The sequence below is a fragment of the Vidua chalybeata genome, chromosome 27 (assembly GCF_026979565.1).
Source record: "Vidua chalybeata isolate OUT-0048 chromosome 27, bVidCha1 merged haplotype, whole genome shotgun sequence".
Taxonomy (NCBI): Eukaryota; Metazoa; Chordata; class Aves; order Passeriformes; family Viduidae; genus Vidua; species Vidua chalybeata.
In genome coordinates this window covers 5387167-5496054 of record NC_071556.1, presented here as the reverse complement: position 1 = coordinate 5496054, position 108888 = coordinate 5387167, and the positions used below count along the sequence as shown (strand labels likewise).

Sequence of the window (108888 nt, the reverse complement as noted above, 5' to 3'; positions counted from 1 at the left end):
CCCCGTGTCCCCTCTGTCACCTGGGCCAGCGGCTGACGGCGGGGGGGGGTCGCGGGGGTCCCTTTGTGCCACCTCATGGGACAGCGAGGGGGGGTGGGGACACCCCAATGTCCCCTCTGCCACCCCCCCCCCACTCCGGGCTGTGCATAACGGGGTGGGGGGGGGTTGGGGACACCCCCAGACCCCTGGGTGTCCCCCCACCCTGTGAAGGCAGTTTTGGGGTCGGGGGTCCCCATCCATCCCCCCGCTCCCCCCGCGGTTTTGGGGTGCGGGGGGGGGGTCCCCATCCATCCCCCCGCTCCCCCCGCGGTTTTGGGGTGTGTGGGGGGGGTCCCCATCCATCCCCCCGCTCCCCCCGCGGTTTCGGGGTGCGGGGGGGCCCCGTGTTTATCTCTGGCCATCGTGTGGCCGTGCCCGTAGCTTTGTTCTGGAAAGCTCCGTATAAACCTCCTGCGTTCACTGTGCTGGACCCCCCCAAAACCCCCCCCGGGACCCCCAAAACCCCCCCCGGGACCCCCCAAACGGTGGGAGCCGAGCTGAGCCTTTTTTTTGGGGGGGGGTCCGGGGGGGGCTGGGAGAGGGGAGGGGACAAGGGACAGAGGGGACAAACCGGGAGCCCTGAGCGGTTTGGGGGGGGGCTAAAATTTGGGGACAGGGTGGGGGGTTGGGGGGGGGGAGACCCCTGTGGTGACCCCCAAAATGGGGGGGGGTTGTATTTGGGGGGGGGGGGGTGTCTTCATTCCTGGCTCCGCCCCCAAAGTGACCTTGGCGACGTCACCGTCAGCTCTGTGTGCCTCAGTTTCCCCCAGCTGGAAAATGGGGGGGGGGGGGGGTTGGGGGGGGCACCCCTGGATGCAATACTGAGCCCATCCCCCACCCCCGGGGGGGCCAGGACCCCTCCCCACGGCCCTGGACCCCCCCCCCCCGGGTCCGGTTCTGCTCCCCCCGCGGTGTGGGGGGGTCTTGGGGGGGTTTTGGGGGAATTTGGGGTTTTTTTGGGGGGGGATTTTGGGGGGGGCTGAGGCGCAAATTAAAGGAGCCTGAACTGGACGTGTCGCTCTCTGCTCGGCCGGGGGGGTCTGGGGGATTTTTGGGGTTTGGGGGGGATTTGGGGGGTTTTAGGGCGCTTTGGGGGCACTTTTGGGGCAGTTTTGGGGGATTTGGGGGGATTTTTGGGGGGATTTTGGGGAATTTTTGGGGGTTCCCCCCGCCGCGGGGACTTTGTGGGGGTGACAAAACCCCGCGTGGGTTTTGGGGCGGATTTTGGGGGACCCCGGACGCTTTTTGGGGCCCCGCGGGCTCAGGAGGGTTGGGGACACTCCGGCGGGGGGGGGGGGGGGTGGTGGCCCCGTGGTGGCCCCGTGCGACAATCGGGGGAAACTGAGGCTGTCAATGATTAACGCGCGGTGCCTGGCGGCGGTGGCACTGCTGGTGGCTCTGGTGGCACCGCTGGTGGCTCTGGTGGCACCGCTGGTGGCTCTGGTGGCACTGCTGGTGGCTCTGGTGGCACCGCCGGTGGCACTGGTGGCACTGGGCAGCAGCCAGGGGACATCGCGCCGAGCCCGGGGGTCGCGCGTGTCCCCTCCCCGTGCGACGGGCAGGTAACGGCGGTGGCGGGGACGGGACAGCGGCCATTGTCCCCAAGGGCTGGCGGGGGGACAGGAGGGGACGCGGGGTCCCTGAGCGTCACCCGTGGGTGTTCCCCAGCCCAAACTGGGGGGGACTGGGACGCGGTGGCGGCGCTGGAGGTGACACCCCGAGGGACACGGTGGCCTCGCGGCGCCACCGAGGAGGGATGGCCGCAGGCGGCGCGTGGGGGAAACTGAGGCACGGTGACACCGGGGCTTCTGTGTCCCCTCCAGGGGTGGCCTCGAAGCGCCAGGAGCCCCCCGGGGGTCCCGCGGGGGCCAGGAGCGGTGACATCCCCCTGGCGTGTCCCCCGGCACGGCGACAACGCCACCTCGGCGCTGCCCCTCGCGTGGCGACGTCGCCGCCAGCGCGTGCCAGGCGTGTCACCTTCGAGGACGAGCTGGTGACAGCGCGGGGGACGCGCGGTCCTGCCGGGGACAGCGCCAGGACCCCGAAAGGGTCCCCAAAGGTGTCCCCAAAGGTGTCCCCAAAAGTGTCATCGCGGCCGGAGGCTGTGTCCCCAAAGGTGTCCCCAAAAGTGTCCCCAAAGGTGTCCCCAAAAGTGTCACCGCGGCCAGAGGCTGTGTCCCCAAAGGTGTCCCCAAAAGTGTCGCCGTGGCCAGAGGCTGTGTCCCCAAAGGTGTCCCCAAAGGTGTCCCCAAAGGTGTCCCCAAAAGTGTCCTCAAAAGGGTCCCCAAAGGTGTCCCCAAAAGTGTCACCGCGGCCGGAGGCTGTGTCCCCAAAGGTGTCCCCAAAGGTGTCCCCAAAGGTGTCCCCAAAAGGGTCCCCAAAGGTGTCACCGTGGCCAGAGGTTGTGTCCCCAAAGGTGTCCCCAAAGGTGTCCCCAAAGGTGTCCCCAAAAGTGTCACCGCGGCCAGAGGCTGTGTCCCCAAAGGTGTCCCCAAAGGTGTCCCCAAAAGTGTCACCGCGGCCAGAGGCTGTGTCCCCAAAGGTGTCCCCAGAGGTGTCCCCAGAGGTGTCCCCAGAGGTGTCCCCAGAGGTGTCCCCAGAGGTGTCCCCAAAGGTGTCCCCAAAGGTGTCGCCGCGGCCGGACGACCCACCCCGATCCCGGCGGGACCCATCCCGATCCCGGTGCCACCGGAGCCGCGACAATCGGGGACAGCCGGGGACAATCGGGGACACCGCCGCCGCCCCGAGCCAGCCCGGGGTCCCCACCCCTCATTTTGGGGTTTTTGGGGAGGCCCCGCCCCCTTTGTGCCCCCCTGGACGTGCCCCCCCGGGGAACTGGGCTAATTAAGCATCCATTCATTCATTAATTACGTTTGGTAATTAATACAAAAAGGTCTCCACGTTGGTTTATTTTTGGGGGGGGGGGGTCGGTCCGACCCGGGGCTGCCCCCCCGCCCTTTGGGGACGCTCCTGTCCCCAATTTCCCCTTTTGTCCCCCCCAGTTCCACCCTCCCCCCCCCAGACCGCCCCCGGGGGCTCCTCCCGGTGCTGCCCCTCCCCGTTTTTAACCCCTCCGTGCCCGGTGCTGCCCCCCCCGCCCTCCCCGGGGGCGGGACCCGGGGCCGGTCCCGCAGCGCCGCCGCCGCCGCCGCCTCCGCCGCTCCCGGCTGCCATTTTAAGGTGAACAAAGCGGCGGAGGCGGCGGCAGGTGAGCGGCTCCGCGGTACCGGGAACCCCCGGCACCGGCACCGGCACCGGCACCGGCACCGGCACCGGCAGCGCGGGGAGAGGGCGGTACCGGAACGGGAGGGAGCGCCGGGGGTCTCCGCTCCCCGCTGCGCACGGGGGGGGGTTCGTCCTTCGCCGAGGCACCGGGGGCCCCGCCGGGCTTCTCCCCGGTACCGCGGGCCGCACCGGGACCGGCCACGGGGTTCCAGAGCGGTACCGGGTCCTCGCCGGCACCCAGGTCCCCGCCGGTACCGGATTCCCGGGCGGTACCGGCTCCGCAGCGGTACCGGCCACGGGGTTCCAGAGCGGTACCGGGGTCCGCACCGGCTCCGCACCGGTACCGGGCTCCCCGACACCGCCGAAATCCCCTCCGTGCTTCCCCCGGTACCGCTCCCGGTACCGGAGCCGCCCCCGGCCCCGCGGCTCCTCCCGTGTCCCCACAGGGGCCAGGGACCCCCGAGCCCCCGGCCCCGTCCCCGCCGCCACCGGCGCCCTCGCGCTCCGGTCGCCGCTGCGGGTCCCGGTGGCGTCCCGGGGGTCCCCGGTGGGGTCAGACCGCGGGATCCGACCGGGACCGGGGCACCGGGGACCGACGGGATGGGGAACCGGGACCCTTGGGCACCCCCAAAGCGCCCCCCGCCCCTCGCGGGGGTCCCACCGAGCCCCGGTGCCGCCGGGCCGGGTTTGGGTTTGGGTTTCCCGCAGGGATTTGGGGTTTTTGGGGTCTCTGCATGGCCCGGGGGGGTCCCCACGTTAATTCTGCTGATTTTAAGACCCCCACCCCAAATTTTCCAGCCGCTCTCCTCGCGGCTCTGCCTCACGTGGCCTCCGGAATTATCGTTATTTGTAACGATTTTGATTTTTATTGCGATTATTTCGATTTTTAATCCGGCCGGAGCAGCTTAGGGCCGGCGCGGGGCCCCCGCTTCCCATTCGGGAATTCCAACAATCCCGATTAATTCCCTGCCGCCTGCGGGGCGTTGGGAAGGGACAGGGAGGTGACACCGAGAGCCCGGCGTGGCTGGGGTGGCACCGGCCGGTGAGTCACCGTGCCTCAGTTTCCCCACGTAAACCCGCGGCGACTCCGTGCCTCAGTTTCTCCACGAAACTTCTCTGGCGTCTCCAAGGTTTCTGTGGGGTCTCCAAGGTTTTTTTGTGGGGGCTTCTCCAGGTTGTTTTTTTTTTTTTGGGGGGGAGGGGTCCTCCGAATTTGTTTCTGGGGTCTCCGAAGTTTTTTTGGGGCGTTCTCCAAGGCTTTTTTGGGGGGGTGTCCGAGACATTTTTGGGGCGGGTTTTCCCGGTGTTTTTTGTGGGATCTCCAAGGGTTTTTTTTGGGGGAGGTTTCCAAGGTTTTTTTTGTGGGGTCTCCGAGGTTTTTTTGTAGGGTCTCCGAGGTTTTTTTGTGGGGGTCTCTCCAGGTTTTTTTGTGGGGTCTCCGAGGTTTTTTTTGTGGGGTTCTCTCCAGGTTCTTTTGGGGGAGGTTTCCTAGGAAATTTTTTTTTTTTTTTTTTTTTTTTTTTTTTGGGGGGGTGGGATCTCCAAGCTTTTTTGGAGACTCCAACTCTGGGTGGCCGCTCCGTGCCTCAGTTTCCCCGCACAAACCGCGGCGACTCCGACTCCCCCTCCGGCTGGGTGGCGACGGTGACAAAGGGACCAAAGTCCTTCCCGTGCCGCCGCCGCCGGTGACAGAACCCGCCGCGAGTGGCTTTGTCGCCGTCCCCTGCAGGGATGTTCGCCAAGAAACCCTACGACAGCCCCGCCAGCGGCTACGGGCCGCCCCCCGCCGCCTCCTACGGGCCACCCGCGGGCGACTACGGCTACGATTTCGGGGCCCGCTCGCCGCCGCCGGGCTCCTACTACGTCGAGGACGCCCCTCAGCATTTCTACCGGTGGTGGTCGCCGCCGGGGCTGGTGCGGCTGCTGGCGGCCACCGTGCTGCTGCTCTGCGTGGCCGTGTTCGCCTGCGTGGCCTCCACGCTGGCCTGGGACTACGGCTACGGCTACGGCTACGGCGGCGTGCTGGGCAGTGGCCCCGGCGGCTTCTACGGCTCGGGCTACTACGGCAGCGGGGTCAACTACGGCTACGGCTACGGTGGCTACGGTGGCTACTACGGCGGCGTCGCCAACCCGCGGGCGGCCAACGGCTTCATGATCGCCATGGCCGTGCTCTGCTTCCTGGCCCAGCTGGGGCTGCTGGTGGCCAGCCTGAGCAAGTCCAGCGGATCGCGGTCGCGCCGCTTCTACCTGGTGGTCATCGTGGTGTGCGCCGTGCTGGCCCTGGTCATGCTGGTGGCCAGCATCGTCTACGTGGTGGGGGTCAACCCGCAGGCGCAGATGAGCGGGGGCTACTACTACAGCCCGCTGCTAGCCATGTGCAGCCAGGTGTACGCCGGGGGCGCCGTGCTCAACCAGTACCTGTACCACTACTGCACCGTGGACCCGCAGGAGGTGAGCGGGGCCACCGGGAGGGGACCGGGACCACCGGGAGGGGACGGGGGCCACCGGGAGGGGACCACCGGGAGGGGACCGGGACCACCGGGAGGGGACGGGGACCACCGGGAGGGGACTGGGACCACCGGGAGGGGACTGGGACCACCGGGAAGGGACCGGGACCACCGGGAGGGGACGGGGACCACCGGGAGGGGACTGGGACCACCGGGAGGGGACGGGGGCCACCGGGAGGGGACGGGGGCCACCGGAAGGGGACTGGGACCACCGGGAGGGGATGGGGACCATCGGGAGGGGACGGGGGCCACCGGGAGAGGACTGGGACCACCGGGAGGGGACGGGGGCCACCGGGAGGGGACGGGGACCACTGGGAGGGGACCGGGACCACCAGGGACCGGGACCACCGGGGACCGGGACCACCGGGAAGGCACTGGGACCAACACGAGGGGATGGGGACCACCGGGAGGGGACATGGGACCACCAGGGGATGGAGACTACTGTGGGGGGATCGGGGCCACCAGGAGGGGACGGGGACCACCGGGAGGGGACATGGGACCACCGGGAGGGGACCAGGACCACCAGGAGGGGACTGGGACCACTGGGAGGGGAGTGGGACCACCGGGAGGGGACATGGGACCACCAGGGGATGGAGGCTGTTGTGGGGGGACAGGGACCACCGAGAGACGGGAGACCACTGGAGGACGGGGACTACTGGGAGGGGATGGGGGCCACCAAGGCGGGGACAGAGACCACTGGGAGGGGACGGGGAGCAGCGGGAGGGGAGGGGAGGACCCCCAAAAGATGAGGGAAGGACCACCAGGAAATGAGGGATGGACCGAGGGAGGGACCCCCAGGGGGTGAGGGAAGGACCCCCACAGAAAGGTTTGGGATTTGGGGCAGGTTTGGGATTTGGGTAGGACAGAAAAAAATCTGGGAGTCGGGAATCAGCCCCGCCCCCTCGCTCACCTGCCCCCCACCCCCGCTCTTCCCCGCGCCAGCCCCAAACTGCAGCGATCCCAAATCATTCCCGGGATCCCGATCCTGATCTCGGTCCCGGTCCCGGTCCCGGTCCCAATCCCGGTCCCGGTCCCAATCCCAATCCCGGTCCCAATCCCGGTCCCAATCCCAATCCCGGTCCCAATCCCAATCCCGGTCCCAATCCTGGTCCCGGTCCCAATCCCGGTCCCGGTCCCAATCCCAATCCCGGTCCCGGTCCCGGTGCCGGTCCCGTCCCTGGCCAGGCCGGGCCCGCCGGGGCCGCTCCCCCCGCCGGGGCTGGGACTGGAATGCGGCGCTTCCAGCCCGGCCGGTGGGACCGGGAGCGCCCGGGGCCGCCCGGGCCTGGCACGGGATGGGGCCGGCACGGGATGGGGGCCCGGGGCTGGCACCGGGAGCCCCCAAACCCTGCCCGTCCTTCCCAAACCCCAGAACTTTCCGTGGCCTTCCCAAATCCCAAATCTTCCCGAATTCCAAATCTTCCTTGTCCTTCTAAAATCCCCGTCCTTCCCAAGTCCCAAACCTTCCCGAATCCCAAACATTTCCCGTCCTTTCTGAATCCCAAAACTTCCCAAATCCCAGATTCGAGATTTGGGAAGGAGAGGAAAGGTTTGGGGTTTGGGAAGGACAAGGAAAGGTTTGGGGTTTGGGAAGGTTTGGGGTTTGGGAAGGACAAGGAAAGGTTTGGGGTTTGGGAAGGTTTGGGATTCGGGAAGCACAGAGAGAATCTTTGGGATCGGGCTCATCCCACACGTGGGGGATTCCCGGGATGAGCCGGAATTCCCGGAATTCCCGAATCCCCGCAGGCCGTGGCCATCGCCTGCGGGTTCCTGATCGTGCTCCTGCTGTGCCTCATCTGCCTCTTCGCGCACAAAACCCGCAGCAAGATCTGGAAGTACGGAAAACACAACATTTACTGGGATCGCGTCCCCGCCGGCCCCGAGGGGCCCGACGTGGAGGAGTGGGTGAGCGCCGGGAGCCTGGGGATTGCGGGGATTTTCGGGATTTCGGGGATTTTTGGGAGTGTTGGGAATGTTGGGAATGGGATCCGGGGGATCCTTCCCGGCTCTTTCCCAGTGGGGTTGAAAATTCCCAGACTTGGGATGGGTGCAAGGGGAGGGGTTTGGGGGATTTAGGGGATTTGGGGACACCGGGAGGGGATTTAGGGGAATCTGGGGACTTTGGGGGGGGGGGGGTTGGGGACTTCAGGGAGGATGTGGGGACACCAGGAGGGGACTTCAGGGGAATTTGGGGATTTTAGGGGCCATTTTGGGGACTTCGGGGGGGGGGTTTGGGGACACCAGGACTGTGTCGAGACCCCACGAGGGTTTGGGGACACCGGGAGGGGTTTGGGGACTCCGTGTGGGGACTTTGGGGACTCCAAGAGGGCTTGGGGACACTGCCAGGTGACACTGCCGGGTGACACCGCGGGGCCACCGCGCGCGGTTTCGGTCTGGCCAATGATTAACCGGGAGGTGGCACCGGGAAAACCCGGAGTGGTGGCACCTGGATGGGCACCTTGGGGACATCCCGGTGTCGCCAGCGTGGCCCGGGATGTGTCACCTGCGGGGCTGGACCGGCACGAGCTGGGGGCGGGGTGGGAATGTCACAGCGTTCCCGCGGGAAGGGTGGGGACAGTGGCTTTGGGGACACTCCTGTCCCTGTCCCCTGTGTCCCCATTCCTCTCCCTGTCCCTGTGCCCTGTGTCCCCATTCCCTTTTCCTGTTCCCTGTGTCCCCTTCCCTGTCCCCATCCCTGTCCCCATCCCTGTCCCCTGTGTCCCCATCCCTGTCCTGTCCCTGTCCCGTGTCCCCATCCCTGTCCTGTCTCTGTCCTGTCCCTGTCCTGTCCCTGTCCCCATCCCTGTCCCTGTGTCCCCATCCCTGTCCTGTCCTGTCCCCGTGCCACCACTCCCGGTCCCGTTTCCCTGGGGCCGCGCTCCCTGGGTCGGTTTTTATTTGATTTCATTGTGATTCGATTTTATTTATTTTATTTCTTTGTTGTGGTTTCGCTTCATTTGTTCTGATCCCTTTGGGGTTTATTTGCTCAAAGCCCCTCCCTGGCCGAGCATTTCCTGTCCCTTTGGGGACACGGTGCCACCCCCGCGTGCCACCCCCGCGCGCCACCTCCCCCCCGCTTTCGGGGTGTCACCCCCTTTGGGCACATCTGTGTGCCCGAATGCCACCGCGGCTTGGGGACACACCTGGCGGCCCCCGCGAGGGGACAGGCGAGGAAGTGGCGTGTCCGGCCGGATGTCCCCAAGGCCACCGAGCCGGCGGGGACCGGCGTCCGGCACAAACAACCCACAAAGGGCCGGAAGGAAGGGGACAGGGGACAGCCGGACGTCCCTTGTCCCTCTGTGGGGCCACCCCAAACCTCTGGGGGCGTCACCCTGCGGGGGTCACCAACCCCGGGCTCGGTCCCTTTGTCCCTTTGTCCCTTTGTCGCTGTCTCTCCACGGGGATTTGGGGGTTTTGGGGTTTCTGTGTTTGGGGTTTAGGGGTTTTGGGTTTTTTTTTTTTTTTTTTTTTTTGGTTTTGGGGTTTTTGGGTTTTTGGTTTTGGGGGTTTTGGAGTTTTTTGGCTTTGGGGGTTTTGGGGTTTCTGGGTTTTGGGCTTTTTGGGGATGTCCCTGGAGGATTTGGGGGGCTCCGGGTGGGACGACAACTCCTGGTTTCCGTGGATTTTCTGCGGGATTTCTCAGGGAATTTTCGGGGGTTTGTTGCGGGATTCTCGGGGATTTATCGGGCAACTTTCAGGGAATTCTCGGGGATTTCTTGGTGGATTTTCAGGGAATTTTCTGGGATTTCTTGGTGGATTTTCAGGGAATTCTCAGGGATTTCTCCGGGAATTTCGGGGCGATTCTCAGGGAATTTTCTCGGGGCATTTCTCCTTTATCCCAGCTGAGTTTCCCCCCCGAAATCCCAAATCCCAACTCCAGGTGAAGAACGTGTCGGGCGGGACGAGCGTTCCGGACGAGGCCGCCACGGTCGCGTACTCGGAGAAGGGCGGGACCCCCGGGCCGGCGCCGCCCTACAGCCCCCCCTCGTACAGCGACCCCCCCCAGAAGGGCTGGAAAAGGTGGGGAGGGGGCGGCAGCGGGAGGGGAAGGGGGGAAAGGGGTGGGGAATATGGGGAGGGGGCGGGAAAAGGGCTGGGGAAGGGAAGGAAAAGGAGGAAAGGGGTGGAATATTTGGGGAGGGGTCGGAAAAGATTGGAGGGGTGGGAAATTTGGGGAGGGGTCGGGAGAAGGGTGGAAAAAGTGGGGAAGGGGCAGAAGAGGGAGGGAAATGTGGGGAGGGGTCGGGAAGGGAAGGAAAAGGAGGGAAGGGGTGGGGAATTTGGGGAGGGGTCGCAAAAGGGGTGGGGAAGGGGGAGAAAAGGGAGGAAAAGGGTGGGAAATTTGGGGAAGGGGTGGAAGAGAGGAAAATGTGAGGAGGGGTCGGGAAAAGGATGGGGGGGGTCGGAAAATATGGGGAGGGGCCGGGAGAGGGGTGGAAAAAGTGGGGAAGGGGCGGGAACGGGGTGGGGAATGTGGGGAGGGGTCGGGAAAGGGCAGGAAAGTTCGGGAAATGTGGGAGGGGTCGGGAAATAAGGGGAGGGGTCGGGAGAGGGTGGGGAAGGGTTTGAGGGGCCGGGAAAGGGGAGACCCCCCCGTGTCCCCGTGTGCGATGTCCCCGTGTCCCCCCAGTGACCCCCCCGAGGACCCCCCCTCGGGCCCGGAGGAGCAGGACGCCGCCCCTGCCCCCCACAAGCCCCCCGCCCGCCGCGGGCGCCGCCGGGGCCGGCGCCAGCCCGAGCGCGAGGGCTCCCAGTGCTCCCAGTGCTCCCAGTACGACACCGAGCCCACCACGGCCGCCGAGTCGGGCGACGAGCGCGACCGCGAGCAGTGGCACAGGTGACACTCGGGGACAGCGGGGCTCGCGGTGTGCCCCCAGTGTCCCCAGTGTCCCCAGTGTCCCCATGTCCCATATTCAATGTCCCCAATGTCCCCAATGTCCCCAATGTCCCCAATGTCCCATATCCCATACCCAGTGTCCCCAGTGCCCCCAGTGTCCCCAGTGTCCCCAGTGCCCCCAGTGCCCCCATGTCCCATATTCAATGTCCCCAGTGCCCCCAGTGTCCCCAGTGTCCCCAGTGCCCCCAGTGTCCCCAGTGTCCCCAGTGTCCCCAGTGCCCCCATTGTCCCCATGTCCCATATTCAATGTCCCCAGTGCCCCCAGTGCCCCCAGTGCCCCCATGTCCCATATTCAATGTCCCCAGTGCCCCCAGTGCCCCCATGTCCCATATTCAATGTCCCCAGTGCCCCCAGTGTCCCCAGTGTCCCCAGTGTCCCCAGTGCCCCCATTGTCCCCATGTCCCATATTCAATGTCCCCAGTGCCCCCATGTCCCATATTCAATGTCCCCAGTGTCCCCAGTGCCCCCAGTGCCCCCAGTGCCCCCAGTGCCCCCATGTCCCATATTCAATGTCCCCAGTGCCCCCAGTGCCCCCAGTGCCCCCAGTGTCCCCAGTGCCCCCATGTCCCATATTCAATGTCCCCAGTGTCCCATATTCAATGTCCCCAGTGCCCCCAGTGCCCCCAGTGTCCCCAGTGCCCCCATGTCCCATATTCAATGTCCCCAGTGCCCCCAGTGCCCCCAGTGTCCCCAGTGCCCCCATGTCCCATATTCAATGTCCCCAGTGCCCCCAGTGCCCCCAGTGCCCCCATGTCCCATATTCAATGTCCCCAGTGTCCCAAATATCCTTGATGTCCCCAATGATGTTCCCAGTGTCCCCAATGTCCCCAGTGATGTCCCAATGTCCCCAATGTCCCTGATGTCCCCAGTGTCCCCATATCCCATACACAGTGTCCCCAGTGTCCCCAATGTCCCCAATGTCCCATATCCCATACCCAGTGTCCCCAATGTCCCCAGTGTCCCATATCCCATACCCAGTGTCCCCAATGTCCCCAGTGTCCCATATCCCATACCCAGTGTCCCCAATGTCCCCAGTGTCCCCAATGTCCCCAGTGTCCCATATCCCATACCCAGTGTCCCCGATGTCCCCGATGTCCCCAATGTCCCCGATGTCCCCAATGTCCCCAATGTCCCCGATGTCCCCAATGTCCCCAATGTCCCCGTGTCCCCAATGTCCCCGATGTCCCCATGTCCCCAATGTCCCCAATGTCCCCATGTCCCCAATGTCCCCAATGTCCCCGATGTCCCCAATGTCCCCAATGTCCCCGTGTCCCCAATGTCCCCGATGTCCCCATGTCCCCAATGTCCCCAATGTCCCCATGTCCCCAATGTCCCCAATGTCCCCATGTCCCCAATGTCCCCAATGTCCCCGATGTCCCCAATGTCCCCAATGTCCCCGATGTCCCCAATGTCCCCAATGTCCCCGATGTCCCCAATGTCCCCAATGTCCCCGATGTCCCCAATGTCCCCAATGTCCCCGTGTCCCCCCCCAGGCTGTACCCCCCGATCAGCTCCCCGGGTGCCCGCCAGCGCTACAAGGATCCCCTGTACCCAATGTCCCAAATGGCCCTGATGTCCCAATGTCCCCATGTCCCCAATGTCCCCAATGTCCCCGTGTCCCCAATGTCCCCGATGTCCCCAATGTCCCCGATGTCCCCAATGTCCCCGTGTCCCCCCCCCCAGGCTGTACCCCCCGATCAGCTCCCCGGGCGCCCGCCAGCGCTACAAGGCCGATTTCGGGGCGGAGCTGCGGCGCTACAAGGAGCTCTGTGCCCACATGGACGGGGTCAACGAGCGGCTGGCACAGCTGGCAGCACAGCTGGACCAGGTGCCCGAGGACAGCGCCCAGTACCAGGTGCGGCCCCCCCGCTGCCCCCGCCCGCCCCTTTCGCCCCTTTTCACCCTTTTTCACCTTTTTCATCCTTTTCACCCCTTTTTTGCCCCTTTTTCCTTCTTTTTGACCCCTTTTCCACCCCCTTATTTCTCCCCCCACTCCCCCCCATTGTCCCCTCCCTGTCCCCTCCCTGTCCCTTCCTTCCCCTGCCATTTTTCCCCTATTTCCCCACCATTCCCCCCCATTGTCCCCTCTCTGTTCCCCCGCGCCTTCCATGTCCCTGTCCCCTGGCACCTCTGTCCCCTGTCCCCTGTCCCCATCCCTGTCCCTGTCCCTGTCCCCATCCCTGACCCCTCTGTCCCTGTCCCCTGTCCCTGTCCCCATCCCTGTCCCTGTCCCTGTCCCCATCCCTGACCCCTCTGTCCCTGTCCCCTGTCCCTGTCCCTGTCCCTGTCCCTGTCCCTGTCCCCATCCCTGACCCCTCTGTCCCTGTCCCTGTCCCTCTGTCCCTTGTCCCTGTCCCTCTGTCCCCTGTCCCCATCCCCATCCCTGTCCCTGTCCCCATCCCTGACCCCTCTGTCCCTGTCCCCTGTCCCTGTCCCTGTCCCTGTCCCCTGTCCCCTGTCCCCATCCCTGTCCCTGTCCCTGTCCCCATCCCTGTCCCCTCTGTCCCTGTCCCCTCTGTCCCTGTCCCCTCTGTCCCTGACCCCGCTGTCCCCATCCTGACCCCGCTGTCCCCATCCCTGTCCCCATCCCTGTCCCTGTCCCCATCCCTGTCCCTGACCTCACTGTCCCTGTCCCCTCTGTCCCCATCCCTGTCCCCTCTGTCCCTGTCCCTGTCCCCTCTGTCCCCTCTGTCCCCGCTGTCCCCGTCCTGACCCCGCTGTCCCCGCAGGCCCTGGCCGAGGAGTACAACCACCTCAAGGACCTGAAGCGGGTGAGTTTTCGGGGCTGCCCTTTCGGGGTCTCGCCCCTCTCCGGGGACATCCCCGGTGTCCCCAGACGTCCCCTGAGCGTCCCCAAATGCCTTCCCAGAGCCCCGAGTACCAGGACAAGAAGCGGGAATCCAAAACGCTGCGGAACAAACTCTTCCACATCAAACGGATGGTGAGCGACTACGACAAACTCCGGGGCTGACCCCGCAGCCAGCGCCCCAAAAAAGGGACATTTTTAGGGGGGACACCCCAAAAAACCCCCCCGACCCCCTCCAAAGACTTTTGTGCCTTTTTTTTTGTGTTAAAAAACCCCAAAATTCCTCTTTCTGAGCCCTCCCCGGTGCCAAGGGTGGGGGGGGGGCTGGTGGCAGCTGTTGGTGTGACCCCCCCACACCCCAAAATGTCCCCAAATGTCCCCAAATGTCCCCCACACGCTTTGGGACCCCCCCAGTGCCTCCCCCTGGTTGTAAATAGGGTTTTTTTTTTAATGGGGTTTGCACTCCCCTGGCTGCCTTAAAGGGGTTTTGGGGGTCCCAAACTGGGGTTTGGGGGACAAATAAAAACCCTTTTGGGGTTTTATTTTTGGGGGGGGAACCCAAATCCCAAAATATTTCATAGGGAATTGGTGGGAACTGTGGGAATTGTGTAATATTGTAATTGTTTTGTAATAAATGAAGTGTAATTGTTGATTTTCATTTGGGGTCGGGGTGAAATGGGAAGGCCGAAATTCCCCTAAATTTGGGAGGGGAAATCCCAAAAACCCTCCCAGTTTTTGGAGGGGAAATCCCAAATCCCTCCCAGCTTGGGAAAAGAAATCCCAAATCCCCTCAATCCTTGGGAAGAGAAAACCAAACCCCCCCAAATCCCAAATCCCCCCATCCCGCTGCTCCAGCTCTTCCCAGTGGGATTTATTCCCCCAAAAAAACCCAAACTGAAGCAGAACCCCTGAAATCCCCAATTCCCCCAAAAAAAATCCCAATTTCAGGACTTTTATGGAACATTCCTTATTTTTGGGGTGGGTTTGATCTCCCCAGTTCCAGTTTTTCTGCTGGATCCCAAATCCAGACCCCTGGGATTGTAGGAAATGTCTTTAATTGGCGTTAATTAACGGGTTTATATGGCGCAGCGAGGATTCCATCAGCGGGGAGTCGTCCCGGAATCCCAAATCCTGAAATCCCAAATCCCGAAATCCTGAAATCCTGAATCCTGAAATCCCGAATCCTGGCTCATTCCAGACCTCCGGGGTTGTAGGAAACGTCTTTAATTGGCATTAATTAATGAGTTTATATGGCAGAGCGAGGATTCCATCGGCCGGGAATGGTCCCGGAACCCCAAAATCCCAAATCCTGAAGTCCCAAATCCTGAAGTCTGGCTCATCCTGGTGCCAGCCGGGCGGGGACAGTCTGGGGGGGGGGGCTGTGTCCCCTGTGTGTCACGTCCACCTTTGGGGACACCCTGGGGACAACGCCAGGACCCCAAAACTTCTGGGGACAACCTCAGGACCCCAAAATTTTGGGGACAATGCTGGAACCCCACAAATTTTGGTGACAATGCCAAGACCCCAAAGCTTTTTTGGGCAACACCAGGACCCAAAACCTTTGGGGACAACGTCAGGACCCCAAAACTTTTGGGGGACAATCTGGGGACAACCTTGGGACCTTTTCTGGGGACAACGCCAGGACCCCAAAACCTTTTGGGACAAAACTGGGACCTCTTTTGGGGACAACCTCAAGACTCCCAAACTTCTGGGGACAATGCTGGGACTCCACAAATTCCGGTGACAACGCCAGGACCTCAAAACCTTTTGGGACAACGCCAGGACCCCAAAACTTTGGCGCCAACCCCACAACTCTGCAGGCACAACCCACGAGGGCGCGGCCCCGTTCGGGCGGGACCGGGAGCTGCCGGCGTTGAGGAGAATCCCAAATCCCAAATCCCAGTCCCGTTCCTGGGGAGCGTCTGGCTCGTTGTCTGGCCCGTCCCGTTCTCTGGCCCATCCCGTTCTCCGGCCTGTCCCATTGTCCAGCCTGTCCCGCTGTCCGTGCGGCCCATCCCGTTGTCCAGCCCATCCCGTTCTTTGGCCTGTCCTGCTGTCCGGCCTGTCCCGTTGTCCGGTCCATCCCATTGTCCCGTCCATCCCATTGTCCAGCCCATCCCATTGTCCAGCCTGTCCCATTGTCCAGCCTGTCCCATTGTCCAGCCTGTCCCGCTGTCCAGTCCATCCCATTGTCCGGCCTGTCCCGTTGTCCAGCCCGTTCCATTTTCTGGCCCATCCCATTGTCCAGCCTGTCCTGCTGTCCAGCCCATCCCATTGTCCAGCCTGTCCCGTTGTCCAGCCCGTCCCATTGTCCAGCCCGTCCCATTGTCCAGCCTGTCCCATTGTCCAGCCCGTCCCATTGTCCAGCCCGTCCCATTGTCCAGCCTGTCCCGTTGTCCAGCCCGTCCCATTGTCCAGCCCGTCCCATTGTCCGGCCTGTCCCGTTGTCCGGCCCGTTCCATTTTCTGGCCCATCCCATTGTCCAGCCTGTCCCGCTGTCCAGCCCATCCCATTGTCCGGCCTGTCCCATTGTCTGGCCTGTCCCGTTGTCCGGCCTGTCCCGTTGTCCAGCCCGTCCCATTGTCCAGCCCATCCCATTGTCCGGCCTGTCCCATTGTCTGGCCTGTCCCGTTGTCCAGCCCGTCCCATTGTCCAGCCTGTCCCATTGTCCAGCCTGTCCCGTTGTCCAGCCCGTTCCATTTTCTGGCCCATCCCATTGTCCAGCCTGTCCCATTGTCCAGCCCGTCCCATTGTCCAGCCCGTCCCATTGTCCAGCCTGTCCCGTTGTCCAGCCCGTCCCATTGTCCAGCCCGTCCCATTGTCCAGCCTGTCCCATTGTCCAGCCTGTCCCGTTGTCCGGCCTGTCCCATTGTCCGGCCTGTCCCGTTGTCCGGCCCGTTCCATTTTCTGGCCCATCCCATTGTCCGGCCTGTCCCGCTGTCCAGCCTGTCCCGCTGTCCCTGCAGCCAATCCCGCTGTCCGTCCGGCCCGTTCCATTCTCTGGCCCGTCCCGCTGTCCGGCCAATCCCGCTCTCCGGCCCGTCCGTCCGTCCGTCCGTCCCTACTGGCCGGCGCCGTAGGGCCAGTTGAAGGTGCTGCCGGACAGCAGCATGTCGCGGATCAGGGTCTCGATGGGGGTCTTGCCCACCAGGCGCATGAAGAAGAGCTGCGAGATGAGGGCGGCGGGCACGGCGCGCAGCGCGGGCAGGCGCAGCAGGAGCCGCCCGAAGCGCTGCGGCTGCGCCGGGAACTGCGCGCGCTCGTACTCGGTCAGCGCCACCTGCGCCTTCTCCTGCAGCGCCTCCACGTGCGCCGGGTCCGACAGCCCGCAGGCGTCTGCAAGGCAACGGGGCCGCTCGGAGCGGGGTCTGGGGGGTCTGGGGGGATGGACGGTGTGGGGTCTGTGGGGATGGATGGGGTCTGGGGGGTCTGGGGGGATGGATGGGGTCTGTGGGGATGGACGGTGTGGGGTTTGCGCCGGGTCCGACAGCCCGCAGGCGTCTGCAAGGCAACGGGGCCGCTCGGAGCGGGGTCTGGGGGGGATGGATGGGGTCTGGGGGGATGGATGGGGTCTGTGGGGTCTGGGGGGATGGACGGTGTGGGGTCTGTGGGGGATGGATGGGGTCTGGGGGGTCTGTGGGGATGTGTGGGGTCTGTGGGGATGGATGGTGTGGGGTTTATAGGGGATGGATGGATGGGGTTTGGGGGGGATGGATGGTGTGGGGTCTGTGGGGGATGCATGGGGTTTGTAGGGGATGGATGGTGTGGGGTCTGTGGGGGATGGATGTCATGGGGTTTGTAGGGGATGTTACGGGGTTTGTAGGGATGTGATGGGATTTGTAAGGGATGGATGGTGCAGGGTTTGTAGGGGATGTCACGGGATCCACTGGGAATATCCCCAAGGGAGTATCCCAAAACCCAATGCCCCCAAATCCATTGGGAGTTTCTCAAAATCCATTGGGAATGTCCCGAAATTTATAGGGAATATTCCCCAAATCCATTGGGAATTTCTCAAAATCCCGAAATCCCAAGTCCCCAAACCCTCAGAAAAAAAAACCCAAAAACCTTTTCCTACTCATTCCCAGCTCCAGGTGGACCCAACCCCCAACCCTTGGGAAAACCCCTCTGTACCCATCCCCAACCCCAAAAACCCTTGGGAAAACCTCTTTGTATCCATCCCCAACCTCAAAAACCCTTGGGAAAACCTCTCTGTACCCATCCCCAACCCCAAAAACCCTCGGAAAAACCCATAAAACCCCCTGTGTACTCATCCCCAACCCCAAAACCCTTGGGAAAACCTCTCCATACCCAACCCCAACCCCAAAAACCCTTGGAAAAACCCATAAAACCCCCTGTGTACCCATCCCCAACCCCAAAACCCCTTGGAAAAACCCATAAACCCCCCTGTGTACCCAAGCCCAAAACCCCTGTGGGAAAATCCCCTCGCCGCCCCTCCGGCCCCGCACCGGGCGTGAAGAGCGCGATGGCCTTGAGGCAGCTGTACTCGGCCGAGTCCACCTGCAGCCGGTTGAGCTTCTCCACCTGCTCCTGGAAGACGCGGATCTGGTCCATGAAGGCCACCACCCTCTCGGCCGACATGGGCGAGGCGTGGAAGCCGGCGGCCGCCAGCAGCGGCGCCATGTGCAGCGGCAGCGCCGACTGCGCCGCGTTGAGCACGAAGAGCTCGCTCCAGCTCAGGCGCAGCAGGGCCACCTGGTCGGCCACGGGCAGCTCGGGGAAGAAGGGGATGTTGCGCGCCCACTCCACGGTGCTGAAGAGCAGGCGGGCGGCCAGCTCGCAGATGTTGTCGATGCCCATGACGCTGCCCGGCTGCTGCGCGTACTGCGCGCCGTAGCGCGCCGCCGGGTAGGGCTCGGCGCGCAGCAGCTGCGAGATCAGCTCCGACACCGGCTGCCCGTTGAAGAAGTCGCCGGCCCCCGGCAGCGGGTTGGGGCTGCTGCCCGAGTGGCTCGGGGGGATTCGGCCCCGCTGCACGGCTGGGGGGGGGATGAAGGGCAGGGTGGTCAATGCCGTCCCAAAAAAATCCCACCGGGTCCTTGTCCCTATCCCAAAAAATCTCATCAGGTCTTCACCGTGATCCCAAAAAATCCCATTGGGTCCTTGTCCCTATCCCAAAAAATCCCACCAGGTAAAAAATCCCACCGGGCCTTCATCGTGATCCCAAAAAATCCCACTGGGTCCTTGTCCCTATCCCAAAAAATCCCACTGGGTCTTCATCGTAATCCCAAAAAATCCCATTGGGTCTTCACTGTGATCCCAAAAAATCCCACTGGGTCTTTGTCCCTATCCCAGAAAATCCCACAGGGTCCTTGTCCCCAGCCCAAAAAATCCCACTGGGTCTTTGTCCCTATCCCAAAAAATCTCATCAGGTCTTCATCGTAATCCCAAAAAATCCCACTGGGTCCTTGTCCCTATCCCAGAAAATCCCACTGGGTCCTTGTCCCCAGCCCAAAAAATCCCATTGGGTCTTCATCGTAATCCCAAAAAATCCCACCGGGTCCTTGTCCCTATCCCAGAAAATCCCACCGGGTCTTCATTGTGATCCCAAAAAATCCCACTGGGTCTTTATCTCCATCCCAAAAAATCCCACTGGGTCTTCATCTCCATCCCAAAAAATCCCACTGGGTCCTTGTCCCCATCCCAAAAAATCCCACTGGGTCCTTGTCCCCATCCCAAAAAATCCCACCGGGTCTTCATCATCATCCCAAAAAATCCCATCGGGTCTTTATCATGATCCCAAAAAAATCCCACCAGATACTCATCCCAATCCCACAGAATCCCACTGGATTTCCATTCCCACCCCGCACGGATCCCGGTGTTCCCTGCAGGGCTCTCCAAGGAGAAAAGGGGATTTGGGACAGCAGGAAAACCTCCCAAAACCATCCCGGATTTTTCCCATTGCTGAACCCACCTGGATGATCCCAATCGTGGCCCTGGAGCACCGGGAAAAGATCCCAAAAATCATCCCGGATTTTTGAGATACGCCCGGGATTTTTAGGGATAAACCTGGGATTTTTAGGGATAAACCTGGGATTTTTAGGGATAAACCCAGGATTTTTGGGATAAACCCAGGATTTTTGGGATAAACGCCTCCTCCTGGATGCCACATCCCGGGAAGCATTTGGGATTTGCATCCCGGGGGTGGAACAGGGAGCAGAATTTGGGATTTCCACGGATCCAGGAATCCACCCCATCCCGCAGCCCCAAGTGGGCTCAGAAAACGAGGGAAAATCCCAAAAAATGCCCCCAAAAAAGGGGGAAAACGGGGTTTTTCCCCCCAAAACCTGGCGCTCCCGGGATTCCTGGGGGTTCTTTGGGAATTTTTTCCCTACCTTCCTTCCTCATCCCCACCCGGAAGCACTTCTTGAGGCGGCAGTACTGGCACTGGTTCCGGTGGTGCTGGTCGATCTGGCAGTCCCGGTTGGATCTGCGGGAATCGTCGGGATCAGCCGGAATTCCCGGGAATTTCAGCCCCCCCCCTCCCCGCCCCGCATCCATCCCGGGAATCCCGGAGCCAATTCCCAGCTTTATGGGATTTTCTGGGAATGGTCCTTGCTGACGGCTTCTTTGCTGGAAAGCTTTCGGGATTTCGTTCTTGGTGATCCCGTGGAAGCGGCTCCCGGAATTCCAAGGAATTCCAAGGAATTCGTGCGGGGCTGGGCCTGAAATCCCTCAGGCAGCGCTGACCCCAAATCCCGCGGGATTCTGGGATAAAGGGAGAGAATTCCCAAAATTCCTCAGAGCTTGTAAAAAGGGTCCTGGGCCATGGATTCATCCCAGAATTCCCAAAATCCCTGTAAAAGGGGTCGTGACTCATGAATTCATCCCAAAATTCCCCAAAATCCCAAAATCCCTGCAAAAGGGGTCCTGGGCCACGGATTCATCCCAAAATCCCCAAAATTCCCAAAATCCCTGCAGAAGGGGTCCTGGCCCATGGATTCATCCCAAAATCCCCCAAATTCCCCAAAATCCCTGCAGAAGGGGTCCTGAGCCATGGATGCATCCCAGAATTCCCAAAATCCCTGCAGAAGGGGTCCTGGCCCATGGATTCATCCCAAAATCCCCCAAATTCCCAACATCCCTGCAGAAGGGGTCCTGGCTCCCATTCCCACACGGAATGTCCCCTCCAGCCCCCCCGATCCCATTCCCAGGCCGATCCCGCAGCGGGGAATCCCTTCCCGGCGGGGCCGGGGAATTTGGGATGAGCCGCGGCCGCCGCCGCCATCCCGACACGGATCTTTCCGGAATCCCAACACGGCTCCGCCGGGGCTCCCACGGAATTAATTCATCCCGAACAGCCCCGGCGCGGCCGGGAACGTGATCCCGATGAAAAGCAGGGATCGGGAGCGGCGCTGACGTCTTCATCCAGCCCCGCACTCCCGGAAAACGGAGCACCGGGAAGAGACCGGGAATTATCCCGGATTCTTTTTTTATTCCCAGTGGATGAAAAAACCCTGGGGGAGCCCCCAAGGTCTGGGAGCGTCGGGAAAAGATCCCAAAATTATCCCAGATTTTTTTCCCAGTGACTAAAATCACCCAGATGATTCCTTGGAATTTTAGGGAAAGATCCCAAAATTATCCCAGATTTTTTTTCCCAGTGACTAAAACCACCCGGATAATTCCTTGGAATTTTGGGGAAAGATCCCAAAATTATCCCAGATTTTTTTTCCCAGTGACTAAAACCACCCGGATGATTCCTTGGAATTTTGGGAAAAGATCCCAAAATTATCCTAGATTTTTTTTCCCAGTGATTAAAACCATGCAGATAATTCCTTGGAATTTTGGGAAAAGATCCCCAGAAATTATCCTGGATTTTTTTCCCCAGTGGATAAAACCGCCTGGATAATTCCCACCGTGCCTTTGGAATTTTGGGAAAAGCTCCCAGAAATATCCCGGATTTTTCCCGATGGGCAAAATCACCTGGGTGATCCCACCACAGCCTTGGAATTTCGGGAAAAGCTCCCCAGAAATCATCCCAGGTTTCTCCCAATCCCAACAGGAATTCCCCCGGTCCCTCCCCAGCTCCAGGGGCGGCACAGGCCGGAATTCCCAGCTGGAAAAACTTCCCAAGAAAATCATCCCGGATTTTTCCCAGTGGATAAAATCACCGGGATAATTCCCACCGTGGGTTTGGAATTTCGGGAAAAGCTCCCAAAATTCCTGCCGGGTTTTTCCCAAGGGCCGTGGGGGAAACCTTTCCCAAAAATCCCCTCCGGAGTTTTCCAGTGGGAAAGGCGGCAGCGAGCTGGGAAATTTGGGAAGCTCCGAAAGGCCCGGGCTGTGCTAATGACTTAATTAGGGCAGGTAATTAGCGGGAGTGACAATTAAAGGCACTTTGAATATGCAAATGAGCTCGGGGCCGCTTTGGATTCCCGGAACAAAAGCGGGATCCTGGAGCTTTGTTCCTCTGGAAAAGCCAAAAATTCCCAAGTCACTTCCTGGCTTTTGAAATTAAAAAAAAAAAGGGAAAAACCCTCTGGAATATCCCCAAATTCCGGCGGTTCCCAAATCACTTCCAGGCTTTTGAAATTTAAAAAATAAAAGGGGGAAAAAACTTCAGGAACATCCCAAATCCCGGTGCTGCCAGCCCTTCCCTATCCCAGGGATTTTGCTCTGTTTTTTCCGGGAATTTGGAATTCCCCAAATCCCATCTTTATCCCCCAAGGATCCAGAGGGGAAACTGAGGCAGGGCCTGGAGCTGCATCCACAGGGAGGTGATTTGGGATTTGGGAATACGGGGAAGGGTGATCCCAAAAAGATTCCCAAATTTCCCAGCTCGCTGCCGCCTTTCCCACTGGAAAACTCCGGAGGGGATTTTTGGGAAAGTTTTTCCCCATGGTGGGGGAGGGTTCGGCCCTTGGGAAAAACCCGGCAGGAATTTTGGGAGCTTTCCCCGAAATTCCAAACCCACGGTGGGAATTATCCCGGTGATTTTATCCACTGGGAAAAATCCGGGATGATTTTCTTGGGAAAGTTTTTCCAGCTGGGAATTCCGGCCTGTGCCGCCCCTGGAGCTGGGGAGGGACCGGGGGAATTCCTGTTGGGATTGGGAGAAACCTGGGATGATTTCTGGGGAGCTTTTCCCGAAATTCCAAACCCACGGTGGGATCATCCAGGTGATTTTGCCCATCGGGAAAAATCCGGGATAATTTCAGGATCGGGAGCCGATTCCAGCCGGGATTGGATCCAGCGGCTCCCGGATGATTCCTGATCCTTTTTCCTTCTCCGAAGATTCCAGAGCCTTCCCTGAGCCGGGATGAGGGAATGGCGACCTTCAGAAATTTGGGAATTCCGCCCTCCGGGAGCAGCCTGGCACTGGGGACTCCCTCGTTCCAAACTCTGGGAATTCTGGAGGTTCCAGCAGCTCCGAACTTCCTGAGGATCCCATCCCGGATTCCTCAGGGATCCCAGATCCCAGTGTTCCAGAGGATCCCTGCTCCTGGTACCCCGGAATTCCAGGGGATCCCTGCCCCCATTATCCCGGAATTCCAGGGGATCCCTGCTCCTGGTACCCCAAAATTCCAGGGGATCCCTGCTCCCAGTATCCCGGAATTCCAGGGGATCCCTGCCCCCATTATCCCGGAATTCCAGGGGATCCCTGCTCCTGGTACCCCAAAATTCCAGGGGATCCCTGCTCCCATTATCCCGGAATTCCAGGGGATCCCTGCTCCCGGTACCCCAAAATTCCAGGGGATCCCTGCTCCCAGTATCCCGGAATTCCAGGGGATCCCTGCCCCCATTATCCCGGAATTCCAGGGGATCCCTGCTCCCGGTACCCCAAAATTCCAGGGGATCCCTGCTCCCAGTATCCCGGAATTCCAGCGGATCCCTGCTCCCCGTATCCTAGCGGCTCCCAGCTCCCGATATCCCGGTGTTCCCCTGGATCCCAGAATTCCAGAGGATCCCTGATCCCGACATCCCGGTGGATCCCCTATCCCGGTGTTCCAGCGGATCCCCGCTCCCGGTGTCCCCCCGCTCCCGCTGCATCCCGGCGCTCCCGGCATTCCCGCGGCTCCCGCTGGATCCCGGCCGTGCCCGGGGTGAGTCACGGCACCGCGGGAATGCCGGGAGCGCCGGGAACACCGGGATGGACCGAGATGGACGGGGGTGGACCGGGAACGGACCGGGAAGGACCGGGAATGGAGCGGGAACGGACCGGGAATGGACCGGGATGGATCCCTGGGGAAGGACCGGGAATGAACGCGCGAACATCGGGAATGGACCGGGAATGAGGCCGGGGGATGGACCTGGAATACCGGGAATGGGGGCGGCTGGGGGGCGGAAACAGAGCTGGACTGGGGGAAACTGGGATGGACTGGGGGGAAACCTCGGCTGAACTGGGAGCACTGGGCTGAACTGGGAGCACTGGGATGGACTGGGAGCCGCTGGGCTGAACTGGGAGCCACTGGGCTGAACTGGGAGCACCGGGCTGAACTGGGAGCACTGGGCTGAACTGGGAGCACTGGGATGAACTGGGAGCACTGGGATGAACTGGGAGCCGCTGGGCTGAACTGGGAGCACCGGGCTGAACTGGGAGCACTGGGCTGAACTGGGAGCACCGGGCTGAACTGGGAGCCGCTGGGCTGAACTGGGAGCACCGGGCTGAACTGGGAGCACTGGGCTGAACTGGGAGCACGGTTCGAGCCGCACTGGCCACCCTTGGTCTGCACTGGGAGCCACTTGTCCCTCCCGGGTGACCCCGGTGCCGCACTGGTTCGTACTGGGAGAGCCCCAGTTTGCACTGGGGGGGGCCTCGTGCTGTACTGGGAGCCACTGGTTTGTACTGGGACACCGCCAGCACCACCACACCGAGACCCCAACTCACCCCCAAGCGGGATCCCCCCGGCTGCGACCCCGCGCCCCTCCCGGTGTCCCCCCGCCGTGTCCCCGCTGTCCCCCCCGCGCCCCTCCCGCTGTCCCCCCGCCGTGTCCCCGGTGTCCCCCCGCCGTGTCCCCGCTGTCCCCGCGGTGTGGCCGCTGTCACCTGCAGGTGTAGCTGAGGTTCCTGCGGATGCTGCGCTTGAAGAAGCTCTTGCAGCCCTCGCAGGTGAACACGCCGTAGTGCTTCCCGCTGGATTTGTCCCCGCACACCACGCAGTCCGCGCCGGCCCCGGGCCGCTCCTCCTCGCCGTGCTCCGCGTCGCTGCCGCCGCCGCCGGGGGACGCCGCCTCCTCCGCTCCGCCGCCGCCGCCGCCTCCGGTGCCACCGGCTCCGCCACCGTTCGGTTCGCCCCAAGCGCCGGCCACCATGGCCATGGCTCCGCGGGGCCGCGGGGGCTCAGCGCCGCATCGAGCGGAGCCTGCCGGTGCTGCTGCTCCTCCCGGGGCTTCTCCCGGTGCTGCTCCTGCTCCCGGTTCTTCTCCGCCCGATGCTGCTTTTGCTCCCGGTTCTTCTGCTCCCGGTGCTGGTTCTGATCCCGGTTCTCCTCCCGGTTCTTCTCCTCCTCCCGGTTCTCCTCCCGGTTCTCTTCCCGGTTCTTCTCCTCCCGGTTCTTCCCCTCCCGCCGTTTCCCCGCGCCGAGTTCGGTAAGTTTTACCGAGGAACCGCTGGCTGGAAAAAGCTCCGCTTTTTGGGGTAGTTTTTCTTTTTCAGGCTTTTTTTTTGGGGTCGCCCCCTCAGGGATTTGTCGCTCTCCTCCTCCTCCTCCTCCTGCCGGTTCACGGCCCCGCGGAAAGTTTGCGGCGGCGGCGGCGGCGGGGCCGGGGCGCGGCGCATCCCCCCGCGGGCACCGGCCGCATGCGGGGCCGCTCCCGCCCCCGGTGGCTCCTGCGCTCCGCGGCACCGGCTGGAAGGAGGAGGAGGAGAGGAGGAGGAGGAGGAGGAGGAGGAAGGAGGCGGCGCTGCCCCGGTTCGCCCCCGCCGCTCTCCGGGCCCCGCCGCCGCTCGCAGCCCGGTGCCGGTGCGGCTGCGGGTGCGGCGGGACCGGCTCCGCCGAGCCCCGGGGCTCTCCCCGCCTCCCGTGAAAGAGCAAAGTTCAGCCGCTGCCGCGGTGGCCGCCCTGGATGCTCCTCCCCGGCCTCCTCCCCTTCCGCTCCCGGGTCCTGCCCCGGTCCCGGCCCCGCCGCCGCCGCCGCCGCCGCCGCCGCACCGGGGCCGCCCCCCGCGCCCCGCGGGTCGGGAACGGCCACCGGGGCCAGCGGGGCCAGCGGGGCCAGCGGGGCCGGGGGGAGCGGGGATGGAGAGCGCGGCTCGGGCACCGGGGGCGGCGGCCGGGGCCCCTCCCGGGCCCCCGCGGCGGTTCGGGCACCCCCGGGGCTCGGCGGGCACCGGGAGCTGCGGGGACAGCGGGAGGCTGGCACCGGGAGCGCTGGGAAACCGGGATGGGGCTGGGAAACCGGGATCAAACTGGGAAACCGGGATGGGGCTGGGAAACCGGGATGGGGCTGGGAAACTGGGGTTAAACTGGGAAACCGGGATCAAACTGGGAAACTGGGATGGAGCTGGAAAACTGGGGTTAAACTGGGAAACCGGGATGGAGCTGGGAAACTGGGGTTAAACTGGGAAACCGGGATGGAGCTGGGAAACTGGGATCAAACTGAGAAACCGGGGTCAAACTGGGAAATCGGGATCAGACTGGGAAACTGGGATGAGACCAGGAAACCGGGATCAAACTGGGATGCCAAGATCAAACTGGGATCTCCGGATCCAAGCGAGGGCCTGGCACGGCTCCGGGATTCCAGGATCAAACTGGGAGCCCCACACTGTACCAGGAACCTGGCACTGGGACAGGAGCCCCACGTGGCACCGGGATCCCAGCACGGAACTGGGAATCCGGGATCAAACTGGGATCACTGGGATTCTGGGATCACCCCCGGATCGCTGGGATTCTGGGTCAAACTGGGAGCCTGGCACTGGCACTGGGATTCCGGGATCTACCCGGGATCCCAGCATCAGAATGGGAGCCCCACATTGTACCAGGAGAAAATCCTGTGGCCCCACAAAATCCTGTAGGCCCATAAACCCCCATGGCCCCGTAATGTCCCACGACCCCAAAAAATCCTGTGGCCCCATAAAGCCTCACAGCCCCAAAAAGTCCCCGTGACCCCAAAAAGTCCTGCAGGCCCATAAAGTCCTGAGACCCCAAAAAGTCCTGAGATCCCATAAAATCCTGAGCCCCAAAAAGTCCCTGTGACCCCAAAAAGCCCTGCAGGCCCATAAAGTCTTGAGACCCCAAAAAGTCCTGAGACCCCAAAAAGGCTCATGGCCCCAAAACGTCCTGTGACCCCAAAAAGTCCCCGTGACCCCAAAAAGTCCTGCAGGCCCATAAAGTCCTGAGACCCCAAAAAGTCTCATGACCCCATAAAGTCCTGAGACCCCAAAACGTCCTGAGACCCCATAAGGTACTAAGACCCCAAAAAATCCTCGTGACCCCAAAAAGTCCTGAGACCCCATAAAGTACTAAAACCCCATAAAATCCTGAGACCCCCAAAAAGTCCCCGTGACCCCAAAACGTCCTGAGACCCCAAAAAGGCCCATGGCCCCAAAACGTCCTGAGACCCCAAAAAGTCCTGCAGGCCCATAAAGTCCTGAGACCCCAAAAAGTCCCCATGACCCCAGAAAGTCCCGCGGCCCCATGAAGTCCCTGCAGCCCCAAAAGGTGCCTGCGGCCCCATAACGGGCGGCTGCAATGCGGTCGATCCAGTCGGACCCGTCGGGGCCAGGGGCGGGCTCGGGGGGTGCTGGCATTCCTGGGAATCATTAACCACGGGATCACCGGGACAATCCCAGCGGGAAAAGGTGCCTGACCCCCGGCACCCGCCCTGCCCCGGGGCCGCGGGCAAAGTCCCCGGCGTGACCCCAAACACCCCGCGGTGTCCCCAAGGTGCCAGGCTGGGATTGGCCTTGGAATTCCTGATCCGTGTTCTGGGCCGGGGTGAAGGGAAAAGCCAAGCTGAGCCCGGAATTAGGGGGCAGCAGAGGTGGCCATAAATGAAATGAAAACCCCAAATTCCCTGGATTTAGGGATCTGATCCTAAACCCCCCCCCCCGCCCAAACCATGGGATAACCCCTGGAGAATCCAGCTGGGAACGGGGCTGGGTTTTGGGGGATCCCAATCCACAGAGTCCCCACAGTGTCCCCAAGGGTGAGGGTGCCCCAATTCCCTGGATTTAGGGTGCTCTGCTCACTGCAAGGGACCGACCCCAATTCCCCAGATCGTGGGATAACCCCTGGAGAATCCAGCTGGGAACGGGGCCGGATTTGGGGGATCCCAACCCGGGCCCAGCGGGGTCACCCCCACCCTTCCCCCATGCCAGGCTGTGATTTACGGCCTCGGGGAAAAAAAAAAAAAAAACCAACCCAAACCCCAGGAAAACCCCAAAATAACAATCCAGGAACAAAGCGGGAAATCGGATCCGGGTTTGTTTCTGGGGCCGGCGTTTGATCCCCAGAGGAATTCCAGTTCCCGAATTCCCAAATTCCCGAATTCCTGAATTCCCATTCCCGCTCCTCCTCCTCGTGCCGCTCCGCTGCTCCCGCCCCACAAAAGGCCCCGGGAAGGCTCCGAGGCTTTTCCGGGCTCCTTTTCGGGGTCGGACGCGGCTTTTGGAGGCTTTGGGGTGGTTTGGGGGTTCTGGGGACGGGGACGGGGCCGGGGATGTGCTGGAGGTGGTGGAAAAGCGGGAAAAGGTCCCAAAAATTATCCCGGATCCTTCCTAATGGACAAACCTGGCCTTGGGGGGCCAGGAAAAGATCTCAAAAACCATCCCGGATTTTTTTTCAGTGGGTGAAATCACCTGGGTGATCACCACCATGGATTTGGGATTGGACTGGGATTGGATCGGGATTGGACTGGGATTGGACTGGGATTGGACTGGGATTGGATTGGGATTGGGTTGGGATTGGACTGGGATTGGACTGGGATCAAATCGGGATTGGATCGGGATTGGACTGGGATTGGACTGGGATTGGATCGGGATTGGACTGGGATTGGGCTGGGATCAAATCGGGATTGGATCGGGATTGGACTGGGATTGGACTGGGATTGGATCGGGATTGGACTGGGACCACCCCGTCCCTCTGTCCGTCCATCCCCCCTGATGCCCTATGGGTTAAATTTGGGGATTTTGGGGTCAAATCCCTGATTTTCAGCCACTCTGGGGGTTCAAGCCTCGGTGTCACCACGTTGTCCCCTGCCACGTTCCCCGTGTCACCCCAGGGAGAGGTGACAATTCCCGGGGCTGACCTGACCCCTCTGCCTTTCCAGCGGGGAAACTGAGGCACAAACGGGCTCAGCGGGACGTGGCGGGGGGAGGCTCCAGCGCCAGGTGCCACCTGCCCTGTCCCTGCTGTCCCTCTGTCCCCCCTGTCCCCTCTGTCCCCTCCTGTCCCCTCTGTCCCCCCTGTCCCCCCTGTCCCCTCCTGTCCCCCCTGTCCCCTCTGTCCCCCCTGTCCCCTCTGTCCCCTCTGTCCCCTCCTGTCCCCTCTGTCCCCTCTGTCCCCCCTGTCCCCCCTGTCCCCCCTGTCCCCCCTGTCCCCTCCTGTCCCCCCTGTCCCCCCTGTCCCCTCTGTCCCCTCTGTCCCCCCTGTCCCCCCTGTCCCCTCTGTCCCCTCTGTCCCCCCTGTCCCCTCTGTCCCCCCTGTCCCCCCTGTCCCCCCTGTCCCCCCTGTCCCCCCTGTCCCCTCCTGTCCCCCCTGTCCCCCCTGTCCCCCCTGTCCCCTCCTGTCCCCCCTGTCCCCCCCTGTCCCCCCCTGTCCCCCCTGTCCCCCCTGTCCCCTCTGTCCCCTCTGTCCCCCCTGTCCCCCCTGTCCCCCCTGTCCCCCCTGTCCCCTCTGTCCCCTCTGTCCCCCCTGTCCCCCCTGTCCCCCGGGCCCGGGCGGCCCCGGCTGCCCCCGCCTTTCACGCGGGGCCTGACCCCGCACGGAGCGGATTTGAATCTCAAAAGGGCCCCGGGGCCAGCCCTGACCTCTGACCCCGGGGGCAGCCCGGAGCCCCGGACACGGACACGGACACCGGACACGGACAGCGGACATGGACACGGACACCGGACATGGACACGGACACCGGACACGGACAGCGGGCACGGACACGGACACCGGACACAGACACGGACACCGGACACCGGACACGGACAGCGGGCATGGACACGGACACCGGACACGGACATGGACAGCAGGCACGGACACGGACACGGACACCGGACACGGACAGCGGGCATGGACACGGACACCGGACACGGACATGGACAGCAGGCACGGACACGGACAGCAGGCACAGACAGCGGGCACGGGCACGGACATGGACACGGACACGGACACGGACACGGACACCGGACACGGACACGGACAGCGAGCACGGACACGGACACGGACACTCGACACGGACACGGACAGCGAGCACGGACACGGACACCGGACACGGACACGGACACGGACACGAACACGGACACGGACACCGGACACGGACACGGACACGGACACGGACACGGACACGGACACAGACACGGACAGTGGGCACAGACATGGACAGCGGGCACGGACACGGACACGGACACGGACACGGACACCGGACACGGACACGGACAGCGAGCACGGACACGGACACCGGACACGGACACGGACACGGACACCGGACACGGACACGGACACAGACACGGACAGTGGGCACAGACATGGACAGCGGGCACGGACACGGACACCGGACACGGACACGGACACGGACAGCGGGCATGGACACGGACACGAACACGGACACGGACAGTGGGCACAGACATGGACAGCGGGCACAGACACGGACACAGACACCGGACACCGGGCACAGACACCGGGCAGCAGGGGACGGGCCCAGCGGCACCGGTGGCCCCGGTGGCACCGCCCCGGTGGCGCTCGGTGGCCCGGGAGGGCTCCGGGGTGACCCCGATTCGGAGTGCGTGGGGTGGAGGGGGCTCCTGAATTTCCCCTGAATTTTCCCTGCATCCCTGAAGTGTCCCCATATCCCGTGTCCTGCGTTATCCCCACACCCCTGAATCCCTGCAACCCCAAATCCCTGAATCCCGAATTATGCCCCCATCCCAAATCCCCCACATCCCAAATCCTCCATCCCAAATCCCCCATCCCAAATTCCCCATCCCAAATCCCCCCATGCCAAATCCTCCATCCCAAATCCCCCATCCCAAATTCCCCATCCCAAATCCCCCATCCCAAATCCATCCATCCCAAATCCCCCATCCCAAATTCCCCATCCAAATCCCCCCCATCCCAAATCCCCCATCCCAAATCCTCCATCCCAAATTCCCCCATCCCCAAATCCCTCTCCCAGCCCTCTCCACCACCCCAACTCCAGATGTTGATCCCTGGATCCTAAAACTCTGCTGTGGGATCCCTGCAGGGAAAATCCAGCCCCCGTCCAATAAATCCCATCCCACGGATCCTATCCCACCCCATAAATCCCATCCCATAAATCCTATCCCATCCCATAAATCCCATCCCATTCCACCCCATGGATCCCACCCCATGGATCCCACCCCATAAATCCCATCCCACGGATCCCATCCCACCCCATAAATCCCACCCCATAAATCCCATCCCATCCCATAAATCCCATCCCATTCCACCCCATGGATCCCACCCCATAAATCCCATCCCACCCCATAAATCCCATCCCTTTCCACCCCATGGATCCCACCCCATAAATCCCATCCCATCCCATAAATCCCATCCCATTCCACCCCATGGATCCCACCCCATGGATCCCACCCCATAAATCCCACCCCATAAATCCCATCCCTTTCCACCCCATGGATCCCACCCCATAAATCCCATCCCATCCCATAAATCCCATGCCATTCCACCCCATGGATCCCACCCCATAAATCCCATCCCACCCCATAAATCCCATCCCTTTCCACCCCATGGATCCCACCCCATAAATCCCATCCCATTCCACACCCGTGCCTCAGTTTCCCCCGGGCCCTTGCCCCGTTAGCCCAGATCCGTCATTCCCGCCTGGCTGAGCCCATCCCGATCCCGCAGGCGCGGGGTCCCGGCTCCCGTCCCCTCCTGAATATGGATGTGCCACCGCTGTGCCACCGCTGTGCCACCGCTGTGCCACCGCTGTCACCTTTGGCCGGGGCCACCGCGGGGGTCCCGCCCTTTGTCCCCAAGCGCCGGGGACAAACCGGCCCGGGGCTCTTTGTGGGGCTCTCCGGGAGTTTTGGGGTCCCCAGGGTTTTCGGGGGGCTGCTCAGGGATTTCTGGGGTTCTCCAGAGATTTTTGGGGCTGTCCAGGGATTTTTGGGGGTTCTCCATGGGATTTTTGGGGTTCTCCAGGGATTTTTGGGGGTTCTCCAGGGATTTCTGGGGGTTCTCCGGGGTTTTTTGGGGCTGTCCAAGGGTTTTTGGGGGTTCTCCAGGGGGGTTTGGGGCTGTCCAGGGATTTTTGGGGGTTCTCCATGGGATTTTTGGGGGTTCTCCAGGGATTTCTGGGGGTTCTCCGGGGGTTTTTGGGGCTGTCCAGGGATTTTTGGGGTTCTCCAGGGATTTCTGGGGTTCTCCAGGGATTTCTAGGGGTTCTCCAGGGGTTTTTGGGGGCTGTCCAGGGATTTTTGGGGGTTCTCCACGGTTTTTTTGAGGTGTCCAAGTTTTTTTTGGGGTTCTCCAGGGATTTCTGGGGTTCTCCAGGGATTTCTGGGGTTCTCCATGGGGTTTTGGGGCTGTCCAGGGGGTTTTTGGGGGTTCTCCAGGGGGTTTTGGGGGCTGTCCAGGGATTTCTGGGGGTTCTCCAGGGATTTTTGGGGGTTCTCCATGGGATTTTTGGGGTTCTCCAGGGATTTCTGGGGGTTCTCCAGGGATTTCTGGGGGTTCTCCAGGGTTTTTGGGATTTCTCCTGGGACAAACCGAGCCGCCCCCCCACCCAAAACCCCAAAGGCAGCGGGGCTGAGCCACGAGTTTATTATCGGGGGGTCCAGCAGGAACCCCCCCGGTTTTGGGGGTTTTGAGAGGTGTCCAGGGGTTTTTTGGAGTTCTCCAGGGATTTTTGGGGGTTCTCCAGGGATTTGTGGTTTCCCCATGGATTTTCAGATTTCTCCATAGATCTTTGGGGTCTCCATAAATTTCCGGGTTTCCCCACGGATTTTTGGGTTTCCCCGTGGATTTCCATATTTCCCCATAGATTTCCGGATTTTCCCGTGGATTTCCATATTTCCCCATAGATTTCCGGATTTTCCCATGGCTTTCCGCCTTTCCCCGTGGATTTTCGGGTTTCCCCGTGGATTTCCGCGTTTCCCCGTGGATTTCTGTGGTTTCCCCGTGGATTTCTGTGGTTTCCCCGTGGCTTTCCGCCTTTCCCCGTGGATTTCCGCGTTTCCCGTGGATTTCTGTGGTTTTCCCGTGGATTTCTCTGGTTTCCCCGTGGATTTCCTCTGGTTTCCCCGTGGATTTTCGGGTTTCCCCGTGCCTTTCCGTGTTTCCCCGTGGATTTCCGCGTTTCCCCGTGGATTTCTCTGGTTTCCCCGTGGATTTCTCTGGTTTCCCCGTGGATTCCTCTGGTTTCCCCGTGGCTTTCCGCGTTTCCCCGTGGATTTCCGCCTTTCCCCGTGGATTTTCGGGTTTCCCCGTGGATTTCCGCGTTTCCCCGTGGATTTCCGCGTTTCCCCGTGGATTCCTCTGGTTTCCCCGTGGATTTTCGGGTTTCCCCGTGCCTTTTCGCGTTTCCCCGTGGATTCCTCTGGTTTCCCCGTGGATTTCTGTGGTTTCCCCGTGGATTTCTGTGGTTTCCCCGTGCCTTTCCCCGTGGATTTTCGGGTTTCCCCGTGGATTTCCGCCTTTCCCCGTGGATTTCTGTGGTTTTCCCGTGGATTTCTGTGGTTTCCCCGTGGCTTTCCGCCTTTCCCCGTGGATTTCTGTGGTTTCCCCGTGGATTTCTGTGGTTTTCCCGTGGATTTCCGCCTTTCCCCGTGGCTTTCCGCGTTTCCCCGTGGATTTCTGTTGTTTCCCCGTGGCTTTCCGCGTTTCCCCGTGGATTTCTGTTGTTTCCCCGTGGCTTTCCGCGTTTCCCCGTGGATTCCTCTGGTTTCCCCGTGCCTTTCCGCCTTTCCCCGTGCCTTTCCGCGGTACTCCCTAGATGCAGGTCTCGCCGCCGCGCTCGCGGTCCCGCAGTGTCCGGGCCAGGGCTCGCTCCCTGCGGCCGTGCTGGCCCCGCAGCGCCGCCGCCCGCGCCCGCAGCCGCCGCAGCTGCTCCGCCTGCCCGCGCCGCGCCCCGCGGTACGCCAGGGCCAGCGAGCTGCGGGCAGCGCCAGCCCCGGGCCACCGGGCGCTCAGGGGGTGTGCGGGATCCGGGGGGGTCGGGGATTTGGGGAGTCAGGGGGCTGGGGGATCTAGAGGAGCTGGAGATTTTGGGGGTTTGGGGATTTAAGGAGTCAGGGGAGCCGAGGGATCCAGGGGAGCCGGGGATTTTGGGATTTAGGGAGTCAGGGAGTTGGGGGATCCAGGGGAGCCGGGGATTTTGGGATTTAGGGAGTCAGAGGAGTTGGGGGAGCCGGGGATTTGGGGATTTAAGGATTTAGGGAGTCAGGGAGTTGGGGGATCCAGGGGAGCCGGGATTTTGGGATTTAGGGAGTCAGGGGGGTCGGGGGAGCCAGGGGATTCAGGGGAGCCGGAGATTTTGGGATTTAGGGAGTCAAAGGAGTTGGGGGAGCCGGGGATTTGGGGATTTAAGGATTTAGGGAGTCAGGGAGTTGGGGGAGCCGGGGGAATGAGGGGAACCAAAGGGAATCAGGGGACTGAGGGAACTGAGAGGCCCCCGGACACCCGGGACACCCAGGACACCCAGGGGACTCAGGACACCCAGAACACCCGGGGGACCCAGGACACCCGGGACACCCAGGACACCAGGGACACCCAGGACACCCAGGACACCCGGGGGACTCAGGACACCCAGGGGACCCGGGACACCCAGGGGACTCAGGACACCCAGGACACCCAGAACACCCGGGGGACCCGGGGGCCACCGCCCCGAGGCCCCGCGCCCACCTGTGCTCCTGGAGGAGCTCCGCGGTGGCGGCGGCGCTGAGCGCCTGCTGGGCACGGCTGGCAGCGCTGCCCTGCTCCAGCGCCAGCGCCAGCTCCTGGGCACGGCCGCGCAGCCGCTCCGTCCTGGGGACACGCGTGTCACCAGCGCCACCCCCGAGCCCGCCCCAGCACCATGCCCGGCCCCACAGAATTCCTAATCCCACAGAATTCCCGATCCCACACAATTCCCAATCCCACAGAATTCCCGGTCCCACACAGTTCCCAATCCCACAGAATTCCCAATCCCACAGAATTCCCGGTCCCACACAATTCCCAATCCCACAGAATTCCCAATCCCACACAATTCCCGGCCCCACACAGTTCCCAATCCCACAGAATTCCCAATCCCACACAATTCCCGGCCCCACACAATTCCCGGTCCCACACAATTCCCAGCCCCACACAATTCCCGATCCCACACAGTTCCCAATCCCACAGAATTCCCAGTCCCACACAATTCCCGGCCCCACACAATTCCCAGCCCCACACGGTTCCCATCCCTCACCTGGCCCGGATCCGGAGCAGCTCCTCCCTGCTTCTCTCGGGGTCCGGGGGGTTCCGCGGAGCCATCGCCGCCCCCCGGCCCCTCCGCGCGTCCTGCAGAGATTCCCGGCGTGTCTCCCGTCCCTCGGGACCCCCCAAACCCCGGGACCGGCCCCATGGCATCCATCCCTACCTCCTCGGAGCTGCCGGAGCTGCTGCCGGAGCTGCCGGAGGGTCCGTCCCGCCCGTCCCGCTCCCGTTCCCGCTCCCGGTGCTGCAGCAGGAGGCGCAGCGCGGCCTCGCGGGGCCCGTGCGCGGCCAGGAGCAGCTCCAGGGCCCGCTTCTCCTTCTGGGCCAGCTGCAGCCGCGTCCGCAGCTCCGCCAGCGCCTCCTGGGCACCGCGGGGGAAACTGAGGCACGGGCAGGGACCGGGGAGGGACCCAGGGAAGGGTCAAGGGAGGGACCCAGGAAAGGATTCAGGGAGGGATCCATGGAGGGATCCAGGGAAAGATCCATGGAGGGACCCAGGGAGGGATCCATGGAAGGATTCAGGGAAGGATCGATGGAGAAATCCATGAAGAAATCCAGAAAAGGTCCCAGGGAAGGATCCGGGGAGGGATCCATGGAGAAATCCATTAAGAAATCATGGGAGGGATCCACGGGGGGGTCCGGGGAGGGATCCGGGGAGGGATCCATGGAGGGATCCATGGAGGGATCCAGGGAAGGATCCCAAGCCCACCTTGAGCACGGCCAGCTCCTGCAGCAGCTCCTCCTTCTCCGGCCGCCTCCAGCCGGGCAGCAGCGCCCGCGCGTCCCGCAGCGCCCGCTCCGCCCGGCCTCGGGGGTCCCGCTCCCGGGGGGGCTCCGAGGGCTCGGGGGCGTCCAGCAGGGACCCCTCCACCGCCGCCTGCTCGGCGCGGAGCCGGCGGATGAGTTCCCGCAGCGCTCCCTCCTCCATGCCCCGGGAGCTGCGGGGCGGGCACGGCGGCGGTGGGCACGGGGGACCCGGGGAGGGGCTCAGCGCCGGGACCCCCGCGCCCCCCGGTACCTGTGAGCCCCGGGGCTGTCCGCGGGGTCCTCACGGCTGCACGGTTCCGCTGGCCCCGCGGGCTCCGGTGTGGCGGGGCCGGCTCCCGGTTCCGGTGTGGCGGGGCCGGCTCCCGGTTCGTGGCCCGGGCTCGGTTCCGCCGCGGTTCCTGGGCACGGTGCGGGCAGTGCCGCTACCCAGGGCCGCCCGCAAGGGGTGTGGGGGGGCCTTGGGGTGCCCCACAAACTCCCTGCATCCCCCCGAAGTCCTCCCAGTACCTCCCAGTATCCCTCGTGCACTCCCCAGTAGCCCCACGCGTGCCTCACGCTTCCCTCCAGCATCCTCCCTGCTTGCTCCTCGGTATCCCCCCAGTATCCTCCCCATCACCCCAGTATCCCCCCAGTATCCCCCCTCATGACCCCCCAGTTTCCCCCAGCCCCCCGTGCCCCCCGCTGTCACTCACCCCCACGGGTGCCACCCTCCGGTGCCACCTTTGCCCGCACCAGGTCCAGGAGGGCGGCGTAGGCGCCCCCGCAGCGCTCGCTGGGGGACGAGGGGCTCAGGGGGACTGTCCCCATCCCTGTCCCCATCCCTGTCCCCATCCCTGTCCCCATCCCTGTCCCCATCCCTGTCCCCAGCCCTGTTCCCATCCCTGTTCCCATCCCTGTCCCCATCCCTGTCCCCATCCCTGTTCCCATCCCTGTCCCCAGCCCTGTTCCCATCCCTGTCCCCATCCCTGTCCCCATCCCTGTTCCCATCCCTGTCCCCAGCCCTGTTCCCATCCCTGTGCCCATTCCTGTCCCCATTCCTGTCCCCAGCCCGGTTCCCAGCCCTGTGCCCATCCGAGTCCTCATCCTGATCCTGATCCCAATCCCGATCCCTGTCCCCATCCCATCCCATCAATCCCATCCCATCCCATCCCATCCCATCCCATCCCATCCCATCCCATCCCATCCCATCCCATCCCATCCCATCCCATCCCATCCCATCCCTGTCCCCATTCAGGTCCTGATTCCTGTTCTGATCTTGAGGGGTTCAGCAAGACTGTCCCCATCCCTGTCCCCATCCCTGTCCCCATCCCGAAGGTGTCAGGGGACTGTCCCCATCCCATCCTATCCCATCCCTGTCCCCATCCCTGTCCCTATCCCCATCCCTGTCTCTGTCCCCATCCCATCCCTGTCCCCATCCCTGTCCCCATCCCTGTCCCCATCCCGAAGGTGTCAGGGGACTGTCCCCATCCCATCCCATCCCATCCCATCCCATCCCATCCCATCCCATCCCATCCCATCCCTGTCCCCGTCCCTGTCCCCATCCCGAGGGTCTCAGGGGACTGTCCCCATTCCACCCCCGTCCCCGTCCCGGTCCCGTCCCGTTCCCGTCCCCGTGCACCTGCAGCGCAGCGCCAGCCGCAGCCCGCTGCAGCGGGACTCTCTCCGCCCCAGCTCCATGCTCAGCCGCTCCGCCTCGCCCTTGCACTCGCCCAGCGCCGCCGCCAGCTCCCGGTTCGCCTCCTGCAGCCGCGCCAGCACCCTGCGGGCCCGCGGTCACCGGAGCCGTGCCTCAGTGTCCCCGGGGGGTTTGGGGGGACTCGGGGGTTTTGGGGGGACTCACCCCTGCAGCTGCTGCAGCCGCTCCTCCTGCTCCCGGCCGGGGCCCGCCGAGGGCTGGGGGGACAGCGGGGCGCGGGGCTGGACCGGGAGGGTGCGACATGGAGGGGAGCGGCCCGGGGGGTGATCCCGGGGGGCGGCACCTCGTGGGGCCGAGCGCCGTCACCGCCCCGGGTGACATCCTGCGGACGGGACCCCAGAGCCCCGTGCCGGGGCAGGACCCACCCGTGCCCCGGCCCCGCACTCACCCGGTGCCCCGGGGGGCTGCTGGGCCCGGGGGTGTCGCCGGTCCCGGGGGTGTCACCGGTCCCGGGGGTGTCGCCGGTTCCGGGGGTGTCACCGGTCCCGGGGGTGTCGCCGGTCCCGGGGGTGTCACTGCCAGACCCCCCCGGCTCCTCCAGCCTGGCCAGAGCCTCCCGCAGGTCCCGCACCTGAACCGGACACGGGGCTCAGCACCGGGGCCGCTCTGGTGACGCCCCGACGGTGGCAGCCGGTGACGCCCCGACGGTGGCAGCCGCCGTCCCGCCCCGCACGCACCTTGCCCTGCAGGCGCTCCCGCTCGCCCCGCAGCGCCCGCAGCGCGGCCGTGGCCTGGCCCAGCTCCTCGTCGCGTTGGCCCAGGGTTGCCCGCAGGCTCGCGTTCCTCGCCGCCGCCGCCGCCACCTCCGCCGGGAGCCCCGGCCCCGCCGCCCCCTCCGGGCACCAGCGGCGCGCCCAGCCCGGTGTCCGGCTCAGCTCCTGCAGGCTCTGGCCGTGCCGGGCCGGTCAGTCCGTGCCCGCCGCGCCGGCCCCCGGGGGCACCGCGGGCGTGGCGGGGCTCACCTGGACCGCTCGGTGCCACGCCGGGGCGGGCGGTGGCCACGCCGGCGGCTGCCGGTGGCGGGAGAACACGGCGCGCTCCAGGGAGCTCACGGCGTGCTGCAGGCGCTCGAAGAGGTCCGGGCTGCGCGCTGGGGACAGCGACAGCGACAGCGACACGGCCGCGGTCAGGGCGGGGGCGGTGCCCGGTGGCACTCGCCGTGGCACGGGGCGCGGCGCTCACCGGCCGGGCCGCTGCCGCCGCCGCGGAGCGGCGCTGGGCTGCCAGCGGCGACGGTGGGGACGGTGGCGGTGGCCCCCCAGCCATCCTCATCCTCGCTGCGGGGCGATGAAGGGCACCGTGAGGTCCCGGTGTCCCCGCGCTCCCGGTGTCCCCTCGGTCCCCGTGTCCCTTCGCTCCCGGTGTCCCCGCTGTCCCGGTGTCCCCTCGGTCCCGGTGTCCCCTCAGTGCCGGTGTCCCCGCTGTCCCGGTGTCCTCTCGCTCCCGGTGTCCTCTCGCTCCCGGTGTCCCTTTGCTCCCGGTGTCCCCTCGCTCCCGGTGTCCCTTCGCTCCCGGTGTCCCCGCTGTCCCGGTGTCCCCGCGGGTGGCGCGGGGGCGGTGCCGGTACCTGGCGGGGCGCTGCTGTCGCGGGGTCGCCCCTGCCAGCAGCGGGATGTCCTCGGTGTCGCCGGCCACCTCCTCCTCCTCCTCCTCCTCCTCCTCCTCCTCCTCCTCCTCCTCCTCCTCCTCCTCCTCCTCCTCCTCCTCCTCCTCGCGCGGGGGCCGGGCCGGGGTGGCCGCGTCCCGTTCAGCACCGGGGGCAGAGCGGGTGGCACCTACCGGGCTTTCCTGGCACAGGGATGAGCTGTGGCCACCAGCCCCGCCCGCTGGGCCACCAGCCCCGGCCCGCTGTCCGGAGCGGCAATTCCACCGCGGAGCGCGGCTCGAGGAGCCCCGGGCCCGGGCGGGGTCAGCCCCGGTGGGGTCAGCCCCGGCGGGGTCAGCCCCGGGCGGTGCCCGCTCACCTCCTCCATGCCGGGATCGTCCTGCCCGTGGCTCCCGGGGCTCCCAGCACGTCCCGGTTCCAAACCGGGGCTCCCAGCACGTCCCGGTTCCGCTCTGAGGCTCCCAGCACGTCCCGGTTCCAAACCGGGGCTCCCAGCACGTCCCGGTTCCGCTCTGAGGGTCCCAGCACGTCCCGGTTCCACGCTGGGGCTCCGGGTTCCCTCCGTTCTCTCCCGGTTCCCCCCAGTTCCCCTCATTCTGTCCCGGTTCTCCCCGTTCTCTCCCGGTTCTCCCCGTTCTCTCCCCGTTCTCTCCCGGTTCTCCCCGTTCTCTCCCGGTTCTCTCCCGGTTCTCTTCGGTTCCCGTTCTCTCCCGGTTCTCCCCGTTCTCTCCCCGTTCTCTCCCGGTTCCCGTTCTCTCCCGGTTCCCGTTCTCTCCCGGTTCTCCCCGTTCTCTCCCGGTTCTCTCCCGGTTCCCGTTCTCTCCCGGTTCCCGTTCTCTCCCGGTTCTCCCCGTTCTCTCCCTGTTCTCTCCCGGTTCTCCCGGTTCTCTCCCGGTTCTCCCCGTTCTCTCCCTGTTCTCTCCCGGTTCTCCCGGTTCTCTCCCGGTTCTCTCCCGGTTCTCCCCGTTCTCTCCGGTTCCCCCGCCTGTCCCGGCACCTCCCGTTGCTCCGGCTGCGCCTCCGGCCTCCCGGCCCTGTCCCTGTTCCTGCCGGGATTTCCTCTTCCTTTAACTGCTCAGCTGCCCCGCCTGGGGGGCACCGAGGGGCCCTTTCGGGGTGCTCTGCCCCCCCCAAACCCCCCCAAACACCCCAAAACTCCCCCCGAGCCCCCCAGGCCCCCCAAGCCCCCGCCCTCCCCGGTGCCGGGCGCTCCCACCTGCACCCCACAGAGCATCCCCGCCGTGGCACGGGGACCCCCGAACGCCTTTGGGGCGTCCCGGGGAATCTGGGGGGGCTGGGAGGGCTCCGGGGTGCTGGGAGAAGTGGGGGGGGGCGCCGGTTTTTGGGGTGCTGAGGGGGTATTTGGGGTGCGGGTCTTGGGGTTGGAGCAGGGGGATTTGGGGTGTGGGAGGCGGTTCTGGGGTGGGGGGCGCACGGGGATTTGGGGCGCACGTGGATGTTTGGGGTGCAGGTGGATATTTTGGGGGGCGCACGTGGACATTTGGGGTGCGGGAGGCAGTTCTGGGGGGGGGGGGAGCACGTGGATATTTGGGGCAGAACAAAAACGAGTGTTTGGGGCGCAGAGGGAGGCGCACATGGATCTTTGGGGTGCAGGAAGCAGTTCCGGGGGGGCTCAAACCGCAGCGCGGTTTTGGGGGGCATTTGTGGGGCGGGGGGCGGTGTCCGGATGGACTACAACTCCCAGCAGCCACCGCGCGGCGCCACTTCCGGCAGGAAGGGGCGGGCCCAGATTGGCGGCGAGCGGGGGGCTCGGGGGGTTCAGGGGGGTCCTGGGGGGGCTGAGGGGGCGAACACGAACGGGAGGGGATGTGGGGAAGGGGGCGCGTGAGGGGGCGGGGGCGCGGGGAGGCGTTCGAGGCTCGGGGGTCCCCCCCGTGGTGACGGCGGGGCACCCGAGGGACTACAGGTCCCAGCAGCCTCCGCGCGGCGCCACTTCCGGCGGGGCCAGAGCGGCGGCGAGCGGTGAGCGCGGGGGGCTCGGGGGGATTTTGGGGGTTCGGGGGCGTTTTTGGGGGGGCTCAGGGGGCGAACAGGAGCGGGGGAGAGGTAGGGAAGCGAGGGCGGGAAGAGATGGGGGCGTGGGGAGGGGGAAATGGGGCGGGGGAGGGGCGTGGGACGGGGGGGGGGCGTGGGAAAGGGGGCCCGAGAAATTGGGGTGCGTGGGGAGGGGTACAAGCAGTGGGGGACCCCCAGAGCCCGCGGAGCCCCCCCCTGCCCCTCGTGCCGCCCGTCGGCGGAGCCCCTCCCCCGGCAGCGGGGTCCCCCCTGAGCCCCCCGGGTTTGGGGTCCCAGCCCCGCAGCACCCCCCAGTTTTGGGGTCCCAGGCAGAGAGAACCCCCGAACCCGCTGATTTGGGGTCCCAGGCACAGGGAACCCCCCAATTTTTGGGGTCCCAGGCATACAGGACCCCCTGACCCGCTGATTTTGGGGGTCCCAGCCCCAGAGCATGCCCCGGTTTGGGGGTCCCAGGTACAGAGAATCCCCCGGTTTTGGGGTCCCAGGCACACGAGCACCCCCGAACCCGCTGGTTTTGGGGTCCCAGGTAGACAGGACCCCCTGACCCGCTGGTTTTGGGGTCCCAGCCCCCAGAGCACTCCCCGGTTTGGGGGTCCCAGGTACAGAGAATCCCCCGGTTTTGGGGTCCCAGGCATACAGGACCCCCTGACCCGCTGATTTGGGGTCCCAGCCCCAGAGCATGCCCCGGTTTTGGGGTCCCAGGCACAGGGAACCACCCCAGTTTTGGGGTCCCAGGTAGACAGGACCCCCTGACCCGCTGGTTTTGGGGTCCCAGCCCCAGAGCACTCCCCGGTTTTGGGGTCCCAGCCCCAGAGCACGCCCCGGTTTTGGGGTCGCAGCCCCCCCGCGGCCCCGTTCCGGGATGGACACGCCGGAGCCGGGCAGCGCGGCCGAGGATGAGGAGGAGAAGGTTCCAGAAGTTCGGCCTCGCACCCGCTCTAACCCCGAGGGCGCCGAGGACCGAGCCCCGAGCGGCCCGGGCGGCGCGGCCGTGGGCAACCGCGGCGAGGCTGTGGGCAACCGCGGCGAGGCCGTGGGCAACCGTGGCGAGGCCGTGGGCAACCGCAGCGAGGGCGAGGGCGAGGCGGCGAGCGCCGGGCACAGCCCGCAGGGCGGCCCCGGGCAGCCTGGCACGGCCTGGCACGGCCCGGGCGGTGCCCAGCACGGAGAGGTGACCGTGAGAACCCCCCGGGTGAACTGCCCCGAGAAGGTGGTGAGAGACTGGGGGGGCTGGGGGGGGATTTGGGGGACTGGGAATGGACTGGAAGGGGACTGGGAGGGGATTGGAGGGGCTGGGGGGGATTGGGAGGGACTGGAGGGGAATTTGGGGGACTGGGAGGGACTTGGGGGGACTGGGAGGGGAATTTGGGGGATTGGGAGGGACTGGGAATGGACTGGAAGGGGACTGGGAGGGGATTTGGGGGGGAATGGGAATGGACTGGAAGGGGACTGGGAAGGGATTGGGGGGACTGGGAGGGACTGGGAGGGGATGGGAGGGCATTGGGGGGGGATTGCGGGGAATTTGGGGGACTGGGAGGGACTGGGAATGGACTGGAAGGGGACTGGGAGGGGATTGGGGGGGCTGGGGGGGATTGGGAGGGACTGGAGGGGAATTTGGGGGACTGGGAGGGACTTGGGGGGACTGGGAGGGGATTTGGGGGGGATTTGGGGGGCTGGGAGAGGATTGCGGGGAGTGGGGAGATTGGGAGGGACTGGGGGGGATGGGAGGGGAATTTGGGGGACTGGGGAGGGACTGGGAGGGGATTGGGGGGACTGGGGGGGATTGGGGGGAATTTGGGGGATTGAGCGGGGATTGGGGGGGACTGGGAGGGACTGGGGGGAACTGGGGGGGGAATTTGGGGGATTGGGGAGACTGGAGGGGAATTTGGGGGACTGGGAGGGGAATTTGGGGAGATACTGGAGAGGGGGAAAGGGAGATGCTGGGGGATACTGGGGGATTCTCCGGGGGGTGCAAGAGGGACCCTGGGGACACTCGGGGGTCTCTGGGGACACTCGGGGGTCTCTGGGGACACTTTGGGGTCTCTGGGGACACTCGGGGGTCTCTGGGGACACTCGGGGGGGTCTCTGGGGACACTTTGGGGTCTCTGGGGACACTCGGGGGTCTCAGCTGTGCCCCCCCAGATCATCTGCCTGGACCTGGCCGAGGAGATGGCAGTGCCCAAACTGGAGTCCTTCAACGGGTCAGAGACGGGACAGGGACAGGGATGGGGATGGGGACAGGGACAGGGATGGGGACAGGGACGGGGACAGGGATGGGGACAGGGATGGGGACAAGGGGGGGCTTTGGGGCCCCGAGCCCCAGCGCTGCTCTGTGCCCGTCCCTGCCCGTCTGTTTTTGGGGTCCCTGACCCGGTGCCCCTTGGTGCCAGGTGGGGATTTTGGGGTTTGTGGGGTGCCAGGTGTGTTTTGTGGGGTGCAGTTTCTGGGGTGCAGTTTCTGGGGTGTGTCTTTCGGGCGCGGTTTTTGGGGCATGGTTTTTGGGTTGCATTTTTGGGGTGCGATTTTTGGGTTGCAGTTGTTGGGGTGCGATTTTTGGGGCGCGGTTTTTGGGGTGCATTTTTGGGATGCGGTTTTTGGGGTGCAGTTTTTGGGGCGCGGTTTTTGGGGCGTGGTTTTTGGGGTGCATTTTTCGTGTGCATTTTTGGGGTGCCCCTGGCCCGCAGGAGCCGCAGCAATGCCCTGACCGTGGCACAGAAGATGATCGAGATGTTCGTCAGGACCAAACACAAAATCGACAAAAGCCACGAGTTCGCCCTGGTGGTGGTGAACAACGACGTCACCTGGGTGGGGACAGGGACGGGGACAGGGACGGGGATGGGGACAGGGACAGGGATGGGGATGGGGAGAGGGGACAGGGACAGGGATGGGGATGGGGAGAGGGATGGGGATGGAGACAGGGATGGGGATGGGGATGGGGAGAGGGGAGAGGGGAGAGGGGACAGGGATGGGGATGGGGATGGGGATGGGGATGGGGATGGGGAGAGGGGACAGGGACAGGGATGGGGACGGGGATGGGGATGGGGATGGGGATGGGGACAGGGGATGGGGACAGGGGATGGGGATGGGGATGGGGATGGGGAGAGGGGACAGGGATGGGGATGGGGATGGGGATGGGGATGGGGATGGGGACAGGGGATGGGGATGGGGATGGGGACAGGGATGGGGACAGGGACGGGGATGGGGATGGGGATGGGGATGGGGATGGGGATGGGGATGGGGACAGGGGATGGGGGAGAGGGGACAGGGACTGGGACAGGAGGGGATGGGGACAGGGATGGGGACAGGGAACTTGCAGAGGGGACAGGGACAAGGATGGGGACAGGGGTGGGGACAAGGAGGGACACGGGGATGGGCACAGGGGTGGGGACAAGGGACAGGGAGGGCACAGGGACAGGATGGGCACAGGGACAGGGACAGGGTGGGCACAGGGACAGGGAGGGCACAGGGACAGGGACAGGGTGGGCACAGGGACAGGGAGGGCACAGGGACAGGGACAGGGAGGGCACAGGGACAGGGAGGGCACAGGGACAGGGACAGGGTGGGCACAGGGACAGGGAGGGCACAGGGACAGGGACAGGGTGGGCACAGGGACAGGGAGGGCACAGGGACAGGGACAGGGTGGGCACAGGGACAGGGAGGGCACAGGGACAGGGACAGGGTGGGCACAGGGACAGGATGGGCACAGGGACAGGGACAGGGTGGGCACAGGGACAGGGAGGGCACAGGGACAGGGAGGGCACAGGGACAGGGACAGGGTGGGCACAGGGACAGGGTGGGCACAGGGACAGGGAGGGCACAGGGCCGGTGCCAGCCCGGTGCCCTCGCAGCTCTCGGGGTTCACGTCGGACCCACGCGAGGTTTGCAGCTGCCTCTACGACCTGGACACCGTCGTGTGCCAGTCCTTCAGTATCCTGCCGTGCCACCAGGGTGCCCTGGGTGCCACCGGGGTGCCCTGGGGTGGCATCGGGGTGTCCTGGGTGCCACCGGGTGTCCTGGGCGCCATTGGGGTGCCCTGGGTCCCTTGGGTGGCATCGGGGTGTTCTGGGTGCCAAGGTGGCCCTGGGGGTGGCCCTGGGGGTGGCACAGGGCTGGCATGGGGGTGGCACAGGTGCCAGGGTGGCCCTGGGGGTGGCACAGGGGTGGCACAGGTGCCAGGACCAGCCTTGACCCCGAGTTCAGATCTGGACGGGCTCTTCAACCTCATGTGAGCACCGGGGGGTTCCGGAACGTTCCGGGGGGTGGCTGGAGGGGTTGGAGGGTGCCAGGAGAGGGTGGCACCTGAGCCCTGTCCCCTGTCCCTGTGGGTGCCACTCTGACCCTGTGGTGCCACCCTGTCCCCGTCCCCATGGGTGCCACCCTGACCCCATCCCTGCCCTGTCCCTGTCTCCGTGGGTGCCACCCCATCCTTGTCCCTGTCCCCATGGGTGCCTCCCTGTCCATGTGGGTGCCACCCTGACCCCGTGGGTGCCACCTGTCCCTGTCCCCGTGCCCGTGGGTGCCACCTGTCCTTGTCCCCATGGGTGCCACCTGTCCCTGTGCCCGTGGGTGCCACCTGTCCCTGTGCCCATGGGTGCCACCTGTCCTTGTCCCCGTGGGTGCCACCTGTCCCTGTGCCCGTGGGTGCCACCTGTCCTTGTGCCCATGGGTGCCACCTGTCCCTGTCCCTGTGCCCGTGGGTGCCACCGGTGCCCGTGCCCGTGCCCATGGGTGCCACCTGTCCCTGTCCCTGTCCCCGTGCCCGTGGGTGCCACCCGTGCCCGTGCCCATTCCCATGGGTGCCACCGGTGCCCGTGCCCGTGCCCATGGGTGCCACCTGTCCCTGTCCCTGTCCCCGTGCCCATGGGTGCCACCCGTGCCCGTGCCCGTGCCAGCCAGCAGAAGATCGAGCTGCCGGTGACCGACAACGTCCAGACCATCCCCCCGCCCTTCGTGGTCAGAACCATCCTGGTGTTCGGGCGCCCGCGCTGCCAGCCCCACTTCTGTGGGGGCGAGCCCGTCAAGGTCCGGCCCCGCTCCCCTGTGCCAGCCCAGATCCCCCTGTGCCACCCTGACATCCCCCTGTGCCACCCCAAAACCTCCCTGTGCCACCCTGACATCCCCTGTGCCACCCTGACATCCCCCTGTGCCAGCCAAAACCCCCCTGTGCCACCCAAAATCCCCCTGTGCCACCCTGACATCCCCCTGTGCCACCCTGACATCCCCCTGTGCCACCCTGACATCCCCCTGTGCCACCCCAAAACCCCCCTGTGCCAGCCAAAATCCCCTGTGCCACCCCAAAACCCCCCTGTGCCACCCTGACATCCCCTGTGCCACCCTGACATCCCCTTTTCCCGCCCAAAATCCCTCATTTCCACCCCAAAATCCCCCATTTCCACCCCAATTCTCCTCCTTTTCTCCCCATTTCTCCCCATTCTCCCTTTTTCCCCCCAAATCCCCTTTTCCTGCCCCATTTCCCCCTCAATCCCCACAAACCACCCAAACCCCACCCCAAACCCCCCAAATCCCCCCCAGACCCCCCGAACCTCACCCTAAATCCCCCCAAACCCCGAGTTCAAACCCCCCCAAATCCCCCCCAAATCCCCCCAAACCCCCCAAACCTCACCCCAAACCCCCCAAACCTCACCCCAAACCCCCCAAACCCCCCAAACCTCACCCCAAACCCCCCAAATCTCACCCCAAACCCCCAAACCGCACCCCAAACCCCCCACACCTCACCCCAAACCCCCCACACCTCACCCCAAACCCCCCAAACCCCCCAAATCTCACCCCAAAAGCTTCAAATCTCACCCCAAACCCCCCAAACCCCCCAAATCTCACCCCAAAAGCCCCAAATCTCACTTCAAAAGCCCCAAATCTCACCCCAAACCCCCCAAACCTCACCCCAAACCCCCCACACCTCACCCCAAACCCCCCAAACCCCTTTTTTCCCCCAGAAGTTGCTGCAGTGCCCCTATTTCTTCTTCGACGTCGTTTACATCCACAACGGGCTGGACGAGAAGGAGGACGAGAGCAGCTGGAAGGTAAAAGGGACAAATCCCCCAAATCCCCCCAAATCCCCCCAAATCCTCTCTTTCCCCCCCAAATCCCCCCTTTTCCCCCCATTCCCCCCCCCAAATTTCCCCATTTTCCCCTCATTTCTCCCCCTTTTTCCTTTTTTTATTTTTTTTCCCCAAATCCCCCCTTTTTTGGGAATGGGGGGGGGGTTTGGGGGGAAATGGGAGGAAATTGGGGGAAAAAAGGGGGGTTTGGGGGAGGAAATGGGGCGGGTTGGGGTAAAAAAAGGGGGATTTGGGGTGGAAAATGCTGGGAAAAGGGGGAAATGGGAAGTGAGGGGGGAAAAGGGAGGATTTGGGGGGGGAATGGGAAATGGGGAGGGAACGGGGGGGGGCTTTGGGGGGAAATGGGGTGGGAATGGGGGGGTTTGGGGGGAAATGGGGGGATTTAGGGGAAAACGGGGTGGGAATGGGGAGATTTAGGGAAAATGGGGGGATTTAGGTGGAAATGGGGGATTTAGGTGGAAATGGGGAGATTTAGGTAGAAATGAGGGGGATTTAGGGGGAAATGGGGTGGGAATGGGGGGGTTTGGAGGGAAAATGGGGGGATTTAGGGGAAAATGGGGGGGATTTAGGGGGGGGGATTTAGGGAAAAATGGGGGGGATTTAGGTGGAAAGGAGGGATTTAGGGGGAAATGGGGGGGATTTAGGGGGAAATGGGGGGGAAATGGGGGATTTGGGGGGAAATGGGGGGGATTTAGGGGGAAATGGGGGGGAAATGGGATTTAGGTAGAAACGGGGGGGAGTTTGGGGGGAAATGGGGGGATTTAGGTGGAAAGGGGGGATTTAGTGGAAACAGGGTGGGATTGGGGATGGATCCAGGAGGCCACAGCAGCGTGGGGGCTCTGCAGCCACACGCGCACCAGGACGGGATTTTGGGGGGCACCTTTTGGGCGACAGGCTGGCACAGAAGGAGGGCGTTCCTCCGCACGGCGGGGAGGGGGGGCCGGGCCTGACCCCGCTGTGTCCCCTCGTGTGTCCCCCCCGGGCAGGACATGTTCGGGTTTTTCGGCAGCCTGGACACCAAAGGCACCAACTACAAGTACGAGGTGGCGCTGGCGGGGCCGGCGCTGGAGCTGCACAACTGCATGGCCAAGCTGCTGGCGCATCCCCTGCAGCGGCCCTGCCAGAGCCACGCGCACTACGGGCTGCTGGACGGCGGCGACAGCCCCGACAGCGAGGCCACCGTGTGAGGGGACGGCCCCGACAGCGAGGCCACCGTGTGAGGGGACAGCCCCGACACCGCGGCCACCGTGTGAGGGGACAGCCCCGACACCGCGGCCACCGTGTGAGGGGACAGCCCCGACACTGCGGCCACCGTGTGAGGGGACAGCCCAGCCCGCCGGGGCCGCGGCACGGGGAGCGCAAAGAGAATTTTCCGGATCCGCGGCGTCCCGGTGGTTTCTTGTGGGGTCGGTGATGGGGTTGGGGTCGTCTCTGCTGGCGCTGTGTCCCCTCCCGGCCATGGGGATCGAGGTGCATTGATGGCGCTGGTGGCACCGGGCGGTGCCAGTTTGGGGACACTGGGTGGCACCGGGCGGTGCCGGTTTGGGGACACTGGGTGGCACTGGTGGCACTGGGCAGTGCCAGTTTGGGGACAATGGGTGGCACCGGGCGGTGCCGGTTTGGGGACATTGGTGGCACTGGTGGCACTGGGCAGTGCCGGTTTGGGGACACTGGTGGCACTGGTGGCACTGGGCAGTGCCAGTTTGGGGACACTGGTGGCACTGGGCAGTGCCGGTTTGGGGACACTGGTGGCACTGGTGGCACAGGTGGCGCTGGTGGCACCGGGCGGTGCCGGTTGTGGCCACAGGGGGGCGCTGAGTGTGTTGGCTCTGCGTGTGACGTCATCCGCACTGATGGGCGTCACCCCAACCCGTCCCCAATCCCAAACCCCCAATCCCAAATCTTCCATCCCCATTCCCAATCCCAAATCCCTCATTCCCATTCCCCATTCCCAGTCCCACAGCGCCCAACCCTCCCAGCGCAGTCAGGGGGTCCCGGGGCTGACCCCAATCCCCGTGGGTGCTGACCCCCGTCCCGCTGGGTGCCACCCTTGTCCCCGTGTCCCCCCCAGCCTGTGGCCGCTGCCCGGGGCCGAGTGGCACCGGGGTGTCCCCGTCCTGCACCGCGCCACGAGCGGCCTGGGGACACCCCCGGGCCACCCTCAGCACCCCGGGGTGACACCGGGCACCTCAAGGTGACACCGGGCACCCCAAGGTCACACTGAGTGCCCCAAGGTGACAAAGGGCACCCCAGGGTGACACCGGGCACCCCAAGGTCACACTGAGTGCCCCAAGGTGACAAAGGGCACCCCAGGGTGACACCAAGCACCCCGGGGTGACACCGAGCACCCCAAGGTGACACCGGGCACCCCAAGATAACACCGGGCACCCCAAGGTGACACCGGGCACCCCAGGGTGACACCGAGCACCCCAAGGTGACACTGAGTGCCCCAAGGTGACACCGGGCACCCCAAGGTGACACCGAGCACCCCAAGATAACACCGAGCACCCCGGGGTGACACCGGGCACCCCAAGGTCACACTGAGCACCCCAAGGTGACACCGAGCACCCCAAGGTGACACCGGGCACCCCAAGGTGACAGCGGGCACCCCAGGGTGTGGCACTTTTTGGGGATACTCCGACTTTCCCCAGTAAATTCTCCACCTTCCCCGGGAGTGCCGGGACCCCGTCCCTGCCCCGGCGCGCTCCCGGTACGGACCGGACAGGGCTGGGATCCAGCACGGCTTTACTGGTGCCACGGCACGGACACAGCGCTGGCAGCGGTGGTGGCAGCGGTGGTGGCAGCGGTGGTGGCAGCGGTGACAGGGGTGACGCTCCCGGAGGGGACAGATGTGGCGTTTCTGGGGGCGCTGGCGGCGGTTTTGGGGTGCCAGGGAGGGGTAAAATTCTCATTATGAGACAGCAGCGGGCGGGGCTGGCACAGGGGACACCCCGGGGACATCAGTGGGGACATTTCGGGGTCCCCTGAGCCCCTCGGTGCGGTGCCAGCCCCGTGTGGGGCAGGGGACAGGGTGGGGACAGGGACAGGGGCGAGGTGTCCATGGGGTCGGCGCCTTCTTTGGTTTAAATATCGGGAATTTTGGGGAGGGGGAGAAAAAGCGAGGGGAGGGAGGGGGGGGGGGTGACAGGTGGCACCTCCTGGCACCGCGGGTGGCACCGGGGACACCCTCGGGTGGCTCCTGCAGTCGTGCCCGGCTCCCGGGAATGGTGGCATTTGTACGCGAGGGGTGGGATCGGCTGGGATCGGCCGGTCCGGGATCCCGCGGATCGGGCGGGAATTACCGGGAACGCCGGGAATCATCACCGGGAACGCCGGGAATCAACACCGGGAACGCCGGGAATCAACACCGGGAATCATCACCGGGAACCCCGGGAATCAACACCGGGAACGCCGGGAATCATCACCGGGAATCAACACCGGGAACGCCGGGAATCATCACCGGGAATCATCACCGGGAACGCCGGGAATCAACACCGGGAATCAACACCGGGAATCATCACCGGGAATCATCGCCGGGAATCATCACCGGGAATCAACACCGGGAATCACCTCGGGAACCCCGGGAATCGGGGTCCTGCCGTCCCCCGCTGCTCCAGGGCTGCATCCCGGCGGGACGGAGCCGCGGGAAAGGCCCGGGGGCGGCCCCGAGGGGCTCTGCCCTAAAAGCGATGGTGGCGACCCTAAAAGCGATGGTGGCAGCGGGGACACGCGGGATGGCGCTGTGCCATCATCCCGGGAATCCTCATCCTCCTCATCCTCCTCCTCATCCCAGCAGGAGCTGCCGAACCCCACAAGGATCCCCCAAAATCCAAGTTCCAACGCGGAGGAGCCTCTGGATTCTCCTGAAAACCGCCCCAAAAATCCCCGCGGGGACCCTCGGGGTCCTCCCGGTGTCGCCGCCTCCTCTCGGTGTCCCCGGAGCTGTCGCTGCGTGCGGGAATGGCAACGACGGCGACAAAAAGTCCGGGATGGAGCCGCTGCAGCGCCGGGGGTGGCGACCGGGGGTGGCCGCGGACCGGCTGAGCCGTGTCCCCGCTGTCCCCCGGGCTTGGGGACCAACTGTGACATGTCCGGGGTTGGGGACCGGCTGTGACATGTCCCCGGTGTCCCCCGGGCTTGGGGACAGGCTGTGACATGTCCGGGACTGGGGACAAACTGTGACATGTCCAGAGTTCGGGACTGGCCGTGCCATGTCCCCGCTGTCCCCCGGGGTTGGGGACAGGCCGAGCCGTGTCCCCGCTGTCCCCCCGGCTTGGGGACAGGCTGTGACATGTCCAGAGTTCGGGACTGGCCGTGCCATGTCCCCGCTGTCCCTGGAGGTTGGGGACAGGCCGAGCCGTGTCCCCGCTGTCCCCCGGGGTTGGGGACAGGCTGTGACATGTCCGGGGTTGGGGACAGGCCGAGCCGTGTCCCCGCTGTCCCCCGGGGTTGGGGACAGGCTGTGACATGTCCGGGGCTCGGGGACCGGCCGAGCCGTGTCCCCGCTGTCCCTGGAGGTTGGGGACCGGCCGAGCCGTGTCCCCGCTGTCCCCGGCCCTGGGGACTCGCCGCGCTCCGTCTCCCGGCGCTGCCGTCCCAGCCTGGGGGAGCCTCCTCGCTCGGCCCAGGGACACAAAGCGGGCCCGCGGCCGCGGCCGAGCCCGCTCCGCGCTGCGCGGCTCCCGCGGGAGCTGCCGCTGTCGCCGCTGGGCCCTCATTTGGTGTCGCCGTCGCCGTCGGCCGCGGGCGTGTCGGGCTCCCAGAGCACGAACTCGTGCAGCAGCGTGTTCACCGTGTCCGGGCACTCCAGCATCACCATGTGGCTGCCCTCGTCGATCACCTTCAGGAAGGCGATCAGCAGGATCTGCGGGTGGCCGGCGACACGGTGAGACCCCCACCGCGGAGGTGGCACGAGCCCCCCAAAAGCCACGCTGTCCCCTCCCCGGCGAGTGGCAGCGCCAGGACGAGCCCCGGCCCCCCCCCCCCCCCCCACCCCTCCAAAGCCACTCTGTCCCCTCCCAGGAAATGTCCCGGGCCCATGCCAAGGTGACAATGTCCCTGCCCATGTCGCTGTCCCTGTGCCATCCCTGGAACTGGAACTGTCCCTTGGGGCACCCTGGGGCAGTGGAGGGTGTCCCTGTCCCATGTCCCTGTCCCATGTCCCTGTCCCGTGTCCCTGTCCCATGTCCCTGTCCCGTGTCCCTGTGCCACCCCAGCAGTGTCCCTTGGGGCACCCTGGGACAGTCAAGGGTGTCCCTGTCCCATGTCCCTGTCCCATGTCCCTGTCCCGTGTCCCTGTCCCGTGTCCCTGTCCCATGTCCCTGTCCCGTGTCCCTGTCCCGTGTCCCTGTCCCGTGTCCCTGTGCCACCCCAGCCGTGTCCCTTGGGGCACCCTGGCACAGTCAAGGGTGTCCTTGTCCCATGTCCCTGTCCCATGTCCCTGTCCCATGTCCCTGTCCCATGTCCCTGTCCCATGTCCCTGTGCCACCCCAGCAGTGTCCCTTGGGGCACCCTGGCACAGTGGAAATTGTCCCATTTCCATGCCAAAGTGTCCCATTCCCACGTCCCTGCCCATGCCAAGGTGTCCCTGCCCCCCTGTGCCACCCCTGGCAGCGTCCCTCGGGTCACGAGGACATTTCCCTGCTCCCCTCCCACCCCAAGGATCCATGACCACCCCAAACTTTGGGGGGGCCGAGTCCCCAGACCCCCCTCCAGGGCAGGGTTTGGTGGCACCCCCGTACCTCTGCCATCCTCTGGTCCTCCTCGATGGGCACGAACTTGTCGTGCATGCCGTGCACCAGCAGCACGGGCACGGCCAGCTCGGCGTGGTACAGCTCGTCGCCCTCGGGCCAGTACTGGCCGCTCATGGTGGCCCGCAGCACGAAGGACGAGACGTTGAAGGCGTTGCCCTCCTTCAGCAGCTGCTTCTCTTTGGCACCTTGGCGGGCAAAGCCGGCCCTGGCACGGGGGGAGCGGGGTCAGCCCCGAATTCGGGGGGCGAGCCCCGCAGAGGTCACGCTTTGTCCCCTCCCTCGGGGTGGCAGTGCCAGGGTGAGCCCCTGGCCGGTGGTGGGACACTGCGGCCCCCCAAGGCCACCCCTGTCCCCTCCCTCGGGGTGGCAGTGCCAGGGTGAGTCCCCAAGAGGTGACAGGAGATGCCAGCTCCTCAAAAGCAACGCTGTGTCCCCTCCCTCAGCAGTGGCAGTGCCAGGCTGACCCCTGGGTGGCACAGGAACCCCGTGAGTGACACAGGAACCCTCCTGGGTGGCACAGGACACCCCTGGGTGGCACAGGAACCCCGTGGGTGGCACAGGAAGCCCCCAGTCTCCAAAAAGCCACACTGTGTCTCTCCCTTGGCAATGGCAGTGCCAGGCTGACCCCTGGGTGGCACAGGAACCCCGTGGGTGGCACAGGAACCCCATGGGTGGCACAGAACCCTCCTGGGTGGCACAGGAAACCCCTGGGTGACACAGAACCCTCCTGGGTGGCACAGGAACCCCATGAGTGGCACAGGACAGCCCTGGGTGGCACAGGAAGACGTCAGTCCCCAAAAAGCCACACTGTGTCTCTCCCTTGGCAATGGCAGTGCCAGGCTGACCCCTGGGTGGCACAGGACACCCCTGGGTGGGACAGAAACCCCTCGGGTGGCACAGGACCCTCCTGGGTGGCACAGGAACCCCATGGGTGGCACAGGACAGCCCTGGGTGACACAGAACCCTCCTGGGTGGCACAGGAACCCCTCGGGTGGCACAGGGACCCCGTGGGTGGCACAGGACACTCACTTGAGGAAGCTCCAGGCCAGGCAGGGGGACAGGCAGTGCAGCACGCACGGGGGCACAGGAAGCCCCCAGCCCCCTGGCAGTGCCAGGCTGACCCCGTGGGTGGCACAGGGACCCCGTGGGTGGCACAGGGACACCCCTGGGTGGCACAGGACACTCACTTGAGGAAGCTCCAGGCCAGGCAGGGGGACAGGCAGTGCAGCACGCACGGGGGCAGGTTGAAGATGGAGCACAGGCTGGGCTCCAGCGCCGTGGGGCCGCCCCCGTTGATCATGATCACCTTGTGCACCAGCTCCGGGTACTCGTGCGCCAGGAAGGTGCAGAAGGACACCCTGAAAGGGTTAAAAATGACCGTGGGGTTGTTATTTTAATTATTAATTATATTAATTATATTGATCATGATCACCTTGTGCACCAGCTCCGGGTACTCGTGCGCCAGGAAGGTGCAGAAGGACACCCTGAAAGGGTTAAAAATGGCCGTGGGGTTGTTATTTTAATTATTAATTATACTAATTATATTAATTATATTGATCATGATCGCCTTGTGCACCAGCTCCGGGTACTCGTGCGCCAGGAAGGTGCAGAAGGACACCCTGAAAGGGTTAAAAATGACCGTGGGGTTGTTATTTTAATTATTAATTATATTAATTATATTGATCATGATCACCTTGTGCACCAGCTCCGGGTACTCGTGCGCCAGGAAGGTGCAGAAGGACACCCTGAAAGGGTTAAAAATGGCCGTGGGGTTGTTATTTTAATTATTAATTATACTAATTATATTAATTATATTGATCATGATCGCCTTGTGCACCAGCTCCGGGTACTCGTGCGCCAGGAAGGTGCAGAAGGACACCCTGAAAGGGTTAAAAATGACCGTGGGGTTGTTATTTTAATTATTAATTATATTAATTATATTGATCATGATCACCTTGTGCACCAGCTCCGGGTACTCGTGCGCCAGGAAGGTGCAGAAGGACACCCTGAAAGGGTTAAAAATGGCCGTGGGGTTGTTATTTTAATTATTAATTATACGAATTCGTTATTTTAATTATTAATTATAGTAATTATATTGATTATGATCGCCTTGTGCACCAGCTCTGTGCGCCAGGAAGGTGCAGAAGGACACCCTGAAAGGGTTAAAAATAACTGTGTCGTTGTTGGCTGTCATTATTTTAATTATAGAATTATTAATTACATTGGTTATGTTGATCATATTGATTATAGCAATTATATTGGTTCTATTAATTATATTAATTAGATTAAGTATGGAAGGATATTGATTATATTTGCTATATTGGTCATATTAATTAGATTAACTATGGAAGGATATTGATTATATTGGTTATATTGCTTATATTGATTATATAAAATATGTAATTATATTGATTATATTGATTATATAAATTATATAAAGTATGTAATTATATTGATTATATTTGTTATATTGGTTATATTAATTAGATTAACTATGGAAGGATATTGATTATATTGGTTATATTGATTCTATTAATTAGATTAACTATGGAAATATATTGATTCTATTGGTTATATTGATCCTATTAATTAGATTAACTATGGAAGTATATTGATTCTATTGGTTATATTGATTCTATTAATTAGATTAACTATGGAAGTATATTGATTACATTTGTTATATTGATTATATTAATATATGAACTATGTGATTACATTAATTATATCGAGTCTATTGATTAATCGATTATATTAACTACATTAACTAGGTAATTCTATTAATTATATTGATTATATTGGTTAATTGTTTATATTCATTATATGAATGACATTAATGACATTAATTATGTGCCCCACCCGGTGCCCTCCAGGCTGCCCAGCCTTGTCCCGAGCCGGCCCCTTCCCCTTTTTAGGCTCTGCCTAATGAGGAGCCCTAATCCCGGCTTATCCTATTTATAGTCCTGGCCTTCCCCTGCCCCGCTGGGATCAGCGGGACACCGAGATGGGCCCAGGCCAAGGGCACCCAGGGGCTCCGAATCCCGGGAAAAATGGGATGGAAACGGGATAGGAACGGGATAAATGGGATAAAAATGACATAGAAATGGGATAAATGGGATAGAAACGGGAAAAATGGGATGAAAATGGGATAGGAATGGGATAAATGGGATAAAAATGGGATAGGAATGGGATAAATGGGATAGAAACGGGATTGAAATGGGATAAATGGGATAAAAATGGGATAGGAACGGGATAAATGGGATGGAAACGGGATAGGAACGGGATAAATGGGATAGAAATGGGATAGGAACGGGATAAATGGGATAAAAATGGGTTAGGAACGGGATAAATGGGATAAAAATGGGTTAGGAACGGGATAAATGGGATAGCAATGGGATAAATGGGATAAAAATGGGATAGGAACGGGATAAATGGGATAGAAACAGGATTGAAACGAGATAAATGGGATAAAAATGAGATAGAAATGGGATAAATGGGATAGCAATGGGATAAATGGGATAAAAATGGGATAAGTGGGATAAAAATGGGATAAAAAGAATGGGACCCCCAAACTCCCAAAGTGCAGATTTGTGTCCATTCCCATTTTATGGGATGATCCCACCCCACTCCCAGCCCCTCACCCCTAGGAGTGCCTGATAGGAGTTCCCTTCCTTGGGAAACACTCGAACAGATCCCAAGGATTCAGGAGCTCCGAATCCCAGGATAAATGGGACAAATCCCCCAAAATGGAAAGCCCACACCCCTAAAACACAAACCCACAACATGGAAACATGGGATTTGTGTCCATTCCCATTTTATGGGATGATCCCACCCCACTCCCAGCCCCTCACTCATAGGAGTGCCCGATGAGGATGTTCCTTTTCTTGGGAACACTTGAACAGACCCCAAGGATTCAGGAGCTCCAAATCCCAGGATAAATGGGACAAATCCCCTAAAACACAAACCCCACACCACGGAATTGTGGGATTTGTGTCCATTCCCGTTTTACGGGATGATCCCACCCCACTCCCCGCCCCTCACCCCTAGGAGTGCCCGATGAGGATGTTCCTTTTCTTGGGAAACACTCGAACAGACCCCAAGGATTCAGGAGCTCCGAATCCCAGGATAATCCCAAAACGGGAACCTAAACCACGGGGATTTTGACCATTCCCGTTTTACGGGATGATCCCACCGCATTCCCGGCCCCTCACCCCTAGGAGTGCCCGATGAGGATGTTCCTTTTCTTGGCGTAGCGCTTGAACAGACCCCAAGGATTCTGGAGCTCCGAATCCCAGGATAATCCCAAAACGGGAACCTAAAACACCCCTAAACCATTTTACGGGATGATCCCACCGCATTCCCGGCCCCTCACCCGTAGGAGTGCCCGATGAGGATGTTCCTTTTCTTGGCGTAGCGCTTGAACACGGCCCTCATGTCCTCGGCCAGCGCGTAGAAGGTGTAGGCGGCGGCCACGGGCGGCGCGGAGCTGCCGCCGTGCCCCGCCAAATCCGGCGCCACCACCTCGTAGCCCAGCTTGGAGAAGAATTCCAGCTGCTCCTTCCAGATGTCCAAGGAGCCGCCGACGCCGTGGATGAAGAACAGCACCACGTCCCCGTGCGTGCCCTTGCAGCTCGTGATGCGCTTCTCGCAGTCCACCGTCACCACCCTCTTGGGCTTGCGCTTGCGGCGCTTGGCCGCGCCGTCCTTGGCGCCGGGCTCCGGTGCTCCCGGCTCGCCGTCGGGCTCGGCCCGAGGGCTCCCGGGGCTGCCGGGGCCGCCGGCATCGCCCAGGTTCTCGATCAGCAGCTGCCCGTTGCGGTAGAGCGTGATGCGGCGCTGGCAGCGCACGGCGCCGCGCTCCGCGGCTCCCGGCGATCCCGGGGGTCCCGGGGGTCCCGGGCGCTCGGGGACGGCGTGGCGGACGCGCAGGACGCGGCCGGGTTTCACCTCCAGGAAGGTGAAGCCGTCGCCGGACTCAACGCTGTCCAGCGGCCCCACGGCGTTGGGGGCCTTGCCCAGCAGGCAGCAGAGGAAGCCGTCGGTGATGCTGGTCAGCATGGTGATGCCTGGGGGGTGGGAAAGAAGGGGTTAAAATGGGGGGGAAATGGGGGGGAAATGGGGGGAATGAGGAAAAATGGGGAAAAATGGGGGGGGAATGGGGAAAAATGGGGAAAAATGGGGGGGAAATGGGGGGGAAATGGGGGGGAAAATGGGGGGAATGGGGAAAAATGGGAGGGGAAGTGGGGGGGAATGGGGAAAAATGGGGAAAAATGGGGGGGGAATGGGGAAAAAATGGGAAAAAATGGGGGGGAAATGGGGGGAATGGGGGAAAATGGGGAAAAATGGGGGGAAAACGGGGAAAAATGGGAGGGGAATGGGGAAAATTGGGGAAAAATGGGGAAAAACGGTGAAAATGGGAGGGGAATGGGGGGGATGGGGAAAAATGGGGAAAAATGGGGGGGAATGGGGAAAAATGGGGGGGAATGGGGAAAAATGGGGGAAAATGGGGGGGAAATGGGGAAAATGGGAGGGGAATGGGGAAAAATGGGGAAAAATGGGGGGAAAATGGGAGGGGAATGGGGAAAAATGGGGGAAAATGGGGGGAAAATGGGGAAAAATGGGGGGGAATGGGGAAAAATGGGGGGAAATGGGAGAAATTTGGGGGGGAATGCGAGAAAGTTGGGGGGAAATGGGGAAATGGGAGAAAATTGGGGGAAATGGGGAAAAATGGGGGGAATGGGGGAAATGGGGGAAAATGGGGAAAAAATGGGGGAAATGGGGGAAAATGGGGGGAAATGGGGAAAAATGGGGGGGAATGGAGGGAAATGGGGGGGAATGGGGGAAATAGGGAAAAATGGGGGAAACGGGGAAAAATTGGGGGGAAATGGGGAAAAATGGGGGAAATGGGGAAAAATTGGGGGAAATGGGATTCAGCCCCAATTCCAGCAGGGGTTGTGGCAACGGGAACCTGTCGGTGATGCTGGTCAGCACGGTGATCCCTGGGAAATGGGAAAAATGGGGGGAAATGGGGGAAAATGTGGAAAAATATGGAAAAACATGGGAACATGGAAAATTCCCTATCCTGCTTTTTTTTCTGGGTCACATCCCTGTCCCCTCAAGGTCCCATCACAGCCCTTGGAAAATGAATTTGTTCCGGCTGAAGGAAAAAACCTGTGAAATAAAAGCCTGTTTGGAACAGAAAATTCCCATTTTCCCAACAAATGTGGAGCGCAGGGAAGCTCCAGCCCCGGGAATTCATTATTTATCCCATAAAAGATAAATATTTACGCCATTAAATAGAAATATTTATGCCACAAAAGCGAAATATTTATCACATTAAATATAAACATGGCTGTGGTCGGAAGCAGCATCCGAGGTCAGAATTAAAATTTAATTAAAATCCCTCCACAAAATAAACGAAGGAATGGAGGGGGTGGGGTGGGATTATCCCGGCTGCTCCCAAAACTCGCTGCTGGAGTTTAAATCTTTGGGTTTTGGGAATATTCGGGGAAAAGCTGCTGGGAATGGGGGCACGGAGGTCGGGAATGGGTTAATTATGGCTGAGGGAAAACGAACACGGTGAATTATTGATGGCAGCGGGAAAAGAGAGCGGGAGCCGAGCGCTGATCCCGCGGGATCCTGATCCCAGATCCCAGTCCTGTGGGATCCTGATCCCAGATCCCGTTCCTGTGGGATCCTGATCCCAGATCCCATTCCTGCGGGACCCTGATCCCAGTCCTGTGGGATCCTGATCCCAGATCCCGTTCCTGTGGGATCCTGATCCCAGATCCCAGTCCTGCGGGATCCTGATCCCATTCCTGCAGGATCCTGATCCCAGATCCCGTTCCTGCGGGATCCTGATCCCATTCCTGCGGGATCCCAGTTCCCATTCCCACAGGATCCCATTCCCATTCCTGCAGGATCCCAGTTCCCATTCCCACAGGATCCCATTCCCATTCCCGCAGGATCCCATTCCCATTCCTGCAGGATCCCAGTTCCCATTCCTGCAGGATCCCATTCCCATTCCCGCAGGATCCCATTCCCATTCCTGCAGGATCCCGGAGATCCAGGCCCGGGATCTGCCCATTCCCGATGGAAATCCAGACAAACCCCCCTGGAATCCCGCAATGAAGGCTGGAAAATCCCCAAATCCAACCTGAGCGGCGCTTCCGGGGGTGAATCCCGACGGGAGCGGACGGTTCTGGGGATCCATCCCAGCCTCGCTCCCAGATCCCCGGATTCCCAGATCCATGGATTCCCTGGATTCCTGGATCCTTGGATCTCTGGATCCCTGTATTCCTGGATCCCCATATTCCCAGATTTCTGTATTCCCAGACTCACGGATCCCTGGATTCCCAGATCCCTGGATCCCTAGATTCCCGGATCCCTGGATTCCCAGACTCCCAGATCCCCGGATCCCTGTATTCCCAGATTCCCAGGTCCCTGGATCCCTGGATCCCCAGATTCCCATGTCACTGGATCACTGGATCCCTGGATTCCCAGATCCCCAGATTCCCAGATTCCTGGATTCCCAGATCCCTGTAGTCCCAGATTCCCAGGTCCCCGGGTTCCTGGATCCCCAGATTCCCAGATCCCTGGATTCCCGGATTCCCAGATTCCCAGATCCCTGGATTCCCAGATCCCCGGATCCCGCCTCCCCCGCGCTCCGTGCCCGGGAACAGCCGGGGAGGAAAGGCTGGAAGAGGATCCCGGTGGATGCGGGAAGGCGGGAATGGTGCCGGTTGCCATGGAAACGGGATGGGGGGATTATCCCAACCCCCGCTCCCAGCCTCAGCCCGGCTCCTGCCCAGCCCCTCGGCTGCCCAGGGATCCCGGGATTCCAGGATTCGGGAATCCGGGAGTCTGGGAATCTGGGAATTTGGGGTTCGGGAATCTGGGAACCCGGGAATCTGGGAATCCGGGAATTTGGGGTTTGGGAATCTGGGAATCTGGGAATCCGGGAATTTGGGAATCTGGGAATTCGGGAATCTGGGAATTTGGGGTTCAGGAATCCGGGAGTCTGGGAATCTGGGAATTCGAGACTCTGGGATTTCAGGAATCTGGGAATCTGGGAATCCAGGAATCTGGGAATTCAGGAATCTAGGAATTCGGGAATCCAGGAATCTGGGAATTTGGAAATTCGGGATTTCAGGATTTGGGGAATTTGGCGCCTGTTATGTAAGGCTGGGAATGGCAACGAGGCGGGAATGGCGGGATGTGGCTGAGGGATCGAGCCGAGGGATCCTGCTGTGATCCAGGATCCTGCCATCGGGATCTGCCAAAGGGATCCTCCCACCGGGATCGCGCTGTTGGGATCCTGCTGGAGGGATCTGGCCTTGGGATCCGGACATCGGGGGGGGCACAGGGGACACGGGAATGGCACTGGGGACTTGGGATCTGGGATTGGGATCTGGGTCTGGGATCAGGGTCTGGGATCTGGGTCTGGGATCAGGATTTGGGATCAGGATTTGGGATCAGGGTCTGGGATCAGGATTTGGGACCAGGATTCGGGATCAGGGTTTGGGATCAGGGTCTGGAATAAGGATTCGGGATCAGGGTTTGGGATCAGGGTCTGGAATAAGGATTCGGGATCAGGGTTTGGGATCAGGCACTGGGACCAGCACTGGAACCAGCCCGGCCTCTCCCCCACCACGGGCAGGTTTTCCCGAAATTCCAGCAGAAATTCCAGCCGAGATCCCAGCGGGATCGGCCCCCACCCCCCCCCAGCAATCCTTCCCCGCCGTTGCATCACGAGGGAAGGAAGAAATGAGGAAGGAGGAAGGGGGGAGGAAGGAGGGAGGAAGGAATGAGGAAGGAATGAGGAAGGAGAAAGGAATGAGGAAGGAAGGAGGAAGGAGAAAGGAGGGAGGAAGGAGGGAGGAAGGAATGAGGAAGGAGGAAGGAATGAGGAAGGAATGAGGAAGGAGGAAGGAGGGAGGAAGGAATGAGGAAGGAGGGAGGAATGAGGAAGGAATGAGGAAGGAGGAAGGAGAGATGAAGGAATGAGGAATGAGGGAGGAGGGAGGAAGGAATGAGGAAGGAGGAAGGAGGGAGGAGGGAGGAAGGAATCTTTTCCCCAGGCTGGGTTTCCAGGACAATTCCCGCTCCTTTGCCCCTCCCGGGCGCACCTGCAGAAATCCGGGTTTTTCCCGGCTCCGGCTCCTCTCTGCCCCACAACGTCCCAACCCCCCTCGCATCCCGGATTTTTTTTTTTTTTTTTCCCCTTCCCGGTGGGAAGAATTCCCGCATTTTCGGGTCACCGCCCCCCCCCCCCCCAGCAGCACCTCTGGCGCCAGGACATTCCCGCAGCACCGCAGAGGGGAACGCGCCGCTCACCTCATTGACGGCCGAGGGATTCCGGGCTCCGGGATGAGGAAAAAAACCTGGAATTGCGCAGAATTCCCGGTGGAAAGCCTGGGATTGCGCAGAATTCCGTGAGGAAAGCCTGGAATTGCGCAGAATTCCGGGAGGAAAGGCTGGAATTGCGCAGAATTCCCGGTGGAAAGCCTGGAATTGCGCAGAATTCCGTGAGGAAAGCCTGGAATTGCGCAGAATTCCGGGAGGAAAGGCTGGAATTGCGCAGAATTCCCGCTGGAAGGCGGAGCGGGCGATGCCGGGGCGGTGGGAGCAGCGCGGTTCCAATCCCGGTTTTTTTTCCAGGCGTTTTTTTTTTTTTTTTTTTTGGGATGGGGGGGGGCGGGAGGGAGGGAACTCCTTCAGCCCCCCCCGAAAATCCCCAAAAATGCCCCAAATGCCCCCGAGTGCCGCCCTTGGCGGCCGTGCCCGCTCCGGGGGCGCTCGGGGCTCGTCCTTGGAGCGGTCGCCATGGAAAAGCCAAAGCCCTCCTGGGGGCGGGACCGCGGCTGACGGACACGGCCCGGGAACACCGGGAACACCGGGGACACCGGGAACACCGGGGACAGGGATGGGGACAGGGATGGGGACACGGCCCGGGAACACCGGGGACACCGGGAACCGGGGGGACACCGGGGACACCGGGGACAGGGATGGGGACAGGAATGGGGACAGGGATGGGGACAGGGAGTGACGGACACGGCCCGGGAACACCGGGAACCGGGGGGACACCGGGGACAGGGATGGGAACAGGGAAAGGGACAGGGACTGACAGACATGGCCCGGGGCCACCGGGAGCACCGGGGACACCGGGGACAGGGATGGGGACAGGAATGGGGACACGGCCCGGGAACACCGGGAACACCGGGAACACCGGGGACAGGGATGGGGACAGGGAAAGGGACAGCAGGGACAGAAATGGGGACAGGAGGGGACAAGAATAGGGACAGGGACTGATGGACAAATCCCGGGGCCACCAAGAGCCAGGGGGACACCGGGGACAGGGATGGGGACAGGGATGGGGACAGGAGGGGACACAGGTGGCATTTGGGATGGGGTGGTGGCACTGTGGGGTGGCAAAGGGCGCGAGTGTGGCAGTGCCACGGGCAGTGCCATGAGGGTGGCAGTGCCACCAACCTGTCACACGTGTGGCAGTGCCAGGGGTGTGTCAGTGTCACAAACTGTCACACGTGTGGCGGTGCCAGGGGTGTGTCAGTGTCACAAACTGTCACATGTGTGGCGGTGCCAGGGGTGTGTCAGTGTCACCAATGTGTCACACGTGTGGCAGTGCCAGGGGTGTGACAGTGTCACCCACAGGGCACCAGGCCAGGAGGCCAAGCACCAAACCAGGGCTGAGTTTTGGGGTTTTTTTACCCCTCAGATTTTGGGGTTGGGGAGGGGGGAGCCACATCCCGTCATTCCTGCCGGGACACCAAAACCAGGAGGGAAAAATCCCGGAGCTGCTCCTGCCCTTGGGATAGGGCTGGGATTGATCCCGAAAAGGAAAATCCTGGAATTGTCTGGGTTGGAAGGACCTTAAATCCCACCCAGTCCCATCTTGGACCTCCCACCACCCCAGGCTGCTCCAGCCTTCCTTTGGACATTGTGGGGATGGAGCAGTCACAGCTGCTCTGGGAATTCCATCCCATTCCCTCCCAGGCAGGAATCCCTTCCCAAAATCCCACCCCGATCTCCCTTTTCCCACCCCCAATCCATCCCCTGTGTCCTGTCCCTCCATCCCTTGTCCCCAGTCCCTCTCCAGCTCTCCTGGAGCCCTTCCAGGCACTGGGAGTGGCTTTGTGGCCTGTCGCGACAGCCTCGGCGACAACCGACAGCCCCCGAGGCGACAAGGCCGCAGTGGCGCCGTTGCCATGGTAACTCCGCCACGACCCCCCCGGAGGACTACGCCCCCCATCAGCCCGCGCGGCGCGGCGCCGGCTGTGATTGGCCGGGAGTACGGAGCCAATGGGAAGCGGCGTTGTTGGCGGGCGGAGCGAAATGGCGGCGCTGGGCCCGGTGTGGGCGCGGGCCGGGGGCCGCAGGTACCGGGAGGGGAAATCCCAACCGTAAAATTCCAAATTCATCCTTTATTCCCTCCGCTCACTCCGTGTTCTGCTTTCGTTTCCCCCAAGCTTTTCCCTGCTGCGAGGTTTTCCCTTCCCGCTGCTCCCAAACGCTCTGGAGCCGCTCCCCGGGAGCTCCGGCGCCGCCGCTCTCCGCCGCGTCCCGGTGCCGGCGTGGGATTTCCAACAAACCCGCGGCAAGTGCCGGGGGAACGAGTACCAGCCCAACAACTGGAAGCGGAAGAAGACTCACGGCTGGATCAAACGGATCAGAACTCCCGGCGGGATCGCCGTGATCCTGCGCCGGATGCTGAAGGGCAGGAAATCCCTGAGCCACTGAGGGAGCGCCGGGAATGCCCCGGGAATGCCCCGGGAATGCCCCGGGAATGCTCCGCGGATTCGGGACGGTCCCGCCGGGCCCTGCAGGGGGAGCCCAGCCCTGCTGGCCCTGTCACCTGCGCCCCTCTGCGGGGTTTGGGGCGCGGTCGCCGCTGCGGTTGTTAAATCACCCTCGCGTGTTTGTTCCAAAGTTTTAAAATTTCTGTTTGTTTATAAACGCGGGGGTGCGGAGCGTGCCGAGATCCCAGCGTGTCGCCTGGAGCTTCCTGCGCTAATTAGGGTGCGGGGTTAATGAGGAGGGGGGATCTGGCGCGAGCCAGGGGCGGATATTTGGGAAGGGCCCGGGTGGGGGCGGTGCGGAATTAGGGGTGGAATTCAGGTTTACTTCACTCCGCCCGATCCTCTGGGCTCCTGATTCCAGCATCACCTCTGGGATGGGATAAAGGGAAGGAGTTCTCCTCCTCCCCGCCGCGCCGCTAATGAGCCGCAGATTAATGAGCCGCCCCTTAATTAACGAGCGGGCTGGCGCCCAAACTACAACTCCCAGCGCGCCCCGCGCCGCGCTCCATCCGGGTCCTCCCGCGCTGCACCCGCCCCGCCCGTTCCGCGCGGCCACTTCCTGCCTCAACCCAACCTTCCCGGCGATGACTGACAGGCGCCGCGCCCAATAGGAGCGCGGCACTCCGCGGCGCGGGCCAATCGGCGCGCCCGAGGCGGGCGGCCATGGCAGTGGGCGGGCCGGGGCGGCTCCTCCCGGCTGGCGGCGGCGAAGATGGTACGTGAGCCCCCCGCCGCAATGGCGGCCCGGCGCCGGCCCCGCCCGCCCGCCCGCGGCTCCCGGGCCCCGCCGCGTCGCCCGCGGCCTTCACGGGATCGCAGCGGCGGCGCCGCGGCCGCTTGCGGCCTGTAGGGCCCGCGCCCGCCGCGGCCTGGGCGGGGGTGGCGGGGCTGACGGGCTGTAAGGGGTGTGAGGGGTGTGAGGAGCTCCCTGAGGGGTGTGAGGGGCGTGAGGAGCTGTGAGGGGTTCCCTGAGGGGTGTGAGGAGCTCCCTGAGGGGTGTGAGGGGCTGTGAGGGGTGTGAGGGGCTCCCTGAGGGGTGTGAGGGGCTGTGAGGGGTGTGAGGGGTTCCCTGAGGGGTGTGAGGGCTCTGAGGGGTGTGAGGGGTGTGAGGAGCTCCCTGAGGGGTGTGAGGGGCTGTGAGGGGTGTGAGGAGCTGTGAGGGGCTCCCTGAGGGCTGTGAGGGCTCTGAGGGGCGTGAGGGGTTCCCTGAGGGGTGTGAGGAGCTGTGAGGGGTGTGAGGGGTTCCCTGAGGGGTGTGAGGAGCTCCCTGAGGGGTGTGAGGGCTCTGAGGGGCGTGAGGGGTTCCCTGAGGGGCGTGAGGAGCTCCCTGAGGGGTGTGAGGGCTCTGAGGGGCGTGAGGAGCTGTGAGGGGTTCCCTGAGGGCTGTGAGGGGTTCCCGCCCTCAGCGAGGGCGTGAGGGGAGCCCCGGGTGCGGTGTGGGGCATTTGGGGGTGCGAGAGGGCCCCAAAGCGGGGTTTGGGGAGCCCTAAAGCGGGGTTTAGGGATTTGGGGAGTCTCAGATTGGGGTTTGGGAATTTGGGGAGCCCCAAAGCGGGGTTTGGAAATTTGAGGAGCCCTAAAGCGGGATTTGGGGAACCCTAAAGCGGGGTTTGGGGATTTGGGGACCCCAGATTGGGGTTTGGGCTCAGGGTGGGGTTGAAGCCCCCCAATATGAGTTGGGGGCACCCTGAGGGGGGGCTGAACCATTTTTTTTTGGGGTGCGGGGGTTCAGGGGGACACCCTAAAGTTGGGCTGAACCATTTGCTTTATGGGGGGGGTTTAGGGGTCACCTAAAGTGGGGCTGAACCATTTCTTTGGGTGGGGGTCCCCCTAAAGTGGGGCTGAACCATTTCTTTGGGTGGGGGGCACCCTAAAGTGGGGCTGAACCATTTGTTTTGTGGGGGGCTTAGGGCTCCCAGCCTTGGCATCACGCTGGGAGTTTTCTGTGGGAAGGGAAAGCCTGGAGCTGCCCAAATCCCGGGAATTTCCCCTCAGTGCCTGGGTTTGGGGCTGTTGGATGGACACCGGGCCTGCCGGCGTTCCCTGAGGGATTTTGGGAATTGTGCCTCCCCAGGCAGATTTCCTGAAGGGGCTCCCGGTGTACAACAAGAGCAACTTCAGCAGGTTCCATGCGGATTCCGTCTGCAAGGCTTCCGTGAGTGCTCCGGGGCACGATCCCAAATCCCGGAATTCCCAAATACTGGAATTCCAAAATCCCGGAATTCCCAAATCTCGGAATTCCCAAATCCCGGAGTTCCCAAATCCCGGAGTTCCCAAATCCCGGAATTCCCAAATCCCGGAGTTCCAAATCCCGGAGTTCCCAAATCCCGGAATTCCCAAATACTGGAGTTCCCAAATACTGGAATTCCAAAATCCCAGAGTTCCCAAATCCCGGAATTCCCAAATCCCGGAGTTCCCAAATCCTGGAGTTCCAAATCCCGGAATTCCCAAATCCTGGAATTCCAAATCCCGGAGTTCCCAAATTCCGGAATTCCCCAATCCCAGAGTTCCCCAGTACCAGAGTTCCCCAATCCTGGGATTCTCAGTGTTCTCAGATCCCAGAATTCCCCAGTCCCAGAATTCCCAAATCCCAGAGTTCCCCAATCCTGGAGTCCCACAGTCCTGGAGTTCCCCAGTACCAGAGTTCCCCTGGAATTCCCAAATCCTGGAATTCCCAAATCCTGGAATTCCCCATCCCAGTATTCCCAGATTCTGGCTTTCCCAAATTCCAGAATTCCCAAATCCCGGAGTTCCCCAGTACCAGAATTCCCCTATCCTGGAATTCCCTAATTCCGGAGTTCCCCAGTCCTGCAGTTCCCAAACCCTGGAATTCCCAATCCCAGCATTCCCAAACCCTGGAATTCCCAGTCCTGCAGTTCCCAAACCCTGCAATTCCCAATCCCGGCATTCCCAAACCCTGGAATTCCCAGTCCCAGCATTCCCAAACCCTGGAATTCCCAGTCCCAGCATTCCCGTGCCATCCCTGAGGGTCTCTCTCGCCGTTCCCGTTGCAGAACCGCCGGCCCTCGGTGTACCTGCCCACCAGAGAATTCCCCTCGGAGCAGAGTGAGTTTTCCCGGGAAAATCCCGCTTTGGATCCGCCTTCCCTGGGAGATCCCGGAATCCCAGCGTCCCCTCTTCATTCCCAGAATTCCCTCTCTTTATTCCCATTTTCCCTCTCTTTATTCCCATTTTCCCCCTCTTTATTCCCAGAATTCCCCCTCTTTATTCCCAATTTTCCCTCTCTTTATTCCCAATTTCCCTCTCTTTATTCCCATTTTCCCTCTCTTTATTCCCATTTTCCCCCTCTTTATTCCCATTTTTCCCCTTCAATTCCCAATTTTCCCCTTTAGTAATTCCCAACTTCCCCCTCTCTTTATTCCCAATTTTCCCCTTTTTTATCCCAAATTCCCCCCTTTCTTGATTTCCAGTTTTCCCCCTTTATTCTCAATTTTCCTTTTCTTTATTCCCATTTTTCTCTCTATTTATTTCCATTTTTCCCTATCTTTATTCCCAAATTTCCCTTTATTTGTTCCCGTTTTCCCTTTCTTTTTTCCCAATTTTCCTTTTCTTTATTCCCAAATTTCCATTTCTTTATTCCCATTTTTCCCTTTGTTTATTCCCAGTTTTCCCTTTCTTTATTCCCAAATTTCCCTTTCTTTTTTCCCATTTTTCCCTTTCTTTTTTCCCATTTTTCCCTTTATTTATTCCCAGTTTTCCCTTTCTTTACCCCCAATTCTCCCCCTGACAATTCCCAGTTTTCCCTCCCTCCTTAACCACTCGAATCCTCCTAAAACCTGGAATTCTTTCCGTGTTTTTCCCCGGAATCGTTCCCAGTTATCGTGACAGAGAAGACGAACATCCTCCTGCGCTACCTCCACCAGCAGTGGGACAAAAAGGTGACCCTGGGCTCCCAAAATTCCCGCTTTTCCCGGGAATTTGGGGTTGCTTTTCCCGGGAATTCGGGGTTGGTTCGTGCCAGGAGCCGTTCCCGTGGGAATTCCAGGCGGGAAGCTCTGCCTCTGGAAATGAGGGGAAGTCAGGATTGGGGGGAGGCTCAGGTTGGGAATTTGGGAATGCTGGGGTGTGGGAATGCTGGGGTGTGGGAATGCTGGGATTTGGGAATGCTGGGGTGTGGGAATGCTGGGATTTGGGAATGGTGGGATTTGGGGATGCTGGGATTTGGGAATGCTGGGTTTTAGGAATGCTGGGATTTGGGAATACGGGGATTTGGGAATCCCAGCATGTGGGAACACCAGGGATCCCCCTGCTGGGAGTCTCCCTTGGAATTCCCTGTGGAGTTCCCCTGGAATCCCCCCAGAATTCCCCGGAATCCCCCTGAAAACCTCTGGAATTCCCTGGAATCCCCCAGAATTCTGCAGAATCCCCCTGGAATCCCTGGAAATGTCCCAGAATCCCCTGGAATTCCCCAGAATCCCCCAAAATCCCCTGGAATTCCCTGGAATTCCCCAGAATCCCCCTGGAATCCCCCCAAATGCCCTGGAATCCCCTGGAATCCCCTGGAATTCCCCAGAATCCCCCGGAATCCCCCAGAATCCCCCTAAAATCCCCCGGAATCCCCCGGGATTCCCTGGAATCCCCCAGAATCCCCCTAAAATCCCCCGGAATCCCCCGGAATTCCCTGGAATTGCGTTGCAGAATGCGGCCAAGAAGCGGGACCAGGAGCAGGGGGAGCTGGAGGGGGAGAACTCGGCTCCGCCGCGGAAGATCGCCCGGACCGGCAGCCAGGACATGACCGAGGACACTTAAAAACCCCGGGAATCCGGGAATTCCCAAGGCTCTTCCCGCTTTTTGCGCCTCCCCCACCCCCGCCCCGCCCCGCCGGGAATTCCCGGGATCCGCCCTATTTATTTGGGATTTGCCTCGTTCCCGCTTCCTGTTTTGTATTTATGGAATTTCTATGGAGAGGGAGAGTTCATCCTTAGGGGCCCTTAGCCCCGGAATTCCTGTTTTTCCTGGGATTCCTGGGTGCTGTTCCCCGGGATAGCCCAGAATTCCTCATGCCCGGAATTCCCGTTTTTCCTGGGATTTGCTCCTGAGATCTCATTCCCAGAAATCCACTTTCCCTGGGATTACTTGGATCTGACCCTGTGATATCCCAGAATTCCTTATTCCCAAAAATCCCCTTTTCCTGCCATTTATTCCCTTCCCTGAGTTCCCTTTTTCCTGGGATTCCTTGGATCTGCTCCTTGTGAAATTCCAGGATAACTTTTTTTATTTTTTCCACCCCAAAATTCCACTTTCTTTGGGATCTCCTCCCTTCCCAAAAACCCCCTTTTCCCGGGATTCCCCACATCCCCTCCCTGTAAAATTCCAGGATTTTTTTTCCCTTCACTTCTCCCTGGAGAAATTCCCAGGAATCCTTTGGATATTCCCAACCCAACCACGACTCTGAGGCCTTTCCCGTTTTTCCAGAAAATTCCCAACCCCTTCCCGGGCTCCCATCATGGCCGGAGCCGATCCCTGGGAATTTGCATCCCGGGATTTTTTTGGGGCTGGATCCAGGGATTTTTTTCCCCCACCCTCTGGCAAAGCCACCACCGTCGATCCTTAAATCCCGATTTTTTCCCCCGGGAACGGCCGGATCCTCTCCGAGGGACCGCTCGGAATTCCCAGGGCACGGAGCCGGGAGCGGACTGGGAGCGGCTCTGGGCCCGGATCCGGGAGAATCCCGGCTGGAATTGGGGAATCCAGGCTGGAATTCCGGGAATGCGGAGCCCATCCTCGCTGGGACTGAGACGATTCCCAGCCAGAGCCTCGGCGTTCCTGGAGAACCTCGGCAAAGGACGAGATTATCCCAAAATTCCAGCTGCTTTTCCACGGGGAGCCCCTTCCCGTGGGAATCCCGCGGTTCGGAGCCGTCCTCCCTCCCCTGGCTGGCAAATCCGCAGGGATTTTTCCAGGAGATTCCCAAAACAAATTCCCGGCTCTGACTCTGGGAGGGTTCCTGCCGCCCCTTCTCCCGGGAAATCCCGGACCCGCCCTCGGAATTCCGGGCTGGGAAGGGCCAGAATTCCTCCAGAAGCTCGGGAGGAGCAGGACGCGGCTCCCGTCGGAATTCCCGGAATTTGGGACTGGAATTCAATCCAGAACTTTGGCTCTGCCTCCGTTTTTCCCGTTGTTTTTTGGGTTTTTTTTTTGGTTTTTGTTTGGTTGGTTTTTTTATGGAAGCGACTTCAGAATTCCTGGAATGCGGTGTTGGGGGGGGTGGGAGGGGAGGGGAAGGAGAAGCGGAATTCCCGGGATTTTGGTTTTAGTGGGATTTCCAGCTGGAAAACTCCGGGAGGAGCCGGATTTGAGGAATCTCCGGAAGGAATTCCGGGACTCCAGGAGAGGAGGGCGGATCCCGGGGCTCCAGAGGCTCGGGAATGTTGTTCATTAAAGAGTTGGCACTTCCTGCTGGAATTCCCGCTGTTATTCCCCCTGGAGAAGGGGCTGGGAGCCTCGGGAATGGGGATTCATCCCGGGAAAAGCAGGCCCGGGGAATTCCAGGGGAAAGGTTGGGATTGGCCGGAGCCGGACGGGTTTGGGATCTCCGGAGCGTCGGGATCCCATCCGGGATTTGGGATCCCTGGATTTGGGGTTCTCATCCCACCCCTGGATTTGGAATTCCCTCTCTTCCCTCATCCCATCCCAAATTCCCAATATCCCTGGATTTGGGATCCCTGCAGTCTCTCCTGGTCCCATCCCTGGATTTGGGGTTGGGATTCTCTTTCCATCCCTGGATTTGGGATTCTCATCCATGGATTTCTTTGGGATCCCTTGAGTGTGTCCTGATCCCATTCCAGGGATTTGGGATCCCGCTTTCCTCATCCCATCCCTGGATTTGGGGTTGGAATTCTCCTCCCGTGCCTGGATTTGGGATCCCTGCAGTGCCTGAATCCCAGGCAGGGATTTGGGATTCTCATCCATGGATTTCCCTGGGATCCCTGCAGTGAGTCCTGTCCCCATCCCATCCCGAATTCCCAATATCCCTGGATTTGGGATCCCCCTTCCCCCTCTCATCCTCCTCCAGCTCATTCCCAGCTTTTCCTGGAATTCCAGGAGCTCTTCCCCCCCCCCCCTCTCAATCCCATTCAGGAAATCTCCTGGAAAATTCCCGGGAAAATCCCCTCCTGCCCCTTCCTGGTGCCTTCCAAAATTTCCCAAATTCACCAAATCCCGGGATTTTCCTGGGTTTTTTTTTTTTTTTTTTCCCCAGTTCCCTCCTCTTTCTCATCCCGGGATTTTCCCAGCACCCAAATCCCAGGATTCTGCTCCCAAACACCCCCAGGGCTTGGAATTCTCAGAATTCCTGGAATTCCCAGAGCCCGAATTCATCCCGAGCTCAATCCTGAATTTCTTGGGAATTTTCCACCCAAATTTGGCCATTCCCAAACCCCGGGAAGCTCCGTCATTCCCAGCTCTGGGATTTTCCCTTCAACTCCTTCCATTTCCACCCAAAATCCGGGATCACAGAACTGGGAAAAACCTGGAGTTTCCCAAAAATCCTGCAAAAATCCCAGATATCCATCGGAATTCTTTTTCTGGGATTTCTTTTCCAACAATTCCACATTTTTATAAACAATAAATTGATGGAATTTTGAGGATTTAATCGGAATTTTCCATCCTTTCCTGGCTCTTGGGAATGCTGCTCTGGATCCTGGGGGCTAATTAGAATATTGAAATATGCAAATCAGATGCAGATGAGCTGTCGAAATAAATTTCTTTTTTATTGCGGATTTTACAAAAATAAATTAAAAATAAATAAATTAAACCCCCCTCCCCCCCCCTTTTCCTTCCTTTCCCGGAATTCCCATGGAATTCCCACTCCAAGGGAAAAAAATCAAAGGAAAAACCATTCCCGAATTTTTCTCCCCTCTGAAATTCCAGAGATTTTTTTTGTTGTTTTTTTTTTGGGAAAGGGATGAAAATTCCCCGGATTTGGGGCTTTTCCCTCTGGGAATTCTCCGCTCCGGAGGGAAATGGGATCAAAGCCATTCCCGGGGTTTTTTGGGATGGGCAGAGGGGGAAAATCCCGTGGGATGAGGGAGGGAAGATGGGCTGGAGCCTCCTGGAATTTTGGGGTCTCGGTTTCCCGGAATTCCCAACGTTCCCAGGGCTCCCTTTCCCGGGATTTGCTCTCTGGGATATTCCAGGGCAGGTGGGGGGGATTGGGATCCTCCTGCATCCACGTTCCCAAATCCCCAATTCCCAAATCCCCATCCCCAACCCCAAATTCCATTCCCAAATCCCAAATCCCCATCTCCAACCCCAAATCTCTGTCCCCAATCCCAAATATCCATCCCAAATTCCCAAATCTCCATCCCCACATTCCCAAATTCCATTCCCAATTCCCAAATTCCATTCCCAAATCCCAAATCCCCATCCCAAATCCCTATCCCCAACCCCAAAGTTCCACCCCCAAATCCCATTCCCAATTCCCAAACTTCATCCTCAATCCCAAATCTCAACCCCCCATCCCAAAATCTGTCCCCAGTTCCCAAATCTCCATCCCCAATTCCCAAATCTCCCCGATCCCACCGGGATTTTTCCCACGCCCGAGCGGGATCACGGAGCTTTTCCCTTGGCAATCCCGGATTTTCCCGCCCTTATTGCTCTGGAAAATGGCTTCAATTTGGGATCCCACTTCCCAAAAAAAAAAAACCCCAAACTCCCAGATTCCATGGATTCTTCGAAATTCCATGGATTCTTCGAAATTCCACAGGTTCTCTGAAAGAGGAGGGGGGGAAAAAACCCCAAAAAAATTCCAACCTGATTTTTGGGAAGAGGGGACAGGAGGAGACTCGGGACCACCCCCCTCCCTTTTCCCGTTTTTTTTCCTCTTTTTCCCAGATTTTTCCCCTTGGGAATGGATGTCCCCAGGTGCCACCTCTGGATGTCCCCAAGTGCCACCAACCCCGCGAAGCGAAGCAGGGAAAGGAGGGAGCGCATTCCCATTCCCGGGAGCGCATTCCCAGCAGGGATCCCGCTGGAAAAGCCGATCCCGGGAATCTCGGGAATCCCGGGAATCCCGGAATTCCTTCCCGCGGCAGCAGCGAAGCGGCTCCCACCCCCTCCCGCATTGTCCCTCCCCGTGTCCCCTCCTTGTCCCGCCCTTTATTGCGACAGAATTCCAGGGAATTCGGAGCTGGAGCCGGGAATGTCCCGCTGGGATTTGGGATTTGGGAGAAGCGGCACCGGCGGCGGGATCGGGGCTGGGATTTAGTGCAAGAAACGCTGCCCATGCACGGCATTCCCGGGAAACGCGCCCCCATTCCCGGCGGCGGGACTCCTGGGAAGGATCTCCGGGATCCGGGATTTGGGATCGGGGGGAGCGGCGGAGCACGGCTGAGGCACGGCTGAATCGGGCTCGTCCCGGGGATCCCGGGAATTCCAGGAATTCCCGGAGCGGGATGTGGCTCCCGGAGCATCCAAAGGCTGGAGCGCGGCGTCTCTGGGGTAAACTGGGAGTGTGGGAGAGTTTGGGATGCTCCAAAAAAACCGGGATAACTGCTCCCGGTGCCCCAGGAAAAACCGGGATAACTGCCCCCGGTGCCCATGAAAAACCGGGATAACTGCCCCCGGTGCCCCTGGAAAACCGGGATGCTCCAATAAACTGGGATAACTGCTCCCGGTGTCCATGGAAAACCGGGATAACTGCCCCCGGTGTCCATGGAAAACCGGGAGAACTGCTCCCGGTGCCCATGGAAAACCGGGAGAACTGCTCCCGGTGCCCATGAAAAACCGGGATAACTGCCCCCGGTGCCCATGGAAAACCGGGATGCTCCAATAAACCGGGATAACTGCCCCCGGTGCCCATGGAAAACCGGGATAACTGCCCCCGGTGCCCATGGAAAACCGGGATGCTCCAATAAACCGGGATAACTGCTCCCGGTGCCCATGAAAAACCGAGATAACTGCCCCCGGTGCCCATGAAAAACCGGGATAACTGCCCCCGGTGCCCATGGAAAACCGGGAGAACTGCCCTCGGTGCCCATGGAAAACCGGGAGAACTGCTCCCGGTGCCCATGAAAAACCGGGATAACTCCCTCCGGTGAGCCTGGGAGGTTTCAGGATGCTCCAGCCGTACCGGGATAACTCGCGCCGTGCCCCCGGTACCGGGGTGTTCCAGCCGTACCGGGATTTCGCCGCCTCGCCGCTCTCAGGCCTCCCCCGCTGTCCCCCCGCGGGCCCCGGGGCGGTGGCGGCGGCTCCGCGCGGCGGGGCCGGGGGGACCCGGGGGGACACAGCCCGGGGGACCGGGGGGACACGGCGGGACACAGCACAGAGCACCGGAGCGGAGCGCGGCCCCCGGGCCCGGCCCGGCCCCGCGGGCGAGCGGCGGCGAGAGGCTCCCGACGGCCACGGCCGCGCGCAGCAGGCACCGGGCGGCTCCCGGAACCGCCGGAACCGCCGGAGCCCCGCTCAGAACCGGGCACCGCCGCCCTCTTCCTCCTCCTCCTCCTCCTCCTCTCGGTTCTCCGGCTCCCCGTGCCCCCGGAGCTCCCGGAGCCCCGGTCAGAGCCGGGCACCGCCGCTCTCCTCCCCCGCCCGGCTCCTCCCGACCCCCCGGAACCCCCGGAGCCCCCGGTCAGAGCCGGGCACCGCCGCCCTCCTCCTCCGCCCTGTTCTCCGCTTCCTCCCGCGCCCCTTCCTCGTTGAGATGCGACTTCCCGGGCCCCGCGTCCGCCGAGGGCCCCGCCCGGGGCTGCGGGGACGCGCCGGCCGCGCCCCCGTTGGCCCCGAGCCCTTCGGACTTGCCGAAATTGAAGAGCTTGCCGGGGTTGAAGGGCTTGGTGGGCGACTGCACCTTCTCGGTGCCCGCGTCCCGCTTAGTCTCGGGCGATTTGAGGAATTTGAAGCTCAGGAACCCCGGCAGTTTGTTCTCGCTGCCCGTCGGCGACTGCGGCGACCTGGCGGCGGCGGTGCCGGCCGCGGCGGCGCCCCCGGACAGGAACTTGCCCTGCAGGGGGATGATCTGCTTCAGCTTCATCACGTTGTTGGTGGCCAGCAGCGAGCTGGGCCGCTTGGGTTTGTCGGGGCCGTGCGCGGAGGAGCCGCCGGAGCTTTTCCCTTTGGCCGGGCCCTTGTCGTGCGCCGGGTCCTGCCCGGTGGCCTCGGCCTTGGTGGCCTCGTCGCGGCCGGGGTCGCGCTCGCGGCGCGCCTGGAGCTCGGCGTGGCGCTGCCGCTCCTCCTCCTCGCGCTTGCGGCGCTGCTGCTGCTGGAAGTGGTGCTGGGCCTGCCGCTCGTGCTTCTGGGGACAGCGACGGGGACATCGAGGGGACACCGGGCGTGGGGCGCGGCCCGGGGACACCGAGGGGTCACAGACAGGGCACAGAGGCAGGGGACAGAGCCAGGGGACACCGGGCGTGGGGCACAGCCAGGGGACATCGAGGGGATACATCAAGGGGACATCGAGGGGACACAGCCAGGGGACATGGAGGGGACAGAGACAGGGGACACCAGGCGTGGATCATGGCCAGGGGACATTGAGGGGATACATCAAGGGGACACCGGGCGTGGGGCACGGCCAGGGGACACATCCAGGGGACGCTGGGCACGGGGACACCCCTGGGGCACATCGAGGGGACACGGGGCATGGGGACACCCCAGGAGGGCCACTGGCCGTGGGGACACCTCGGGGAGCACAGTGATCCTGGGGACACCTTGGGGACACCTTGGGGACCCTTGGGGATGCCTTGGGGACACCTTGGGGACCCTTGGGGATGCCTTGGGGACCCTTGGGGACACCTTGGGGACACTTTGGGGACCCTTGGGGACCCTTGGGGATGCCTTGGGGACGCCTTGGGGACCCTTGGGGATGCCTTGGGGACCCTTGGGGACACCTTGGGGACACTTTTGGGACCCTTGGGGACCCTTGGGGACACTTTGGGGACCCTTGGGGACACCTTGGGGACACTTTGGGGACCCTTGGGGACCCTTGGGGACACTTTGGGGACCCTTGGGGACCCTTGGGGACCCTTGGGGACACCTTGGGGACACTTTGGGGACCCTTGGGGACCCTTGGGGACACTTTGGGGATCCTTGGGGACCCTTGGGGACCCTTGGGGACACCTTGGGGACACTTTGGGGACCCTTGGGGACCCTTGGGGACACCTTGGGGACACTTTCGGGACCCTTGGGGACCCTTGGGGATGCCTTGGGGACCCTTGGGGACCCTTGGGGACACTTTGGGGACACCTTGGGGACACCTTGGGGACGCCATCCCGGCGGGACCCACCTTGAAGGCCTCGCGGCGCTGGTATTCCAGCTTGGCCATCTCCTCGGCCACCCAGGCGGGGATGTCGGGAATGGCCACCTGGATGACGTACTTGAGGAGCAGGGCGAAGTGCTGGGGACACACACAGGGGACACACCTGGGCATTCCCGGCATTCCCAAAATCCCATCCTTTCCGACCCAACTGGGGACCCCAGACCCCGGGGGGCCCCAATCCCGCCGACCCAACTGGGGACCCCAGACCCCGGGGGGTGACCCTGTGCTGACCCCAATCCTGCCACCCCAGACCCCGGGGTGACCCCAATCCCACCGACTCAACTGGAGACCCCAGACCCTGTGGTGACCCCAACTCCACTGACCCAATGGGGGACCCCAGACCCCAGGGTGACCCCAATCCTGCTGACCCCAGACCCCTGGGATGATCCCAATCCCACCGACCCAACTGGAGACCCCAGACCCTGGGGTGACCCAGGCTGACCCCAATCCCACCGACCCCAGACCCTTGGGATGACCCCAATCCCGCTGACCCAACTGGAGACCCCAGACCCCCGGGCTGACCTGGGCTGACCCAAATCCCACCGACCCCAGACCCCGGGGTGACCCCAATCCTGCTGACCCCAGACCCCCGGGGTGACCCCAATCCCACCGACCCCAGACCCCCGGGATGACCCCAATCCTGCCGACCCAACTGGAGACCCCAGACCCCTGGGCTGACCCGGGCTGACCCCAATCCCACCGACCCCAGACCCTTGGGATGACCCGAATCCCACTGACCCAACTGGAGACCCCAGACCCTGGGGTGACCCCAATCCCACCGACCCCAGACCCCCGGGCTGACCCCAATCCCACCAACCCCAGACCCCTGGGCTGACCCCAATCCCACCAACCCCAGACCCCTGGGGTGACCCCAATCCCACCGACCCCAGACCCTTGGGATGACCCGAATCCCACTGACCCAACTGGAGACCCCAGACCCCTGTGCTGACCCGGGGGGACCCCAATCCCACCGACCCAACTGGAGACCCCAGAACCCCGGGCTGACCCTGTGCTGACCCGCGGTGACCCCAGCCCCGCGGTGACCCCAGCCCCGCGGTGACCCCAGCCCCGCGGTGACCCCAGCCCCGCGGCCCCGCTACCTCCAGCACCACGACGGAGACGATGGCGCCCTCGGGGCTGAGCCAGGGGCAGAGGCGGCGCAGCTGCCCGCACTGCGCCAGCAGGTAGCAGTTCACCACGATGGCCAGCACGCCCATGGCCTCCATCACCTTCTGCGCTTAATGAATGCGTTCATTGGGGCGTTATTTGTGCGTTTATTAAAATGTCTTTTTTTTTTTTTTTTTTTTTTTTTTTTTTTTTTTTTTTTTGTGAGGCGGGGTTAGGAGAAACAGGTTTGAAGTTTTAAAAGGGCGTAAAGAAAAAAGCTTTTTTTGTAGTAATTAAAAGAAATTTGAATAGAGATTAAAATTTAAATATAAATATATCGGTTAAATATTTAAATAGAAATAGTAATTAATAGAGTAATAAGAATTAGAATAAAATTTAAATAGCAATAATATTTAATAGTAATAGTTAATAATATTATTTAATGGTGATAATATCTAATAATATTATTAATAAAATAAAATATAATTAATAATATATAATAATAAAATAATTGATAACACAGAGTTATAATTAATAATTATATTAAAAATTATATTTTAAAATCTATTAAATATTAATGTTCAATAATTATATTTTTAATGTGTGCCAGCTGTCCCCATGTCCTGCTGTCCGCACTGTCCCCATGTCCTCATGTCCCCGTGTCCCCACTGTGTCCCCGCTATCCCCACTGTCCCCATGTCCCCACTGTCCCCCCGTGTCCCTGTGTTCCCATGTCCCCACTGTGTCCTCACTGTCCCTGCTGTCCCTGTGTCCCCGCCATGTCTCCACTGTGTCCCCGCCGTGTCCCCACTGTCCCCATGTCCCCATGTCCCCACTGTCCCTGTGTCCCTGCTGTCCCCATGTCCCCACTGTCCCCATGTCCCCGCCGTGTCCCCTGTGCCCGGAGCCGTCCCCCCTGTCCCCATGTCCCTGCTGTCCCCGTGTCCCTGCTGTCCCCACTGTCCCCTGTGCCCGGAGCCATCCCCACTGTCCCCACTGTCCCTGCTGTCCCCATGTCCCCATGTCCCCACTGTCCCTGTGTCCCTGCTGTCCCCATGTCCCTGCTGTCCCCATGTCCCCATGTCCCCATGTCCCCACTGTCCCCTGTGCCCGGAGCCATCCCCACTGTCCCTGCTGTCCCCACTGTCCCCATGTCCCCATGTCCCCATGTCCCCACTGTCCCCCATGCCCGGTGCCATCCCCACTGTCCCTGTGTCCCTGCTGTCCCTGCTGTCCCCATGTCCCCATGTCCCCATGTCCCCATGTCCCTGCTGTCCCCATGTCCCCATGTCCCCATGTCCCCACTGTCCCCATGTCCCCATGTCCCCATGTCCCCATGTCCCTGCTGTCCCCATGTCCCCATGTCCCCATGTCCCCATGTCCCCACTGTCCCTGTGTCCCCGTGTCCCTGTGTCCCTGCTGTCCCCGCTGTCCCCATGTCCCCATGTCCCCATGTCCCCATGTCCCCATGTCCCTGCTGTCCCCATGTCCCCACTGTCCCCATGTCCCCATGTCCCTGCTGTCCCCATGTCCCCATGTCCCTGCTGTCCCCGCTGTCCCCATGTCCCCATGTCCCCATGTCCCCATGTCCCCGCTGTCCCCATGTCCCCATGTCCCCATGTCCCCATGTCCCCATGTCCCTGCTGTCCCCATGTCCCCACTGTCCCCATGTCCCCATGTCCCTGCTGTCCCCATGTCCCCATGTCCCCATGTCCCCATGTCCCCACTGTCCCTGTGTCCCCGTGTCCCTGTGTCCCTGCTGTCCCCGCTGTCCCCATGTCCCCATGTCCCCATGTCCCCATGTCCCTGCTGTCCCCATGTCCCCATGTCCCCATGTCCCCATGTCCCCCGTGCCCGGAGCCGTCCCCACCTGCCAGTGGCCGATGCTGGGCACGCGCTGGCCGAAGGGTCTCTGCAGCCCCGTGCAGAGCTTGAAGGCGTCGCTGCGGATCTCGATGACGTTGTTGAGCAGGGCGCAGGCGGCCGCCAGCGGGAAGGCCGAGGAGAAGAGCACCACGTAGCCAAACTGGATGAACATCTCCTGGTAGTCCTGGAAGGTGTCCTGAGGGGACAGCGGGGACACGGCCCGGGTCGGGAGGATCCCGGGGCGGGTCCTGGTGGGACACCCCGGGAAGGGACGCTCTGGGAGGCCACCAGACACGGGGACACCGCGGGGAGCCCTGGGGACACCCTGGGGGTCCTGATGGCCACGGGGACACCTCAGGAACCCCATGGACACCTCAGGTCCTGATGGCCACGGGGACACCTCAGGAGCCCCACAAGCCCTGGGGACACCCTCGGGGTCCTGATGGCCACGGGGACACCTCGGGAACCCCACAAGCCCTGGGGACACCCTGGGGGTCCTGATGGCCACGGGGACACTTTGGGAAGACCACCAGGTCCAGGGACACTTCGAGGAGGCCACCAGCCACAGGGACACCTCAGGGAACCCATGGGACACCTCAGGTCCTGATGGCCACGGGGACACCTCAGGAGCCCCAGGAACCCCCTGGGGAACCCAGCAGGTGCAGGGACAAGGGGACAAAGGGGACAAAAGCCACCCACCTCGTACTTCTTCATGCAGCTCTCCACCTCGGCCTGCGTCAGCTGCGTGGAGTAATCCTCCTCGGGGGGGTCAATCCACGAGGCGCGGTTGCGCTTCCTCCCTTCCTCCTCGCCCTCCTCCTCCTCCCTCCTCCTCCTCCTCGCCAGCACCGCCGGCTCCGCCGCCCTGCCGGGGCTGCCGGGCTGCGCTTCGGCCTCCTCCTCCTCCTCGCACAGCTCGAACACGGCCGCGGGGTCCATGCCCTTCTCCACCATGGTGGGGCTGCCCTCCTCCAGGAAGGGCTCGTCCTCGGGGCCAGCGGGCTCCGCCCGCCGCTCGCCACGCTCGATGAAGCTCACCTTCTTCAGCTTCAGCCCGCAGTCCAGCGCGCTCTCCTCCTCCGAGTCCGAGCCGCGCCGCTCTTCCTCCTCCTCCTCCTCCTCCTCGGGCACCCCGCAGCCCCCGTTCAGACATTTCTTCTCGCCGCGCGGCCCCTCCGGGGGGGCCCGCGGGGGTCGCCGCGGGGCGAGCAGGCAGAGCAGCGCGTGGGCGAGCTGCCGCAGGCCGCGCACGCTGAGGTCGCCGCGGCGGAGGCGCCGGTACAGGTGGGGCTGCGACACCTCCCGCACGTTCTGCAGGAACTGCCGCGTGATCAGCAGCGTGGCCAGCATCTGCGGGGACACGGTGGCCACGGTGTCACACCCCCCGCTCATGGCGCGTGTCCCCACGGCCTGGCCCCGCGGCGTTCCTGCCCCTCCTGTGCTGTCCCTGCTCCCCTTGTGCTGTCCCTGCTCCTCTCTGATGTCCCCGAGGTATCCCCGAGGTGTCCCTGCTCCTGTCTGATGTCCCCGAGGTGTCCCCACCCCTCCTGTGCTGTCCCTGCTCCTCTCTGATGTCCCCACCCCTCCTGTGGTGTCCCTGCTCCTCTCAAATGTCCCCACGGTGTCCCCGTGGTGTCCCTGCTCCTCTCTGATGTCCCCGAGGTGTCCCTGCTCCTCCTGTGGTGTCTCTGCTCCTCTCTGATGTCCCCACAGTGTCCCTGCTCCTCTCAAATTTCCCCACGGTGTCCCCGAGGTGTCCCCACCCCTCCTGTGCTGTCCCTGCTCCTCTCTGATGTCCCCGAGGTGTCCCCGAGGTGTCCCTGCCCCTCCTGTGGCGTCCCCACCCCTCCCTGTCGCCCCCACAGTGTCCCCTCTGCTGTCCTCCCCCCACCCATCGCTGACACCCCGATGGGGGTGTGGGGACACCTGGGGGGGGGCTGGGGACACCTGCGTCCCTCCCGTGTCCCCTGGCTGTCCCCTGGCTGTCCCCTGGCTGTCCCCTGGCTGTCCCCTGGCTGTCCCCTGGCTGTCCCCGCGCTCCTACTTTGGATACTCCCAGGGTCCAGCAAAAGCGCAGGAGGCGCCTGAGGAAGATGAGGGACAGGTGGAGGTGGAGGAGGATGGAGGGGAGCAGAGCCTCCCGGAGCTGCCGCGCGAGGCTCTGCGACAGGGACAGGATGAGCAGGAGCTGCGGAAGGGACACGAGGGACACAAGGGACAACACGGCCACACCACACAGGGACACAGAGACGCGCCGTGAGCCGCCGCGCCGGGGACACGCGGGGACACGCGGGGGATGCGCTGGTGGTGGAGAGGGGTGGAGGGGTGCTGGGGACACTCTGGGGACACTCTGGGGACACCGGGCCCCCCCCCCGGCAGGGTCCCCTCACCTCCTTGAGGCGCTCCATGTCCTTGAGGTAGAATCCGATGTAGAAAAGGCTCAGGTAGGAATTGACGAACTGGAACTGGCGGGGACAGCGGGGTGGCACCTCGGTCACCTCGGTGTCCCCTCAGCGCCGCCAGAAACCTTCTGCTTCCCTCCGGGTCCCCTCCGTGTCCCCTCCGTGACATCTCCAGCCCCACCTGTCACCTCTGCAGCTGCCAGGACCCCTCGGGTCCCCTCTGTCCCTCCTGGAGCTCTCTGGTCCCCTCTGAGCCACTGGGACCCCTCGGGTCCCCCCCAGTGCCCCGTGTCCCCCGCGTCCCCTGTGTCCCCGTGTCCCCGTGTCCCCTGTGTCCCCCGTGTCCTCCGTGTCCTCCGTGTCCCCTGTGTCCCCGTGTCCCCCGTGTCCCCTGTGTCCCCCGTGTCCTCCGTGTCCTCCGTGTCCCCTGTGTTCCCCCAGTGTCCCCTGTGTCCCCCGTGTCCCCTGTGTCCCCTGTGTTCCCCCAGTGTCCCCTGTGTCCCCTGTGTCCCCTGTGTCCCCTGTGTCCCCCAGTGTCCTCCATGTCCTCCGTGTCCCCTGTGTCCCCTGTGTCCCCCGTGTCCCCTGTGTCCCCCCAGCAAGAGCTGCCAGGACCACTCCAGTCACCCCCAAGTCTCCTGTGTCCCCATGTCCCTCCTTGTCTCCCGTGTCCCCCTTGTCCCCCATGTCCCTCCGTGTCCCCAGTCCGCCCAGTGCCCCCCCTTGTCCCCTGTGTCCCCTGTGTCCCCCCAGTGTCCCCCCAGTGTCCCCAGTCCCCCCAGTGCCCCCCCTCGTCCCCTGTGTCCCCTGTGTCCCCTGTGTCCCCCCAGTGTCCCCCAGTGTCCCCAGTCCCCCCAGTGCCCCCCCTCGTGCCCTGTGTCCCCAGTGTCCCCCCAGTGTCCCCAGTCCCCCCAGTGCCCCCCCTCGTCCCCTGTGTCCCCTGTGTCCCCCCAGTGTCCCCCAGTGTCCCCAGTCCCCCCAGTGCCCCCCCTCGTCCCCTGTGTCCCCAGTGTCCCCCCAGTGTCCCCGTGTCCCCTCACCAGGACGATTTTGATGATCAGGTGTTTCTCGTAGGCGCTCTGCAGCCGGTAATTCTCTGCAGGGCACGGGGGGGGGGGGGGTCAGGGGGGCTGGGAGGGTCCCAGGGCCACCCCAGGGCCACCCCAGGGTCCCCAGCGCACCCATGTCATTGAGCCACAAGGCCACTTTCTTGTAGAGCTCGTCACAGGCGGTGACAATGACGGCCAGGATGATTTTGGGCAGGAAGCGAAGGACGCGCGGCAGCTCCTGAACGCTCAGCACGAACTCCTGAGGGGACAGGGACAGGGACAGGGACGGGGATGGGACAGGGACAGGGATGGGACAGGGATGGGACAGGGACAGGGACAGGGACGGGGATGGGACAGGGACAGGGACAGGGACAGGGATGGGACAGGGACAGGGATGGGACAGGGACAGGGACAGGGACGGGGATGGGACAGGGACAGGGACAGGGATGGGACAGGGACAGGGACGGGGATGGGACAGGGACAGGGACAGGGACAGGGATGGGACAGGGACAGGGATGGGACAGGGACAGGGACGGGGACAGGGATGGGACAGGGACAGGGACAGGGACAGGGATGGGACAGGGACAGGGACAGGGATGGGACAGGGGACAGGGACAGGGAGACAATCAGGGACACGTCAGGATCAGGAGCAGCACCAGGGGCAGGAGCAGGGGCAGTGCCACCGTCCCTGTCCCCAGGGCGGGGCCGCACCTGGAGCTGGAAGCAGCCGAGCATGAGGAGGAAGACGAGGGTGAGGCAGGCGAGGCACACGGGGAGGCTGACGAGGCTCTGGAACAGGAGGCGCTTCCAGGGCGGGTAGTAGAACTCCTCGGCGCTGGTCACGGGGCTGATCCGCTTCACCCCCTGCGGGGACAGCGCCCGTGGCACCCCCAGAGCCAGGGACACCCCCCAGCACGGGCTGGCAGCTGAACCCCCTCGGGATGGGGTCTGGGGGCCTTCCCCAGGGATGGGATACCCCAGAAGGCGTGGGATACCCCAAAAGGGGTGGGATACCCCAAAAGGGATGGGATCATACAAAAGGGATGGGATCATCCAAAAAGGATGGGATACCCCAGAAGGAATGGGATCCCCCAAAAGGGGTGGGATACCCCAGAAGGGGTGGGATACCCCAAAAGGGATGGGATCATACAAAAGGGATGGGATACCCCAAAAGGGGTGGGATACTCCAGAAGGGATGGGATACCCCAAAAGGAATGGGATACCCCAAAAGGGATGGGATACCCCAAAAGGAATGGGATACCCCAAATGAAATGGGATCATCCAAAAGGGATGGGGTACCCCAAAAGGAATGGGATACCCCAAAAGGGATGGGATACTCCAGAAGGGATGGGATACCCCAAAAGGGATGGGATCATACAAAAGGGATGGGATACTCCAAAAGGGATGGGATCATCCAAAAAGAGTGGGGTCATCCAAAAGGAATGGGACCTCCCTGAAGGGATGGGATCCCCCAAGGAATGGCACCCCTCCCAAGGAATGGGATCCCCCAAAAGGGACAGAACCCCCCGTGGAAAGGGACCCCCTCATGGATTGGGACCCCTCCCAAGGGACGGGACCCCCCCCCGGTGTCTGACCCGGAACTGGGGCCGGGGCTCCTCCAGGGACTCCGCGGGCGTGTCCAGCGTCCCCCACTTGTAGGCGAACTCGGCGCCGCGGCGCTTCCACTCCTCCAGGAACAGCGTGGCCCAGACGACGTTGAAGATGGCGAAGACCACGCAGGAGATGTCCTGGCTGGTCTGGGGGACAGACGGCACCAACTGCAGCGGGGTTGGTCCCCTCCCGGCCCCGACAGCCCCCAGATCCTGCCCTGGGGGGTTGGGAGCGACCCCCCAGGCCAGAGGGAATGGCTGGCGTGGGGGATTGAGGGAAAAGTGGGAGGAAGAGGGAGGGAATCCCTCAGGGAAGGAGGGAAACCCCACAAGGAGAGATGGAAACCTGCAAGGAGAGATGGAAAACCCCAAAAGGAGGGATGAAAACCCCACTAAGGGAAGAAAAACCCACAAGGAGTGATGGAAACCCCAGGGAAGGATGGGAACCCCAAGAGGGGATGAAAACCCTTAAAGGAGTTTGGAAACCCTCACAGAAGGTTGGAACCCCCAAGAGGGGATGACAACCCTCCAGGAAGGTTGGGGAGCCCCCGTGACCCCAAAGGCCCCACCTGGTCGCTGTCGGTGAAGGTGTAGAGGATGGAGCCGAACACGGCCGGGTACACCATGGCCGAGGTGTAGAAGCCCAGCCAGGCGAAGTACATGGCAATCTTCACCCCAAAATAGTCACAGATGTCATCTGGGCGGGGCACAGGGGACATCAGCGGGGCCGGGACCCCAAAACCCCGCTGGGGTCACCCCAAATTGGACCCCAAAAACCCCGCTGGGGTCACCCCAAATCTCACTGAGGGGCTGGGAGCCCAAAAATCCCGCTGGGGTCACCCCAAATCTCACTGAGGGGCTGGGAGCCCAAAAATCCCGCTGGGGTCACCCCAAATCTCACCGCGGGGCTGGGAGCCCAAAAATCCCGTTGGGATCACCCCAAATGGGACCCCAAAATCCCTGCTGGGGTCACCCCAAAGCCTCTGGTACCCCAAATCCCCCCCAGAGCTCACTGAGGGGCTGGGAGCCCAAAAATCCCGTTGGGATCACCCCAAATGGGACCCCTAAAACCCTTCTGGGGTCACCCCCAAGCCTCTGGGACCCCAAATCCCCCCCAGGCCTCACCGAGGGGCTGCGCCTCGCACACCGCCTGCACCCAGGACTTCATCAGGCGCTTGAGGATCCTCTGCTCGTGCAGCGGGAACAGCTGCTGGATCACCCCCCGTGCCGCCAGCTCCGGGACTGGCACCGGGGACACGGCGTCAGGGACACGGGGACACGGCCCGGGCTCCCCGCTGCCACCCCGCCAGGCCCCGGTGTGGGGGGAGTAGGGGTGGGGACAGCGGGGACAGCGGGGACAGCTCCGCGCCCACCATGATCCCTGCCCAGCCCACGGGCCCAGGGGTGGGGACACGGGGGTCAGGGACAGAGGGGACACGGCCAGACCCCCCAGGACCCCACTGCCACCCCGCATGGCCCTGGGGTGGCGGGGCTGGGACGGGGACAGTGGGGCCCGCGGGAGCTCTGTGCCCGCCGTGACCCCACAGTGGCAGTGCCACCGGGAGCCACCGGGTGCCACCGGGTGCCACTGGGTGCCACCGGGAGCCACCGGGTGCCACCGGGTGCCACACTCACTGATGGGCTGTCCCTCGAGGAAGTGGATGTTGTGCAGGGACTCGCCCTGCTTGGCCCGCAGGTTCTCCAGCCAGTAGCGGATGATGCTCTGCCGCTCCTGCGCGGGACACGCCGCCATTGGCCCTGGCCCTGTCCCTGTCCTTGTCCCCTCCCCGGCCCTGGCCCTGGCCCTGGCCCTGGCCCTGGCCCTGTCCCCAGCGCTGGGGGTGGCTGGATCCTCACCCAGCCTCCCCAGACCCGCATGTCCCGCATCCCCATAATCCCATATACTTGTATCCCATACCCAATGTCCCCATAATCCCATATCCCCACATCCCACACCCCACAGCCCATACCCTGTACCCCACACCCTATATCCCATATCCCATATCCCATATCCCACATCCCACACCCTATATCCCATACCCTACACCCCACACCCCATATCCCACACCCCACACCCCACACCCCATACCTATATCCCATACCCTACACCCCACACCCCATATCCCACACCCCACAACCCGTACACTATATCCCATATCCCACACCCCACATCCAATATCCCATATCCCACACCCCACACCCCACACCCTTACCCCACACCCCATATCTCACACCCTATATCCCACACCCCATATCCCACACCCCACACCCCAGACCCTTACCCCACACCCCGCGCCCCACCTGGGAGCTGAAGAAGCCGAGCTCGTTCTCGATGTTCTCGTAGATGTAATCCTCCTCGCAGGAGAAGCCGCGCATGCCGCCCCCGAACTCCGCCTTCACCGGCTTCCGCAGCCCCATCTCGTCCGCCCCGCGCAGCAAACTGCGGCCACAGCGGTGGGGACAGCGTTGGGGACAGCGGTGAGGACAGCATTGGGGACAGCGGTGGGGACAGCGGTGGGGACACAGTTGGGGACAGCGTTGGGGATGGAGTTGGGGACAGCATTGGGGACAGCATTGGGGACGGTGTTGGGGACGGCATTGGGGATGGAGTTGGGGACGGCGTTGGGGACAGTGTTGGGGACAGCATTGGGGACAGCGTTGGGGACAGCATTGGGGACAGTGTTGGGGACGGTGTTGGGAACAGCATTGGGGACAGCGTTGGGGACGGCGTTGGGGACAGCGTTGGGGACAGCATTGGGGACAGCGTTGGGGACAGCATTGGGGACAGCGTTGGGGACAGCATTGGGGACGGTGTTGGGGATGGCATTGGGGATGGAGTTGGGGACGGCGTTGGGGACAGTGTTGGGGACAGCATTGGGGACAGCGTTGGGGACGGCATTGGGGATGGAGTTGGGGACAGCGTTGGGGACAGTGTTGGGGACGACGCTGAGGACAGTGTTGGGGACGGCGTTGAGGACGGCGTTGGGGACACGCCGGGGGCGCAGCGGGGGCGCGGCGGGGACGGGCACGCACCTCTCGTAGGTGGCGGTGACGAAGAAGGCGTAGACGCGCGTGTGCCGGTGGTGCCGCACCTGCACGATCAGCTCGGGGATGCCCAGGCGGATGTGGTTCAGCAGCCACAGCAGCGTGTGGTCATCCGTGCTGTCTGCGGGGACAGCGGCGCCCGTGTCCCGCCACGCGTCCCTGGCCCGGTCCCCAAACCCCCCAGGTGTCCCTGTCCCAGTCCCCAAATCCCCCAGGTGTGCCTGTCCTGGTCCCCAAACCCCCCAGGTGTCCCTGTCCTGGTCCCCAAACCCCCCAGGTGTCCCTGTCCCAGTCCTCAAACCCCCAGGTGTCCCTGTCCAAGTTCCCAAACCCCCCAGGTGTCCCTGTCCTGGTCCCCAAACCCCCCAGGTGTCCCTGTCCCAGTCCTCACCCATCCCCATGTCCCTCATCCTGGTCCCCAACCATCCACACATTCCCCATCCCTTCCCACACCCCCATCCCCCCTCGCATCCCTCGTTCTTCCCAACATCCCACGTCCCCATCCCCCCCATCCCCCACCCCCCCCACCCCCGCTGCCACCTCCGGGGCTCTCCCCACCATCCCCACCCCCTCCTGCCTCGGCTATCCCGGATTTTCCCGGGTACATCCCGTCCCCAATTCCCCAATCACATCCCTATCCCGGATTTCCTGGTTCCACCCCATCCCGATCCCAGTTTTCCTGACCATATCCCAGTCCCGGTTTTCCCGGTCACACCCCACCCCGATCCCGGATTTCCCGGTTCCACCCAATCCCAATCCCGGTTTTCCCGGTCACATCCTGATCCCGGTTTTCCCGGGCCCACCCCTATCCCGATTTTCCTGGTCCCACCTCCTCCCGATCCCGGTTTTCCCGGTTACATCTCGATCCCGGTTCTCCCGGTCCCTCCCCACCCCGGTCCCGGTTCTCCCGGTCCCTCCCCATCCCAATCCCGGTTCTCCCGGTCCCTCCCCACCCCGGTCCCGGATTTCCCGGTCCCTCCCCACCCCGGTCCCGGTTTCCCGGTCCCTCCCCATCCCGGTCCCGGTTCTCCCGGTCCCTCCCCACCCCGGTCCCGGTTTCCCGGGCCCGTCCCTACCCGGGAATGTCATGAGCACGTCGCAGTTCTCCGTGGGCACCGTTTTCATCCAGGCCTTGTGGGACATGATGTAGCGCCCGGCCTGGAGCAGCCGCTTCCCGAAGAGTTTATCTGCCGGGGGGAGGCCGGGAAGGGATCAAAATCCGCGGGGAGCGGATCCCAAACGGCCCCGGAGCCCCGGGATGGCCTCGGGCTGTCCCCAGCCCGGGCTGTCGCCAACCCGGCCACGGCACGGGTCACGGCGGTGCCACCGCCCCGGCATCGGATTTCTCCCGCGGCAGCTGCCAAAACCGGCCCCGACAGCTGCGGGAGCGGCGGCCAGCGCGTCCCGCCGCCCCCGCCGGTGCCGAATGTCCCCTCGGAGCGTCCCCGAGGGCTCTCACCTCCTCCCGCTGCCCCTCGGCGGGGCCGGAGAACCGCAGGAAAGCCGGGGATTGGGAAAAAAAAAAAAAAAAAAAAAAAAGCAGCCGGTCTCCATGGAAACCCGGCGGGCCCCGCGCCGCCGCGCCGGGCTGCGCTGGGGACGGTCCCCAGAGCCCCCCGGGCCGCGGTGGCACCGAGGGGACACGGCCACACGGCCGCCGCCCCGCCCTGGGGTGGCCGCGCCGCTGGGACGCGCCGTCGCCGTGCCCGGTGTCCCCAAAGCGCCTCCCGGGAAGGGTGGGGACGGGTGGGGACGGGGATCCCAAAAAATCCACCCGGGGCTGGCGGGGACGGAGGGATGGGGGTCCCCGGTGGCGTGGGGACCCCGTTTGTCGCTTCCCTGCCTCAGTGTCCCCTCGTGCCTCAGTGTCCCCTCGTGCCTCAGTGTCCCCTCCTCGGCCGGGAAGGGCTGGGAAGGGCTCGGGGTGCCGGAAACCGCCCGGGAAAACAGGAAATGCCGGAGCTGCTGATGCCAGGGAAGGCACCCCAAAGCCGGGCACCTCCCGGGAGCCTCCGCTGGGACCCCCCGAACTCCGCGCCCTGCTGGGCTCTGAAAGGCTGCGCTGTCCCCGAGCCGCGGGTGGCACTTGGGGACAGCGCCAGGCTGCCACCCCCGCTGTGGCACCGGTCCGGCACGGCCGGGTCCTGCCCTGGGGTGAGGGACAACGGGGTGCCAGGCTGCCGGGGGGTGGAGGTTTGGGGGTGCTTGGGTGTTGGGGTGCCAGGGTGTTACAGTGCAGGGCTCTTTGGGGGGACAGGGGTGGGATGCCAGGGGGTCAGGGTATCAGGGTACTGGGGTGCCCGAGTGCCTGGGTGTTGGGGTAGCAGGGTGCCAAGGTGCCAGGGTGCAGGGGGGCTGAGGTATTGGGGTGTCAGGGTGTTGGGGTACAGGCGCAGCCGGGTTTTGGGGTATTGGGGTGCAGGGGTACTATGGTGTTGGGGTACAGGGGTAGCTGGGTGTCGGGGTGTTGGGGTGTCAGGGTGCCAGTGTTTTAGGGTGCAGGTATTTCAGGGTGCCACTGTTTCAGGGTGCCAATGTTTTAGGGCACAGGTATTTCAGGGTGCCACTGTTTCAGGGTGCCAGTGTTTCAGGGTGCCACTGTTTTAGGGTGCAGGTATTTCAGGGTGCAGGTATTTCAGGGTGCCACTGTTTTAGGGTGCAGGTATTTCAGGGTGCCAGTGTTTTAGGGTGCCAGTGTTTCAGGGTGCCAGGCCATTGGGATACCAGGCTGCAGGGCTACCAGGGTGCCCGGCGGGCACAGGGCGCTGGCGGCGGTGGCCGTGCCACCCCGGCCGGGTGACGCCGGCTGAGCTCACCCACCCTGCATTATTTATGCCCTGCCCGCAGCGGTGCCACCCGGCGCGGGCGGTGGCTGCGGGGCCCGGCCACGGCCACCCGCGACACTGCCACCCGCGTGGGGCAATGCCCGCCCCGGGGGCACAGACCCGGGGCCGGGGGGGCTTTCCCTGCCCAAGGTCATGGGAAATGGGGGGGTCCCCAGCGCCCCCAGGCTGGCCGGGCATGGCGGGGGTGACCGCCACCCTCACCCCGCAGTCCCCGCAGCCCCTCGCGACACGCGGTGCCACCACCGAAGTGGCCCGGAGGGACCCCCCGCTCGCCGCCTTTTGTCGCCGGCCGTGCCGCTCACCTTGGCTCCCGGGCTAAGGTCACCGGAGGTGCGGCGTGCCGGGACCGCCGCTGCCCGGGAGCGAGCGCCGTCCCCGGGGGGGGGGGGGGGGGCACGAAGTGGGTCACCCACCCGCCGCCAGGAGCCCCGCTCGGTGGCACGGCTGCCACCAGGCCCTGCCACCCCCCCACCCCGAGCGGGGGATGTCACCTGGCCCGGCGCCACGCGGGGGAGGCGACCCCAACGACAGCGCGGGGACAGCGACACAAAGGCTGCGAGCTGCGCCACCCCCCTGCCGTGCTGGGGGGGGGGGGGGGGCACGGGCCTGGCAAGGGGTGGGGGGGGGGCAAAACACCTTTCAAGGGGCGGGGGGGACACCGGGGATGCTGGGGATGTCACCGGTGGGGGGGGGGGGGGACACGGAGCCCGCTGCCAGCCCCATCCCGGGGGGCTCGGGGCTGGGGGGGGGGGGGGGGTTGGTGACACAAAATCAGCCGCGGCCACCAGAGAGGCACAGACCCCCCCCCCCCACCATGAGGCGGGACCCCCACGGGTGGGTGGGTGGGGGGGGGGAGCTCGGAGCCGTCCCGGTACCGGGGGGATGCTCCGAGCTCCACCGGCAGCCCCGACCCCCGGGGAGCCGCATCCCGGCCCGCATCCGCAGCGAGCCGCATCCCGGCCCTCCCCGTGCCGCCCCCCCGCTCCGCCCCGGCTCTCCCGCCGCTTCCCGCAGCCCCCCCGCACCGCCCGGTTCCCCGTACCCGGTTCCCCGTACCCAGCACTCCGGTGGGGGCCGCCGGTTCCGCTCGCTCCTCCGCGGCCGGGGCCCGCCGGGGCCGCTCTCCGTCCTGCGCCGCGGCCGGCGGCTCGGGCATGGTGCGGGGCTCGGCGGCGGCGGCCGGTGCATGGGGCCGCCGGGGCCGCCGGGGCCGCCGGTGCCGGTGCCGGTGCGGGCGGGAGGAGGAGGAGGAGGAGGAAGGAGGAGGAGGAGGAGGAAGGCGGGACAAAGGCGGCGGAGCGGAGCGCGGAGTTCCCGGAGCCTTTAACGCCGCGCTCGGCCACGCGTGTCCGGCCGCGCCCCGCGGTGGGGAGGCGGCGGAGGGGGGGGGGGGGGGGGGGCCCGGGGGGGCGGTGGCACCGCCGTGACCCCCGCGGTGTCGCCGGTGTCACCCCCGCTGCGTGTGTCCCCCCGCCCGGCAGCTCCGCCTGTCCCCGCCGCTGTCCCCAAACGCCACCGCCGCGCCCCCCGGTGCCCCCCCGGTGCCCCCCCGCCCCGCCCGGTGAGGCGGCTCCCGGTAACCCGAGCGGGGCGCGCGCTGCCCCGTGACATTTTGGGTGACCCCCCCCCCCTCCTCCTCCCCCTCCCCCACAGAGCGGCCCCGCCATCCCGGGGGGACCCCCCTGAGCCCCCCCAAGGCCGCCCGGAGCCCCCCGGGGTGCGGGGGCTGGGGCCCGGTGCCGGCCCGGCCGCTCGGGGCCACCGGGAGATGTCCCCGCCGGGCCCGGGGGCCGCGGGGGGGGCACGGGGGGGGCATGGGGGGGCCAGGGCAGCTCCTGTCCTGTGCCCCAGTCCGTCCCAGTCCATCCCAGTCCGTCCCAGTTTATCCCAGTCCGTCCCTGCCTGTGCCCCAGTCTGTCCCAGTCCATCCCAGTCCGTCCCAGTTTATCCCAGTCCATCCCAGTCCGTCCCAGTCCATCCCTGTCAGTTTATCCCAGTCTGTCCCACTCCATCCCAGTCTATCCCAGTCTATCCCAGTCCATCCCAGTTTATCCCAGTCCATCCCTGTCTGTATCCCCGCTGGAAGCCGAGCCAAGATTTCGGAAACTGGGATAGGGACAGGACTAATAATAATAATAATAATAATAATAATAATAATAATATAGCCACAAGAAGAAATAAAATATTTTGGCACAATCTACAAGATGGCAGGAAGACAAGTCAAAGGTTAAAACCAAGCAAAAGGACATCGAAATGCAAAGAAATCTTTTAATATAAACTTTTATAAATATGCGTGTACCCCCCTGATGGAGCAGTCTATAGAGAATGTGGTTTCAGTTAAATAAATATAAAAATATATTATATATATATATATAAGTAATATCTATTTAATAGAAAACTTCCACAATACTATATTAAATAGATATTGTTTTTATATATAAAAATATAAATTTAATACATTTGTATTTATTTAACTTAAACCACGTTCTCTATAGACTGTTCCATTATAGGGGGTACATGCATATTCATAGAAATATGAATGCATTCATGTATATTCATAAATATATTTATTTATATATTTAAAAGAAATAAATTTTAAAAATAAAAATATAAACATAAAGCAAAGAGCCAAGCGCCCCAGCGCTGGATTTTACCCTTAATAAACTTTTACAAAATTAAGAAATTTCATTTAAATATAAATAGATTTTAAATATAAATAGAATTTAAATAGCGACCCGTGTTTCTCAGCGGGACCCGAGGGGCCGGGCGGAACCGCGGCCCTGCACGGCTTCACTCAGGGCGCCGCCATGTTTGCTCATTGACCAATCAAAAGCCGTGTTTCACCGCTATCCCCGCCCATTATTTTGTATTGACCAATAGCATGCGTTGATGGGAAGGGGCGCTGAGGCCGGTGCGGACCCTGCGCGGGTTATTAACCAATCAGGAGCGGGATTTCAACGGTAGTCACGCCCCCTCGGTGGGTTTGCCCAATGGCGTGCGGCGGTGGGCGGGGCCAGGCTGAGGGCAGCGATGGCGCTGAGCGGGGCCGTGAGGGCAGCGCGGGGCAGGTGAGGGGACAGAGGGGACAGAGGGGACAGGGGGGGACAGGGGGGGACAGGGGGACACCCCCGGGGGTGGCTTTGCCATGGCGGGGCACGGGAATGGCTGAGCCGGGGGGTTTGGGGGGACCTGGGGAGGGGGAGTAAAGGCAGGGGTCTCACCTGGGGAGGGGGCCCATGGGGAGGGGGCACACCTGGAGATGGGGAGTACCTGGGCGGGGGGGTATTTGGGGAGGGGTCCCACCTGGGGAAGGAATCCATGGGGAGGGGTCTCACCTGGGATAGGGTCTCACCTGGGGAGGGGTCTCACCTGGAGAAGGGATTCATGGGGAGGGGTCCCACCTGGGAAAGGGGATAATGGGGAGGGGTCCCACCTGGGGAAGGGTCTCACCTGGGGAGGGGTCTCACCTGGGGAAGGGATTCATGGGGAGGGATCCCACCTGGGGAAGGGTCTCACCTGGAGAAGGGTCTCACCTGGGGAGGGGTCCCTGGGGAGGGGTCCCACCTGGGGAAGGGGTCTCACCTGGAGAAGGGTCTCACCTGGGGAGGGGTCCCACCTGGGGAAGGGTCTCACCTGGAGAAGGGTCTCACCTGGGGAAGGGGTCCCTGGGGAGGGGTCCCACCTGGGGAAGGGTCTCACCTGGAGAAGGGTCTCACCTGGGGAGGGGTCCCACCTGGGGAAGGGTCTCACCTGGAGAAGGGTCTCACCTGGGGAAGGGGGCCCTGGGAAGGGGTCTCACCTGGAGAAGGGTCTCACCTGGGGAGGGGTCCCACCTGGGGAAGGGTCTCACCTGGAGAAGGGTCTCACCTGGGGAGGGGTCCCACCTGGGGAAGGGGTCCATGGGGAGGGGTCTCACCTGGGGAAGGGATCCATGGGGAGGGGTCCCACCTGGGGAAGGGGTCTCACCTGGGGAGGGGATCCATGGGGAGAAGTCTCATCTGGGGAGGGATCTCACCTGGGGAAGGGTCTCACCTGGGAAAGGGGTCCCTGGGGAGGAGTCTCACCTGGGGAGGGGATCCATGGGTAGGGGTCTCACCTGGGGAGGGGATCCATGGGGAGGAGTCTGACCTGGGGAGGGGTCCCTGGGTGAAGGTCCCACCTGGCAGGGGAACACCTGAGGCCAGCACACACCTTGGGGGGGGGGGGGGGGGTCGCGCCCCCCCCCCCGGTGCCCAGCCGGGGGTGCCCCCACGGATCCCGGCGCCGCCCCCGCAGGTGGGCGCGCGCGCTGAGCTCGGCCCGGGTGGCACCTGCGGCGGGCACAGGTGACACCATCTTCGCGCTGTGCTCGGCGCCGGGGCGCTGCGGCGTGGCCGTGATCCGGGCCAGCGGGCCGGGCAGCGCGGGGGCCCTGCGCAGCCTCACCGCCACCCCCGCGCCGCCCCCGCCGCGGGTCCTGGCCCTGCGCCGCATCCGGGACCCGCAGAGCGCCGAGAGCCTGGACCGCGGGCTCGTGGTGTGGTTCCCAGGTGGGGACACGGGGCTGGGGACACGGGGGACACGGGTTTGGGGTTCGGGGACACGGCACGTGGGACACGGGGCTGGGGACACGGGGGACACGGGTTTGGGGTTCGGGGACACGGGGCTGGGGACACGGGGCTGGGGGACAGGGGGCTGGGGGACACGGGGCTGGGGCTGGGGGACACGGGTTTGGGGTTCGGGGACACGGGGCTGGGGACACGGGGCTGGGGACACGGGGCTGGGGGACACGGGGGACACGGGTTTGGGGTCGGGGACACGGCACGTGGGACACGGGGCTGGGGACACGGGGCTGGGGACACGGGGGACACGGGTTTGGGGTTCGGGGACACGGCACGTGGGACACGGGGCTGGGGACACGGGGCTGGGGGACAGGGGGCTGGGGGACACGGGGCTGGGGCTGGGGGACACGGGTTTGGGGTTCGGGGACACGGCACGGGGGACACGGGGCTGGGGGACAGGGGGCTGGGGGACACGGGGCTGGGGACACAGGGCTGGGGTTGGGGACACGGGGCTGGGGACACGGGGGACACGGGTTTGGGGTCGGGGGACACGGGGCTGGGGGTGGGGACATGGGTTTGGGGCTGGAGTCGGGGGACACAGGGCTGGGGGACACGGGGCTGGGGACACGGGGCTGGGGGTGGGGACACGGCACGGGGGACACGGGGCTGGGGACATGGGTTGGGGGACACAGGGCTGGGGACACGGGGCTGGGGTTGGGGACACGGGGCTGGGGACACGGGGGACACAGATTTGGGGTTTGGGGACACGGGGCTGGGGGTGGGGACACGGGGCCGGGGACACGGGGGACACAGATTTGGGGTTTGGGGACACGGCACGTGGGACACGGGGCTGGGGACACGCGGCTGGGGACACGGGGGACACGGGTTTGGGGTTTGGGGACACGGGGCTGGGGACACAGGGCTGGGGGTGGGGGACACGGGGCTGGGGCTGGGGGACACAGGGTTGGGGACACAGGGCTGGGGACACGGGGCTGGGGGTGGGGGACACGGGGCTGGGGGACACGGGTTTGGGGACACGGGGCTGGGGACACGGGGCTGGGGGACACGGGTTTGGGGTTTGGGGACACGGGGCTGGGGCTGGGGACACGGGGCTGGGGCTGGGACACGGGGCTGGGGTCGGGGGACACGGGGCTGGGGGACACGGGGCTGGGATTTGGGGACATGGGGCTGGGGTCAGGGGACACAGATTTGGGGTTTGGGGACACGGGGCTGGGGCTGGGGGACACGGGGCTGGGGACACGGGGCTGGGGCTGGGGGGCACGGGTTTGGGGTCGGGGGACACGGGGCTGGGGGTTGGGGGCACGGGTTTGGGGTTTGGGGGCAGGAATTGGGGTTTGGGGGTGTGAATTGAGGTTTGGGGGGGCTCAGTTTGCCCCATGGGAGTCTTGGGGCCTGTCCTGGCCCCGTTTGGGGTTGGGGTCACCGTGGCAGCGATCCCATGGAGCTGCTCTGGGGAAGGGTCTCTCCCGGAGCTCCCCAGGGGCCGTTTTGGGGTGTGGGGGCGGCGAGGGGGAGCCGGGGGTGCCCACCCAGCCCCGTGTGCCCGCAGGGCCCCACAGCTTCACCGGGGAGGATTGTGCCGAGCTGCACGTGCACGGGGGGCCCGCCGTGGTCAGCGGGGTGCTGCGGGCCCTGGGTGAGCCCCGATGCCCCCCTGATCCTATTCCAGCCCCCCTGATCCTATTCCAGCCCCCCTGATCCTATTCCAGCCCTGCTGATCCTATTCCAGCCCCCCTGATCCTATTCCAGCCCCCCTGATCCTATTCCAGCCCCCTGATCCTATTCCAGCCCATCCTGCCCCTTTTCCATCCCTGCTGATCCTTTCCCTCTTCCCCTTGGGATCCCAGGGTTCAGGCTGATCCTCCCCTGTCCATTTTCGCCCTTCCCTTTGGGATCCGAGATTCAGGCTGATCTTTCCCCACCCCATTTCCCCTTCACCTTTTCCCCCTTCCCATTTCCCATGCCCTTTGTGATCTGGGGTTCAGGCTGATCCTCCCCTGTCCCCTTTCCCATTCCCATTTCCCCTGTCCCATTTCCCCTTCCCTTTGTGATCCTGGGTTCAGGCTGATCTTTCCCCACCCCATTTCCCCTTCACCTTTTCCCCCTTCCCATTTCCCCTTCCCTTTGGGATCTCAGGGGTTCAGGCTGATCCTCCCCTGTCCCGTTTCCCCTGTCCCCTTTCCCATTCCCATTTCCCCATTCCCATTTCCCCCGTCCCCTTTTCCCCATTCCCTTTGCGATCCGGGGTTCAGGCTGATCCTCCCCGTCCCTTTCCCATTCCCATTTCCCCCGTCCCCTTTCCCCATTCCCTTTGTGATCCGGGGTTCAGGCTGATCCTCCCCATCCCTTTCCCCGGGACACTCCGTCACCCCGCTCTCCCCGGTGGCTCCCCCAGGCCGCTTGCCGGGGCTGCGGCCGGCCGAGCCGGGCGAGTTCACGCGCCGGGCGTTTGCCCACGGCAAGCTGGACCTGACGGCGGCCGAGGGCCTGCGGGACCTGATCGGGGCCGAGACGGAGGCGCAGCGGCGCCAGGCCCTCCGGCAGATGGAGGGGGACCTGGGCCGGCTCTACCAGCGCTGGAGCCACGCCCTGACCCAGGTGGGGCTCACCTGCGGGGCCACCGAGCCCTCCCGGGTGGCCACCAGCTCAGGGATGGCTCCCACCCCAACGGCAGGCGCTGGCCCACCTGGAGGCCTACATCGACTTCAGCGAGGATGACAACGTGGAGGAAGAGGTTGTGGCCCGAGGTGAGCCCCGGGGTCCCCGTGCCACGGCTGTGTCCCCACGGTGGCACACCGGGAATGGGGACATCCAGGGGGGCTTGTCCCACCCGGCTGCTCCAGGTCCTTGTCTGTCCCCCTGACCGGGACATGGGGTCTGTCCCGGGGTTTTATCCCAAATTTCGGGGTCAGGCCCCAGGGTCTGTTCTGGTGTTTTTATCCCAAATTTCGGGGTCAGGCCCAGGGGTCTCTCTCAGTGTTGTTATCCCAAATTTGGGGGTCAGGCTCTGGGGTCTCTCCTGGTGTTTTTATCCCAAATTTGGGGTCAGGCTCTGGGGTCTCTCCTGGTGTTTTTATCCCAAATTTGGGGGTCAGGCTCTGGGGTCTGTTCTGGTGTTTTATCCCAAATTTGGGGGTCAGGCTCTGGGGTTTATCCCAGATTTGGGGGTCAGGCCCCGGGGTCTCTCCCGGTGTTTCCCCCAGATCTGGGGGTCAGGCCCCGAGGTCCCTCCGGTGTTTTATCCCAAATTTGGGGGTCAGGCCCCGGGGTCTCTCCCGGTGTTTTATCCCAAATTTGGGGGTCAGGCTCTGGGGTTTATCCCAGATCTGGGGGTCAGGCTCTGGGGTCTCTCCCGGTGTTTTATCCCAAATTTGGGGGTCAGGCTCCGGGGTTTATCCCAGATCTGGGGGTCAGGCCCCGGGGTCTCTCCCGGTGTTTTATCCCAAATTTGGGGGTCAGGCTCCGGGGTTTATCCCAGATCTGGGGGTCAGGCCCCGGGGCTCTCCCGGTGTTTTATCCCAAATTTGGGGGTCAGGCTCCGGGGTTTATCCCAGATCTGGGGCTCAGGCTCTGGGGTCTCTCTCAGTGTTTTATCCCAGATCTGGGGGTCAGGCCCCGGGGTTTATCCCAGATTTGGGGGTCAGGCCCCGGGGCTCTCCCGGTGTTTCCCCCAGGTCAGGGTCGGGCCCCGCTGTCCCCCGGGCAGGGCTGACCCCGCCGTGTCCCCGCAGTGGATGTCACCGTGCGGGAGCTGCTCCGGGACATCCGGGGCCACCTGCGGGACGGGCGCCGGGGGGAGCTGCTGCGGGGGGGGGTCCGGGCGGTCATCGCCGGCCCCCCCAACGTGGGCAAGAGCAGCCTGCTCAACCTGCTCTGTGAGTGGCCACGGGAGCCTGCCGGGCTCCCAGAGGGGCTGTTCCGCTGTCCCCGGGTCACCCGGGCTGGGCATTGCGCGTGGAGGGGCTGGGATAATTCCCAAAATCCCCCAGGGAGCCATTCCCAGTGTCCTCAGGTCACCCAGGCTGGGGACTGCATGTGGAGGGGCTGGGATAATTCCCAAAACCCACAGGGACCATTCCTGATGTCCCCATGTCACCCCCGGCTGTGGAGGGGCTGGGATAATTCCCAAAATCCCCCAGGGAGCCATTCCCAGTGTCCCCAAGGCCATCGTGTCACCCGTGGGTGTGGAGGGCACGAGATAATTCCCAAAATTCCAGAGTCAATTCCAGATCATTCCCAGTGTCCCCAAGTCACCCACAGCAGGGACTGGGCATGGAGGGGTTGGGATAATTCCCAAAATCCCACAGGGACCATTCCTGATGTCCCCGTGTCACCCACAGCAGGGACTGGGCATGGAGGAGTTGGGATAATTCCCAAACCTCACAGGGACCATTCCTGATGTCCCCATGTCACCCACGGGTGTGGATGGCCCCGGACAATTCCCAAACCCCAGAGTGACCATTCCTGATGTCCCCATGTCACCCACGGGTGTGGATGGCCCCGGACAAATCCCAAAATCCCACAGGGACCATTCCTGATGTCCCCAGGTCACCCACGGGCATGGAGGGGTTGGGATAATTCCCAAAATCCCACAGGGACCATTCCTGATGTCCCCAAGTCACCCACGGGCATGGAGGGGTTGGGATAATTCCCAAAACCCGACAGGGACCATTCCTGATGTCCCCAGGTCACCCACGGGTGTGGAGGGGTTGGGATAATTCCCAAAATCCCACAGGGACCATTCCTGATGTCCCCATGTCACCCACAGCAGGGACTGGGCATGGAGGAGTTGGGATAATTCCCAAACCTCACAGGGACCATTCCTGATGTCCCCATGTCACCCACGGGTGTGGATGGCCCCGGACAAATCCCAAAATCCCACAGGGACCATTCCTATGTCCCCATGTCACCCATGGGCATGGAGGGGTTGGGATAATTCCCAAAGCAGCACGGGGACCATTCCTATGTCCCCAAGTCACCCATGGGCATGGATGGCCCAGGACAATTCCCAACCCCCACAGGAGCTTTCCCGCTGTCCCCAGGTCGGCGCCCGGCCGCCATCGTGTCCCCCATGGCGGGCACCACGCGGGACGTGCTGGAGGTGGCCCTGGACATCGGGGGGTACCCGCTGGTGCTCAGCGACACCGCGGGGCTGCGCCAGGCCACCGACCCCGTGGAGCGCGAGGGCGTCAGCCGGGCACGGGCCCGGTGAGCCCCGGGGCGTTCGGGGGGGTTCAGGGTGTTTTGGGGTGTTTTGGGGTGTTTTGGGGTGTTTTGGGGGGTTCTGCGCTGCTTTGGGGGGTTTTGTGGAGTTTTATGGTGTTTTAAGGTGTTTTGGGGGGTTTTGGGGGGTTTTGCGCTGGTTTGGGGGGTTTTGTGGGGTTTTGGGGTGTTTTGTGATGTTTCAGGGTGTTTCGGGCAGTTTCGCCGTGTTTTGGGGGGTTTCAGGGTGTTTTGTGGTGTTTTGGGGGGTTTCAGAGTGTTTTGTGGTGTTTTGGGGGGTTTTGTGGTGTTTCAAGGTGTTTTGGGGTGTTTTGTGGTGTTTCAGGGTGTTTCGGGGAGTTTTGGGGTGTTTTAGGGTGTTTTGGGGGGTTTTGTGTTGTTTTGTGGGATTTTGTGGTGTTTTTGGGTGTTTTGTGGTGTTTTGTGGTGTTTTTGGGGGTTTTGTGGGGTTTTGTGGGGTTTCAGGGTGTTTTGGGGGGTTTTGCCATGTTTTGGGGTGTTTTGTGGTGTTTCGCCGTGTTTTGTGGGGTTTCAGGGTGTTTCAGGGTGTGTTTTGGGGTGTGTTTTGGGGTGTCCCCGCGGCTCAGCCCTCGAGGTGACGTCGCCGTGTGCGTCCCCAGGTTGTGCCAGGCCGATCTGGTGCTGGCAGTGCTGGATGCCACCTCGGTGCCACCCGCGCCGGGGGCTCTGGGGGCGGCGCTGGCGGCGCTGGAGCCGCCCCCGGGCACCCCCTGCGTGCTGGTGCTCAACAAGGCCGACCTGCTGGGGGGGCACGGGGGGTCCCCGAGTGCCGCCGGTGCCCAGGGACCCCCTGCCACCCTCCTGTCCTGCGGGGGGTCCCCGAGTGCCGCCGGTGCCCAGGGACCCCCTGCCACCCTCCTGTCCTGCAAGACGGGCCAGGGGCTGGAGGCGCTGCTGGAGCTGCTGGCACAACAGCTGGCACAGCTGTGAGTCCAGGGGCACCCCAAACCCTCAGCCCGCTTTTTGGGGTGCCTGATCCCCTTTTGCCATGGCTGATCCCCCTTTCTGTTCTCAATGCCCTTTTCCATGCCCAATCCCTGTTTCCATGCCAAATCCCCTTTCCGTTCCCGATCCCTTTTCCGTTCCTGATCCCCCTTTCCATGCCTGATCCCCTTTTCTGTGCCCAATCCCTTTCCCATGTCTGATCCCCTTTTCTGTGCCCAATCCTCTTTTCCATGCCTGATCCCCTTTTCCCTGGCTGATCCCTTTTCTGTTCCCAATTCCCTTTCCATCGAAAATGGAAATTCCAATCCCTTTTCCATTCCCAATCCCCTTTTCCATCCCCAATCCCTTTCCCATTCCTGATCCCCTCTTCCATACCCGATCCCTTTCCCATTCCCAATCCCTTTCCCATTCCCATTCCCTTTCCTGTTCCCGATCCCCTCCCATTTCCAATCCCCTCCCATTCCCCATCCCCTCCTGTTCCCATTCCCTTTCCTGTTCTCATTCTCCTCCCGTTCCCATTCCCTTTCCCATTCCCAATCCCTCTCATTCCCATTCCCATTCCCATTCCCATTCCCATTCCATTCCCTTTCCCATTCCCAATCCCTCTCATTCCCATTCCCATTCCCATTCCCCTCCCTTTCTCATTCCCATTCCCGTTCCCATTCCATTCCCATTCCCCTCCCTTTCTCATTCCCATTCCCGTTCCCATTCCTGTTCCCATTCCCCTCCCGTTCCCAATCCCTTTCCCATTTCAATGCCTTTCCCATTCCGATTCCCATTCCCGTTCCCATTCCCATTCCCGTTCCCATTCCCGTTCCCATTCCCATTCCCACTCCCGTTCCCACTCCCGTTCCCACTCCCGTCCCCATTCCCGTTCCCATTCCCATTCCCATTCCCATTCCCATTCCCCATCCCCTCCCATTCCCATTCCCATTCCCATTCCCATTCCCATTCCCATTTCCGTTCCCATTCCCATTCCCATTCCCATTCCCATTCCCGTTCCCATTCCCATTCCCACTCCCGTTCCCATTCCCATTCCCGTTCCCGTTCCCGTTCCCATTCCCATTCCCATTCCCATTCCCGTTCCCGTTCCCATTCCCATTCCCATTCCCATTCCCGTCCCCATTCCCGTTCCCGACCCTTTCCCAGGTGCGGGGATCCGCTGTCGGGGTGGCCCAGCCTGACGCAGAGCAGGCACAGCCGCCACCTCGGGGCGTGCGCGGCGGCCCTGGAGCGCTTCGGGGACCTCGGGGACAGCGGGGACCTGGCGGTGGCGGCCGAGCAGCTGCGGGTGGCACGGCGGGAGCTGGGCAGGATCACCGGGCACGTGGGCGCCGAGGATGTCCTGGATATCATTTTTAGGGATTTTTGTGTCGGGAAGTGACGCTGGCGCTCCGCGGGGCGCGGTGTCGCCGGCATTAAACCGTGGTGCCTTTGGTGCCTTTGGTGTTGTCCCCTCGCTGGTGGCCGTGTGTGGGAGCGTGTCCCAAACCCCAAATGTGGGGGAAAAAACCCTGGGAAAAGTCCCAATTCCCGGCCAGGGGGACAAACAAGGAGCTGGAAGGGAAAAGCCACCCCAGCTGTCCCCAGTTTGGGGTGTCCCCATCCCCGGGGTGACAAGGGGCACATCCCTGTGCCCCGACCCCAAGGATTCGGCGTGAGGGGTTTGGGACCCCCAGGATCCATCCCAATCCACGGAATTCCCCCAAGCCGTGGCAGGTGTGGGATCCTGCTGGTGCTCTGCCACCCCAAAAACGGTGGCATCTCTTGGGGACACCCCTGTGCCACCCCCCTCGCCCTGTGCCACCCCCCAGGCGGCGCTCCCGGGCTGGGGAAGCACCTGGAGCTCCGAGATTATCCATGGAGGAATTCCAGGAAATCCTCTGGCAGTGCCTGAGGCTCCCCCCCCCTCCAGCCCGACCTTCGGGGACGGTGAGATTTTGTCACCTTTGTCACCTTTGTCACCTTTGTCACCGCGGTCCCACCCTGGGGCTGGGCAGGAGCTGGGGGGGGGAGGTGGCATTGCCATCCTGGGGGGGGGTGGCAGGGGGTGGCAGTGCCCTTGTCCCGCCAGGGACACGGCTTGGGGGACACTCGGGATGGCACCGGGGACAAGGGACGCTCCGGGAGGCCTCGGTGGCGCCTGGCGTGCGGGCAGGGGCGGCGGGGCAGGAAAAGGATTTTCCACAGGAAACGCAGCCGTAAATCCCGGGAAAAAATCCTGGGAATCAATCCCTGCCCCGCTCCGGGGGGGCCGGGGGGACAAGGACGGCGCGGTCCCTCGTCCTTCTTTGGGGACAAGGACATCCCTGTCCCTCATCCTCTGGGGACAAGGACATCCCTGTCCCTCGCCCTCGGGCGCTTCCCACCCCTCTGTGCAGAGCCGGGATGGAATTCCCGCTCCCCATCCCGATTTTTCCATGGATTTCCATCCACACGAGCAGCGAGTTGTCCCCAAATTTGGGGCCGGGGTACAAGGACAGCGCTGTCCCTCATCTTCTGGGGACAAGGACATCCCTGTCCCTCGTCCTCGGGCGCTTCCCACCCCTCTGTGCGGAATCCCCGCTCCCAGAATTCCCGATTTTTCCATGGATTTCCATCCACACGAGCGGCGAGTTGTCCCCAGATTTGGGGCTGGCTGTTGTCCCGCTCCAGCCAAAAGGCAGGGATACATCTGAGGGGACACGCGGGGCGGGGCTGGGGACACAGGGACACGGGGACACAGGGACACGGGGACACGGGGACACAGGGACACGGGGACACAGGGAGGGTGGCCCTGGGCCGGGGGTTGCCATCCGTGCTGCGGGAAGCACCTCCTGGGCGGCTCTCCTGGTTTTCCCTGGGGTTTCCCAGCGTTATCCGCTGTGGGAAAACGGGATCAGGTCGGGGGCGCCTCCAGGAGCCCTGGGTGGCCCGGGGAGGGTGGCCCGGTGTCACCGCTGTCCCCTCACCTGGCGTTCTTCAGGGTGGCCGTGTACTGCTCCATCAGCTGCAGCATCCGCTGGAGCTCCGCTGGGTTCTGCATTCCTGCCGGGATTGGGATGGGAATATGGGATTGGGATCCATGGGAGTGGGATTGGGATCCATGGGATTGGGATCCATGGGATTGGGATCCATGGGAGTGGGATTGGGATCCATGGGATTGGGATCCATGGGAGTGGGATTGGGATCCATGGGATTGGGATCCATGGGAGTGGGATTGGGATCCATGGGATTGGGATCCATGGGATGGAATCCATGGGATTGGGATTGGGATCCATGGGATTGGGATCCATGGGATTGGAATCCATGGGAGTGGGATTGGGATCCATGGGATTGGGATTGGGATCCATGGGATGGGATCCATGGAATTGGGATGGGATCTGTGGGACTGGGATGGGATCCATGGGACTGGGATGGGATCCGTGGGACTGGGATGGGATCCGTGGGATGGGATCCATGGGACTGGGATGGGATCCATGGGATGGGATGGGCACCCAGCAGGACACGGTGACCCCCCGGCGTGTCCCCAGTCCCGCCAGGACTCACCCATGGTGCCCAGGGTGGCCGGGTTCCTCAGGAGCTCCACGTAGGCGCCCGTGCCAGGGAAGGAGCCCGAGCGGCCGGCGCTGCCCAGCGCCCGCGAGCCCGGCAGGTCCAGCTGGGACATCTGGGGGCACAGCGGGTGCCAGTCAGTGGTGGCACCGCTCAGAGGTGGCACTGGTCAGTGGTGGCACCGGTCAGTGGTGGCACTGCTCAGTGGTGGCACTGCTCAGTGGTGGCACCGCTCAGTGATGGCACTGCTCAGTGGTGGCACTGCTCAGTGGTGGCACCGCCCCCAGCAGGGAATTCCCACACAAACTAAATCCAGGTGTCCAGAAGGAAAACCCCGGTGCAGAGGTGCCCGTGTCCCCATGGGAGTCCCCATGTCCCCAATTCCCTGTGTCTCTGTGTCCCCAATTCCCCGTGTCCCCAGTGCCCCAATGTCCCCACTGCCCCAATGTTCCATGTCCCTGGTGCCTCATGTCCCCATGTCCCTGTGTCCCCAATTCCCCATGTCCCTGTGTCCCCAGTATCCCATGTCCCATGTCCCCAGCTCCCCATGTCCCCATGTCCCATGTCCCCAGTGTCCCATGTCCCATGTCCCCAGTTCCCCATGTCCCCAGTGTCCCATGTCCCATGTCCCCAGTTCCCCATGTCCCCATGTCCCATGTCCCCAGTGTCCGATGTCCCATGTCCCCAGTGCCCCATGTCCCATTTCCCCAATGTCCCAATGTCCCATGTCCCCATGTCCCATGTCCCCAGTGTCCCATGTCCCCAGTTCCCTATGTCCCATGTCCCCAGTTCCCCATGTCCCCAGTGTCCCATGTCCCATGTCCCCAGTGTCCCATGTCCCCATGTCCCATGTCCCCATGTCGCATGTCCCCATGTCCCCATGTCCCCAATGTCCCATGTCCCCATGTCCCATGTCCCATTTCCCCAATGTCCCATTTCCCCAGTGTCCCATTTCCCCAGTGTCCCATGTCCCATGTCCCCATGTCCCATGTCCCCAATGTCCCATGTCCCCAGCTCCCCATGTCCCATGTCCCCATGTCCCCATGTCCCATGTCCCCATGTCCCATGTCCCCATGTCCCCATGTCCCCATGTCCCCACGGGGTGTCCCCACCTTGGTTCCCATGCAGACCCCGAGCTGCTCCCTCAGCGACTCCGCCAGCGCCGCCGCCGCCTTCCTCCTCTCCTCCAGCTCCTTCGCCACCTTCTCCTTCTCGGCCTGCAGCCTCTTCCTCTCCTCCTCGCCGTCCTTCTCCCGCTGCTGCAGGCCCTGCAGGCTCCTGCGCAGCTCCTGCACGTCGCGGGAGCAGTTGAGGCGGCACTGCTGCACGCTCAGCTCGCAGCTGCTCCTCCAGACGAACTGCGAGTCGCGCTCCTGCTGCCGCCGGAGCAGCCCCTCCACGCGGTCCCGGATCTGCCGCAGCTCGGCCTCGGCTTCCCCGCAGCGCAGCTGCTTCACCAGCTCCGAGATCCTCGGCAGCTTCTCGCCGAGGTCGCTCTGGAGGGAGCTGCAGCGGTGTTTCTGCACCTCCAGCTCCATCCTGCTCAGGTCGCCCTGGGTCCTGGCGCTCTGCAGCTCCTCCTGGCACCTGTCCCTCTCCTGGGTGGCTTTGGCCAGCTGGGCCTGGCTCTGCCGGCCGCTCTCCTCCAGGATTTTCTTGGACGAGCTGGCCTGGTCCAGCTGCCGCTGCAGCTGCAGCTTCTCGGCTTGGGGGGAATTGGGGGACAGCGTTTGGGTCTGGGGGATTTGGGATCTGGGGGTTTGGGTCCCCCCAGGTGCCACCGCGTGACTTGGGGTGACGCCTGTGCCTGGTGCAGGTGGCTTGGGGGTGCTGGGGGTGCCCAGGAGGGTGGGGAGGGAGAGTTGGGGGTCCCCAAGGGGTGGGAAGGGGGTGCTGGGGGTCCCCAGGGTTTTTTTGGGGCTGGGGGTGGGGGTCTCTTACCATTACAGGTGGTGTTGATGAGGGTGGTGATCACCTGGCACTCGGTCAGCCTCACCTGCCGGAACAGGAGCTCCTGCAGCTGCACGGGAGGAAGAGGAGGAGGAGGAGAGGGAGGGAGGGTCAAAACACCCCAAAAACATCCCCAGCACCATCCCGGTCCCCAAAGGTGACAGAGAGAGCCTGGGGGATGATGATGAGGAAGAGGAGGAGGACGAGGAGGAGGAAGGGGGTCAGAACATCCCAAAAGGATCCCTCGTGGGCACTGGGAGAGCTCCGAGGGAACGGGAGGAAGAAGAGGAAGAGGAGAGGAGTCAGAACATCCCCCAGAGATCCCCCGGCGTCACCTTCTGGGTGCTCTGAGAGCCCTGGGGACGGGGGCGATGAGGAGGAGGAGGAAGAGGAGGAGGAAGGGAGTCAGAACACCCCAAAAGGACCCCCCGGCACCACCTGAGGAGCGCTGGGAAAGCTCCAGGGGCTGGGGAGGAGGAGGAGGACGAGGAGGAGGAGGAGAGGAGTCAGAACACCCCAAAAACACCCCCGGCATCATCCCGGTCCCCACAGGCGACAGAGAGAGCCCGGAGGAGGAGGAGGAGGAGGAGGAGGAGGAGGAGGAGGAGGAGGAGGAGGAGGAGGAGGAAGAGGAGAGGGGTCACAACATCGCGAAAGGACCCCCTGGCACCCCTTCAGGGCCTCTGGGAGAGCTCCAGGGAGGAAGAGGAGGAAGAAGAGGACCCCAAGATTGGAACCCCGTTGGCCAAAACCCCCCGGCACTTCCTGGGGTCCCCTCGCCGCCACCACCCGGAGGGACGAGGAGGCGACAGCAGCGTCACCTGCAGGCGGTGCCAGCCCCGCCCCGGGAGCTCCCAGCCCGGCCCGGCGCGCGGGGCTCACCTGCGGGATGCTGCTGGAGGCCTGGCTGCTGTTACACTTCTCCAGCTCCCTCTGCACCTTCAGCGCCATCCCCTGCAGCTTGTCCTTGTCCTTCAGCGTGGCGTTGAGCACGCGGCTCAGGTTGGCGTTGGTGGCGTCCAGGGCGACGATCCTGCGGTAGTGGCTCTGCACGCGCTCCTCCAGCAGCCTCAGGTGCGTGTCGGTGCCCGCCTGGGCGTTGCCGTACACCATGAAGAGCACGAGCCCCAGGATGATCAGGAACTGGATCAGCGAGGTGAAAAGGAAAATGTACTTGAGGTAAAAACCGCAGTCGCGCTTCGGCACCGCCTGCTTGGGCTCCAGCCCGAACTTGGCCATGGCGAAGCTGCTCTTCTCCATCCTCGCCCCTGCTCTGGCCGCCCCACCCCGCCGGGACCCCGCTTTTCAGGGGGGCCGCGCCGGGGCGGGGCCGCTCCCGCCGCCGTGTTTATATCCCGGGATTTAATATTTCCTCCTGCCGGGCTCCTTCCTGCCGCGCCGGATGCTCCCGGGGACCCGCCGGGTTATCAGGGCGCAGCTTCTGCTGGGATTGTTGTTCCTGAAGTGTGAAAGGGGAAAAAAAAAAAAAAAAAAAAGGTATTTCGTTCCCTCCATCCCATTTCGGCGCCCGGCGCGCCTCTGGAATTATTTGGAATTGTCTCGCACTGAAATTCCCGCTCCCGGCGTGGGAATTACAGGGAATTCGATCCCGCCGGGCGATCAGGGCGCTGGGATTGTTGCTCCTGGAGTGGAGGGGTTAAAAAATGGGATTTTAATCCCTC

The 108888-nt window shown here is 62.9% G+C and overlaps 10 protein-coding genes and 1 long non-coding RNA gene across 12 annotated transcripts; 5 read left to right on the top strand and 6 right to left on the bottom strand.

Annotated features, from left to right (window-relative positions):
- Positions 1-3222: 3222 nt before the first annotated feature.
- Positions 3223-14132, top strand: OCLN (occludin). Its single transcript, XM_053966079.1, has 8 exons — positions 3223-3247; positions 4994-5715; positions 7518-7676; positions 9652-9791; positions 10402-10608; positions 12352-12523; positions 13398-13439; positions 13538-14132. Exons 2-8 carry the CDS (start codon positions 4996-4998, stop codon positions 13637-13639), a joined length of 1542 nt encoding a protein of 513 aa, XP_053822054.1. The 5' UTR covers positions 3223-3247; positions 4994-4995; the 3' UTR covers positions 13640-14132.
- A 550-nt stretch (positions 14133-14682) lies between these two features.
- Positions 14683-15635, bottom strand: LOC128800754 (uncharacterized). Its single transcript, XR_008435037.1, has 2 exons — positions 15239-15635; positions 14683-15033 (listed from the first exon to the last, which is right to left on the bottom strand). It is a non-coding gene; the product is annotated as an uncharacterized LOC128800754 (long non-coding RNA).
- Positions 15636-15652: 17 nt separating this feature from the next.
- Positions 15653-25448, bottom strand: NR2F6 (nuclear receptor subfamily 2 group F member 6). Its single transcript, XM_053966103.1, has 4 exons — positions 24480-25448; positions 19828-19922; positions 17941-18471; positions 15653-16810 (listed from the first exon to the last, which is right to left on the bottom strand). Exons 1-4 carry the CDS (start codon positions 24749-24751, stop codon positions 16536-16538), a joined length of 1173 nt encoding a protein of 390 aa, XP_053822078.1. The 5' UTR covers positions 24752-25448; the 3' UTR covers positions 15653-16535.
- An 8041-nt stretch (positions 25449-33489) lies between these two features.
- Positions 33490-39453, bottom strand: USHBP1 (USH1 protein network component harmonin binding protein 1). The gene is made up of 15 exons (XM_053966259.1): positions 39260-39453; positions 39048-39134; positions 38663-38757; positions 38443-38570; positions 38158-38367; positions 37869-38051; positions 37625-37701; positions 37403-37543; positions 36477-36556; positions 36035-36182; positions 35726-35954; positions 35180-35377; positions 35009-35100; positions 34465-34587; positions 33490-33715 (listed from the first exon to the last, which is right to left on the bottom strand). The coding sequence occupies exons 1-15, from the start codon at positions 39451-39453 to the stop codon at positions 33553-33555; spliced, it is 2148 nt and encodes a 715-aa protein (XP_053822234.1). The 3' UTR covers positions 33490-33552.
- Positions 39454-40977: 1524 nt separating this feature from the next.
- BABAM1 (BRISC and BRCA1 A complex member 1) lies at positions 40978-48580 on the top strand. 2 transcript variants are annotated; one of them, XM_053966129.1, is made up of 9 exons: positions 40978-41069; positions 41899-42336; positions 43266-43324; positions 43808-43928; positions 44972-45050; positions 45324-45348; positions 46016-46145; positions 47078-47164; positions 48190-48580. In XM_053966129.1, exons 2-9 carry the CDS (start codon positions 41986-41988, stop codon positions 48388-48390), a joined length of 1053 nt encoding a protein of 350 aa, XP_053822104.1. In that variant the 5' UTR covers positions 40978-41069; positions 41899-41985; the 3' UTR covers positions 48391-48580. The 2 variants fall into 2 exon arrangements, with proteins under 2 accessions (XP_053822104.1, XP_053822105.1); XM_053966130.1 differs by lacking the exon at positions 40978-41069 and having other exon boundaries at positions 41324-42336.
- A 1351-nt stretch (positions 48581-49931) lies between these two features.
- Positions 49932-62446, bottom strand: ABHD8 (abhydrolase domain containing 8). The gene is made up of 5 exons (XM_053966186.1): positions 62290-62446; positions 57326-58019; positions 54144-54314; positions 52945-53161; positions 49932-52067 (listed from the first exon to the last, which is right to left on the bottom strand). Exons 2-5 carry the CDS (start codon positions 58009-58011, stop codon positions 51918-51920), a joined length of 1224 nt encoding a protein of 407 aa, XP_053822161.1. The 5' UTR covers positions 58012-58019; positions 62290-62446; the 3' UTR covers positions 49932-51917.
- A 1723-nt stretch (positions 62447-64169) lies between these two features.
- Positions 64170-64951, top strand: MRPL34 (mitochondrial ribosomal protein L34). The gene is made up of 2 exons (XM_053966178.1): positions 64170-64349; positions 64440-64951. Exons 1-2 carry the CDS (start codon positions 64273-64275, stop codon positions 64708-64710), a joined length of 348 nt encoding a protein of 115 aa, XP_053822153.1. The 5' UTR covers positions 64170-64272; the 3' UTR covers positions 64711-64951.
- Positions 64952-65415: 464 nt separating this feature from the next.
- On the top strand, positions 65416-71195 carry DDA1 (DET1 and DDB1 associated 1). The gene is made up of 5 exons (XM_053966180.1): positions 65416-65484; positions 66844-66924; positions 67784-67835; positions 68607-68668; positions 69429-71195. The coding sequence occupies exons 1-5, from the start codon at positions 65482-65484 to the stop codon at positions 69537-69539; spliced, it is 309 nt and encodes a 102-aa protein (XP_053822155.1). The 5' UTR covers positions 65416-65481; the 3' UTR covers positions 69540-71195.
- A 4168-nt stretch (positions 71196-75363) lies between these two features.
- Positions 75364-92136, bottom strand: ANO8 (anoctamin 8). Its single transcript, XM_053966040.1, has 17 exons — positions 92028-92136; positions 89202-89312; positions 88114-88246; positions 87382-87520; positions 86716-86812; positions 86206-86322; positions 85650-85777; positions 85066-85227; positions 84182-84334; positions 83603-83729; positions 83462-83517; positions 82410-82484; positions 80719-81369; positions 80024-80215; positions 78147-78278; positions 77014-77124; positions 75364-76026 (listed from the first exon to the last, which is right to left on the bottom strand). The coding sequence occupies exons 1-17, from the start codon at positions 92125-92127 to the stop codon at positions 75364-75366; spliced, it is 3147 nt and encodes a 1048-aa protein (XP_053822015.1). The 5' UTR covers positions 92128-92136.
- A 1854-nt stretch (positions 92137-93990) lies between these two features.
- On the top strand, positions 93991-103181 carry GTPBP3 (GTP binding protein 3, mitochondrial). The gene is made up of 9 exons (XM_053966082.1): positions 93991-94039; positions 95247-95500; positions 97083-97169; positions 97929-98131; positions 98208-98280; positions 99265-99408; positions 100576-100741; positions 101377-101703; positions 102872-103181. The coding sequence occupies exons 1-9, from the start codon at positions 94002-94004 to the stop codon at positions 103104-103106; spliced, it is 1527 nt and encodes a 508-aa protein (XP_053822057.1). The 5' UTR covers positions 93991-94001; the 3' UTR covers positions 103107-103181.
- Positions 103182-104334: 1153 nt separating this feature from the next.
- On the bottom strand, positions 104335-108660 carry PLVAP (plasmalemma vesicle associated protein). Its single transcript, XM_053966090.1, has 6 exons — positions 108089-108660; positions 107198-107276; positions 106369-106961; positions 105251-105371; positions 104674-104749; positions 104335-104584 (listed from the first exon to the last, which is right to left on the bottom strand). The coding sequence occupies exons 1-6, from the start codon at positions 108464-108466 to the stop codon at positions 104578-104580; spliced, it is 1254 nt and encodes a 417-aa protein (XP_053822065.1). The 5' UTR covers positions 108467-108660; the 3' UTR covers positions 104335-104577.
- Positions 108661-108888: the final 228 nt, after the last annotated feature.

Bases quoted from the DNA above. Each gene is read 5' to 3' on its own strand.
- MRPL34 (XM_053966178.1), top strand. From the start codon at position 64,273: ATGGGAAGCGGCGTTGTTGGCGGGCGGAGCGAAATGGCGGCGCTGGGC. The intron at 64,350-64,439 runs GTACCGGGAGGG...GTTTCCCCCAAG, and splicing joins GCGCGGGCCGGGGGCCGCAG to CTTTTCCCTGCTGCGAGGTT.
- GTPBP3 (XM_053966082.1), top strand. From the start codon at position 94,002: ATGGCGCTGAGCGGGGCCGTGAGGGCAGCGCGGGGCAG. The intron at 97,170-97,928 runs GTGAGCCCCGAT...TGGCTCCCCCAG, and splicing joins CGGGGTGCTGCGGGCCCTGG to GCCGCTTGCCGGGGCTGCGG. The intron at 99,409-100,575 runs GTGAGTGGCCAC...CGCTGTCCCCAG, and splicing joins CAGCCTGCTCAACCTGCTCT to GTCGGCGCCCGGCCGCCATC.
- ANO8 (XM_053966040.1), bottom strand. From the start codon at position 92,127: ATGCCCGAGCCGCCGGCCGCGGCGCAGGACGGAGAGCGGCCCCGGCGG. The intron at 86,323-86,715 runs GTGAGTGTGGCA...CCCCGGTGCCAG, and splicing joins CCTCGAGGGACAGCCCATCA to TCCCGGAGCTGGCGGCACGG. The intron at 76,027-77,013 runs GTGGGTCCCGCC...CGCTGTCCCCAG, and splicing joins AGCGCCGCGAGGCCTTCAAG to AAGCACGAGCGGCAGGCCCA.
- PLVAP (XM_053966090.1), bottom strand. From the start codon at position 108,466: ATGGAGAAGAGCAGCTTCGCCATGGCCAAGTTCGGGCTGGAGCCCAAG. The intron at 107,277-108,088 runs GTGAGCCCCGCG...CCTCCCGTGCAG, and splicing joins CCTCCAGCAGCATCCCGCAG to CTGCAGGAGCTCCTGTTCCG. The intron at 105,372-106,368 runs GTGGGGACACCC...CTGTGCCCCCAG, and splicing joins GGGTCTGCATGGGAACCAAG to ATGTCCCAGCTGGACCTGCC.
- USHBP1 (XM_053966259.1), bottom strand. From the start codon at position 39,453: ATGGAGGAGGTGAGCGGGCACCGCCCGGGGCTGACCCCGCCGGGGCTG. The intron at 37,544-37,624 runs GTGAGTCCCCCC...GCGGGCCCGCAG, and splicing joins CGGCTGCAGCAGCTGCAGGG to GGTGCTGGCGCGGCTGCAGG. The intron at 35,378-35,725 runs GTGGGCTTGGGA...CGCGGTGCCCAG, and splicing joins AGGAGCTGGCCGTGCTCAAG to GAGGCGCTGGCGGAGCTGCG.
- OCLN (XM_053966079.1), top strand. From the start codon at position 4,996: ATGTTCGCCAAGAAACCCTACGACAGCCCCGCCAGCGGCTACGGGCCG. The intron at 7,677-9,651 runs GTGAGCGCCGGG...TCCCAACTCCAG, and splicing joins GGCCCGACGTGGAGGAGTGG to GTGAAGAACGTGTCGGGCGG. The intron at 12,524-13,397 runs GTGCGGCCCCCC...CTGTCCCCGCAG, and splicing joins AGGACAGCGCCCAGTACCAG to GCCCTGGCCGAGGAGTACAA.
- BABAM1 (XM_053966129.1), top strand. From the start codon at position 41,986: ATGGACACGCCGGAGCCGGGCAGCGCGGCCGAGGATGAGGAGGAGAAG. The intron at 42,337-43,265 runs GTGAGAGACTGG...GTGCCCCCCCAG, and splicing joins TGAACTGCCCCGAGAAGGTG to ATCATCTGCCTGGACCTGGC. The intron at 43,929-44,971 runs GTGGGGACAGGG...GTGCCCTCGCAG, and splicing joins TGAACAACGACGTCACCTGG to CTCTCGGGGTTCACGTCGGA.
- ABHD8 (XM_053966186.1), bottom strand. From the start codon at position 58,011: ATGCTGACCAGCATCACCGACGGCTTCCTCTGCTGCCTGCTGGGCAAG. The intron at 54,315-57,325 runs GTGAGGGGCCGG...TAACCCTTTCAG, and splicing joins CTCATCGGGCACTCCTACGG to GGTGTCCTTCTGCACCTTCC. The intron at 53,162-54,143 runs GTGAGTGTCCTG...CCCCCGTGCCAG, and splicing joins CTGGCCTGGAGCTTCCTCAA to GGCCGGCTTTGCCCGCCAAG.
- NR2F6 (XM_053966103.1), bottom strand. From the start codon at position 24,751: ATGGCCATGGTGGCCGGCGCTTGGGGCGAACCGAACGGTGGCGGAGCC. The intron at 19,923-24,479 runs GTGACAGCGGCC...CGATTCCCGCAG, and splicing joins AACCTCAGCTACACCTGCAG to ATCCAACCGGGACTGCCAGA. The intron at 18,472-19,827 runs GTAGGGAAAAAA...TCCCCCCCCCAG, and splicing joins GGTGGGGATGAGGAAGGAAG to CCGTGCAGCGGGGCCGAATC.
- DDA1 (XM_053966180.1), top strand. The intron at 67,836-68,606 runs GTGAGTTTTCCC...AATCGTTCCCAG, and splicing joins AGAATTCCCCTCGGAGCAGA to TTATCGTGACAGAGAAGACG. The intron at 68,669-69,428 runs GTGACCCTGGGC...ATTGCGTTGCAG, and splicing joins ACCAGCAGTGGGACAAAAAG to AATGCGGCCAAGAAGCGGGA.